Here is a 144,179-nt window from a genome sequence, read left to right as displayed (position 1 = left end):
AATCTCAAGATTGGGTTCCTCATAAAGTAAACCGAGCGCCAGAAAAAACGCATCAAGATCAGCCAATGCCGGATCTCCTGGCGCCAGCGAAAAAGCCCAATCCTGAGGGTCGCCCCGTAAGAACGAAATAACAATTTTTACTTGCTGAGCAGAATCTCCAGATGAACAGGGTCTCAGGGACAAAAACAATTTACAATTATTCACGAAATTCCTAAACTTAAACCTGTCTCCGGAAAACAGTTCAGGAATCGGTATTTTAGGTTCTGACCTAGGATTTCTGATAACATAGTCTTGTATGCCCTGCACACGAGTAGCCAGCTGGTCCACACTTGTAATCAAGGTCTGGACATTCATGTCTGCAGCAAGCATAGCCACTCTGAGGTAAAGGGGAAGAAGAAAAAAAAAAAAACTCAGAATCTTCTTTCTTATAATCCCTCTTCTGCAATGCATTAAACATTTAATCAAGGCCTGGCAAACTGTTATGACCCCAATGGCGAGGGTCTCAGAGGAACGTGGAAGTCTGCAGAATACAAAAATCCAGCTCATAGGGCAGTGGTAACTGGGTTGACCATATATCTACTCCTAACGCCAACACTAGAAGTAGCCGGGGATCATTCCTACGTTGATTCTAGATGACACGCGCCAGCCGGAGAATCTAGCTACCCCTAGTAGAGGAAAACAAAGACCTTTCTTGCCTCCAGAGAAGGGGACCCCAAAGCTGGATAGAAGCCCCCCACAAATAATGACGGTGAGGTAAGAGAAAAAGACAAACACAGAAATGAACCAGGTTTAGCACAGAGAGGCCCGCTTACTGATAGCAGAATAAAGAAAGGTAACTTATATGGTCAACAAAAACCCTATCAAAATCCACACTGGAAATTCAAGAACCCCCGAACCGTCTAACGGTCCGGGGGGAGAACACCAGCCCCCCTAGAGCTTCCAGCAAAGGACAGGATATAGATTTGGAACAAGCTGGACAAAAATACAAAACCAAAACAAATAGCAAAAAGCAAAAGGCAGACTTAGCTGATATAACTGGAACCAGGATCAGTAGACAAGAGCACAGCAGACTAGCTCTGATAACTACGTTGCCAGGCATTGAACTGAAGGTCCAGGGAGCTTATATAGCAACACCCCTAACTAACGACCCAGGTGCGGATAAAAGGAATGACAGAAAAACCAGAGTCAAAAAACTAGTAACCACTAGAGGGAGCAAAAAGCAAATTCACAACAGAGTCCCAAAGATCAGAGAGCACAATGCTTTGTAATATTCTTTGGACTCCTCCAAATTTTTGTCTACATGTGCAGGTTTAAAAATATGTAGAAAAAAAAGAGGAACCGCACCAGCAACCGGTATACTTAAGGCACCTGGTGAACTTAAATCTGCGTAAACTCTGCCAGTCCTGAGGATTTGGGTGCTTTTAGAAAAAATTACAGTCCAAAGGAATTGAAAAAATAGAAAGAAGCACTCACCATCCGAAGGATCTCTCAGTCTTTATTGTGGCATAAAAGATTAGCAAGGTCTTACGGGAGAACGGAGGTGTCACGAGACGACGGCCGTTTCGCGCTGTGCGCTTCTACGGGTCTAAGGTAAGACTGGGAGGAGGGGGACTTTCAACAGCTGATCGCCGTGCAAATCCCGCCCCTACTCCAGCGTCAGCCGAGACAACAACAGACTTACTAATCAGATAAAAATGAACAAGAACAAGTTAAAAACAAATATATACACATTCTACAATGACACCTAATGCGAATACATTACTCCAGTATATGGACAAAAACCTTTTTATCAAACTTTACAGAAAAATGGACATATCTGATCTCTCATTAAAACCCAAAGGGCCGGTTGCATTCACCCGTAGGATCCATTTACTTTCTCTCTGTAATAACAACCTGTTCAGGTCTCCACCTTGTGGGGGGAGTCTAACCCTTTCTAAGCCGGCAATGCGTAACAACGATCCATTTCCCTCATGCTGAGAACGAAAATGATTAATTAAACGAGGGACTCCTTTACCCGTATTTATAGAGTTGACATGTTCTCTGAACCTTACAAAGAGGGGCCGGATGGTTTTACCCACATAATAGAAACCGCAGGGACAGAATAAAGAATAAACTACATGTGTGGTTTTGCATGATATAAAATCACGCACCTGATGATTAATGGGACCTATTTTAATTATTTTATCCGTCACTCGAAACTTGCAAAAATTGCACTGTCCACATTTAAAATTTCCCTGTGGTGTTCCTGACTGCAACCAATCGTGTCGCTCAGTCACCACTCTATTGTGGACTAAAACATCTTTCAAATTCTTACCTCTGCGACACGCAAATAAGGGTCCTTGACTGGTGGGTTGTGCAAGAGCTGGATCTTTTTCCAGAATGTGCCAGCTCTTTCTGATGGCAGATCTAATGCAACCGTCCATAGGACCGAATTTAAAGCTAAACACGAATCTTTTATGGGCAGAATTTACCTCTTTTTTTGCTTTTTTTGTTGCCATGGTGTTATATATTTCTGCTCTCTGTTTTGCTGAATCCAATAACGAACGAGGGTAACCTCGTGCTCTGAAGCGATCATAAAGCTCTTGAGATTGTTTTGTATAACCTTCTTCACAATTATTCACCCTTTTTACCCTTAAGAATTGACTATAAGGGAGAGAATTTTTTGTGTATTGGGGGTGTGCGCTAGTATAATGTAAAAGGGAATTAGTGGCTGTAGGTTTTCGGAATACCTCAGTCCGTATAGCCCCCTCTGAAATCCATAATTTAACGTCTAAAAATTCCAACTCCAACCCACCAAAAACAGACGTCAATTTCATATTCATGGTGTTAACCCCTTCCAAGTACCTGACAAAATGGTTAAAATCCTCCTCCGTCCCGTCCCAAATAATGAAGACGTCGTCCACAAACCTTAGAAACAGTTTTATGTTACCTAAAAAAGGATTAATGTCTGCATAAACGTACCGATTCTCAAAGACCCCCAAAAACAAATTAGCTAGGGTACATGCAACGGGCGTACCCATTGCAGTCCCTTCCACTTGGAGAAACCAAGTGGAATCAAACTGAAACGCATTGTGAGATAACATGAACTGCAAACCTTCACAGATAAAGTTAATGGTATTGGGGTCATCAAGGTACTGGACAAGATTTCTCTCACTGCCTCAACACCCTGGCTCTGTGGAATACGAGTATACAGGCTCTCTATATCAATAGATGCCAAATAAAAACTGTCTTGCCAGGTGAAATTCTTCAAAACTTCCAAAAATTTTTTTGTATCACGTATATACGAAGGGATATCTGGAAGCAGGGGATGCAATAACCAGTCTAGGTAACGTGAAAGGGGCTCAGTCAATGAGCCTATCCCAGAAACAATGGGGCGGCCCGGTGGTGCTGTTAACGATTTGTGGATCTTTGGTATATAATACCAATGAGGTTTTTTTTTCAATTCCTTTGGACTGTAATTTTTTCTAAAAGCACCCAAATCCTCAGGACTGGCAGAGTTTACGCAGATTTAAGTTCACCAGGTGCCTTAAGTATACCGGTTGCTGGTGCGGTTCCTCTTTTTTTTCTACATATTTTTATCATTGCCTATAGGTGGACTATCACGCAACGGTTTCTTGGAGTTGGCACTTTTCTGAAACACCTGTGAAGTGTATCTACATATAAACATAATTCCTCAGCATGGAGGATTCTGCGCCGCCAGTGTCTGTGGGCTTATTAGCAGGCAGGGTGAACGTTGATTCTTATTTTTCAGAGATTGAACAGCGTGAGGACATTTATTCCCTGAGTACAAAATCTTTGGAACAAAAACTGTTCAATATAGCTGAACGCGAAGTGAACCTTTTTTGGACGAATAATTCGTTGAAGTCCTATGCAGACTGTGGTAGAGTTCCTCGTGGCCTTAGAGTTTACAAGGAGCTTTCTCAGTTCAGAGACAACAGTCAGTTTGTGCAGGATTGGGAGAAAATCCTTTTAAAGTGTTCACAGGATTTGCTTCAGCTGGTTTTACAACACAGTCTTGCGAATTATGAAAAAGTTAATATGGAATTGATTAAAACAAAGGATGAGATAAAAACTAGACTTTCGGAAAATCAATGGTCCTCTTTAGAGAAAAAATTGGATAATAAAATGGTGATCCTTCAAATTGATATTAAACAGAAGAAACGTGATAAATTCATCCGAGATAAAACAGACTTTGATACTAATCAGATTTTCTCGTGGAATAAAAACAAGAATTTTCAGAATCAACGAAGGTTCCCAAGGTATAGAGCTAACAGGAATACCAATTTTAAAAAACAAGCTAGGAGAGATTATTTAACAACTGACTCTGACTCAAGCTTTAATGATGAGACTCCTACAGTGTCCTTTGCATCCACTAGCGATTCTCTCCCAATGCAGGCAGCCCCTTTAGGCGGAGGACGCGCCGAGGGGGCAGAAACCGCAGAACCCGAAAATCAACGGAAAAGAAAATCGGTTTCCTGGAAACGGACTTACCAGTCGCCGCATCATCAACAACAATAATAATTTTAACTTCTCATGACTTGAGTGCGGCGCATCTATCGGTTTTGACAAAAGGCTTAAATTTCAGTTTACCTGAAGAGTTTGATATTGTTGAGTTTAAAATAGATTTATTTAAGGCGGTAAGGAAAATTCATTTGTTTAAACATTTTTCCTCCTCAGGTAATGTCACTGCTAAACCTCCAGGTGAAGTTCCTTGTACTATTGGCCCGTTGGGCTTTATGGTAGATCAGAAAGCAGATATGGAATTTTTGAATGATGTCCAGCTCTTACTTAGCCTCACTAATCCGGAAGTAGAAATAGTTAAAGATAAAATCACAGAAATAACTCCCTTTACAGGAGGTGTCCCCTCTACATTTATGCCACCAGTGGTACCGGGCAACTTGATAGATGCATTTGAACATCAGGTTATAAAAGAAGTGGAGGCTCTTTTGTATAAAAAATTACCCCCTAATTTGACCCCAATAGAAAAAACAGCTTTGAGGGAGATAAGCAGTTGGTCAGATACCATAATACGGACAGCTGACAAGGGGGTAATACTGTTTTGATACCAAAAGAATTGTATATGTTGGAGGCACGAACCCAGTTAGCTAAATCTAATACATATCAAAAATTAAAATCGGATCCTACAGCTAAATATAAAAACGAGTTGCGCACTTTTTTAAGAACTTATGTAGAAGTTGGAATAATTTCATCCAAACAAGCAGAAAAATTATTTCCAAATTTTCCAAAAAAACCTCATTGGTATTATATACCAAAGATCCACAAATCGTTAACAGCACCACCGGGCCGCCCCATTGTTTCTGGGGTAGGCTCATTGACTGAGCCCCTTTCACGTTACCTAGACTGGTTATTGCATCCCCTGCTTCCAGATATCCCTTCGTATATACGTGATACAAAAAAATTTTTGGAAGTTTTGAAGAATTTCACCTGGCAAGACAGTTTTTATTTGGCATCTATTGATATAGAGAGCCTGTATACTCGTATTCCACAGAGCCAGGGTGTTGAGGCAGTGAGAGAAATCTTGTCCAGTACCTTGACGGACCCCAATACCATTAACTTTATCTGTGAAGGTTTGCAGTTCGTGTTATCTCACAATGCGTTTCAGTTTGATTCCACTTGGTTTCTCCAAGTGGAAGGGACTGCAATGGGTACGCCCGTTGCATGTACCCTAGCTAATTTGTTTTTGGGGGTCTTTGAGAATCGGTACGTTTATGCAGACATTAATCCTTTTTTAGGTAACATAAAACTGTTTCTAAGGTTTGTGGACGACGTCTTCATTATTTGGGACGGGACGGAGGAGGATTTTAACCATTTTGTCAGGTACTTGGAAGGGGTTAACACCATGAATATGAAATTGACGTCTCTTTTTGGTGGGTTGGAGTTGGAAATTTTAGACGTTAAATTATGGATTTCAGAGGGGGCTATACGGACTGAGGTATTCCGAAAACCTACAGCCACTAATTCCCTTTTACATTATACTAGCGCACACCCCCAATACACAAAAAATTCTCTCCCTTATAGTCAATTCTTAAGGGTAAAAAGGGTGAATAATTGTGAAGAAGGTTATACAAAACAATCTCAAGAGCTTTATGATCGCTTCAGAGCACGAGGTTACCCTCGTTCGTTATTGGATTCAGCAAAACAGAGAGCAGAAATATATAACACCATTGCAACAAAAAAAGCAAAAAAAGAGGTAAATTCTGCCCATAAAAGATTCGTGTTTAGCTTTAAATTCGGTCCTATGGACGGTTGCATTAGATCTGCCATCAGAAAGAGCTGGCACATTCTGGAAAAAGATCCAGCTCTTGCACAACTCACCAGTCAAGGACCCTTATTTGCGTGTCGCAGAGGTAAGAATTTGAAAGATGTTTTAGTCCACAATAGAGTGGTGACTGAGCGACACGATTGGTTGCAGTCAGGAACACCACAGGGAAATTTTAAATGTGGACAGTGCAATTTTTGCAAGTTTCGAGTGACGGATAAAATAATTAAAATAGGTCCCATTAATCATCAGGTGCGTGATTTTATATCATGCAAAACCACACATGTAGTTATTCTTTATTCTGTCCCTGCGGTTTCTATAATGTGGGTAAAACCATCCGGCCCCTCTTTGTAAGGTTCAGAGAACATGTCAACTCTATAAATACGGGTAAAGGAGTCCCTCGTTTAATTAATCATTTTCGTTCTCAGCATGAGGGAAATGGATCGTTGTTACGCTTTGCCGGCTTAGAAAGGGTTAGACTCCCCCCACAAGGTGGAGACCTGAACAGGTTGTTATTACAGAGAGAAAGTAAATGGATCCTATGGGTGAATGCAACCGGCCCTATGGGTTTTAATGAGAGATCAGATATGTCCGTTTTTCTGTAAAGTTTGATAAAAAGGTTTTTGTCCATATACTGGAGTAATGTATTCGCATTAGGTGTCATTGTAGAATGTGTATATATTTGTTTTTAACTTGTTCTTGTTCATTTTTATCTGATTAGTAAGTCTGTTGTTGTCTCGGCTGACGCTGGAGTAGGGGCGGGATTTGCACGGCGATCAGCTGTTGAAAGTCCCCGTCCTCCCAGTCTTACCTTAGACCCGTAGAAGCGCACAGCGCGAAACGGCCGTCGTCTCGTGACACCTCCGTTCTCCCGTAAGACCTTGCTAATCTTTTATGCTACATGTGCAGGTTTCATGCAAATTTTCCTGCTGCAAATTATAACATTATATTTGCAGCATGAGGACCTTACATGACTTCTGGGACATCCTATTGGGACAGACTAAATAATTCACCAGCAGTTTTTTTTCTTTGGCCGGGGTCACACTTGCGTGTGCAATGCGAGAAACTCACGTATCAATACCTGGCACTGCCGCCGGCACTCAGGACCGGAGCGTGCGGCTGCATAGAAATACATGCAGCCTCACGCGCTAGTCCTGAGAGCCAGGTATTGATGCGAGAGACTAGCGCGAGTTTCTCGCATTGCACACGCAAGTGTCACCCCGGCCTAAATGTGGTTCCCTATATCCCGTTCAGGAACTATTTTTACTGCTACTGCTGAGCTGAAAAAAACGGTAGATTTATCAAAAAATGTAACAGAAAAACTGTTGATATTGCCCATTTCAGCCAATAACTATGTAGCTTTCACTTAACCAGTTAAAACTTAAAACTTTTAACCACTTAAAAAAATAAAAGCCGAGATCTGTTTGGTTGCTACTGAAAACCAAGACAGTTTTTCTTTTAGACCGTTTTGATAAATGAGGCCCATTATATAAAATAGTCTATCCAAACCGGCTTAAAAATACCGCAGCAGATAACAATAAGTAAAAGTACAACCTAATACAAGTAAAAGGCATCGGCAGAAGTGAAAAAATTTCCACGAGAAGAGTTGTTGAGGAAACCATTAATCTGTGCACAACTGACCTCTGCTATTCATTTATGACCGGTGTACCTAAATACCGTAATATGTTTGTCCTACATGTGTAATCTATTATTTGAAATGCAAAGTTGTCAGATATATAACTTGAAGTGGGTACCGGAAAACTTAAGGCACTTTCTACTATCTATCTATCTATCTATCTATCTATCTATCTATCTATCTGTCTATCTATATCTATCTTCACGCTCTTCGAGGTAGTGTATATATCCTGTATACTAAAATATTTGCATTAAATTTAATAATTTGCACTGATACTGGGTTACTGCTTGTATTATAGCCAAGAGCTGTAATCAGTCACCTCCTATGAGTTTGTGGCGGTTTTCCAGCTTAGCTTTTTTAATTCCAAAGACTTTGATGTGTAAAAAGAACAAAATTAGCCTTAGTTTACATTCACATGACCATGTTATTCGAGCGCAGTCCGTGGAAAAAAGTGACAGCAGCCAGACCAATGTTATTCAATAAGGCTATTGCTATTTGCTATTTTTTTTATATGGACTGAACATGAAAATAATTTCTAGCATGTGCTAGTCTTTTCTGCATTGTGGATGAGACTTAATTATTCACGTTTGTCACAAACACCGCCCACTCACTGTACAAGTGGCTTGGGAGAGTCTGCTTCTCAAACTCACTCATACACTCGCCTATCATAATAATCTGACAATGAACACACTCTCCGTTTTGTTAGGCTAGCGATTCGCCTGCCCTGGGGTAAACACGAGTACATACGCACACCTAGCTTTCCTAAGCACCAGACCAGTACGCTACTTGCACTCTAATATACACAAGGTAACATAAACTAGCTGTACTTTCCCTCTTATAGGTTGTGGGTACGTTTAGTGCAGCAAGGAACAAACTTACTCAAATTTCAGATTTTATATATGAAAAAGGGTAAATTGCTTACAAAGTTAAAAAAGATGAAATAAAAAAAATACACGCAAGGCAAAAACAGTCTAAAAGTAAAAGGATAAAATACAGAAACGTCTCACTAGTTGGATCTATGAAACTTAGTGGAGGAGTGACCAAGTAGATTGGAATAGATTTACAATTTGTCTCTCTTGTGTCTGACAATGATTATCCCAGGATGAGAGATTTTGAGAGCGTCCCATCCACATCCCTAACCCCTCCTGGTTATGTGAAAGGCGGATGGCTAATTGTATTCAAGGAAAAAGGGTTGAGGACATCATTCTAATTTATGTCATATTTTCCTACAGGAACCTCCTAGTAGAATAATATTTATGCAATATTTGGGAGCATACTTATACCAACCTAGACACACCAAACTTACTATGATGCATATATAATTTGGGTTGATACTTAATTTCTGTGGTTTCCCAATGCCAAAAATTCTGGTGCTTTGAACTACACAAGAGTGGTTCTCTGATCAGAGATATAGCCGTGGATTATGTTGACATCAGATTATTATAGATAGCACAACGGAAATACAATATTTCCATGCTATATGTGATGTCCCCCCCAATATGGACTGGAGAACTCCAGTCTACGGAAAGGCAATTATCTTCCCCTGTATATATTAGCACCTCCTTGCAAGTGGGGAAACACACAGAGAGCATTTGGTCTTCCTGGTAAAATGGCTAATTTCTAATTAATTTATTTATTTAATCACTGAGGAGAGTGTTGTGAATTCTGCTTTTGGGCTCCCTCCGGTGGTTGTAGGTGGTAATGCAGTTGTCCCTGAGTTGCAGTCCTGGTCAGGTGTATCTGCTGATTGCAGTTCTGACTGGGGTATTTAGGCGTGCAGGATTCATTAGTCCTTGCCAGTTGTCCATGGTTGTTGGGAGGTTTTGGTCCTGGTTTGGTTCCTTCTGCCTTCTGCCAAATCAGCAAAGATAAGTGTCTGGTTTTGTTTCTGTGGCACACATGCTGTGTGCTTAATAATTCTGTGCTATTCAGTGGTTTTTTTTTGTCCAGCTTAGATTGTGTCGGTATTTTCTCAGTCTTGTTGGATTCTCTGGAGTGGCAGATATACATTCCATGTCTTTAGTTAGATTGTGGAACTTTTTGTATTATCTGCTGTGGATATTTTTGGAAGGGTTTTAATACTGACCGCTTAGTATTCTGTCCTATCTTTCCCTATTTAGCTAGAGTGGCCTCTTTTGCTGAATCCTGTTTTCTGCCTGCGTGTGTCTTTCCTCTCCTACTCACAGTCAATATTCATGGGGGGCTGCCTGTCCTTTGGGGTTCTGCTCTGAGGCAAGGTAGTATTCCTATTTCCATCTATAGGGGTATTTAGTCCTCCGGCTGTGTCGAGGTGTCTAGGGTTTGTTAGGCACACCCCACGGCTACTTCTAGTTGCGGTGTTAGTTCAGGTTTTGCGGTCAGTACAGTTTCCACCTACTCCAGATAAAGTTCATGCGGCTCCAAAGTCACCGGATCATAACAGTACAACTGGCACACTATGAGTTAAATGCATCTCAGAAGAAGGGAAGAAAGGTGTTGAGTCATTTTTTTTCTGCAGTTTGCTTTGCCTTTTCTTCCCTCTTTTTCTCTGGGTGGCTAAGGAGTCTTGTGTTAGCATGGATGTTCAGGAATTGGCTTCTCGAGTAGACCAGCTTGCTGCTAGGGTACAGGGAATTTCTGATTATATTGTTCAGACTCCTGTTTTAGAGCCGAAGATTCCTACTCCTGATTTGTTTTTTGGTGACAGGTCCAAATTTTTGAGTTTTAAAAACAACTGTAAACTGTTTTTTGCTTTGAGACCTCGATCCTCTGGGGATTCTATTCAGCAGGTTAAAATCGTCATTTTCTTGCTGCGTGGTGATCCACAGGATTGGGCATTTTCCCTGGAATCTGGGAATCCGGCTTTGCTTAATGTAGATTCCTTTTTTCAGGCTTTAGGACTATTATATGATGAACCTAATTCTGTGGATCAAGCGGAGAAGACCTTGTTGGCCCTATCTCAGGGTCAAGAGGCGGCAGAATTGTTTTGTCAGAAATTTTGAAAATGGTCTGTGTTGACTAAATGGAATGATGATGCTTTGGCTGCAATTTTCAGAAAGGGTCTTTCTGAATCCGTTAAAGATGTTATGGTGGGGTTTCCCACGCCTGTCGGTCTGAGTGATTCTATGTCTTTGGCCATTCAGATTGATCGGCGCTTGCGGGAGCGCAGAACTGTGCGCGCTGTGGCGTTGTCCTCAGAGCAGAGTCCTGAGCCAATGCAGTGTGATAGGATTCTGTCTAGGACAGAACGACAAGGACTCAGACGTCAGAATAGGTTGTGTTATTATTGTGGCGATGCTTCTCATGTCATTTCAGTCTGCCCTAAACGGACAAAGAGGATCGCTAGTTCATTTACCATCAGTACTGTACAACCTAAATTTCTGTTATCGGTGTCCTTGATCTGCTCATTGTCATCATTTTCTGTCTTGGCATTTGTGGATTCAGGCGCCGCTTTGAACTTAATGGACCTTGAGTTTGCCAGGCGTTGTGGTTTCCCCTTGCAGCCCTTGCAGAACCTTATTCCTTTAAGGGGCATTGATGCTACACCTTTGGCTAAAAATAAGCCCCAGTTTTGGACACAGGTGACCATGCGCATGGCGCCAGCCCATCAGGAAGATTGTCGATTTCTGGTATTGCATAATTTACATGATGCTATCGTGTTGGGTTTTCCGTGGTTGCAGGTACATAATCCTGTGTTGGATTGGAAGTCTATGTCTGTGACTAGTTGGGGTTGTCAGGGGGTTCATAATGATGTTCCTTTAATGTCCATCTCCTCTTCTTCCTCTTCCGAAATTCCAGAGTTTTTGTCTGATTTTCAGGATGTATTCGATGAGCCCAAGTCCAGTTCTCTTCCACCGCACAGGGACTGTGATTGTGCTATTGATTTGATTCCAGGCTGTAAGTTTCCTAAGGGCCGACTCTTCAACCTGTCTGTGCCTGAACATACCGCTATGCGGAGTTATGTTAAGGAGTCTTTGGAGAAAGGGCATATTCGGCCATCTTCTTCACCGATGGGAGCGGGATTTTTTTTTGTTGCTAAGAAGGATGGCTCCTTGAGACCCTGTATTGATTATCGCCTCTTGAATAAGATCACGGTCAAGTTTCAATACCCTTGACCTTTGCTTTCCAATTTCTTTGCTAGGATTAAGGGGGCTAGTTGGTTTACGAAGATTGAACTTCGGGGGGCATATAATCTTGTTCGTATTAAGCAGGGTGATGAATGGAAAACTGCGTTCAATACGCCCAAGGGCCATTTTGAATACCTTGTGATGCCGTTCGGGCTCACTAATGCTCCATCTGTTTTTCAATCTTTCATGCATGATATCTTCCGGACTTATATTGATAAATTCTTGATTGTATATTTGGACGATATTTTGATTTTTTCTGATGATTGGGAGTCTCATGTGGAACAGGTCAGGATGGTATTTCAGATCCTTCATGACAATGCTTTGTTTGTGAAGGGGTCTAAGTGTCTCTTTGGGGTACAGAAGGTTTCTTTTTTGGGTTTTATTTTCTCTCCTTCATCTATTGAGATGGATCCGGTTAAGGTTCAGGCCATTCATGATTGGATTCAACCCACGTCCGTAAAGAGCCTTCAGAAATGTTTGGGTTTTGCAAATTTTTATCGCCGTTTCATTGCTAACTTTTCCAGCGTGGTTAAACCCTTGACCGATTTGACGAAAAAAGGCGCTGATGTGGCGAATTGGTCCTCTGCGGCTGTTTCTGCCTTTCAGGAGCTTAAACGTCTATTTACTTCTGCTCCGGTGTTGCGCCAACCGGATGTTTCCCTTCCATTTCAGGTTGAGATTGACGCTTCTGAGATTGGCGCAGGGGCCGTTTTGTCCCAGAGGGATCATGTTGGTTCCTTGATGAAACCGTGTGCATTCTTTTCCCGTAAATTTTTGCCTGCTGAACGCAATTATGATGTCGGCAATCGGGAGTTGTTGGCTATGAAGTGGGCATTTGAGGAGTGGCGACATTGGCTGGAGGGAGCTAAGCACCGTATTGTGGTCTTGACCGATCATAAGAATTTGATTTACCTCGAGTCTGCCAAGCGGCTAAATCCTAGACAGGCTCGATGGTCCTTGTTTTTTTCCCGTTTTGATTTTGTGGTCTCGTATCTTCCGGGTTCTAAGAATATTAAGGCTGATGCCCTTTCTAGGAGTTTTTTGCCTGATTCTCCTGAGGTCCTTGAACCGGTCGGCATTCTGAAAGAAGGGGTGGTTCTTTCTGCTATTTCCCCTGATTTACGACGGGTTCTTCAAGAATTTCAGGCTGACAGACCTGATCGTTGTCCAGTGGGGAAACTGTTTGTTCCTGACAGATGGACTAGTAGAGTGATTTCTGAGGTTCACTGTTCTGTGTTGGCTGGTCATCCTGGTCTTTTTGGTACCAGAGACTTGGTTGGTAGGTCCTTTTGGTGGCCTTCTTTATCACGTGATGTGCGTTCTTTTGTGCAGTCCTGTGGGACTTGTGCGCTGGCCAAGCCTTGTTGTTCCCGTGCTAGTGGGTTGCTTTTGCCATTGCCGGTCCCTGAGAGGCCCTGGATGCATATTTCTATGGATTTGATTTCTGATATTCCGGTTTCCCAGAGGATGTCGGTTATCTGGGTTGTTTGTGACCGGTTTTCTAAGATGGTTCATTTGGTGCCTTTGCCTAAATTGCCTTCCTCTTCAGATTTAGTTTCGTTTTTTCTTCAGCATGTGGTTCGTTTGCATGGTATTCTGGAGAATATTGTGTCTGACAGAGGTTCCCAGTTTGTTTCTAGGTTTTGGCAGGCCTTTTGTGCTAGGCTGGGCATTGATTTATCTTTTTCCTCTGCATGTCATCCTCAGACAAATGGCCAAACCAAGCGAACTAATCAGACCTTGGAGACTTATTTGAGATGCTTTGTGTCTGCTGATCAGGATGATTGGGTGGCCTTTTTGCCATTGGCCGAGTTTGCCCTTAATAATCGGGCTAGTTCGGCTACTTTGGTTTCGCCTTTTTTTTGTAATTTTGGTTTTCATCCTCGTTTTTCTTCTGGGCAGGTTGAGCCTTCTGACTGTCCTGGTGTGGATTCGGTGGTTGACAGGTTACAGCAGATTTGGGCTCATGTGGTGGACAATTTGGTGTTGTCTCAGGAGGAGGCTCAACGTTTTGCTAACCGTCGTCGGTGTGTTGGTTCCCGGCTTCAGGTTGGGGATCTGGTCTGGTTGTCTTCCCGTCATGTTCCTATGAAGGTTTCTTCTCCTAAGTTTAAGCCTCGGTTTATTGGTCCTTATAGGATTTCTGGGATTATTAATCCGGTGTCTTTTCGATTGGCGCTTCCTGCCTCTTTTGCTATCCATAATGTCTTCCATAGATCTTTATTGCGGAAATATGTGGTACCCGTTGTTCCCTCTGTTGATCCTCCGGCCCCTGTGTTGGTTGATGGGGCGTTGGAGTATGTGGTTGAGAAGATTTTGGATTCTCGTTTTTCGAGGCGGAGGATTCAGTATCTTGTCAAATGGAAGGGTTATGGCCAGGAGGATAATTCTTGGGTTTTTGCCTCTGATGTCCATGCTGCTGATTTGGTTCATGCTTTTCATCTGGCTCGTCCTGATCGGCCTGGGGGCTCTGGTGAGGGTTCGGTGACCCCTCCTCAAGGGGGGGTGTTGTGGATTCTGTTTTTGGGCTCCCTCTGGTGGTTACAACTGGTACTGGGTGACTTTGGTGGGTTGTGGCCTCTGGTTTCCACCTGTCCATCAGAGGCTGGGTGTTTCCTATTTAACCTGGCTTTCCTGTCATTCCCTTGCCGGCTATCAATGTATCAGTGTGTCTCTGTTACCTTTGCTACCTGCTCCTAAAGCCTTCAGGACAAGCTAAGTCTGATTCCCCTGTTTCATGTTTGCTTTCATGCTTTTAGTCCAGCTTGCAGATATGTAATTCTCTGTTGCTGGTTGCTCTAGTGGGCTGAAATTACCACTCATGTACCATGAGTTGGCACATGAGTTCAAGTAATTTCAGGATGGTATTTTGAAGGGTTTTTAGCTGACCGCGCAGTTCACCTTTTGTATCCTCTGCTATCTAGCTTAAGCGGGCTGTTGTGAATTTGGATTCTGGGCTCCCCCGGTGGCTACTGGTGGAATTGAACTTGTGACATCATCTTCCCTGTTCACCTGTTCTGATTAGATCTGGGTGTCGCTATATAACCTGGCTTCTCTGTTAGATGCTTGCCGGTCAACAATGTTATCAGAAGCCTCTCTGTGCTTGTTCCTGCTCCCAGACATCTACTAGATAAGTTGGACATTCGTCCATGTTTTGTTTTTGTATAGACATCTACTAGATAAGTTGGACATTCGTCCATGTTTTGTTTTTGTATTTTGGTTCCAGTTCACAGCTGCAGTTTCGTTACTGTGTCTGGAAAGCTCTTGTTGATCAGGAATTGCCACTCTGGTATTATGAGTTAATGCCAGAGTCCTAAAGTAATTTCTGGATGTGTTTTGTTAGGGTTTTCTACTGACCATGAAAGTATGCTTTCTGTCTTCTGCTATCTAGAAAGCGGACCTCAAATTTGCTAAAACTATTTTCCTGCTGCGTTTGTTGTTTCATCTCATATCACCGCCAATATATGTGGGGGGCCTCTGTCTCCTTTTTTTGGGCATTTCTCTAGAGGTGAGTCAGGTCTTATATTTCCCTCTGCTAGCATTATTTAGTTCTCCGGCCGGCGCTGGGCATATAGGGATAAAAAGTAGGACATGCTACCTGGCTACTTCTAGATGATGCGGTAGGTTTAGTTCATGGTCAGTACAGTTACATCTTCCAAGAGCTTGTTCCTATAGAGGCTTATGCTAGTTCTCTGGCCATGGAGATCATGACAGTTTGACCGGCCCACTAAAGGGTTAAAATCCTTGGCTGAGAAAGGAGAGAAATAAGAAGTCTGCTGAGAGTTTTTTTTTTTTTTTTTTTTTTTTTTTCTCTGTGCTCTTAATTGGATCACTTGCCAGTCTGTCTATGCTGCAGTCTTTCTTTTTTTTCTCTCTCCTTATAATCTTTGAATGGCTTTGTGTTCACCTGTTAATAATGGATCTTCAGAGTGTAACTGCAGGTTTGAATAATCTCACCACGAAAGTACAAAATTTGCAAGATTTTATTATTCATGCTCCGGTATCTGAGCCGAGAATTCCTTTGCCGGAATTCTTCTCAGGGAATAGATCTAGCTTTCAGAATTTTAGAAATAATTGTAAGCTATTTTTGTCCCTGAAATCTCGTTCTGCTGGAGACCCTGCACAGCAGGTTGGGATTGTGATTTCCTTGCTCCGCGGCGACCCTCAAGACTGGGCTTTTGCATTGGCACCAGGGGATCCTGCGTTGCGCAATGTGGATGCGTTTTTTTTGGCCTTGGGCTTGCTGTATGAGGAACCTCATTTGGAACTTCAGGCAGAAAAAACTTTGATGTCCCTATCGCAGGGGCAAGATGAAGCTGAAATTTACTGCCAAAGATTCCGTAAATGGTCTGTGCTTACTCAGTGGAATGAGTGTGCCTTGGCGGCTACTTTCAGAGAGGGTCTCTCTGATGCCATTAAGGATGTTATGGTGGGGTTCCCTGTGCCTGCGGGTCTGAATGAGTCCATGACAATGGCCATTCAGATCGATAGGCGTCTGCGGGAGCGCAAACCAGTGCACCATCTGGCGGTGTCCACTGAGAAGACGCCAGAAAGCATGCAGTGTGATAGAATTCTGTCCAGAAGCGAGCGGCAGAATTTTAGACGGAAAAATGGGTTGTGTTTCTATTGTGGGGATTCTACTCATGTTATATCAGCATGCTCTAAGCGTACTAAAAAGCTTGATAAATCCGTTTCCATTGGCACTTTACAGTCTAAATTTATTTTGTCTGTGACCCTGATTTGCTCTTTGTCATCTATTACTACTGACGCCTATATCGACTCTGGCGCCGCTTTGAGTCTTATGGATTGGTCCTTTGCCAATCGTTGTGGGTATGATTTAGAGCCTTTGGAAACTCTTATTCCTCTGAAGGGGATTGACTCCACCCCATTGGCTAATAATAAACCACAATACTGGACACAAGTGACTATGTGTATTAATCCGGATCACCAGGAGACTATTCGTTTTCTGGTGCTGTATAATCTACATGATGATTTGGTGCTGGGATTGCCATGGCTGCAGTCTCACAACCCAGTCCTTGACTGGAGAGCTATGTCTGTGTTGAGCTGGGGATGTAAGGGGACTCATGGGGACGTACCTTTGGTGTCCATTTCATCATCTATTCCCTCTGAAATCCCTGAGTTCCTGTCTGATTATCGTGACGTCTTTGAAGAACCCAAGCTGGGTTCACTACCTCCGCACCGTGAGTGCGATTGTGCTATAGATTTAATTCCGGGTAGTAAATACCCAAAGGGTCGTTTATTTAATCTGTCTGTGCCTGAACATACTGCTATGCGAGAATATATAAAGGAGTCCTTGGAAAAGGGACATATTCGTCCATCGTCATCTCCCTTAGGAGCCGGTTTTTTCTTTGTGTCAAAAAAAGACGGCTCTTTGAGACCATGTATTGATTATCGGCTTTTGAATAAAATCACGGTTAAATATCAATACCTATTGCCGTTGCTGACTGATTTGTTTGCTCGCATAAAGGGGGCCAAGTGGTTCTCTAAGATAGATCTTCGTGGGGCGTATAATTTGGTGCGAATTAAGCAGGGGGATGAGTGGAAAACCGCATTTAATACGCCCGAGGGCCACTTTGAGTATTTGGTGATGCCTTTTGGTCTTTCTAATGCCCCTTCAGTCTTCCAGTCCTTTATGCATGATATTTTCCGCGATTTTTTGGATAAATTTATGATAGTGTATCTGGATGATATTCTGATTTTTTCGGATGACTGGGACTCTCATGTCCGGCAAGTTAAGAGGGTTTTTCAGGTTTTGCGGTCTAATTCTCTGTGTGTCAAGGGTTCTAAGTGCGTTTTTGGGGTTCAGAGAATTTCCTTTTTGGGATATATTTTTTCTCCCTCTTCCATTGAGATGGATCCTGTCAAGGTTCAAGCTATTTGTGATTGGACGCAGCCCTCTTCTCTTAAAAGTCTTCAGAAATTTTTGGGCTTTGCCAACTTTTATCGTCGATTTATTTCTGGTTTTTCGGATGTCGTTAAGCCATTGACCGATTTGACTAGACAGGGTGCTGATGTTGCTAATTGGTCCCCTGATGCTGTGGAGGCCTTTCAGGAGCTTAAGCGCTGTTTTTCTTCTGCCCCTGTGTTGCGTCAGCCTGATGTGACTCTTCCTTTTCAGGTTGAGGTCGACGCTTCTGAGATCGGAGCTGGGGCAGTGTTGTCGCAGAAAAGTTCTGACTGCGCCGTGATGAGGCCTTGTGCCTTCTTTTCCCGTAAATTTTCGCCCGCTGAGCGGAATTATGATGTTGGGAATCGGGAGCTTTTGGCCATGAAGTGGGCGTTTGAGGAGTGGCGCCATTGGCTCGAGGGGGCCAGACATCAGGTGGTGGTATTGACTGACCACAAAAATTTGATTTATCTTGAGACCGCCAGGCGCCTGAATCCTAGACAGGCGCGCTGGTCATTATTTTTTTCTCGGTTTAATTTTGTGGTATCGTACCTACCAGGTTCTAAGAATGTTAAGGCGGATGCCCTTTCTAGGAGTTTTGAGCCTGATTCACCTGGCAACTCTGACCCCACAGGTATTCTTAAGGAGGGAGTTATCTTGTCAGCCGTTTCTCCAGACCTGCGGCGGGCCTTGCAGGAGTTTCAGGCGGATAGACCGGATCGTTGTCCGCCTGATAGGCTGTTTGTTCCTGATGATTGGACCAGTAAAGTCATCTCTGAGGTGCATTCTTCTGCGTTGGCAGGTCATCCTGGAATTTTTGGTACCAGGGATTTGGTGGCAAGATCCTTCTGGTGGCCTTCCCTGTCACGAGATGTGCGAGGCTTTGTGCAGTCTTGTGACGTTTGTGCTCGGGCCAAGCCTTGTTGTTCTCGGGCTAGTGGATTATTGTTGCCCTTGCCTATTCCTAAGAGGCCTTGGACACACATCTCGATGGATTTTATTTCAGATCTGCCTGTTTCTCAGAAGATGTCTGTCATCTGGGTGGTGTGTGACCGTTTTTCTAAGATGGTTCATTTGGTTCCCCTGCCCAAATTGCCTTCTTCTTCCGAGTTGGTGCCCCTGTTTTTTCAAAATGTTGTTCGTTTGCATGGTATTCCTGAGAATATCGTTTCTGACAGAGGAACCCAATTTGTGTCTAGATTTTGGCGGGCATTTTGTGCTAGGATGGGCATAGATTTGTCTTTTTCGTCTGCTTTTCACCCTCAGACTAATGGCCAGACCGAGCGGACTAATCAGACCCTGGAGACATATCTGAGGTGTTTTGTGTCTGCTGACCAGGATGATTGGGTTGCTTTTTTGCCATTGGCGGAGTTCGCCCTCAATAATCGGGCCAGCTCTGCCACCTTGGTTTCCCCGTTTTTCTGTAATTCGGGGTTTCATCCTCGATTTTCCTCCGGTCAGATGGAATCCTCGGATTGTCCTGGAGTGGATGCGGTGGTGGAGAGATTGCATCATATCTGGGGGCAGGTGATGGACAATTTAAAGTTGTCCCAGGAGAAGACTCAGCTTTTTGCCAACCGTCACCGTCGTGTTGGTCCTCGGCTTTGTGTTGGAGATTTGGTGTGGTTGTCTTCTCGTTTTGTCCCTATGAGGGTCTCATCTCCTAAGTTTAAGCCTCGGTTCATCGGTCCGTATAAAATATTGGAGATTCTTAACCCTGTTTCCTTCCGTTTGGACCTCCCTGCATCCTTTTCTATTCATAACGTTTTTCATCGGTCGTTATTGCGCAGGTATGAGGCACCGGTTGTGCCTTCCGTTGAGCCTCCTGCTCCGGTGTTGGTTGAGGGTGAGTTGGAGTACGTTGTGGAAAAAATCCTAGACTCCCGTGTTTCCAGACGGAGACTCCAGTATCTGGTCAAGTGGAAGGGATATGGCCAGGAGGATAATTCTTGGGTCACTGCATCTGATGTTCATGCCTCTGATCTGGTTCGTGCCTTTCATAGGGCCCATCCTGATCTGGTGGTTCTGGTGAGGGTTCGGTGCCCCCTCCTTGAGGGGGGGGTACTGTTGTGAATTTGGATTCTGGGCTCCCCCGGTGGCTACTGGTGGAATTGAACTTGTGACATCATCTTCCCTGTTCACCTGTTCTGATTAGATCTGGGTGTCGCTATATAACCTGGCTTCTCTGTTAGATGCTTGCCGGTCAACAATGTTATCAGAAGCCTCTCTGTGCTTGTTCCTGCTCCCAGACATCTACTAGATAAGTTGGACATTCGTCCATGTTTTGTTTTTGTATAGACATCTACTAGATAAGTTGGACATTCGTCCATGTTTTGTTTTTGTATTTTGGTTCCAGTTCACAGCTGCAGTTTCGTTACTGTGTCTGGAAAGCTCTTGTTGATCAGGAATTGCCACTCTGGTATTATGAGTTAATGCCAGAGTCCTAAAGTAATTTCTGGATGTGTTTTGTTAGGGTTTTCTACTGACCATGAAAGTATGCTTTCTGTCTTCTGCTATCTAGAAAGCGGACCTCAAATTTGCTAAAACTATTTTCCTGCTGCGTTTGTTGTTTCATCTCATATCACCGCCAATATATGTGGGGGGCCTCTGTCTCCTTTTTTTGGGCATTTCTCTAGAGGTGAGTCAGGTCTTATATTTCCCTCTGCTAGCATTATTTAGTTCTCCGGCCGGCGCTGGGCATATAGGGATAAAAAGTAGGACATGCTACCTGGCTACTTCTAGATGATGCGGTAGGTTTAGTTCATGGTCAGTACAGTTACATCTTCCAAGAGCTTGTTCCTATAGAGGCTTATGCTAGTTCTCTGGCCATGGAGATCATGACAGCGGGCCTCATTTTGCTGAATCTGTTTTCATAACTACGTTTGTGCCTTCCTCTCATTTCACCGTCATTATATGTGGGGGGCTGCTATTTCTGTGGGAATATTTCTCTGGAGGCAAGACAGGTCTATTATTCTTCTGATAGGGGTAGCTAGATCTCCGGCTGGCGCGAGACGTCTAGAGTCCCCCCAGGAACGTTCCCCGGCTGCTGTTAGATGAGTGTTGAGGTTCAGGATCGCGGTCAGCTCAGGTTCCATCACCCTAGAGCTCGTCCTGTATTTTCCCATGTTATGTGTTAAATTCCCTGCCATTGGGAATCATGACAGTATAGCCGGCCCACAAAGTGTTAATTGTTTGGGCTGAAGCAGGAGAAAAAGAAGTGTTGAAGGGAAATTTTTTTTTTTTTCCCTCAGAGTTTTGCTGCCTAGCCCTTAATTGCTGTCTAGCTGCTTCTTACCTCCTCTTAACCCTTGAATGGCTCTGACCTTAGCTGTTTAACATGGATGTCCAGAGTTTGGCTTCCAGCCTGAATAATCTCGCTGCAAAAGTTCAAAACATACAGGATTTTGTTGTTCACACTCCTATGTCTGAACCTAGAATTCCTATCCCAGAGTTTTTTTCTGGAGATAGATCTACCTTCCTGAATTTCAGGAACAATTGCAAATTGTTTCTTTCTTTGAAATCTCGCTCCTCTGGAGACCCTGCTCAGCAGGTCAAGATTGTAATATCTTTCCTGCGGGGCGACCCTCAGAATTGGGCATTTGCATTGGCTCCAGGGGATCCTGCATTGCTCAGTGTGGATGCGTTTTTTCTGGCACTGGGATTGCTCTATGAGGAACCTAATCTGGAGATTCAGGCTGAAAAGGCTTTATTAGCCCTCTCTCAGGGGCAAGATGAAGCGGAAGTATATTGTCAAAAATTTCGGAAATGGTCGGTGCTTACTCAGTGGAATGAGTGCGCCCTGGCTGCAAACTTCAGAGATGGTCTTTCTGAGGCCATTAAGGATTTTATGGTGGGGTTCCCTGCGCCTACAGGTCTGAATGAGTCTATGACTATGGCCATTCAGATTGATCGGCGTTTACGGGAGCGCAAACCTGTGCACCAGTTGGCGGTGTCTTCTGAACAGGCACCTGAGACTATGCAATGTGATAGAATTCAGTCCAGAAGTGAACGGCAAAATTATAGGCGGAAAAATGGATTGTGTTTTTATTGTGGTGATTCAGCTCATGTTACATCAGCATGCTCTAAACGCACAAAAAAGGTCGATAAATCTTTTGCCATTAGTACTCTGCAGTCTAAGTTCATTTTGTCTGTAACTCTGATTTGTTCACTTTCATCCATTTCCGTCGATGCCTATGTGGATTCGGGCGCTGCCCTGAGTCTTATGGATTGGTCATTTGCCAAACGCTGCGGTTTTAGTCTGGAGCCTCTGGAAGTTCCTATTCCTTTGAAGGGAATTGACTCTACACCATTGGCTATGAATAAACCTCAGTACTGGACACAAGTGACCATGCGCATGACTCCCGTTCATCAGGAGGTGATTCGCTTCCTTGTACTGTATAATTTACATGATGTATTAGTGCTTGGTCTGCCATGGTTACAAACTCATAATCCAGTCCTGGATTGGAAAACAATGTCTGTGTTAAGCTGGGGATGTCAGGGGGTTCATGATAATGCACCTCTGATTTCAATCGCTTCATCTACTCCTTCTGAGGTCCCTGCGTTTTTGTCTGACTATCGGGATGTTTTTGAGGAGCCTAAGCTCAATTCGCTCCCTCCTCATAGGGATTGTGACTGTGCTATAGAATTAATTCCTGGCAGTAAGTTCCCTAAGGGTCGTTTATTTAATCTGTCAGTACCAGAGCATACTGCTATGCGGAATTATATTAAGGAGTCCTTGGAAAAGGGACATATTCGTCCATCTTCGTCCCCTCTGGGAGCAGGGTTTTTTTTTCGTGGCTAAAAAAAGACGGTTCCCTGAGGCCTTGTATAGATTATCGCCTTCTGAATAAGATTACAGTCAAATATCAGTATCCATTGCCATTATTGACTGATTTGTTTGCTCGCTGTTGTGAATTTGGATTCTGGGCTCCCCCGGTGGCTACTGGTGGAATTGAACTGGTGTCTTCATCTTCTCTGTTCACCTGTTCCCATCAAGATGTGGGAGTCGCTATATAACCTTGCTGCTCTGTTAGTTGCTTGCCGGTCAACAATGTTATCAGAAGCCTCTCTGTGCTTGTTCCTGCTCCTAGACAACTACTAGATAAGTTGGACTCTTGTCCATGTTTGTTTTTGCATTTTGTTCCAGTTCACAGCTGTAGTTTCGTTACTGTGTCTGGAAAGCTCTTGTGAACGGGAATTGCCACTCTGGTGTTATGAGTTAATGCCAGAGTTTTAAAGTAATTTCTGATGGTGTTTTTGATAGGGTTTTCAGCTGACCATGAAAGTGTCCTTTCTGTCTTCTGCTATGTAGTAAGTGGACCTCAAATTTGCTAAACCTATTTTCATACTACGTTTGTTATTTCATCTCAACTCACCGCCAATACATGTGGGGGGCCTCTGTCTCCTTTCGGGGTATTTCTCTAGAGGTGAGCTAGGACTAATATTTTCCTCTGCTAGCTTTATTTAGTCCTCCGGCTGGGCTGGGCATCTAGAATCAACGTAGGCATGCCACCCGGCCACTGCTAGTTGTGCGTTAGGTTTAGTTCATGGTCAGCTCAGTTCCCATCTTCCAAGAGCTAGTTCCTATATATGCTTATGCTATGTTCTCTTGCCATTGAGATCATGACAGCTCGCATTAAGGGGGCTAGGTGGTTCACTAAGATAGATCTTCGCGGTGCGTATAATCTTGTGCGGATAAAGCAGGGTGATGAGTGGAAAACCGCATTTAATACGCCTGAGGGCCATTTTGAGTATTTGGTAATGCCTTTTGGACTTTCTAATGCTCCTTCAGTCTTTCAGTCCTTTATGCACAATATTTTCCGTGAATATCTGGATAAGTTTATGATTGTGTATTTGGATGATATTTTGGTGTTTTCTGATGACTGGGAGTCTCATGTTCTACAGGTCAGGAAGGTGTTTCAAGTCCTGCGGGCCAATTCTCTGTTTGTGAAGGGCTCAAAGTGTCTCTTCGGAGTCCAGAAGATTTCTTTTTTGGGGTACATTTTTTCTCCTTCTACTATTGAGATGGATCCCGTCAAGGTTCAGGCGATTTGTGACTGGACACAACCTACATCTGTTAAGAGTCTTCAGAAGTTTTTGGGTTTTGCTAATTTTTATCGTCGGTTCATTACTAATTTTTCCAGTGTTGTTAAACCTTTGACTGATTTGACTAAAAAGGGTGCTGATGTTGCTAATTGGTCTCCTACGGCTGTGGAGGCCTTTCAGGAACTTAAGCGCCGGTTTTCTTCTGCTCCTGTGTTATGTCAACCAGATGTTTCACTTCCTTTTCAGGTTGAGGTTGATGCTTCCGAGATTGGAGCGGGGGCGGTTTTGTCACAGAGAAGTTCCGATGGCTCGGTGATGAAGCCATGTGCGTTCTTTTCTAGAAAATTCTCGCCCGCCGAGCGCAATTATGATGTGGGTAATCGGGAGCTTTTGGCCATGAAGTGGGCATTTGAGGAGTGGCGTCATTGGCTTGAGGGTGCTAGACATCGTGTGGTGGTCTTGACTGATCACAAAAATCTGATTTACCTTGAGTCTGCCAGGCGTCTGAATCCTAGACAGGCTCGTTGGTCGTTATTCTTTTCTCGTTTCAATTTTGTGGTTTCATACCTGCCAGGTTCAAAGAATGTGAAGGCGGATGCTCTTTCCAGGAGTTTTGTGCCTGAGTCTCCTGGAGACTCTGGGCCTACTGGTATCCTTAGGGATGGGGTAATATTGTCCGCCGTCTCCCCAGACTTGCGACGTGCATTGCAGGAGTTTCAGGCGGATAAACCTGATCGTTGTCCACCAGAAAGACTGTTTGTTCCGGATGATTGGACCAGTAGAGTCATCTCCGAGGTCCATTCTTCTGTGTTGGCTGGTCATCCTGGAATATTTGGTACTAGAGACTTGGTGGCCAGGTCTTTTTGGTGGCCTTCCTTGTCAAGGGATGTGCGCACCTTTGTGCAGTCTTGTGAAGTGTGTGCTCGGGCTAAGCCTTGCTGTTCTCGGGCCAGTGGGTTGTTGTTATCCTTGCCTGTCCCGAAGAGGCCTTGGACGCACATTTCCATGGATTTTATTTCAGATCTCCCTGTCTCACAGAAAATGTCCGTTATCTGGGTTGTGTGTGACCGCTTTTCTAAGATGGTTCATTTGGTACCCTTGCCTAAGTTGCCTTCCTCCTCTGAGTTGGTTCCTTTATTTTTTCAGAACGTGGTTCGTTTGCATGGGATTCCGGAGAATATCGTTTCTGACAGAGGATCCCAGTTTGTGTCTAGATTTTGGCGGACGTTTTGTGCTAAGATGGGCATTAATTTGTCTTTCTCGTCTGCATTCCATCCTCAGACGAATGGCCAGACAGAGCGAACTAATCAGACCTTGGAAACTTATTTAAGGTGTTTTGTTTCTGCTGATCAAGATGACTGGGTTGCCTTTTTGCCACTGGCCGAATTTGCCCTTAATAATCGGGCTAGTTCTGCTACTTTGGTTTCTCCTTTCTTTTGTAATTCGGGGTTTCATCCTCGTTTTTCCTCTGGTCAGGTGGAGCCTTCAGATTGTCCTGGAGTGGACGTGGTGGTGGACAGGCTACATCAGATTTGGAATCAGGTGGTGGACAATTTGAAGTTGTCTCAGGAGAAGGCTCAGCAGTTTGCTAATCGCCGTTGCCGCGTGGGTCCCCGACTTCGTGTTGGGGACTTGGTGTGGTTGTCTTCTCGTTTTGTCCCTATGAAGGTATCTTCTCCTAAGTTCAAGCCTCGGTTCATCGGTCCTTATAAGATCTTGGAGATTCTTAACCCTGTATCTTTTCGTTTGGATCTCCCAGCATCGTTTGCTATTCATAATGTGTTCCATCGGTCGTTATTGCGGAGGTATGAGGTGCCCGTTGTTCCTTCGGTTGAGCCTCCTGCTCCGGTGCTGGTGGAGGGAGAATTGGAGTATGTTGTTGAGAAGATCTTGGATTCTCGTGTTTCCAGACGTAAACTCCAGTATTTGGTTAAGTGGAAGGGTTATGGTCAGGAGGATAATTCCTGGGTGGTCGCCTCTGATGTTCATGCGACTGATTTGGTCCGCGCCTTCCATAGAGCTCATCCTGATCGCCCTGGGGGTTCTCGTGAGGGTTCGGTGACCCCTCCTCAAGGGGGGGGTACTGTTGTGGATTCTGTTTTTGGGCTCCCTCTGGTGGTTACAACTGGTACTGGGTGACTTTGGTGGGTTGCGGCCTCTGGTTTCCACCTGTCCATCAGAGGCTGGGTGTTTCCTATTTAACCTGGCTTTCCTGTCATTCCCTTGCCGGCTATCAATGTATCAGTGTGTCTCTGTTACCTTTGCTACCTGCTCCTAAAGCCTTCAGGACAAGCTAAGTCTGATTCCCCTGTTTCATGTTTGCTTTCATGCTTATAGTCCAGCTTGCAGATATGTAATTCTCTGTTGCTGGTTGCTCTAGTGGGCTGAAATTACCACTCATGTACCATGAGTTGGCACATGAGTTCAAGTAATTTCAGGATGGTATTTTGAAGGGTTTTTAGCTGACCGCGCAGTTCACCTTTTATATCCTCTGCTATCTAGCTTAAGCGGGCCTCATTTTGCTGAATCTGTTTTCATAACTACGTTTGTGCCTTCCTCTCATTTCACCGTCATTATATGTGGGGGGCTGCTATTTCTGTGGGAATATTTCTCTGGAGGCAAGACAGGTCTATTATTCTTCTGATAGGGGTAGCTAGATCTCCGGCTGGCGCGAGACGTCTAGAGTCCCCCCAGGAACGTTCCCCGGCTGCTGTTAGATGAGTGTTGAGGTTCAGGATCGCGGTCAGCTCAGGTTCCATCACCCTAGAGCTCGTCCTGTATTTTCCCGTGTTATGTGTTAAATTCCCTGCCATTGGGAATCATGACAGGGGGGTACTGTTGTGAATTCTGCTTTTGGGTTCCCTCCGGTGGTTGTAGGTGGTAATGCAGTTGTCCCTGAGTTGCAGTCCTGGTCAGGTGTATCTGCTGATTGCAGTTCTGACTGGGGTATTTAGGCGTGCAGGATTCATTAGTCCTTGCCAGTTGTCCATGGTTGTTGGGAGGTTTTGGTCCTGGTTTTGTTCCTTCTGCCTTCTGCCAAATCAGCAAAGATAAGTGTCTGGTTTTGTTTCTGTGGCACACATGCTGTGTGCTTAATAATTCTGTGCTATTCAGTGTTTTTTTTTTGTCCAGCTTAGATTGTGTCGGTATTTTCTCAGTCTTGTTGGATTCTCTGGAGTGGCAAATATACATTCCATGTCTTTAGTTAGATTGTGGAACTTTTTGTATTATCTGCTGTGGATATTTTTGGAAGGGTTTTAATACTGACCGCTTAGTATTCTGTCCTATCTTTCCCTATTTAAGTAGAGTGGCCTCTTTTGCTGAATCCTGTTTTCTGCCTGCGTGTGTCTTTCCTCTCCTACTCACAGTCAATATTCGTGGGGGGCTGCCTATCCTTTGGGGTTCTGCTCTGAGGCAAGGTAGTATTCCTATTTCCATCTATAGGGGTATTTAGTCCTCCGGCTGTGTCGAGGTGTCTAGGGTTTGTTAGGCACACCCCACGGCTACTTCTAGTTGCGGTGTTAGTTCAGGTTTTGCGGTCAGTACAGTTTCCACCTACTCCAGAGAAAGTTCATGCGGCTCCAAAGTCACCGGATCATAACAGGAGAGGTTGACAAGTGTCCATTGATGCGGGATAATTGTTTATCTAATCCATAATGCAAAAAAAAATCGGATCCATTAATGGTCAATCGTATAGTATCCTTTTTTTATGGATACATTCGGATTATTTTGATAGGAAACTGTATTTGGTCCTGTAAATTTTTAAATTTTATTTATTGCTAGTGTATAAAAAATTATAATACGGGTAAAAAATCATCTGTTTTTCTTTGGATGAAAATCGGACAATTTTGCATATGCACATGTGAACTGAGCCTTACTTAATGTACCTAACAACAACGTGGGTCTGCCTGACTGAGCAATTTTTTGTTTTTGTCTTTGTGTATTTGTTTTTTACTCCTCTTTTTTATTTCTTCGTTCCACATAGCTGAATGAGGACTTTTTTTTTGTGGGATAACTTGTGGCTTTGAAGAACAGCAGTCATCAGAAAAACATACTGATGGAATTGGTTACAGAAGAATTTATAAACTACAAAAGGCTCCAGTGAGCATTTTTGGAGCCATAATCCGGACGTGGAAAGAACATCGTTCACCATAAACCGACCTTGACAAGGTGCTCCCTGCAAGATTTCAGACAGAGGAATGATGTACAATAACAAATTGTATTGTGGTACCGTGTTAGCCAGAAAAATCGATGTGAATACTTTTCTGCCCAATGATGACAGAAGTATTCTAGGAGTGATACCTTTCTTGGCTAGACAGAGGAATGAAAATAATTATCAGAGGAGCCAAGGATCACCTGTGGAGAGCTACAGGAATACCTGGAATCAGCAGGTACAATTGTTTGAAAGAAAAAAAATAAGGAATGAACTCTCCATGGCCTGGATGTACGCTCACCATGCAAGACTCAATTGCTGAACAAAAATCATATTCAAGCGTCTTTAAAGTTTGCTCAACAACATTTAGACAAGCCTGGGAAATACTGGGAGAATATAGTATGTTCAGATGAGCCCAAAACTGAACTCTTTGGATACCATAATACACACCATCTCTGGAAGCCAAAAGACATTGCATATCACTCCAAAGACACCATACCATGTGGGAACATCATGGCGTGGGGCTGTTTTTTCTGCATACGGCACTGGCAAACTTCATAGTTGATGGTAGAATGAACAAATGTTCCGAGATATTCTTGAAAAAAAATCTGCCATCTACCGGGATGATGAAGGTGAAATGAGGGTGGACATTTCAGCAAGACAATAATCCCAAACATACAGCCAAGGAAACTCAATTTGTTTCATATACAGAAAATAAAGCTGCTAGAATGGCTGAGCCAATCACCTGACCTGAATCCAATAGAAAATTTATGGAAGAAACTAAGGCTCAGTGTTCATTCAAAGAAAAAGCCCAAGGAACTAAAACAAAAGAGTGTTTATGTGGAAGAATGTGCCAAAATCACACCTGAGCAATGCATGCGACTAGTTTCTCCATACAGGGGGCGTCTTGATGCTGACATCACCAACAAAGGCTTTTGTACGAAGTATTAATTACATTTCAATAAACGTGTTCAATAATTTTTCCTTGTGCCAATTCTCATCATTACACAAAACTTAATTTATGGAATCTATGGTTTGATTTCTTTGCCTGTATGGATTGGATGGGTTGTTACCGACATCTGGTGAGAATTTCTTATCAATAGCACCTCTATAAATATATTTATATATTATATATATTTAGAAAATTGGTGACGTGATCAATACTTATTTCACCAGCTGTATATGTCTTTTGGTACTTTTACTACATATTTGGATAATTTATTTAATGACTGTCAATGTGGTACAATATATGAGGCCTTTCACACACAAGAATGCTGGCTCAGCACATTGCTGGGAATTCACACAGCTGCATTATACTACAGGCTTTACTGTGATCCATTGAACAAACATGATTTCTTCTTGGCTAGCAAAAACCCGTGCATTATTTAATGAACAGTACATGCACTGTATTCTTTCACATAGTTGGTTTTAAACTTTATTCACATTTATGGAATTAGAAGAATTCAAGTACTACTTATGCTGGTAAATGAAGGGAATTTTTTTATGCTTATATTTACTAACACTATGTTCACACACAGCGTTTTTACAGCATGTTTTTTTTTTGCTGCGTTTTGTTTCTACAGAAAAGAATATGCATTTTACTGTACCAACAAAAGCTATGAGATTTCAAAAATCTCATTTACATGCTGTTTTTTTTTTCCTGACTGAATTTGAGAACTGCAGCGTTTTTTTTTAAATCTGCATGTCAATTCTTTCAATGCTTTTGGTCAGTATTTTCATCAGTATGTGTAAGCCAAAACCAGGAGTGGGACAATCGGAGGAAAAGTATAATAGAAACATATGCACCACTTCTGCATTTATCACCCACTCCTGGTTTTGGCTTACAAATACTGATGGAAAATACTGACCAAATACTGAGTGTGTGAACTTGGAAATAGATGCAGCCTAGATAGAGTGCCAGGAACACTCGTTTCCTGATTATCATCCGTTCTAAACAGGCCGGCACCTAGAAAAATACTTATTTTTTCAGGTGAAATTATCTTTAAGTTTGCTTAAAAATCATTGTTCTCAGCAGCAGGTTGTCCTCTACAAATCTAAAAAAGAAAAACTAGGGAAAGAAAAGAACTTTCACCAGGATGGTGACCTTGTTGCATAATGTCTTCTGCTAGCTTTTCCCTCCTTTGCCCCCCTGCATAGAACTTTAGGAACAGCATTTGTTATCATGTACTTCAGTAAGGCTGCTTTCACACATCAGTTTTTTGCCGTCAGGCTCAATCCAGCGAACTTTGAAAAAAACGGATCCGTTGCAAATTGTGAAAAACTGATGCGATGGATCAGTTTTTTTGCCGGATCTGACTAGCTTATCTGGTCCGGAGCCGAATTGCTGAGAGAGAGACCCCAGAATGGAAAACACATGCTCAGTTTAAAAAAAAAAATTGAGTCCGTCGCCGGATTCCGTGTTTGACGGATCCAGCACTATAGGGTTTCATTATAGCAAACAATGGACAGCGACGGATCCGTTGTTGTCTGTTTTTTCGACAGACACAAAAAACGTTACTATGTCCGTTTTTTTGTGTCCGGCGAAAAAACATACAGCGACGGATCCGGAGAAAAACTGATGAAACGTGAGGCCATCCGTCGCTAATACAAGTCTATGAAATAAAACGGATCTGGTGGCAATTTTTGCCAGATCCGTTTTTTTCAAAATCTGCCGGATTGTGCCTGACGGCAAAAAACTGATGTGTGAATGCAGCCTAATGTAATCTTAATCCGGTAATCTGTGTTCACTTAATTGAGAGTGATCAGTCCAGGAGGAGGAAGAAACAGAATTCTCTAAGATATCACAACATTTCTTCTCTTCACCTGTGCTATTGACTTATGACAACAAGTATTTCAATGGTTACTGTTAAAGTCCCAAGAACAAGTGAGAGGGAATCCAAATTTAAACCTAGAAGAAACAGCAATCAGTTTACACTGAGAAAGTTCATTAAACTGGAACAGCCCAAGAAGGAAGGGCTTCTTTGATATAAAAGTCCTGCGTGTCAAACTGAAGGCAGATTTGGCACCAGGGAAGAGAGCGGAGCAGACGTGTTCCATATACACTGCTGAAACCAGCACGAGAGGTCTCAGCAGGAAGTCTACACCAAGGTGCCAGTCACCGCCTGGCAAGGTCTGGATTCCCCTCAGGAGAACTCCATGTACTGCCTACACTGGTCAGGACAGGATCCGTGCCCAGCGCTGGTCATGTCTCTGAGACCTGATGTTGCCTGTCAATAGCCAAGGAATGGTCCTCTCCGCCCCAAGCCTAAGAGACTTTCGCCAACAGACAAGCCAAGAAGATCACTGAGGAGACTGCAACAGGAGAGGCATGCCTGCGATTGCAGTGGAACAACGCGAGTGAGCAGGGCTGTCACTTCCAGCTATAACCTATCATACCGAGGATGGCTGGGAATAGGACAACAGTTTGGGAGGGGGCCAGTTGGTGCTTGGGAGGCCCAACGTGTATTAATAAACTACATCAAAGAGACTTGCGGCCCAGCGGGAAAACCAGGTGACGCCTGCAATGGCCAGAGCTGCAGCGAAAACTTCCGTGTTGACAGCCACGACTGAGCGCACCACCTTTGTGAAAAGAACAGTAACGTTATATAGTGAAAGACTTTCTTTGCTATTCCAATTTTATTGTTCGTTTTAATGCTGATTTGCATAGTTACTAACATTAATTGTTTAGAGTTACTTTAAATCACTGTAAAGTTACTGCTATAATCATTCCTGACTGTTCCCGCCTCGTGTTCTCTTTGCGTTGCATCCAGACACCTGCATTACAGGTGCAGCATTGTAATCCAGTTGAAACAATGGAGACTGTTTTGGATGAGCAGCAACTGGCGTAGCAGAGTTCTTATCCACGAACGAGAAAGACTCTGCGATAAGGAACCAGTGTAGCCAAGGTGAGTTGCACAGATGGATATAGAGAAGAACGGGTCCAGTAAAGCTGAACTAAGGCTACGTTCACATTTGCGGTCCTCGCCGCAGCGTCGGGCGCCGCAGCGGCGCCGCATGCGTCATGCGCCCCTATATTTAACATGGGGGCGCATGGACATGCGGCGCACTTGCGTTTTGCGCCGCATGCGTCGCTGCGGCGCCCGCGTCCGGGCGCAGAGGACGCAGCAAGTTGCATTTTTGCTGCGTCCAAATTCAATGAAAAAAACGACGCATGCGGCGCAAAACGCAGCGTTGTGCATGCGTTTTGCTGCGTTTTTATTTGCGTTGTGCGTTGCGGCGCCGACGCTGCGGCGCACAACGCAAATGTGAACGTAGCCTAAGTGAATAAGAGGTTTAGGGACATAGCTGGTCCAGAGTTTGTTCAGCAAAATAGCCCTGTAAATCTGCCGTACCACTTTGTTTTGAATTGCAGTGGTATGTTACAAATAGTGTTGAGCATTCCGATACCGCAAGTATCGGGTATCGGCCGATAAAATGCGCGCGTGTCCAGCCTCCCGTGACGTCACGGCTTGTGATTGGTCGCGTCGCCCATGTGACCGCGACGCGACCAATCACAACGCCGGAACGTAATTTTAAAATACTGAAGGACCTAAAATTACGTCACGGCTTGCTGTGATTGGTCGCGTCGCGGCCACATGGGCGGCGCGCGACCAATCACAAGCCGGGACTTCACGTAAGGAAGTTAAAGTGCGAATTTTAAGCCAACAACGCTGCCGGTTCCCTCGGTAAGGTGCAGGCTGCGTCGGAGAGGTGAGTATAGGAATATTTTTTATTTTAATTCTTTATTTTACACATTAATATGGTTCCCAGGGCCTGAAGGAGAGTTTCCTCTCCTTCAGACCCTGGGAACCATCAGGGATACCGTCCGATACTTGAGTCCCATTGACTTGTATTGGTATCGGGTATCGGTATCGGATTAGATCCGATACTTTGCCGGTATCGGCCGATACTTTCCGATACCGATACTTTCAAGTATCGGACGGTATCGCTCAACACTAGTTACAAAGTTACACAGTGAAATATAAAAAGTTGCAGAGCTGATTTTGTCATAGAGCTCAATACAGAGTTGCACTGTGATATACCAGAGTTGTTGGTTTGTCAGCTGGTTTTAACTGAGAAGCTGTCCACAGTAGAAGTGTAGATGCCAACTACCTGCAGAGGTGGACTATAAGGCCTGAGCACGTGACAAGAGTGGGGTAATGTCTAGAAAAGCAAAGAAACCCTTCCGAGGCAGGAGGAGGATTCCGCACCCCATGCTGGATCCAGGGAAGATAACACAAATATCAATTACATCAGACCATTTGGTCCTGAATATCAGAAAAAGTAGGTCTAACTTTACTCTTATTGCACTCGGCCCAGTGTTACTCTATGGTGCAGCTCACATAACAATATATCTATCTATAAACAGAAAGATAGTGAGGAAACACTTACCGTACCTAACATAAATGAATTCAAGTCTCCAGGTCCAGATGAATTACACCCCAGAGTACTGAAGGAGATAGCAGAAGAAATTTTGGAACCACTCTCCATAATCTTTGAAAATTTTTGGAGAACAGGAGAAGTCCCAGAAGACTGGAGAAGAGAAAATGTTGTTCCTATCTTCAAAAAGGGGAAGAAGGTGGACCCAGGGAACTATAGGCCGGTGAGTCTGACTTTTATACCAGGAAAGATCTTTGAACAAATTATTAAACAACATGTATGTAAGTACCTGGATAAGAATGAAGTGATTAACCAGAGTCAGCATGGGTTTGTAACTAATAAGTCATGTCAGACTTACTTAATTTCCTTCTATGACAGAATCAATGACTGGGTGGACCAGGGAAATGCTGTAGATATAGTATATCTTAACTTCAGCAAAGCATTTGACAAAGTATCTCACACCATTCTTATTGAAAAAATGACTAAGTTTGGAATGCACAAGGCAACTGTTAGGTGGATTCATAACTGGCTTAGTGATCGGACCCAAAGAGTGATCGTAAATGGCTGCACATTCAGTTGGAAGAATGTCTCAAGTGGGGTACTACAGGGTTCTGTCCTGGGCTCTGTATTGTTCAACATTTTTATCAATGATTTAGATGAAGGAATTGAGGGTACACTGATTAAATTTGCTGATGACACAAAGCTAGGAGGGATAGCTAATACTAGGGAAGAGAGAGGATTCAAAAAGATATAAATAAACTGGAGCAGTGGGCTGCAACTAACAGAATGGTTTTTAACAAGGAAAAATGCAAAGTAGTACATCTGGGCAATAAAAATGAAAAAGGTATATACAGAATGGGAGAAATAGGGCTAAGCAACAGCACATGTGAAAAAGACTTGAGTATACGAATAGATCATAAATTGAACATGAGTCAACAGTGTGATACAGCAGCAAAATAGGCAAATGCAATTCTGGGATGTATTAACAGAAGCCTACAGTCTAGATCGCGTGAAGTCATTATTGCCCTCTACTCCTCTTTAGTCAGACCTCATCTGGAATACTGTGTCCAGTTTTGGGCACCACATTTTAAAAAAAACATCAACAAACTGGAGCAAGTTCAGAGAACAGCGACCAGAATGGTGACCGGACTGCAAACCATGTCCTATGAGGAACGTTTACAGGATTTGGGAATGTTTAGCTTGCAAAAAAGAAGACTGAGAGGAGACTTAATAGCTGTCTACAAATATCTCAAGGGTGGTCACATTGTAGAAGGATCTTTATTCTAATTTGAACAAGGAAAGACTAGAAGCAATGGGATGAAACTGAATGGGAGGAGACACAGATTAGATATTAGAAAAAACGTTTTGACAGTCAGAGTGATCAATGAATGGAACGGGCTGCCACGAGAGATGGTGGGTTCTCCTTCCATGGAAGTCTTCAAACAGAGGCTGGACAGACATCTGTCTGGGATGATTTAGTGAATCCTGCTTTGAGCAGGGGGTTGGACCAGATGACCTAGGAGGTCCCTTCCAACTCTACCATTCTATGACTCTACATCTGTGAATATTCTCTCATGCCGATTCGGCATGCAAAAACAATCTACGCATCCTGCGAATGGCTGCGAGAATCGGATAGCACGCACCCATACAAGTGTACGGGGTGCGTGTGCAGTGCGATTCCTGCGGACACCGGCAATGAAGTAGATGGAGAAATTACTTTCTTCGTCTCCTTCGCAGCTGTGCTCCGATTCTCGCATGCGAGAGGATCGGAGCACAGAGCACTGACACTAGCAGCAGAGCCGGAGCCAAGTGCTATTAGCATATTGCAAGTGATGGTTTTGCATTGCTAGTGTGGCTTCAGCCTCAGTGAAATTCCCATTTTAAAAAAAAATACATATTATCAAATAAAGCAGTATCTAGATAAGGCATTTCAAAAAGCTTGAAAGGAAGGAAATCAGGGATCCTTGTTTTGGATAAGCCAGATATTTCTCATTCCAAAAGAAGACAGGTCAGTGAGACCCATACTGAATTTAAATAAGCTAAATGAGTTTCGGAAGCCAAGGAGATTCAGATTACAAAGTACATTATAGTTCATACATCATAAAGCTAGGTTTAGAAACGCATATACCTATTCTGTGCTATGTATACATATTCAGTAAATATATCACAAATCACAAGTATTGTTCATTTCATTTGAACCAAAACAAATTTACCATTGGAATGTAACAGTATTCCTTGACGTTCCATGCGCATTCTCCTAGAAGGCTTAAGTTCCCACATAAAACAAAAGACAGAGGCCTTTTGACTTCTACTGAATCTACATCTTGCTCTGAGTGTGCAGTGCACTCAGACAGGAGCCGTGTTCTCCTTTCTACTGAGTTGCACATTGTCCGGGGAGTGGATGGGGGTTTATTGAGCGACCAGTGGGGTTTCAGGACATGTACATTCACCAATTTGCAGGCCTGCCAACATTGGAAAAATACATTCAAAATTGAGTTGCTTCCAGAAAGAAATACCTCAACCATCTGAAATAAGCAATACTCTAAAAACTTTATTAGTTTATGACAAACTCAACATGCCAGAAAGCCATACAGAAAAATCAAGGACTATGTTTTTTTCACAAATAGAGACCTTTTATTGAATATAAACAATTTGAAATATCACAGTTGTATTCCGACATACTTCCGGGTATAAAATGGAGGAAGTTAATCTATTCATAAATTTTCATCTAGTCATATATGGATTTATGCAGGTTGTTTTTTTCTGCATGTTGAATTAAAAGTTGAATCTGTTAAAATAATTGCTCTGACAAAAACAAAAGAAAATGATGAAATGGATTTGACCCTTATTTATGATGATGAGGACTACTATACTGGTTGTGTAGGTACATGTTATAGAGATTCTAGGGTTATATATTCTGATTTGCATGTCTATTTTGTGTCATCAGATTAAGATTGTTTAAAGCAAAAAAAAATAAATTCCAAAACCATGTATAACAATTACAACAGATGTTTTATGGGGTCCTGGGTTCAAATCCCACCAAGGACAGCATCTGCATGGAATTTGTATGCAAACCCTGAGGCAGGGAGAAAACATAACCACTCCTGATCAGATCACAGCAGACAGAGTCACTAGCCCCTTCTACATCACAACCTCCCATGGATAATATACTCAGAGACTGCCTGTCCCAACTAGAAAGTGAGTTTATTCAATTCAAACAGGAACTTCAAAGTAGCCAAGGTGAGAAAAACACAAATGCCAACTGAAGGAGGAAATATCAAGGCTGAAAAGAGACCAGTGTGAAATGCAAAGGTCACTTCAAAGACTGCAGGAAGAAAATGCAAACCTCAAAGAAGAAATAACACAGCTAAAATCATCAAACCTGCAACAAAAGCCGAAGCAGGCACCTCAAAGTACAAGCAAAACCAAGGCCCCCCAAAACAAAGGCCTGCACCAACCATCCCGGTGCTTGAGACATCACAGGCCAGCGACAGCCCCAGCCGGAAGGACACTACACACAACCCCAGCAATAAAAGTACAGCCCCATCCACACAGCAAATCAGGGCAACCAACACCCCTGAACCCAATACTGCAAAGGCAAATCCTACCCTCAATCCCAGCAATGAATATACAGCCTCATCTTCACAGCAACCCAGGGCAACCAACAGCCAAGGACACACAAAAAACAAACAGCCCAAATAAAACACCGGGCCCTGATATTGTCCTAATAATAGACTCAAACGGGAAATACCTGGTCACAAAGAGACTGTTCCCGGGGGGCACTGGTCACAATAACCCGCTGTTCAACATTCCCACAAGCAGAGAAGGTGATCAATAACCCATACTTCACAGAGACCATACATCTCATATTACACACCATCCCAAACGATATTCACCAAGAGACAGCCACCCAAGGCCTATCAAAACTCGCAATAGCTGCCCAGCAAAAATGTCCCAGATCCAAAGTAATCCTGTCTGCCCTGCTTCCAAGGAAAGACATAGACCAACAGGTAACTCAGTAAATCAACTCGGAGCTGGCCGACAGTATGGCCTTAACACCAAACATACAACTGGCAAGACACCCTGAAATAACATTCCATTACCTATACGAAGACAAGCACTTCAATAAACAAGGGGTCAGCCATCTAGCCGGAGAGCTAAAGAATATCGTTCTAAATAGACCTCAGAGACCACATGCAAGACGCCCACCAAACAGATGGCAACCCACAGCGATCTGCAGTGGGAGTCCACAGAGAGGGCAGAAGTACTGGAGAGAGACCACAAGCCACACAATGGCAACACAAAATAACAGAGGGCAGCAACATGGCAGAAATAAGGACATTGCTCAACACATTGTGCAGCAAACTCAAGGGACACCTCTAAGGCTAGTTTCACATTTGCGGATCAGTCCGCAGCGTCTTGTAGTGCATGCTAACGCAGTGTTTTTTTATTCGCATCAGCTTACGCATGACGGCAAAAAAGATCTGCATTTGTGCTTTTTATGCGCATGCGTTCGATATTTCCAGGAGGGCGTGTCTCACAGGGCGTGTCTAAATCAATTCCTGGACATGCGCAGTCCAAAGTACGCAAGCGCATCGAATGCATGCGTTTCCATAGACAGAAGTGCATTTTTTAACGCACTCATCCGCATGCCTGCGCATATTTGAAGGAAATTTGCCGCCTCAAAAGCGCTTCCTGTCTTAGCAGTCGACACTGCAGACTCTCACACAGCGTTCTGCCACACAGATCTCTATCCATATGACTGATGAAGGTCTGGTATTGACCGAAACGTCTCATTTTTCTGGAATTTCTTTACTCAATAAATAAGTTCTTGAACACACCTAAGATGAGTGCCAAGTATTTGTACATTACAGCTGACTTATTTTGTTATCCTACTTGTGCACCTCCAGAATTCCAGAAGTGCCGTGTTTTCCTAATTACCTGAGTCTATACAGACTGAGTGCCCACAGTCTAGAGGTGGAAATAGGGTGGCTCCGACAGACATACAAGCCATGGGAGAACAGACTGTGCCAGCGCACCCAGCAGGGGGCATTGGAGAACGAGGCGCACATCCTGCTTCACTGCAACAAATACTCAGCAGTGAGGGCCTCCCACTTCCAGAGACTTTCCATTCACAACCCGGACTTCCCATGCATGGACAAGGAGAGGAAACTCTGCATCCTACTGGGGGAAGAGGAATCAACAGTGGAGATCGCCACCCAATACGTCACCATATGTCATAAGCTGAGAGGAACTTAAAACCCCCAAATGGACTATTATTTCCCAAATTGTGCCCCCAACACCCCATTCCCATAATCCCCGATCCACTCACCTGTCACATCTATTTTCCTTGCTTTGGCAACACTTATTGTATTTTGGTCCCGCCAATAAAGCCTATTTGAGTTGAGCTGATTTGAGATGTTCTCCCCGTGTTTGCATGGGTTTCCTCCAGGTTCTCTGGTTTCCTCCCACAATCCAAAGACATACTGATAGAGAATCTAGATTGTGACCCCATTGGGGTCAGCGATGATAATTTATGTAAAGCGCTGCGGAATAAGATGGCGCTATATAAGCAGAGCATAATAAATGCGGTGCATTTTCAACCAAGGCTGCTGTGAAAGGGAAATGATCAGACGCAGAAAAAAAATCCACATAAACAATTTAGAATGAAGAGCTGCAAGACTAGCTCTAGAAAAACCAATAACACCTGACAAAAACATTAAAATCGATCAACATCCAGATGGACAAAACAGCTGCAGTCGCACAGAAAAACAAAATAGGCACAAAAACCAAAGATCTGTAAAAAAAGCAGTCTAGATCGGTACTAGAGAAAAATGTGGACATAAGAGCACAATGCATTCCTGAGGCTATGTGCCCACATTGCGGATTCGTGGGCACTGCGTTTTACCTGCAGATTAACAGCGGATTTACCCCGGATTGCCTGCATTTTTTTGTGTGAATTTCACCTGCGTTTTTACACCTGCGGATTCCTATTGTGGAGCAGGTGTAAAACGCTGCGGAATCCGCACAAAGAATTGACATGCTGCGGAAAGTAAACCGCAGCGTTTCCGCGCTGTATTTTCCACCCCATGGGCACTGTGGATTTGGTTTTCCATAGGTTTACATGGTACTGTAAACCGCATTGGAAAAATGCTGCGAATCCGCAGTGGCCAAACTGTTGCGGATCCGCAGCCAAATCCGCAATGTGTGCACATACCCTGAACAAGGAAATGAAAAAAAGATGTCTCTACCGACACTAATACTGAAAAAGACAATTATTACAATCCCTGGATCATTACCAGCTAGATTTACTGTACTTGCTTCAGAAACATCAGCCCAAGGGCCAAATGATCATGGGAAATAGATGCATTCGCCTTCAGTTTGAGAACCCCGCAGAACCTTCAGTATTCCCACCTTCAAGTCATTCAAATGATAATAGAAGATCAAGGTAGTCCTAGCTTACCAGGTTTGACCATCTAAACGTTAGTATTCCAAGATTCATTCCATGATTATGGGAATGGAAATGCTATGAAAGCACTTCAGGGTTCCAAACATTTAATCCTAAATATACCATTAAAGTGGATAGCAGCCCCAATAGGTTTTTCAAGATTCTATAATTTTCAAAAGACAAAAAAAATTCACTGTAATTATAGATAATCCCTCAAAATTAGAAAACTCACTGAAAATGGATACTAAAGCTTAACCTTTTATTGTAAACTAAATAAAAACATAAATATACAGTATAAAGTGCCAACACAAATCCTGGTGTGAGGGAATGTTCTTTTTCCAAAAATTATGGAAAACATGCAAAGATCATTGTTTTAAATCTTTTTCTTGTACAGAATTTTAGTGAAATTGATTAGTGTCTTTTGAAAACTCTAATATACAAATGACAAAAGACTGACTGGCACTTCCAAGCTAATGTTAATAGGTGAATAGGTCCATATATAATAAACAAAATAAGTTACTCTCTATAGTGCAAAAGCATGTCAATATGAAATATATGAAATATGAACAGCAATACTGCTTCTGGATACTAGGGAAAAAAATGAGGCGCTTAGGCTGGGTTCACACTGCATTTTAGCGGTCCTTTAGACGGACTACGTTACACCTCGGCATAACGCGGTGTAACGCAGTCCGTTAACGCCGCCATTATGTCCTATGTCGGACGCATCGCTAGCGCACGCCCACAATGGGCATGTGCGCTAGCGATGTGCCGTCATTGAGTGACGGACCCTGGGATGCAGCGTTTCTGGGTCCGTCACTGCTAGCGCAGATAGAGCATCTGCTAGCTCTATCTGCGCTAGCGGTATGACAAGTCGGCACTTGCGTTAACAGCAGCCTGATAACGCATGTGTTGAACGGGCTGCTGTTAACGCAGCAGTGTGAACCTGGCCTTAATCAGTCAGTCTTTAGTCATTTGTATATTAGCTCTCTGACCAAACACTCAGTCAGTCCTCCAGCATGTGGTGGATTTTAACTGCAACAGGGTACTACCTACCCATAAAATCAGACTTGAAAGAGAGGTATTCACATCTACTCAGGAATTCAGACTTCAGTCTTAGGCTGGTTTCACATTTGCGGTTGTGTCTGCAGCGTTTGTGCCGCAATGTTCCGCATGCGTCGTGTATTCCTATCTTTAACATTAGGGACACAGGTGCCTGCGATTGGTTGCGCTTTGCCGCGTTTGACGACGCATGCATCGTTTTGTTGTCTGTGGCTTGGTGCGGTAAACGCTACATGTAGTTATTTCAGAGGCGTCAATTTGCCGCCTCAAAACATATGCGGATGTTAGCGGAAGGAATGCGGCAAAAAAAAACGCATTACGGGCTATGTGAACGCATGCGTTCGCAAGCACATGCGTTTGCTTGCGTTTGTGAACGCATGCGTTGCACCACAGGAAAACATGTCTAGACACTGATTAGCCACCCCCCACATACAAACTGATAAAAGGAGGGAGTGGGTATTGGCAGGTCACTACTCAACAGACTGGGAAGCAGACCAGACAGAGGAAAGCACCTTGGAGGAAATAAGACTCTGAACAATATGAGTATCAAAGCCAATGCCTTTATTTTCTATTTTCTGTCTCTATATGTCCTAATTTCTTTTTTTTCTTGCTGCATGCATCAGAATGTCATCTTCTTCTGAGGAGCAACGGCTTGGGCCTGCACAAGGTGGAATTGAAAGTGAAATGAGTACTCACCTCTTCAGATTGGTAAGTATTCTCTGTCACATCTACACATAGTAAATATAAGAAAACTGACCGAACAGCAATCTAATCTGAACTGGTGCATAACCAAAAAAGTCATATAGCAAATAGATCAATGGCTGCACTCAAATTTTACTGTGCTAAGGCAAGGAAATGTGCAATATGTGAAATGTGAATAGCATAATGGCTAGGGAAATTTATGAAAAAACACATGAGATTCTTAGCACAAAATTTTGGCCAAAAGTTGTGAGCCCATCCACCAAACGTCAAGGTAATCTCAGATTACCTTCTACACATGTGACAAATTTTTTTTTTTCATTTTTTTTAGAGCAGTTTTTCCACTGCGGCAGAGGCTGAGCAGGAGCAGCGTGGAGACCGGCAGCGTGTAAGTATACCTGGCTGACTGTTTATTGTATCCTGACTTTACTATTCTTCACTGTTCATTTCTTTACTTTCCTCTTTCTTTATCTTTTTCTTCTTGACTCCTTCTTTTTTTCTTGACTTTGAATATTCATGCCAGTTTTCTGTCTCTGTTTTCTTTCTTTTCCTTATGTTAATGTCTTCAACATTAATGTATTTATTTATTTTTTAAGTTCCAGAACGGGATGAGGACCTCATTGAAAATGAAATCCTTATCTCCCTAGTCCATGAGCAAGTCCCGTTGTGGGACACCCAGGTTCCGCAGCACTCGGACAATGTGACGATCCAGCGGCAATGGAATGAGGTGGCCAAAGCGATGTGGGATGGCTGGGACAATGCCCCGACTCGGGTCCGAAATGCATTTTGTAAGTATTGCAATGCGGTGTGCTGCAGCAGTGACCTTGGCCGGGATCACACAACTGTGTGTGATGAGAGAAACTCCTGAGAGTTTCTCTCATCACACACAGTTGTGTGATCACGGTCAAAAGTGCATTGTCTAATCATTCTTTATATTTTTCAACAGTGCTCAAAGTCAAAACACGTTGGCTTTCGATGAAGGATCAGTTCAACAAGGACCTTCGTCAAGAGAGCCGGGCTCCTAGTGGTTCTGGAGCAAGGATCCGCAAAAACAAATATCACCACATCCTTGCATTTTTGAGACCGGTCCTTGCCCAGAGAACGTAAGTATTTTTTGTGGTGTAATGGGTTGTGTTGTATTGTCTAATCTGTATTTTTCTATTCCACAGGAGTTGGCGCTTTACTATTATAAATGTTTGGTATGTTTTTTGTTTTTTTTTTCACAGCACATGGAGCAGCACTCTTGGTGGTGGTGTTTAGTTAAAGACATAAAGGAAAATACAAAGAATACATGGCAGACCAACAATAATTATGACTGGCATTTGTGTAGAATTATTACGTACCTTAATGTGATCAGGAGACGTTCCTCTGCAGGAATCGCTCTACGGAGCTAGGTGTCCTGTCTTTGGATGGCTCCTTGGACACGACCAAGCAAATCCCGAAAAGTGTTGTGAAATTGGATTTTGGGCTCCCCCGGTGGCCACTGGTGGAATTGAACTGGTGTGCATCATCCCCTCTGTTCACCTGTTTCCATCAGGATGTGGGAGTCGCTATTTAACCTTGCTCCTCTGTCACTTCCATGCCGGTCAACATTGTAATCAGAAGCCTTTCTGTGCATGTTCCTGCTGCTAGACAACTCCCAGCTAAGTTGGACTTTAGTCCTCGTTTGTTTTTGCATTTTGTTCCAGTTCACAGCTGTAGTTTCGTTTCTGTGTCTGGAAAGCTCTTGTGATCTGAAATTGCCACTCTGATGTTATGAGTTAATACTAGAGTCTTAAAGTAATTTCAAGATGGTATTTTGATAGGGTTTTCAGCTGACCATGAAAGTGCCCTTTCTGTCTTCCTGCTATCTAGTAAGCGGACCTCAATTTTGCTAAACCTATTTTCATACTACGTTTGTCATTTCATCTAAAATCACCGCCAATATATGTGGGGGCCTCTGTCTGCCTATCGGGGAAATTTCTCTAGAGGTGAGCCAGGACTATATTTTCCTCTGCCAGGATTAGTTAGTCCTCCGGCCGGCGCTGGGCGTCTAGGGATAAAAAACGTAGGCAACGCTACCCGGCTACTGTTAGTTGTGCGGCAGGTTTAGTTCATGGTCAGTTTAGTTTCCATCCTTCCAAGAGCTAGTACTTATGTTTGCTGGGCTATGTTCTCTTGCCATTGAGAACCATAACAGTTTGACCGGCCAGAAAAGGGTTAAATTAATTGACAGAGAAAGGAGAGAAAAGAGAAGTCTGCTGAAGATTTTTTTTTTTTTCCCCTTCCCTTCAGTTCTGAGTGTGCTTGTAATTGAATCTCTTGCAAGTCTGCCTATATTGCAGCCTTTCTCTCTCTCTCTCTCCTTCTAATCCTGGAATGGCTCTGTGTTCACCTGTTTAAAATGGATATTCAGAGTTTAGCTGCAGGTTTGAATAATCTCACCACGAAAGTTCAAAATTTACAAGATTTTGTTGTTCATGTTCCTATATCTGAACCTAGAATTCCTTTGCCTGAATTTTTCTCGGGGAATAGATCTTGCTTTCAAAATTTTAAAAATAATTGCAAGTTGTTTTTGTCCCTGAAATCTCGCTCTGCTGGAGATCCTGCTCAGCAGGTCAGGATTGTGATTTCCTTGCTCCGGGGCGACCCTCAGGATTGGGCTTTTGCATTGGCTCCAGGGGATCCTGCGTTGCTCAATGTGGATGCGTTTTTTCTGGCCTTGGGGTTGCTTTATGAGGAACCTCAGTTAGAGCTTCAGGCGGAAAAGGCCTTGATGTCCCTATCTCAGGGGCAAGACGAAGCTGAAATATACTGCCAGAAATTCCGTAAATGGGCTGTGCTTACTCAGTGGAATGAGTGCGCCCTGGCGGCGAATTTCAGAGAGGGTCTCTCTGATGCCATTAAGGATGTTATGGTGGGGTTCCCTGTGCCTGCGGGTCTGAATGAGTCCATGACAATGGCTATCCAGATCGATAGGCGTCTGCGGGAGCGCAAACCTGTGCACCATTTGGCGGTGTCTACTGAGAAGACGCCAGAGAATATGCAATGTGATAGAATTCTGTCCAGAAGTGAACGGCAGAATTTAAGACGAAAAAATGGGTTGTGCTTCTATTGCGGTGATTCAACTCATGTTATATCAGCATGCTCTAAGCGTACTAAGAAGCTTGATAAGTCTGTTTCAATTGGCACTTTACAGTCTAAGTTTATTCTATCTGTGACCCTGATTTGTTCTTTATCATCTATTACCGCGGATGCCTATGTCGACTCTGGCGCCGCTTTGAGTCTTATGGATTGTTCCTTTGCCAAACGCTGTGGGTATGATTTGGAGCCTCTTGAAACTCCTATACCCCTGAAGGGGATTGACTCCACCCCATTGGCTAGTAATAAACCACAATACTGGACACAAGTAACTATGCGGATTAATCCGGATCATCAGGAGATTATTCGCTTTCTTGTGCTGTATAACCTACATGATGTGTTGGTGCTTGGATTGCCATGGCTGCAATCTCATAACCCAGTCCTTGACTGGAAAGCTATGTCTGTGTTAAGCTGGGGATGTAAGGGGACGCATGGGGACGTACCTGTGGTTTCCATTTCATCATCTATTCCCTCTGAGATTCCTGAATTCTTGACTGAATTTCGTGACGTTTTTGAAGAACCTAAGCTTGGTTCATTACCTCCGCACCGGGAGTGCGATTGTGCCATAGATTTGATTCCGGGTAGTAAATACCCTAAGGGTCGTTTATTTAATCTGTCTGTGCCTGAACATGCTGCTATGCGAGAATATATAAAGGAGTCCTTGGAAAAGGGACATATTCGTCCTTCGTCATCTCCCTTAGGAGCCGGTTTTTTCTTTGTGGCTAAGAAAGATGGCTCTTTGAGACCGTGTATTGATTATCGGCTTTTGAATAAAATCACGGTTAAATATCAATATCCGTTGCCACTGCTGACTGATTTGTTTGCTCGCATAAAGGGGGCCAAGTGGTTCTCTAAGATAGATCTCCGTGGGGCGTATAATTTGGTGCGAATTAAGCAGGGGGATGAGTGGAAGACCGCATTTAATACGCCCGAGGGCCACTTTGAGTATTTGGTGATGCCTTTTGGTCTTTCAAATGCCCCTTCAGTCTTTCAGTCCTTTATGCATGACATTTTCCGTGATTATTTGGATAAATTTATGATTGTGTATCTGGATGATATTTTGATTTTTTCGGATGACTGGGACTCTCATGTCCAGCAGGTCAGGAGGGTTTTTCAGGTTTTGCGGTCTAATTCCTTGTGTGTGAAGGGTTCTAAGTGCGTTTTTGGGGTTCAAAAGATTTCCTTTTTGGGATATATTTTTTCCCCCTCTTCCATCGAGATGGATCCTGTCAAGGTTCAGGCTATTTGTGATTGGACGCAACCCTCTTCTCTTAAGAGTCTTCAGAAATTTTTGGGCTTTGCTAACTTTTATCGTCGATTTATTGCTGGTTTTTCTGATGTTGTTAAACCATTGACTGATTTGACTAAGAAGGGTGCTGATGTTGCTGATTGGTCCCCTGCTGCTGTGGAGGCCTTTCGGGAGCTTAAGCGCCGCTTTTCTTCCGCCCCTGTGTTGCGTCAGCCTGATGTTGCTCTTCCTTTTCAGGTTGAGGTCGACGTTTCTGAAATCGGAGCTGGGGCAGTTTTGTCGCAGAGAAGTTCCGATTGTTCCGTGATGAGACCTTGTGCCTTTTTCTCGCGTAAATTTTCGCCCGCCGAGCGGAATTATGATGTTGGGAATCGGGAGCTTTTGGCCATGAAGTGGGCTTTTGAGGAGTGGCGTCATTGGCTTGAGGGGGCTAGACATCAGGTGGTGGTATTGACTGACCACAAAAATCTAATTTATCTTGAGTCCGCCAGACGCCTGAATCCTAGACAGGCGCGCTGGTCGTTGTTTTTCTCTCGGTTTAATTTTGTGGTGTTCTACCTGCCGGGTTCTAAGAATGTTAAGGCGGATGCCCTTTCTAGGAGTTTTGAGCCTGACTCCCCTGGTAACTCTGAACCTACAGGTATCCTTAAGGATGGAGTGATATTGTCTGCCGTTTCTCCAGACCTGCGGCGGGCCTTGCAGGAGTTTCAGGCGGATAGACCTGATCGTTGCCCACCTGGTAGACTGTTTGTTCCTGATGATTGGACCAGTAAAGTCATTTCTGAGGTTCATTCTTCTGCGTTGACAGGTCATCCTGGAATCTTTGGTACCAGGGATTTGGTGGCAAGGTCCTTCTGGTGGCCTTCCCTGTCTCGAGATGTGCGAGGCTTTGTGCAGTCTTGTGACGTTTGTGCTCGGGCCAAGCCTTGTTGTTCTCGGGCTAGTGGATTGTTGTTGCCCTTGCCTATCCCGAAGAGGCACTGGATGCACATCTCGATGGATTTTATTTCGGATCTTCCTGTTTCTCAGAAGATGTCTGTCATCTGGGTGGTGTGTGACCGTTTCTCTAAGATGGTCCATTTGGTTCCCCTGCCTAAGTTGCCTTCTTCTTCCGAGTTGGTTCCTCTGTTTTTTCAAAATGTGGTCCGTTTGCATGGTATTCCGGAGAATATCGTTTCTGACAGAGGAACCCAGTTCGTGTCTAGATTTTGGCGAGCATTCTGTGCTAGGATGGGCATAGATTTGTCTTTCTCGTCTGCTTTCCATCCTCAGACTAATGGCCAGACCGAGCGGACGAATCAGACCTTGGAGACATATTTGAGGTGTTTTGTGTCTGCAGATCAGGATGATTGGGTTGCTTTTTTGCCTTTAGCGGAGTTTGCCCTCAATAATCGGGCCAGCTCTGCCACCTTGGGGTCTCCTTTTTTCTGTAATTCGGGGTTTCATCCTCGATTTTCTTCTGGTCAGGTGGAATCTTCGGATTGTCCTGGAGTGGATGCTGTGGTGGAGAGGTTGCATCAGATTTGGGGGCAGGTAGTGGACAATTTGAAGTTGTCCCAGGAGAAGACTCAGCTTTTTGCCAACCGCCGGCGTCGGGTTGGTCCTCGGCTTTGTGTTGGGGACTTGGTGTGGTTGTCTTCTCGTTTTGTCCCTATGAGGGTTTCTTCTCCTAAGTTTAAGCCTCGGTTCATCGGCCCGTACAAGATATTGGAGATTCTTAACCCTGTGTCCTTCCGTTTGGACCTCCCTGCATCTTTTTCTATTCATAATGTTTTTCATCGGTCATTGTTGCGCAGGTATGAGGTACCGGTTGTGCCTTCCGTTGAGCCTCCTGCTCCGGTGTTGGTTGAGGGCGAGTTGGAGTACGTTGTGGAAAAAATCTTGGACTCCCGTGTTTCCAGACGGAAACTCCAGTATCTGGTCAAATGGAAGGGATACGGTCAGGAGGATAATTCTTGGGTGACTGCCTCTGATGTTCATGCCTCCGATCTGGTCCGTGCCTTTCATAGGGCTCATCCTGATCGCCCTGGTGGTTCTGGTGAGGGTTCGGTGCCCCCTCCTTGAGGGGGGGGTACTGTTGTGAAATTGGATTTTGGGCTCCCCCGGTGGCCACTGGTGGAATTGAACTGGTGTGCATCATCCCCTCTGTTCACCTGTTTCCATCAGGATGTGGGAGTCGCTATTTAACCTTGCTCCTCTGTCACTTCCATGCCGGTCAACATTGTAATCAGAAGCCTTTCTGTGCATGTTCCTGCTGCTAGACAACTCCCAGCTAAGTTGGACTTTAGTCCTCGTTTGTTTTTGCATTTTGTTCCAGTTCACAGCTGTAGTTTCGTTTCTGTGTCTGGAAAGCTCTTGTGATCTGAAATTGCCACTCTGATGTTATGAGTTAATACTAGAGTCTTAAAGTAATTTCAGGATGGTATTTTGATAGGGTTTTCAGCTGACCATGAAAGTGCCCTTTCTGTCTTCCTGCTATCTAGTAAGCGGACCTCAATTTTGCTAAACCTATTTTCATACTACGTTTGTCATTTCATCTAAAATCACCACCAATATATGTGGGGGCCTCTGTCTGCCTATCGGGGAAATTTCTCTAGAGGTGAGCCAGGACTATATTTTCCTCTGCCAGGATTAGTTAGTCCTCCGGCCGGCGCTGGGCGTCTAGGGATAAAAAACGTAGGCAACGCTACCCGGCTACTGTTAGTTGTGCGGCAGGTTTAGTTCATGGTCAGTTTAGTTTCCATCCTTCCAAGAGCTAGTACTTATGTTTGCTGGGCTATGTTCTCTTGCCATTGAGAACCATAACAGAAAAGACTCTTGAGACATTCTGGTATATTCCGGGAATTTGTCCGGGTTGGCATTAAGCTCGCCATATAGTGTGTGGTAGGCTCCACGGCTCTCCCGGAGTTCAGTAATGGGGTGTCTCCAAAAACGCCTACGCCGTGTCCTTCTCTGTCGTTCTCTATTTCTTTGTTGCTCCCAAGCAAACGCACAGGCAAGAAACAGCTTGATACTTAAATCCAGGTTGAAACAAAAGCTCTCCATGCGAAAATCCATCATGACACAGGATACAGTAGCAAAATCTGTAGCTTTCAGCAGTCCAAGGGTCTATATAAAGATATCCCATAATACATGCCCACTGTAGTCCCATTGGCAGTGTCTGTTTATCTAGATTTTTCTCCTGTTAAATTTTCCACCATGCTCACAGAAAATGCAAACGCATGCAAAACGCATGAAAAAGCGTGAAAATGGATCGCCCCCACATAAGGGCAATGGGGTACTCGGTACCGGGTCCTTCGGTTCGGGGGGGCCTGACCCGGTCCGTGGCCCTTTTGAGGGGTGCCCAATTAAAGGTGAAGTTTGTCTAGTGTTTGTGGCGCCACCTGTGGTATTCGGTCAGGGTGACCGACGCTGCTAGGGGTCCACTGGAGTGATGGAGTGGCAGCTAGATGGTATACCTTCCCACAGGTGAAGTATGACCCCAGGGCTTCCCAGATGTGTTGGTGGTGATGGTGGATGACGTAAGGCGCAGTGAATAACGAGGACACAAGGTTACAGTCTCTTTACCTTTTACTGAAGACTTCAGCATCCACAGCCCAGAGTACCGATCACAGGGCAGGCAGAGTCCGGCCGGTCTGAAGGCAAATCCAGAGTTCTCTTATCCAGGTGGAAATCAGTAGCCTTCCTACTAGCGCCTGTGTGTTGTAGTACTTCCATGCTGAGCACCACGGGATAGTCCTCACAACCTTTGTAGATCTTCTAGATGTTATTTCTTCCTCTCCATCCCCCAGATGGTATGGATAGGACAAACCCGTTTGACTAATGGCCTGAGGCTTGTTTATAGGGACCCTAGAGACGCCCCGACCCCACAATTTGCCACTGTGTCTTCATAGGTATTAAGGTCGGGCAGCCAACTTGGAATTGACTGTCCTGCCGGTCTCTGAAGTAATGCGTAGAGTCAATTACTCCCTCGGTGTTCCGGCCACCGGCTATGCGCCTCAGAAGGAGGCAGCCTTTACAGGGCAGAACTCCTCCCGGTGTTTTCTCCTTGTGCTGTGACTTCGTTTCTCACTCTCTCCTTTCTTAGGGTGCTGCCGCACGTGGGGCAGGCGCAGCTCCGTGTCTTTCTGTCTCGTGCTAGGCCTCTGCCAGGATCCCACCCCTGACAGGGACCCTCTCTCTGCAGCTCAGATGTTCCTCCTTTTCCCCTGTCTGCCTGACAGGTGTTGCCTGGGCCGAGCCCAGTCAGCTTCTCACTTACTAGATGTTACCTGGGCGAAGCCCAGTCTGCTTCTCTCTAACTTCCTATCCAACCCACCAGTTTTACCCTTCTGTGAGGAGTGCCCTACTAGATAGGAGCATAGCTCCCCCTGGTGGTTTGGAGTGTGAAGTGTGTTGTGATGCTGTGATACCTGGAATGATGAGTTCCTTTATTACCTTCAGACGTAATATCACTCCCCCAGGTGGAAGAATAATATTACTGCAGCAACCAGGACTCTGGGGCGCTGCAAAAACGCGGTGTTTTTTTAACCGCATGCATTACTTTACGGGTCTAAAAACTGCTGCGTTTGCATGCGGTTTATCGTGCGTTTCAGGTTGTGGTTTAAACGCTGCGGATTCTACCGCAAATGTGAAACTAGCCTTAGAGAGGTATTCACACTAGACACGTAGGACCCAGCAGATTTGAGACCGCCTTGTCGTTGGTTGCTGGGTCTAATTTTTTCCTAGTATCCAGAAGCAGTATTGTTATTCATATTTCATATTGACATGTTTTAGCACTACAGAGTACAACTTTTTTGTTTATTGTATATGGAGATGGCTGCTCCTAGTTTGCACCTGTTCACGCTAGCTTGGAAGTACCAGTCTTTTGTCATTAGTGCATAATACATTACATGGGTTGTCATTTATATTGTCACTGGGACAGGCAAACTGAATAAAGGGTGGAAATATCATATTTGAATTTGTTAAATAACACCCTTCTGCACTGCTTATGACCCTTATTACTAAATGGGCATTTTAACTATATTATGCAGGCCATAATGTCACCTATTGCAGAAATTTGTTAAAAAAAAATTCTCACAAAAACAGTCTATGCGGTTTATTATGGCATCATAAACCGGGTCATGCACAATTCATTGTAAACTTCATAGAACACAATAGACGCCAACCGGTGACATTAAGTTACAGCTTTAACTCAGATATTTCATATACGGCTTTAACTCACAGTTCAGACACAGTATACCCGCCAGCCCTCCTTCACTAGTTCCCGGGGGTGTCCATATGCCGTATCAATGTCTCTGTTCATATAGCGCACACGACATTGATTCGCGGTCTCTCAACACGCTAGACCTTACTTTGTCCAGTTACCGAGGGAGATCACACAGTTCATTACTGACCCCCTGTCAGTGCACACAGTTCCCCATACTCTGGGTTACCTTCCAGGAGCGCCTGCTCCACACGCTGACTCCTGTCAGTCCTCTCTCCTCCAGGGAAACTCCCGGCAGTAGCGTAGCTACCGGGGGGGCAGAGGGAGTGGTTGCCCAGGGCCCCACGCTCTAAGGGGGCCCACCCGGAGCTACGCTACTGTAACTATCGGCGTGCAGTGCGTCTATACAGTTATATTCTGCGGCAGAGCAGGGAGAATCGATCTCCCTGCTCTGCCACTCGGCCGCTATGGGGCCCCTGAGCAGGCGGGGGGAGGGGCCCGGTGCCAGCAGTGGGCCCCCCGCCGGTCATCATAAGGTCAGCTGTACCGACATTTAGCCGATACAGCTGATCACATTGATGGGAGAAGGAGCGCTACGCTCCTTCTCCTATCATCCCCCTCTCAGCATCTGACATCACCGACGCAGACACTGACAGGGGGCGCGATGACGTCACTAGCCGGCGCCCGCTGTCAGGAGATGAGCGGGCGCTCAGTGCTGCAGAGGAAGAGAGGTGAGTATTTCTTTTTTACGGGTGCTGCCTTATACTACAGGTGCTGCCTTATACTACAGGATCTGCCTATGGGGGTGCTGCCTTATATTACAGGGTCTGCCTATAGGGGTGCTTCCTTATATTACAGGATCTTCCTATAGGGGTGCTGCCTTATATTACAGGGTCTGCCTATAGGTGTGCTGCCTTATACTACAGGGGCTGCCTATAGGCGTGCTGCCTTATACTACAAGGTCTGGTTATAGGGGTGCTGCCTTATATTACAGGGTCTACCTATAGGGGTGCTGTCTTATACTACAGGGTCTGCCTATAGGGGTACTGTCTCATACTACAGGATCTGTCTATGGGGGTGCTGCCTTATATTACAGGGTCTGCCTATAGGGGTGCTGCCTTATACTACAGGATATGCCTATGGGGGTGGTGGCTTATACTACAGGGTCTGCCTACAGGGGTGCTGCCTTATATTACAGGGTCTGCCTATGGGGGTATTGTATTATACTACAGGGTCTGCCTATAGGGGTGCTGCCTTATATTACAGGTTCTGCCTGTGGGGTGCTGCCTGATACTACAGAGTCTGCCTATGGGTGCTGCCTTGTGCTATAGAGTCTGCCTATGGGTGCTGCCTTGTGCAATAAAGTCTGCCTATGGGGGATGCATTATACAGTATATAGTACGCCTATGTGGAGTGCATTATACTACATTTAGGACTATCTGGTGCATTATACTATATGGAGGCTATCTAGGAGTCCATCATACAGTGTGGAGATTGCAGTGAGGGGGCCATCGTACAGTGTGGGGATTACAGTGCAGGGGCCATCATACTGTGTTGGAGCCATCAAACAGTTTGGAGGCTTCTAAGGGGTCAGTATACTGTGTGGGTGGTACAATACAGTGAGGGGCATTATACTGTGTATAAGAGAGCATCATACTGTGTATAGGGGAGCTGTACAGGGGGGAGACTCAGGACATTATTAAATGTAAAGTGGGCAGTTATTGTTATAGGGGAACTCAGGTTACTGTTACTATCAAAGGGGCACACACAGGACATTATTACTTTCTAGGGGGCAAAATATGGGCACTGTTTTCTAGGGCACTTGCACCCTGCATTACTATATTATAGAGGGTTGCTTTAGAATTTAGAAGGCACAGAGAACCACACAGCAGATGCAGTAATAGGGACACATACGGCAGCAGTAGCTCAGTATTGGGATATCAGCAGGATAAGGGGTTTGTGCAGGTTGGGAATAGATGGTGATGGCTGGAATATGTGAAGTGAATTGTGTCTTTGTTGTAGTCTCTGCAGACGCGTCTTGGCTGGAAGAAGTTGTGTCAGTCACTAGCTGCAACAGGGGTCACTGCATCACAAACAATACAAATAATTTGAAGTGTATCCTGATGAGTCGCTCAATGTAGGGACGACGAAACGCATTGAGACAATATTTTGTGCATTAGGAGGTCGATTTCCCTTTGACGAGACTAGGGGTTTATGTTTTGTTTAATATTAACATTTCCTGTGTTTTACACCAGGATTTGTGTTTCAGAAGTTCACTTCTGTAGGATTTTTATGTTTAGGGTAATTTTATTTATTTAACAATAAAGGTTAATTTTTAGTATCCATTTTCAGTGAGTTTTCAAAATACAGTAATCAATTCTTCACTAAAATTCTGTACAAGAAAAAAATATAGAAAAAAAAAAGATCTTTGAATGTTTCCTATAATTTTTGGTAAAAGAATATTCCTTTACAGAATCTAGACTGTTCTCTGAAGAGTTGCAGTTCATTACACACAAATTTAAAGAAGGCATTATCATTACTGACAACATATTGAAATCATGGTCCTGCACTGAACCCAAAAATTACAAAACTTACAAAAAATAAACTTTATCTAAGACTATTTAAAGTAGCAGAAAAACCAATACTGCCCAAATACTCTTCACCTTGTAATGGAGAAATACTAAGGATGCTTTCACACTGCGTTCTGGCACCTGTTCGTGGGTCCATCGGGGCTTATGTCTGAACCACCCCAAAAGAGATTTGGGTGTATGCTCCAACAGGGCTATAGACTTAATGGTGTCAACAGAGTGAGTGTGTGCTTTGACGGGCATCATTTTTGGGCATGTACGCGTACTGGAGACGGATCAACAGAGCACAAGTTTGCTCTGTCAGTACCATTATAGTCTATGGCTTCCCATTTTGCAGTGGGTTTGGACGTAAGCCCCGATGGGATCATTGAGCAGGCGCCTTTTCCCACATATCATGCTTCAAACATAAAGATACCAAATGTAAATTTTTGGTGAAGAATCGACAAGTGGAACACAATTGTGAAGTTGATCGAAATTTATTGGTAATTTATTTTAAATTTTTGTGGAAATTCAAAAACTGAAAAGTGGGGCGTGCAATATTATTCGGCCCCTTTACTTTCAGTGCAGCAAACTCACTCCACAAGTTCATTGTGGATCTCTGAATGATCCAATGTTGTCCTAAATGCCTAGTGATGATAAATATAATCCACCTGTGTGTAATCAAGTCTCCGTATAAATGCAACTGCTCTGTGATAGTCTCAGGGTTCTGTTTGAAGCACAGAAAGCATCATGAAGACCAAGGAACACAACATGCAGGTCAGTGATACTGTTGTGCAGAAGTTTAAAGCCGGATTTGGATACAAAATGATTTCCAAAACTTTAAACATCCCAAGGAGCACTGTGCAAGCAATCATATTGAAATGGAAGGAGCATCATGCCACTGCAAATCTACCAAGACCCGGCCGTCCCTCTAAACTTTCATCTCAAACAAGAAGACTGATCAGAGATGCAGCCAAGAGGCCCATGATCACTCTGGATGAACTGCAGAGATCTACAGCTGAGGTGGGACAGTCTGTCCATAGGACAACAATCAGTCATACACTGCACAAATCTGGTCTTTATGGAAGAGTGGCAAGAAGAAAGCCATTTCTCAAAGATATCCATAAAAAGTGTCGTTTAAAGTTTGCAACAAGCCACCTGGGAGACACACCAAACATGTGGAAGAAGGTGCTCTGGTCAGATGAAACCAAAATCGAACTTTTTGGCAACAATGCCAAACGATATGTTTGGCGTAAAGGCAACACAGCTCATCAACCTGAACACACCATCCCCACTGTCAAACATGGTGGTGGCAGCATCATGGTTTGGGCCTGCTTTTCTTCAGCAGGGACAGGGAAAATGGTTAAAATTGATAGGAAGATGGATGGAGCCAAATACAGGACCATTCTTGAAGAAAACCTGTTAGAGTCTGCAAAAGACCTGAGACTGGGACGGAGATTTGTCTTCCAACAAGACAATGATGCCAAACAAAGCAAAATCTACAATGGAATGGTTCACAAATAAACGTATCCAGGTGTTAGAATGGCCAAGTCAAAGTCCAGACCTCAATCCAATCGAGATTCTGTGGAAAAAGCTGAAAACTGCTGTTCACAAAAGATCTCCATCAAACCTCACTGAGCTCGAGCTGTTTGCCAAGGTAGAATGGACAACAATTTCAGTCTCTCAATATACAAAACTGATAGAGACATACCCCAAGCGACTTGCAGCTATAATCACAGCAAAAGGTGGCGCAACAAAGTATTAAGTTAAAGGGGCCGAATAATATTGCACGCCCCACTTTTCAGTTTTTGAATTTCCACAAAAATTTAAAATAACCAATGAATTTCGTTCAACTTCACAATTGTGTTCCACTTGTTGTTGATTCTTCACGAAAAATTTACATTTGGTATCTTTATGTTTGAGGAATGATATGTGGGAAAAGGTTGAAAAGTTCCAGGGGGCTAAATACTTTTGCAAGGCACTGTATATGTTTTTCTCCGCAGAATGTTATTATGTATATGCCCTTTTGCTGCTATGTGTTTTCTTTGTCTAGATCATGTATAAAAAACCCCTATGATATAGTTCGGTGCCAGACCATCGCCAGATATCCCAGCGTAAGGCTGGTTTCACACTTGCGTTTTTGTCTGCAGCGTTTTTTGCACAAAAAACGCATGCGTTTTCAATGTTAAATATAGGAGAAAAAAACGCATGCGCGTTTTTTTGCACATGCGTTTGGTCGCGTTTTCAAACGCATGCGTTTTTTGTCTGCATGCGTTCATTTTCAAAAATGCTATCTGCAGTATTTTCTTGCGCTTTTTTTTGCCGCGAAAAAACGCATGCATTGCTGTCTATGTAAACGCATGCGTTTTTAAGCACATGCGTTTGTTTGCGCTAAAAACGCATGCGTTTTTATAGAAAAAAACCAGAAAACACACTGAAAAGCCACCCACCACCATCAAGGTGATAAAGGGATCTAAACCCTAACCCTAACTCTACCCCTAACATCACCCCTAACCGTTTAATGAACATTTTCTGACAGTCATATTGCCACGTATTTAAGTGCCACGTATCACGTGGCACTGAAATACGTGGCACGTGGCACTTTAATACGTGGCACGTGGCACTTAAATATGTGGCACGTGGCACTTTAATACGTGGCACGTGGCACTTAAATATGTGGCACTTAAAGTGCCACGTGCCACATATTTAAGTGCCACGTGCCACGTATTAAAGTGCCACGTGCCACTTATTTCAGTGCCACGTATGCCACGTGCCACGTATTAAAGTGCCACGTGCCACATATTTAAGTGCCACGTGCCACGTATTTAAGTGCCACGTGCCACGTATTTAAGTGCCACGTATTTGAGTGCCACGTATTTAAGTACCACGTATTTCAGTTGCACGTATTTCAGTGCCACGTTTTTCAGTCACGTTTAGGGTTAGGGTTAGGGGTAGGGTTAGGGTTTTCTTGTTTTTTCTTGTGTTTTCTTGTGTTTTCTTGTGTTTTTCTATAAAAACGCATGCGTCTAAAAACGCATGCGTTTTACCGCGTTTACATGCGTTTTTCACACATGCGTTTTTTTAAAAAACGCATGCAGACAAAAACGCAAGTGTGAAACCAGCCTTACTTTGTCTGGACACCTGTTTGTGCCTGCATGCTTTATCTCACTGACTTTCCATGAGACTGTTTTGCTGCGTATCTTCGAATAAGGCTGGAGTCACACACGACGTATATATAAAAAAAAAAAATTGGTCCGTTTTTCACAGACGAGAATCGCACAAATGTTTAATGAACAGTGATCCGTGTGCAGTGCAAGGATGTGATTTTTTGGTCTGTACTGTAGACAGTACAGATTAAAACTTTGGACACACCTTCTCATTTAAAGATTTTTCTGTATTTTCATGACTATGAAAATTGTACATTCACACTGAAGGCATCAAAACTATGAATTAACACATGTGGAATTATATACTTAACAAGAAAGTGTGAAACAACTGAAATTATGTCTTATATTCTAGGTTCTTCAAAGTAGCCACCTTTTGCTTTGATACCTGCTTTGTACACTCTTGGCATTCTCTTGATGAGCTTCAAGAGGTAGTTACGGGAATGGTTTTCAATTCACAGGTGTGCCCTTATAAATGGGGTTGGGACCATCAGTTGTGTTGTGCAGTAGTCTGGTGGATACACAGCTAATAGTCCTACTAAATAGACTGTTAGAATTTGTATTATGGCAAGTATGGCAAGAAAAAAGCAGCTAAGTAAAGAAAAACGAGTGGCCATCATTACTTTAAGAAATGAAGGTCAGTCAATCCGAAAAATTGGGCAAACTTTGAAAGTGTCCCCATGTGCAGTGGCAAAAACCATCAAGCGCTACAAAGAAACTGGCTCACATGAGGACCGCCCCAGGAAAGGAAGCCCAAGAGTCACCTCTGCTTCTGGGGATAAGTTTATCCGAGTCACCAGCCTCAGAAATCGCAGGTTAACAGCAGCTCAGATTAGAGACCAGGTCAATACCACACAGAATTCTAGCAGCAGACACATCTCTACAACAACTGTTAAGAGGAGACTTTGTGCAGCAGGCCTTCATGGTAAAATAGCTGCTAGGAAACCACTGCTAAGGACAGGCAACAAGCAGAAGAGACTTGTTTGGGCTAAAGAACACAAGGAATGGACATTAGTCCAGTGGAAATCTGTGCTTTGGTCTGATGAGTCCAAATTTGAGATCTTTGGTTCCAACCACCGTGTCTTTGTGCGACGCAGAAAAGGTGAACGGATGAACTCTACATGCCTGGTTCCCACCGTGAAGCATGGAGGAGGAGGTGTGATGGTGTGGGGGTGCTTTACTGGTGACACTGTTGTGGATTTATTCAAAATTGAAGGCATACTGAACCAGCATGGCTACCACAGCATCTTGCAGCGGCATGCTATTCCATCCGGTTTGCATTTAGTTGGACCAACATTTATTTTTCAACAGGATAATGACCCCAAACACACCTCCAGGCTGCGTAAGGGCTATTTAACCAAGAAGGAGAGTGATGGGGTGCTACGCCAGATGACCTGGCCTCCACAGTCACCAGACCTGAACCCAATCGAGATGGTTTGGGGTGAGCTGGACTGCAGAGTGAAGGCAAAAGGGCCAACAAGTGCTAAGCATCTCTGGGAACTCCTTCAAGATTGCTGGAAGACCATTCCCTGTGACTACCTCTTGAAGCTCATCAAGAGAATGCCAAGAGTGTGCAAAGCAGTCATCAAAGCAAAAGGTGGCTACTTTGAAGAACCTAGAATATAAGACATAATTTCAGTTGTTTCACACTTTTTTGTTAAGTATATAATTCCACATGAGTTAATTCATAGTTTTGATGCCTTCCGAATGAATGTACAATTTTCATAGTATTTCAAAGCAGGGTATGACCAATAATAAAAAATAACTTTTAATAAATATAGCTAAAAAATTGGTATAACCAATTACATATGAACATGAAAAGACTCACAAGGAAAAAATTCCCAAAACACGGGAATCATAAAATGACCAAGTCTCCAAGACCTTCTAAACCACACAAGTTTGTCAGTCTTCTTTAAGGAGAGAAAGTGCGCTCCTATACAGGAATATATAACAAATATACACCACCAACCGCATATAATTTGTCCCCATCCATCATATGGAGATGCAGTAATTGTGCTTAGTGTATAATAATTGGAACGATCTCACCTCAGGACTTCCTCATTGGCCCGGGTAAGACCTCTCACGTCAACAGCATCTGGAAAAGGGGGGGGCTTCCAACTCTGGCCACACACATACCCATCCACGCTGTTTAGAAAAATAGCTCTAACCCCAAAGTACCGACCACATTTCCCAAAAGGCAAAACTTGTGTGGTTTAGAAGGTCTTGGAGACTTGGTCATTTTATGATTCCCGTGTTTTGGGAATTTTTTCCTTGTGAGTCTTTTCATGTTCATATGTAATTGGTTATACCAATTTTTTAGCTATATTTATTAAAAGTTATTTTTTATTATTGGTCATACCCTGCTTTGAAATATCATTTTTGACTGGTGTATATCACTTTGGATTTGATTACAATTTTCATAGTCATGAAAATACAGAAAAATCTTTAAATGAGAAGGTGTGTCCAAACTTTTGGTCTGTACTGTATATATATATATATATATATATATATATATATATATATATATATATATATATATACACACACACACACACACACACACTGTGTTCAAAATTATTATGCACAAAGAGTTTAGGAGTGATAAGGTTAGAATTTTTTTGTTTGTCATTTAAACTCATTGATGGTGATGTGTGTCAGGGCTCTTTATATCACTGAAAGCGATTGCAGATACCTGTGCAAATTAGTTTGGCAGGTGTGTCCAAATAAAGGCAAGACTACTTAAGAAGGCTGTTCCACATTATTAAGCAGCCTACATTTTTGGCCAAAATGGGAAAGAAAAAGGATGTGTCGGCTGCTGAGAAGCAACAAATTGTGGAGTATTTAGGTCAAGGCATGACTACAATCAACATTGCCAAGACACTTCATCGTGATCATCGCACAATCAAGAAGTATGTAGCTGATTCCCAGCACACACGTGTGTGTGCTGATAAGGAAAAATTGAGGACCCTTTCCAACAGGCAATTGCGTAAGGTTAAAAGAGCAGCTGCAAAAATGCCTGGTCATAGCAGCAGACAAGTTTTTGAAGCTGCTGGTGCCTCCAACGTCCCCAGAACAACAAGATGCAGGGTCCTTCAGAGGTGCGTAAGCCATCCTGTCGACCACCTCTATCCACTGCACACAAGCAGAAACAGCTCCAGTGGGCCAAACGATACATGAAGACTGACTTCCAAACTGTTTTGTTCACCGATGAGTGCCGTGCAACGCTCGATGGTCCAGATGGATGGAGTGGAGGATGGCTGGTTGATGGACACCCCATGAAAACACGGCTAAGGTGCCAACAAGGAGGAGGTGGAGTAATGTTTTGGGCTGGAATCATGGGGAGAGAGATTGTCGGCCCCTTTATGATCCCTGAAGGGGTAAAGATGAACTCCATAATCTATGTGGAGTTTCTAAAAACACTTCCTGCCATGGTTCAAGAGGAAGAACCGTGCTTTCCACAGCAAGATCATTTTCATGCATGATAATGCACCGTCTCATGCTGCAAAAAACACATCTGCATCTCTGGCTGCTATGGGCATAAAAGAGGACCAACTTATGGTGTGGCCACCATCTTCCCCTGACCTCAACCCCATTGAGAACCTCTGGAGCATCATCAAAAGGAGTGTCTATGATGGCGGGAGGCAGTTCTCATCTAAGCAACAGCTCTGGGAGGGTATTCTGTCCACATGCAAAACAATTGAAGCAGAAACCATCCAAAAACTGACAAATTCAATGGACGAGAGAGTCCAGAAGCTTCTTTCGAACAAGGGGTCCTATGTGCAAATGTAACATCACCTAGAATAAAGTTTTCACTTGAAAACTGTTTGATTTCATTTTGTAATAAGCTGATAATGTTTATAACTTCACAACTGACCATTTTTTTGTTCAAAATAAAATAAAAAAAGGTTGAAAACTCTGCTGTGCATAATAATTTGGAACATGCATTTTGAGTGTTTATTTTTTTTTAAAAGATACTGTTTTCATAGGCAGTTTGTTCCAAAACATTGCAATTATACTAGAATAGTAGATGACTGGAAAATAACAATGACTGCGATTCAGATAGGTAATTTAGAGAAAATATGAGGAAATATTATTTGCATAATAATTTGGAACACAGTGTATATATATATATATATATATATATATATATATATATATATATATATATATACCTATTCTATGTGTAGACACTTATTTTATCTATTCTAATCTGTCAGTGTGATTTTACTGTACACCGCACTGATTTACCGGCTTTTCTATGGGACACCGGTGCGTATTTCTCGCAAGTCACACTGATGGTCCGTGTAGTGTGAGAGTTTTTCTCGCACCCATAGACTTTCATTGGCATTTCTTGTCCAATATACGGTGAAAATCGTAGCATGCTGCGATTTCTCTCGCACGTATAATACACCTGAGAAAACAACGGATGATAGGGGCTGCCCCATATATTAACATTGGTCTGAGTACTATACGATTTTTTATCGCATAGCACTCATCCGTATTACGGTCTACTGTGACTCCGGCCTAAACTTCAGTCTCAGCTTGATAAGAGGATTGTCTACATATTTTTTCCGGCTCTTCCAACTCTCAGTAAAGACTTTCTTACAGTGGACACTACAATAAGAGACGCAAGGATTGATACAATCAAATTCTGTCACATCTTCAACCACAACAAAATGAGTACTCTTAAAACACCTCTATCTATCCCAATAATGGAGCTCAGAAACACCAGGTTTGAATGGAAAGGTGGTCTGATATGCACACCTCACTCCATTCATTCTCAATGGCACTGCAGGAGAAAGTCCAGTATAGTATTTGACTTTTTCCAAAACTCCCATAGAGAATGAGCAGAGCAGTGGTGTTCATGCATGGTCACTGCTCCTTTCACCTTGGACTTTTCAGAGCCCCATCCTCAGGATTGATATGGATCCAAGAATCAGACTGTCACCAATCAGCGAGTACTCACTTATCCAGCGAGTTGAATAACTTCTAAAGATGAGAATAACCATTTAAGTACTATACTAAAAGCAACAATTTGTTCTTCTCATATAGCAAATTATTACTGACATCCTTCAGAGCTGGAATGTGTACCACCAGGTGTGAGCTACTCTACCCACATGCTGGATCTGGGTGGCTGTCATCAACAAAAATGAGTTTCCCGGAATTTATGATCTGCAGGCTGTATTTGTTCTAGAGAACAGGACAACCACTTAGAACCAGCTAGACCCTATCACACCCTAATATTTAAGCCTTCAAAATTGTCTATGATGTAACGCTAAAATGTCACATTTTACATTTAAAGGATTATGCAAAACTCAGAAGCAACAATTTCAACAGAACACAGCTGAACATAAATAGAAGCTGTTAGGGCTAACGTAATGCGCCAAATAATATAAAGGGAGATATGAGGTGCGTTTGCAGCCCAGAGTCCACTGTGCAGAGATGGAACCTGCTGCTGAGTAATGGCGGATGAACACTTGCTCACACGTGGGTTAGACCTCACCTAGTGTGAATGGAAGCGAACTCTGTTGCTTCACAGAGTCGCTTAAATGAACACTGTGCCCTGTTAATAGTCACATGGTTCAGCTGGTGGATGTTGGTGGGATCCCTATGATTCACACCCTCTATGCTGGTGATTGGACTCGCTCTGACCCTCGGTGGCTTTTGAGCCCGCGCCTGAGGACGCCCTGAGTCAGATGCTGAGTCCACGCAGGAGTTCCCACCCTACACTGAGTGGTTGTCAGGACTTATTAAAGATTTACCGCACATCGTGTGTACAGCGCTGCTCTGGCAGACTCCACTAACCACCCTAACTAGGGCTAGGAAAGAGCGCTAGTTGCGCACGGCGCCGCACTGGTGGTGGCTGCTAATTGACGCAGTAATTCGTGTCTAGTGCTGGATGGCACAATCTGGCGCTAGATAGCTCAATCACCCAATTACTTTCAACAACACTAGGTATGGGAATGATTATAGAGCTTTCACCAGTTTCAGTCACACATCCACACACACGATTTCAGTTCTGTACTAGCGCATGGCCGAGAGGCTATGCGAGCCTTTTATAGATGTAGCCTTCCGGGACCTTCCTAGTGGTCTAATCAGAGCCGCTATGGGATATGAGTATGTGACCTCCGACCTCCAATGAGAGGTCATCCCACGGGAATGCTCAGTAGATGAAAAGCAGGACTTAGTCCCTGGAACATCTGTTCGCCGCTGATTAATGCTGATTACACAGGCTGAACCTGGGGCAGCAGCCGTAACCAGCCGCACAGTATCGGCTTGAGCCAGACGCTGGGACCGACGTCTCTGCTGAGCAGACTCCACTGCGGCTGGTAAAGAATAGGAGACCGCAGAGGACATGGTTCAAGATTTCCCCTGTGCATCGGCGGGAACTCGATACCTAACATTACCCCCCCCTTGGACCTCGCTACGCTCAAAGGCAGCAATGAGCTGAGGAGCCCGAATGTGCTCAATAGCCTCCCAGGTCCTGTCCTCTGGGCCATAACCCTTCCAATCCACCAGATAATACTTTTTGCCACGTACCACCTTACACCCAACAATAGCATTCACCTCGTAAACGTCCGTGGACGAGCCCGATGTCCCGGCAGATGACTCAGAAAACCGGGACATGTGAACGGGTTTTAGGAGGGACACATGAAAGGTGTCGGTGATACCTAGGTGTGGAGGAAGAGCCAACCGATAGACCACAGGGTTGAATTGCTCCAGGACCTTGAAGGGACCAATGTAGTGAGGCACAAACTTAGTGGACTCAACTCGCAGCCTGATGTTATGGGCGGTAAGCCACACTAAATCGCCAGGAGCAAAGGTCAGAGCGGGGCACCGATGTGCATCAGTCGAGACCCTCATTCTCTCCTTGGAGGCCCGGATGGCATCCTGTGTGCGGTCCCAAATGTCACGTGCCTCCACCGCCCAGTCTGCCACCCTAGAATCGATGGATGACACGGGCATGGCCACAGGGACACGAGGATGCTGGCCGCAGTTAAGGAGGAATGGAGTCTGACCAGTGGAGTCAGCTACAGCGTTGTTCAGTGCAAACTCTACCTATGGTAGCAAGGTTGCCCAGTCATCCTGCCTGACAGAAACAAAATGCTTAATAAACAATGCCGCTAAGGCCCGTGCAGAAGATAGCCGTGGACGAGGCACCAAGTGCACCATTTTGGAAAAATGGTCGGTGACTACCCAGATAATGGTGTAGCTACGAGACTTGGGTAAGCCCACCACAAAGTCCATCCGGACCATTTACCAGAGCCTGTCTGCCACCAGCAGGGGGTAAAGTAGCCCAGCAGGCCATTGCCAGGGAGACCGATTCTTGGCGCAGGAGACACACGCCCGAATATAGTATCTGACGTCACGGGCCATATGCGGCCACCAGTATGTCCTTGCCAGGAGCACAGATGTCCTCTTGGTCCCAAAATGTCCACCCACCCTGGAGGAGGGAGCCCAAGAGAGAACCTCCGGTCGCAAAGTAGGTGGAACAAAAGTCTTGCCTGGAAGCACAGACTCTAGCGAAACCGGGGCCACAGTTCTCAGGTTCTCTGAAGGGACAATAAGCCGAGGCTCCTCCTCCTCCTCTGATGACACTAAGGAGCGGGAGAGAGCGTCGGCATGAGTGTTCTCCCCAGAGAGAAAATGGAGGGTGAAGTGGGACCGGGAGAAGAACAGGGACCATCTGGCCTGGCGAGAGTTTAGCCGCTGGGCGGTTTGTAAATTTACCAAATTTTTGTGGTCGGTGAATACTTGGAAGGGATAGCAAGCCCCCACCAGGAGGTGTCTCCACTCCGAAAAGGCCAACTTCGTGGCTAGCAACTCCCTGTCCCCGATGGAATAATTCTTCTCCGCCGGCGAGATGGTCTTGGAGAAGAAGCAAGGATGCTTCCAACCTTGAGCATCCTTCTGGAAGAGGACTGCTCCAGCACCGACAGAAGAGGCATCCACCTCCATCATAAATGGTTTATCAACATCGGTGCAATGTAAAAAGGGAGCACTAGCAAAGTGTGACTTAATAGAGAGGAAGGCCTTGGAGACCTCCGACCACAATTTGGAATTAGCTCCCTTCTTGGTGAGGGCAACCAGGGGAGCTACCAAGGTTGAGAAGTGGGGAATGAACTGGCGATAATAGTTGATGAATTCCATAAACTGCTGCACTGCTTTGAGAGAATGGGGTTCCTGCCAGTGCATCCAGCCTGTAGCTTGGCAGGATCCATGGCCAACCACCGGGCAGAGATGACGCATCTCCAATTTGGCATAGAGGGAGTTTGCCCATAGGAGGTCGAAGACTTTGCAAACATCTCTCTGGTGGGAGTCTATATCTGGAGAGTAGATGAGAATATCATCAAGATAGATTTCGACCGAGGTGGTGAGCATTTCCTGGAAGATATCGTTCACAAAGTCTTGGAAAATGGCAGGAGCATTACAGAGCCCGAAGGGCATCACCAGGTATTCATAGTGCCCATCCCTGGTGTTAAATGCCATCTTCCATTCGTCTCCCTCACGGATGTGAATCAGGTTGTAAGCACCCCGCAGATCAAGCTTAGTAAATACCCTCGCCCCCCCACAACCTATTGAAGAGCTCAGATATAAGTGGCAGAGGGTACTTATTCCTAACGGTTATGGCGTTAAGACCCCTGTAGTCTATGCAGGGACGTAATTCTCCATTCTTCTTCTGCACGAAGAAGAACCAAGCCCTGGCAGGTGACAAAAACTTCCTAATGAATACTCTTGCCAAATTCTCCTGCATGTACTGAGACATTGCCTCCGTCTCTGGGAGAAATAATGGGTAGACTTGACCCCGGGGAGGCTCAGCACCAGCCAAGAGGTCAATAGGACAGTCATAGGGTAGGTGAAGCGGAAGGGTCTCCGCAGCCCTCTTGGAGAACACGTCCGCATAGGGCCAATAGTGCTTGGGGAGAGAGGAAAGATCTGCGGGAACCTCAGTAGTAGCAACCTGAATGCACTCTGACATCTACCCTCACAAAATTCACTCCATCCCAAAATTCTCCCTGTGGGCCATTCAATATGAGGGGAGTGGTACTGTAGCCAAGGTATCCCTAACAGGACCTCATCAACTCCCTTAGGAATGACAAGTAAAGAGATAATCTGATGGGATGGCGACAGAGTAAATGGGATGGTCTGGTGGGCAGTGTTGACCCATTCACCACTCGTACGGTCACTGGTTTGGCGAGCATCACCAGGGGTATTGCGTGCCGTTGGGCGAAGGCAGAAGACATGAAGTTGCCCTCCGTCCCAGAATCCATGCAAAGCTCTACCGTATGAGTGGATGGGCCTATGGTAATTGTCCCCTTGAAGGACAATTTTGAGGAAAACGTCGCCTTGTCTAGTGTACCTCCTCCTACAGCCACTAGACGCTGAGGTTTTCCTGACCGCTGGGGACATTTTCTAGCATAATGTCCCGACTGCTGGCAGACAGGACAGACCTTTAGTGAACGAGCGGTCCGGGACTTAGACCCCGCTCGTGTCACCTCCATGGTCTTATGCGGCTCAGACGCCTGGACCGGAGATTCCAGAGGTTTGGTGAAGGTGGGAGCCTGCCGAAACCTCTGCCTACACTGGGCTCGCTCCAACCTTCGCTCGTTAAAACGAAGGTCGATGCGGGTAGATATTGCTATTAGCTCCTGCAGTGTGGCAGGAATCTCCCTAGTGGCCAAGGCGTCCTTCACATGGTCAGCTAGTCCCCTCCAGATTACAGGGATGAGGACTTTATCCACTCCAGCTCAGATACCAAAGTTCGGAAGGGGATAGCAAAATGGCAGACCATGGATGAACCCTGTGTCAATGCCAGCAGTTGGAGCGCTGTATCATGGGTGACACGAGGTCCCAAAAAGACCTGTTTCAGAGTGCTCAAGAACCGCAGAGCACTCTGCACCACATGATCGTCGCGCTCCCACAGCGGCGTAGCCCACTCCAACGCCCTGTCCAACAGGAGGGAAATAATAAATCCCACCTTAGCCCGCTCGGTGGGAAAACGTGCAGCCAGGAGCTCAAGATGTATAGCATACTGGCTCACGAATCCCGGACACAGCTTACTGTCACCAGCAAACTTGTTTGGCAACGGAAGATGGGATAATGTTGGAGCAGGGGTGGCAGTGGACAAACTAGCTGCAGCCACGCTAGCAGCCTAAACAGCAACTACGGTAACATCCACGGCGGAGGTTGTGCGCTCAAGAGACGCCAACGTGCCCTCCAGCTGCTGGATGTACCGCTGTAGTCGCAGTTCATCCACCATTACTAGCCAGACCCTGGTGCTAGTATAATGTTATGGCTACCGCAATGCACCAAATAATATAAAGGGAGATATGAGGTGCGTTCGCAGCCCGGGGTCTACCGTGCAGAGATGGAACCTGCTGCTGAGTAATGGTGGATGAACACTTGCTCACACGTGGGTTAGACCTCACCCAGTGTGAATGGAAGCGAACTCTGTTGCTTCGCAGAGTCGCTTAAATGAACGCTGTGCCCTGTTAATAGTCACAGGGTGCAGCTGGTGGAATCCCTATGATTCTCCCCCTCTATGCTGGTGATTGGACTCGCTCTGACCCTCGGTGGCTTTTAGCCCACGCCTGAGGATGCCCTGAGTCAGATACTGAGTCCAAGCAGGAGTTCCCAACCTACACTGACCGGTTGTCAGGACTTATTAAAGATTTACCACACAGTGCGTACAGCGCTGTTCTGGTGGACGCCACCAACCACCCTAACTAGGGCTAGGAAAGCGCACTGGTTGCGCACAGCGCCGCACTGGCGGTGGCTGCTAATTGACGCAGTAATTCGTGTTTAGTGCTGGATGGCACAATGTGGCGCTAGATAGCTCAATCACCCAATTACTTTCAACAACACTAGGGATGGGAATGATTAAGGCGCTTTCACCAGTTTCAGTCATACATCCACACACACACGATTTCAGTTCTGTACTAGCGTATGGCCGAGCGGCCATGCGAGCCTTTTATAGATGTAGCCTTCCAGGACCTTTCTAGTGGTCCAATCAGAGCTGCTACAGGACCTGAGCATGTGACCTCCGACCTCCAATGAGACATGCTCAGTAGATGAAAAGCAGGACTTAGTCCCTGGAACGTCTGTTCGCCGCTGATCAATGCTGGTTACAAAGGCTGAACCTGGGGCAGTAGCCATAACTAGCTGCACAGTATCAGCTTGAGCCAGGCGCTGGGACTGACATCTCTGCAGAACAGACTCCACTGCGGCTGGGGGAGAATGGGAGACCGCAGAGGACATGGTTCGAGATTCTCCCTGTGCAGCCCTAGACATTATATAGTTATACAGTAACTTCTAACGGAAAATAAAGCCAGTGGTGGTGCCTGAGCTGCAGCCTGATTACATATGTAATATATAATTCATTTGTTTGAGGTTATCATGAAACATTAAAAAAAATCTGTTTGAAAATGGCGCCGGCCGCACATGCATAGTAGCTGCTATCTGTGATCCGATACCTGCTGTGGCGCCATCTTGGAGGAAGAATTTTTTCTACAAAGATGGAGTAGACGGCACATTTTCAGATGGATTTTTTTAAATGAATTTCAGGATAACCTCAAACAAATGAATTAATACACATTACACATGCGATCAGGCTGCAGCGCAGGTACCACCGCCGGTGCCTGCCTCTAGAAGGGGATTTTTTTTTCCAAGCTTCATTATGTAAACTAGGGAGCAGGTCAGTGAGGGATCAGTGACCTGTCACAAGCCATCAGTATGAATTCCTAAGCAGAGCACCACATGAAGACCCCCACAGGCCGCCCCAGAACACGAGCATATCATTATGATATAAAGATTACACAACAACCATAAGACGGATTTCATCAACCCCAGTGTCATTGTAATCAGTATAACGGCACCGACCTGACACTGTAGGTTACTGAGCACAACTCTGCTGACAGGTTCACTTTAACGAAGTTGTATGAAAACAGATCGCACACGGACATCTCACGAACGTAAAAAGAGGACACACGGACGGCACATGGATGAAAATCTGATGAAAATTAGAAAAAAAATCATCCAAGGTTTCTGGATGAAACTTGTAAGATTTTTCATATGCTTGTCTGCAGGTGTTTGCATGAGGTAAGTCTGGAAATCACAAGGGTTTCTGACAGTGGATCTCGGGAGCCTCTTGCCTGTACACACAAGCTGGTGCTATGAGACCGTCCTATTCCCTGTTGTCACAGGTTGTTGAGCAGGTTGTCAGACCGGAGATCACATGACCCAGCTTACGAGTAACGAAGGGCGGAATGTATAGATGCAACTGAGATGAGATTAAATAAAGAGTAAGAATAGTGATGGTAAGTAAGAATTGTGTGCAAAAAAGGCCCTTCTTTGCTTTTATCAGAATTATGTTTGATCCAAAGGAAGGTAAAACCCTTTCACCAAACGTGGCTGTCTTTGCTTTTGCAATGTAAAGAAAACTCACCCCTGTATGATGAGGTTATACAAGGGGCTGTTTGGCTTAGCTGAAAATGGTGTTCTTATGGAAGAAGGAGTGGTGATCACAGCTCCCAAAAACTGCAAAGAGAAATAATGGATTCAAAGGGCCAAGTGGCAAAGAAAACTGTGTGTAGTTGTCATGTGCAGCTTGTTAGTCTATTGCATAACTAATATGGCAGACATCTGATGACACTGAAGTCCAGGAGTGACCGTACATTAATACTTGTATATTGTCACCAGAGTCACCTAGTAATGCAGCTGTGGTCTCTGGGCTGTAACTTCAGCTACTCACATCTGAACATTAAAGTATATCCTCACCACTACAGGAGCTACCACCTCACCAACACCGGAGCTCCTGCAACCCTCAACCTATTGTCTCCTTCCCCACCTTCCTCTAGATTCAAAAGCCCGCAAGGGCAGGGTCGTCACCCCTCTGTATCAGTCTGTCATTGTTAGTCTATTTACTGTAAGTGATATCTGTAATTTGTATGTAACCCCCCTCTCATGTACAGCACCATGGAATCAATGGTGCTATATAAATAAATAATAATAATAATATAGCAGACCTATCACTTAGTTTTTTATATTGAACTGGACACAGGATATAATAGTGCCTGAAAAGTTGAATAAAATGATTTTGAGCTTTTTTTAATTTCACCTTTCCGTTGCAGAGATATTAGCAATCAAAATATTTGTCCCTGTGAGTTAACTTTTATTAAGTCCAGTGGGACTCATACTCACCTCCATTGAAAACTATATAATCTATATCTATATATATATAATTGTCTAAGGTCCACTTCCGTCTGTTTGTCTATAATGGAAATCCCGGCTGGCCGCGACCAATCAGCGACATGGGATTTCCGGGAAGGGGTATGGTCTCCATCATCACTGCACTGTACAGGAGAGAGGAGCGGGAGAGTGTACCAACCAAGAGGGAACGTGGAGGCGTCTGGACAGTGCGTGTACCGGCCCGGGTGAGCGAGGGAGGCGGGGAGGAAGCCGGGGACCGGGAGAGGGCAAAGAGTGGAGGGCAGAGGGGGCTGCGAGGACGCTGGCCTGTGACGACCTATTGTGTGTGGGCACCCGGAGTCCTGCGTGCACGGAGAGCCGGGGAACGGGAGCCGGGGCTCCGGGGACAGGGAGCCGGGGACCCGACTCCCTCGCCGCATTGAACCGTTTGCCGGTACAGTTCAAATCAATGATGGAGGAGAGAGCCTCTCCCATCATTCCCCGCTCTGCCTCTGACACTGCAGGTGCGTGATGATGTCATCGTGCACTCATTGTGTCCCAGGCAGTGCAGCGGCAGCTGCCAAGACAGGAGCAGGGAGCAGCGCGGGCATGAGGAGAGGTGAGGAATGTGTTTTTTTTACTGGACTGTGGGGCCATTCTTGGAGTGGGAGGGAGGGGGCGACCAATTAGCGACAGGCACACTCCGGCCGCGAATTGGCCCCACCCTACTCCCCTCCAGTCAGCGCGCCCCGGTAAGGCAATGTGTTGCCCCATCCTGGACCCCTGCGCCCCCAGTTACCCCCAGTTCGGGTTCACGTCGGCGTACACACGGGCTCTGCTCCCGGCCTGCGGCTGGGGTCTGGAGCTCAGGCACCGTGACCCCGGGATAGGGAGGCGGCGGGCGGCCGCACACTGCACTACAGGCTGCCCGAACCCCCCCCCCCCCCCACACACACATCCTGCACCCCAAACCCCCAACATCCTGCGCCCCGAACCCCCGACATCCTGCGCCCCGAACCCCTGACATCCTGTGACCGATCAGCGACAGGCGCAGTCCACCCGCGAATTGGCGCGGGATTTGAACCACGCTTCGATGATTGGTTGTGGCCGGCCAGCCGCAACCAATCAGCGATATTGGCGGTGGAATTTAACCCCCACTCACAGCGCGACGTACATACATACATATTCTATAATACCCGATGCGTTAGAATCGGGCCACCATCTAGTACTGTATAACTATATAATATCTAGGGCAGCAGCACGGTGGCTCAGTGGTTAGCACTGTTGCTTTGCAGCTATCGGGTACAAATCCCACCAAGGACAACATCTGCAAGGAGTTAGACATATTGATAGGGAATTTAGATTGAGATCTCCAATGGGGACAGTGATGGTGATGTCTGTAAAGTGCTGTGGAATTAATGGTGCTGTATAAGCATGTATAATAAATACTGATGAAATCTGTCATTACTGTGTCACACGCTGCGTTTCAGAGTAAACCGCTGTACACCCAGGATCTGTTCACGCCGTCCGTGGTTTAGGCAGCATTTATCTAGTGACAGGTTCCCTTTCATCCATAATGAAAATGTCCGCACATAAAGCAATAATGAAACAAATATCTGTATCACTACTTGTATATGTGTTTCCAGTCATTGTCCAGATAAAAAAGCCCCATATCTGAACCTGAGAAAAGCTGCGTAGTGTGGATACGTCTGTGATATTCAGCATACCGGCTCATATTCCTAATAATAGGGGATTTGGCGTGCTTTCTCGTGTTTCTAGCTACCAGGCCACATTCCTGCTGGTTAAGGTGGCAGCAGCACTAACAGAACCCTCCTCATTCATTGGTGACAGCATCCTCACAAGGACAGCCGCCACCATTGGTCACTGAGGGACTTGCCTCCAGTGAAGTCATCTCCGACATCAATAAGGTAGATGCAAATGTGGTGACACCCTGTCAAACCCACTGGAGGCGACTGGGAAGCAGGATCATCCTTGGAGAGATCAGCCATGGCTCACTGTGGAGAAGACAGCAGCAGGTAGTGTATGGCTGGGAAGAGGCCAATGATGGGCAGGGAGAAAGGAGGGGATGTGATGGCTGTTAACACTTTCAATGCCCTGAGTAGACCTCTGGTTTTATATCACATGATTCACTGAACCCAGTAGCCTCAGCTATAAAATAGTGGCAGAGCATCAATTTATCCCTGCAGATCCTATGTAACATTGTATACAATAAGCATCACAGGGTGATAAGAACACCAGAAGCCGAATACAGAGGCACTCTGTGTGAGAAAGAAGATTAGGACAGGACGAGCGGTGAGGAAACTCACTCATCTGGCTCAGTGAGTACTAATACCGTCTCGTCTAATGTGTCACACTCATCCGTCCTGACGCCGATGACCGAATACACAGCATAGGTGTGGTGGTTGTGTATATATACAGTATATATAAATATATGTGTGTATATATATATATATATATATATATATATATATATATATATATATATACACACGCACACATATATATATATATGTGTATATATACTGTTTGTATCTTTCTGTAACAGGATCTATTATTGGGAGCTGTTAGAAAAGTAGCAGCCATATATAATATATACATATACACAGTATATCGGTGTTACACAGCAGAAGATGCTTGGGCAAGAACAATATGTTGACTTTCCCCTCACAGCTCTGTAATAAATCTATAGACATCATGGTGCCTTATAGCCAATCTATTTTTGTTGCTTCTAAGGCCCATATACACAGGAGATACCTGTGGACTAAACCATCTCCCCGCTTCCCTTATACACAGGAGTCATGATCACTGCTCCGAGCTTTTCTGTTTTCTTCCAGAGAATAAAAGGATCAGCCAACGGGCGAGAATCCATCTTATCTGTAAATGCCTGTGATCTGCACGAGATTTGTGGTCATAATTGTGTGAAAACAATAAGGTGGTGATTCACCATAGAATTCTGGTATTAAACATCTGAATAAGTCACAATATTTGGGGGCAATTCGGAAATTGCACAAAAATTGACATTTGCCATTTACAGGCCAGTCCTGGCCAGCTGACATCTTATCCATTTACCTTTCAACCTGACAGTGACCAGAAGAGTGGGCTGGAGCTCTCCCCATACAAAACAATGGAAAACACCTGCAGGCAATGTCGCACTGGAGAAGGGCAATGAGGTGAGCAGACATGGCAACCAGTTATTTATTGCAAGTCCGGTTTCTTTAACCCCTGGCAATCCTGCTTCTTTGGCAAGAGAAGCCACTGCAATAGCTGCTACAGAGAAAATGTACAATTCATTGCTGGCCACTGAAAGAATTGGCTATACATGTTATGTATGCATGGACTCACCGATGGGATAACGTGGGGCATAGGCAGAGTATGGCTGCTACCGCCATTCATAGTCATGATAAACGTGTGTTGCAGATGGAAGCAGACAAATGAATCACTAATCAGTCAAGACTACGTGCCCATATGCTACATATTAGAGATTGTCTAGAAAACTTATTTAGACCAACTTCTGCAAATGAAAAGCCATTTAGAGCCTATGGATTTCATGGGGGTCCACTGCTTGGTACAGTTGCCTCCGCTTCTGGTAGACTTACAGGGGTTGTCCAGTCTAAAACCACAACTCTGTAGTGTAGCCACTCTATGTGAGTGCAGACTTGTGATTCCTCACATTCTTTGGTGTCAGCGCTGGAAACGGTGGTTATGTGACCACAAGTATGCGATATACTGTACACACTCCCGGCCACATTCCGACTAGATGGGTCTGACATCACTCAATGAAAATATATTGAGCAAGGTCAAAAATGGGTCTAGATAGAAGGTGGCCGGGAAGATGCAAATCGCATATTTGCGGTCACATGATCGTCGTTCCCGGCGCCGACACTGGAGAATCTTTACAGCGTTCAATGTGTGCGATGTGAGGATTCACAAGTCTGCAGTCATATAGACTGACTGTAGACTCGCAGCTTTAGACCAGACTACCCCTTTATGTACGTTTATGCTGCAAGCTTACCAAACTAATGATTACAGAAATGCTCTTTTCATGATAATCTTGCAATGTAAACAGGTTGATGATCAACTGATAAATTAGCAAAACGCACTTTCATTTTTTTGCGCTGCATGATCATCTTGGCACTGAGCAATCTGTAAAACTTAGGGAAGTTGTAGACTACCCGGGCAACTCTTCCTCAACCATATTCCCTCATGTAAAATAATAGCCTGTACTCACCTTTGGTCCTGTTCCAGAAACGTTGGCGATGGGTCTCTTGGGGCTTGTTTGACATCATTGTGTCACGTAAGCCCTGCACCCAATTAGCGGCCTCTTCACTTTCATTTCTCACAGACATAATTGATACTTGGGAAAATCGGAGAACAGCAGCCGCTCTCACTCCTTCCAGATGTCACTTTTGTACGAAAAAAGTGAGAGTGAAGAGGCCACTGATTGGCTGCATGTGACATTACGACATGTGGTCTCAGTGAGACCTGGCACCAGAGGTGAGTACAGGCTATTATATTTTTACATGGGGAAGTACAGTAATTTAGAAAGGGTTGTCCGAGTAGTGGACAACCCCTTTTATCGTTAGACACTGTCTACATGTGTGCTCTTAAACAACCGTCGATCAGTATTTACCAATTCACACTGGCGGACAAAAACAGAAAAGCCCCCCTTGTGCTGTGCAAGAACAGTATATGGGCCCTTTGCAGTCCAATAGTTTGTCATAGAACACAATTCCACCTACTTTGGAGGTGCTAGTTGGCCCCCTTACCTCTTGGGCCCCTGTGGGATTGCACCCAGATTTGTTCACCCCTTAATTGCCAGCTGTTTAAGGTTGTTACTCAGATGGTGTAAATCCTCCATCAGAGAGTCTATAACATGGATTATTTCAGCAGCCAGCAATGAATTGTACATTCTCTCCACAGCAGTCACTGCAGAGGCTTCTCTTGCCAAAAAACAGCTGATTGCCAGGAGTTAAAGAAACCGGACTTGCAGCAAACAGATGATTGCCACGTCTACTCACCTCCTCCACATTCATTTTCCTTCAGGTTATTTTCCCACAGCAGCTGTTATAATGACTAATTTAGCAATTCACGTTAGACTGTCTCAAGTGCGACATTGCCTGAAGGTGTTTTCCATTGTTTTGTATGGGGGAGAGCTCCAGCCCACTCTTCTGGTCACTGTCAGGTTGAAATGTAAATGAATAAGATTTTGTAGGTGGATCAGGTTAACCAAGTTTTTTTTTTTTTAAAGTCCAATTTAAAAAAAAAAAAAATTACCATATATAGGGAAGCAATTGTAACATTACAATAGTGTAACATTTCCTTTCTTTCTTAACTTTGTATTCGTGTCTCAGATGCTTTCTGAGGTAGGCCATTTCTACATAGCCTCTTACAGAACTGGTATATTGTCACATTCGTAATATTATGCAATTCGGCTGACGATGTGATCCGGAGACATCATGCATGTGTATAGACTGAGAACAGCGTGAGACACCTAATGAAATCTGTTGTGTGATCAGCGTCATATTATAATATTTCAGTACATACTGTAGAATGTGCCATGGTTGTTCATAGAATCATAGAATGTTAGAGTTGGAGGGGACCTCCTGGGTCATCTGGTCCAACCCCTGCTCAAAGCAGGATTCACTAAACCATCCCAGACAGATGTCTGTCCAGCCTCTGTTTGAAGACTTCCATTGAAGGAGAACTCACCACCTCTCTTTAGAAGCCTGTTAGATGCATTTGCTTTACGTTTCTCAGTGATTATTGAGTTGGCCTCCTATTTAGAACACAGACAGACGTTCTATGTTCTCTTGACCGATTCGGATGGATGTGTTTTTAATGGATCCAGTTGGATCTAAAAACAGAAAGAGAAAATCTAGAAACTGAACGGAAACCAAAGTTTAAATTTTTAAACTGATCCATTTAATTTGGAAGCTTTGGTATCTGTTTGCATCGGAACACATCCGTTTTAAGTAGACATGTCTTTAACTACAGATCCGTTAAACGGAAAATGTGACCGTCTGTTATGATCTATTTTCCCGTTAAAGAAAAAAATAAGGAATTATTTGCTCCCTCTGTTATCCCTATATGGACAGAAAAAAACGTCAGGCAGATTTTTTTTGTCTGCCCAAAAAGAAGTTATGGTAGCAGATGGAACGATTGGAAACTGAAAAGATTTTAGGAAAAATAAATAAATTCAGTGATTTACAAAACTTTATTTCAGTTTTTGCTTAAAAAAAAAAGCAAAACAGAAATGCAAACATACATGTGAACAGAGCCTTATTCAGGGATTATCAGTAAAGGTACCGTCACATTAAGCGACGCTGCAGCGATAGCGACAACGATGCCGATCGCTGCAGCGTCGCTGTTTGATCGCTGGAGAGCTGTCACACAGACCGCTCTCCAGCGACCAACGATGCCGAGGTCCCCGGGTAACCAGGGTAAACATCGGGTTGCTAAGCGCAGGGCCGCGCTTAGTAACCGGATGTTTACCCTGGTTACCAGCGTAAAAGTAAAAAAAACAAACAGTACATGCTCACCTGCGCGTCTCCCAGCGTCTGCTTCCTAACACTGACTGAGCTCCAGCCCTAACAGCACAGCGGTGACGTCACCGCTGTGCTTTCACTTTCACTTTAGGGCCGGATCTCAGTCAGAGCAGGAAGCAGACGCTGGGAGACGCGCAGGTGAGCATGTACTGTTTGTTTTTTTTACTTTTACGCTGGTAACCAGGGTAAACATCGGGTTACTAAGCGCAGCCCTGCGCTTAGTAACCCGATGTTTACCCTGGTTACCAGTGTAAAACATCGCTGGTATCGTTGCTTTTGGTGTCAAACACAACGATACACGGCGATCGGACGACCAAATAAAGTTCTGGACTTTATTCAGCGACCAGCGACATCACAGCAGGATCCTGATCGCTGCTGCGTGTCAAACTAAACGATATCGCTAGCGAGGACGCTGCAACGTCACGGATCGCTAGCGATATCGTTTAGTGTGACGGTACCTTTAGAACTAAAAGTTTTCTAAACAAAGTTTGGCAGTTGCACTGGCCTTCAAAACATTAAATGTTTGTAAGAACTGTCTGGTCTGGGGTATGTGAGAAATAACAGGGAGTCACATGTTTTATAAGAAACACTTTAGAATTTAGACCTTCATCTTGGTCTTAATTAGCAATGTCCTAACTAAATGTTTCCCACTGGACACTACAAAAGCATGTTTCCATGAAATTGTCCTTCAGGAATCGCCTTACTGGGTGCACTTCTTTTCTCTCTTCTTCCATTTTCCTAAAGCTCAGACCTGTAGGCTTTTTATTCCATAAAGGGACAATTTCAATAAGTACAAATTTAGAAACTGATTCATCAATGCAGTTTTCCCAGAATTCTTTGAACAGTCACAAAATTGTAGAGGATCTCAGTGTTGAGCACAAATGTATTAATTTTTGTCATTTTCATGACACGTTCTCCCAACCCCGTCAAAATAGATGGAGCTGGGGCAGGATGGGGTCGTGACACCACAGTTCATCTAATTCATGACAAGGTGTGGTGTTTCTCGTGTCAGAAATCTTACTCAAGTCAGAGACTGGAGTAAAATTTGTGGTGAGGCACACAGAGGTGAACGCAATTTGTCAGATGATCCTGATTCATGGAGAGGCACATGACAGTCTGTTTATGACAGTTTGATACCAACATTAACAAATGATGACACATGGTCTAAACTGTGATATACAAAAAAATATACTTTATTATTAAAAATTAACACAAGTGTATGGAGGGAAATGTGGCTACACTGTAGAGACGTTGTAGAGAAAAGCAAGGAGGCACGTGCACGGGGTAACCGTCCTTAATAGTATTAATAAAAAATTATCAAAATATGTAAAGTAACCTAAAAAAGAAAAAGACAAAGAAAAAGTAGAAACATCGGTGGGACAATCAGTTGTGAATGCAATGAATGCGGACTGCGGTACAGCACACTGTATAGGACAAGACAATCTGGCCATAAATTGCATACTGAATCACAATGTTACTCCTGTCCCACAGCATAGAAATACTGATAACACAATTATTAAAGTAAATACGCAACCGCATCTGAGTACCCACCGCAAGAAAGGACTAGTGATCCCGGGGACGTGCCTCCGCCCCAACGCGCGTTTCGGTGCTCTCACCTTCGTCAGGTGTTCTTTGTTGTATTGTGCAATTCTGATGCCCTGAGTTAATAGGAGGTGTTGCCACCAGATTGGTCACACTATGAGATGCTATTAGTACATTTATAGCTTACTGACATTTGTGTTTGACACATTTTATATATGAAAAGTGCCACTCGGAATTTATTGATGGTTGTATAGGCCAACATGGCACTCGAATTTGTTGCCCCTCTAGAAAATACTTGAAGTCTATGGAAAACAGGTGAACAGTAGTGATCTGATTACTGAACTTATAGTACGTATGCACTGTGTCTATTTACGGTTATTTTCCCATGGTACACTGGTGTAATTTGAAAACAGTATTGTCCTACTGATCCCTGATTGGTGCTTCAGTAGGGGGTGTGAAAAATACCCCACTCTGATTGGTTCTCAGCATTCCTCCTCCAAGCCCAAATACTGAAACTCTCACATGTAGACCTGGGTGTGTGCGGAGAATGCCACTCACATCCTGGATTCTACGACGTCTCAGTCTATCCCATGCCTTAGTCATCAACTTGCTGAAAACTTTCCGCGATTGCGACTACTAGAAAAACTTTACTAACTATGAAACTCGACAGGATGAGGAACAACACAGATGACTAATGAGTACTTAGTGGGTAATGTGCACACTGAGTGAATCCACAGCGGATTTTTCCACTGCAAATCTGTGGATTTTGTTGCAGTTTCCTGTGAAAATTTACACTATTGTTTATAAAGATTGAAATCTGTAGTGAAAATCTGAAACATAAATTGACATGCTGTGGATATAACATCCGTCCTGCGTGTCAGCCAGTTTCCTGCTGATTATTTTGCCTGTGTGGATGAGATTGGTCCAAGTGTTATCCTCTTATTCTGATACACTGTGGAAGACAAGCAAAGAAAGTGTTAAAAATGCCCAGAGTTTCTTGCCAACTTTACTGTTGAAACTAGTGGTATGGCTGCGTAAGTCCTAGTACAGCAACCTTTTGTTGTAGTAATGCGATGTGCCAGCGCTGTGGAAACCAAGATCACCCGGGTAGGGATCTGAACATGTTGAGGCACCCTAAGCTTTGATTTGGGTGTGTCCGTGCATTCTGAGTGTATCATCAGGCCCCCAATGCACCTAAAGACTCATTTTCACGTGACTTTAAAGGGAATCTGTCAGTGGGTTTTTGCTATGCAATATGACAGCAGCATGATGTAGGGACAAAGACCCTGATTCTAGCGATGTATCACTTAGTTTACTGGGTGCAGATCTAGCAGTGCTGGGAATCTTGAGCCCGTATAACCCCGCCCACATAACAGATTGGCAGCTCTCTGTGTACACGGTATACTGACAGAAAGCTGCCAGTGTTGGGGTGGGGTTACACAGAGCAGATGACTAGGAGGCACAAGACACCTAGTCCTGTAGTGATAATCCCCTGATGATAAAATACTGATTTTATTGAAACAACACACAATCCAGTAAGTGACACATCACTGTAATCAGGGTCTCTGCCCCTACATTATGGTTCTCTAACATTACATAACAAAAACCTGTTGACAGATTCCCTTTAAAGATTGATTTCTCAGCACTGGCACATCAAATTACCTGACAAGTTTCCTATACAGAGGAGTATAACTTAACAATTACATGTTTTCACTATTTTTGGATCCACAATAAACTTTGAATTATGGACAAAAAGTCACCAAAAAAACTGAACCTGGCTTAAAGGGAATCTGTCACCAGGTTGTTGTTATCTAATCTAAGAGCATCTCAATGTAGAGACAGAGACCCTGACCCCAGCGATGTATCACTTACTAGGCTGCTTGTTGTATTGATAAAATCACTGTCAGCAGGAGATTTTAATTGGTGGACTAGTAAATTTGCTGCCAGGTAGGCCTCAATATTCATGAGATCTGTATAAACCCCGCCCCTACCTCTGACTAGCAGCTTTCTGCCTATGCACAGTTGGAGCGCCCCCATGGGGTCGTGGAGTACTCGGTACCAGGTCCTGCGGTTCTCAGGGGGATGTCACGGTGGCTGACCCGGTCCGTGGCCCTGGGACGCCGTGTGAAAGGGAAAGGTCTTTAAGGGGAATGTTCGTGACCACCTGTGGTATTCGGTCAGGGTGACCGACGCTGCTTTAAGGGGTCCGCTGGGGTGATGTTATGGCAGCTAGATGGTATACCTTCCCACAGGTGAAGTGCATCCCCAGGGTTTCCCAGAGTGTAGATGGTGGATGATGAGAGGCGCAGAGAAGAACGAGGACACAGGGTTGCCGTCTCTTTACCTTTACTGAAGACTTCAGCATCCACAGTCCAGGGCACCAAATCACAGGGCAGGCAGAGTCCGGACGGTTTGGAGGCAAGTCCAGAGTCCCCTTGTCCAGGTGGAAATCAGTAGCCTTCCCTTGCGCTGCAGTATTGTAGTTCCTTACTGCCTAAGTAAGGTCCTCACAGATGTAATGTCTCTCTCTCTGCCTTCTGAGTGTCTCTTCCTAGGAGCTGCAGCTCTGAGGGCATGCACAGCTCCGTGTCCTTTCTCCTTCGTCCACTGACAGGATCCCACCCCTGTCAGGGACCAACTAACTGAGCTGAGCTCAGCCAGCAACTTACTGACTTTCCCTACAGGCGATCAGTTTTACCTATGTGGGGAGTGACCTAATAAATAGTAGTAAAGAAGCTCCCCTGGTGGTCTGGAGTGTGAAATGTGTTGCATGTTTGTGATACCTGGATGCAGTTGTCCTTCTTTGCCTCCAAACGTAGCATCACTCTCTCCGAATGGAAAGCAATACCACTGCCACGACCAGGACCCTGGGGCGCCGCACAGTGTACACAGAAGGCTACTAATCAGTGGTGGGTTATTCAGTCAGTGCTCATTATTCAGAGAACTGATAGATTGGCAGCAGATCAAACTGATTTTATCAAAACTGCAGCAAGCAGCCCAGTAAGCCTGACATTAATGGAATCAGGGTCTCTGACCTACATCAAGCTTCTCTCAGATTACATAGCAAAAAAAAAAACTGGTGACAGAATCCCTTTAAAGAAAAAGTAAAGTCTATATTTGAAGGAGCCCCTAATAAAGCTAACCAAATAACTTTTGCTAGAGGCTCCTACATATCTCCATATTTATGTTAACAAGCAACTGAGGGGACAATTAATGTGAGGGTCTTAATATGAGGCTGGAAAAAGGCTCATTGGGGCATATGAAATGGGGTAAATGGGTCATGTTACAGCATATTGCGGTAAAGTGACAGAAATGTAAGGTATAGTGATTTCAAATGAAAAACCCACAAAGGGGAAGGTTGTTTTCCTAGTTGCGTTTTACCTAGTTAGTGATAACACTATGTACTATGGACATTACCCATGAACTACATGTGTAGCCTTCACATCTGTGTATATTGTGTTTGTAACTGGCACTGACATGGTTAGACCCATCATAACTGTATATCCTATTACGGCTAGATTGACTTCATTGTATTTACATATTCTGGAAAGATATTCTGTGTGTTAAAGGGGTTTTCCATGAAATCAACAACTGTCATCTATCCACAGGACTGGTGATAATGATCGCTAGGACCACCAGCAATCACGTGGGGTCGTCCTAACCTATACACCACTGCTCTGCACACTACATTCGGCAGTACCCAGAGCTTCTGAAGGCTGCGGGTCTGTGGTGATGCTGAGGGTCACACAACCACTGATGACCCCAGGATAGGTCATCAGTATCTTAGCCATGGACAGTTTGATTACAGAGCTTCATGTATAAATGCAGTGATCCCAGAGTGTGATCAGATTGGGATCCACATTTTTGTGGAGAAGGACAGAAAAAGAAAAAATAAAAGTTTCTTCATCTTTCCATTTTGTCATCTGAGTGCTGTCCGATTTTTTTTTTTTCATGGACCCATAGCCATGAATGGGCGAGTGCCATCGGCTTCTCGCAGGCAAATCGTGTATGTTCCGAGTTTTATCCTCAAACAAGTGAATGGCCCCCAAAAATAATGTAGGTACTGTCGCAATCCGTCAAAACCATAGATAGCACATATCCAATTAAAATGGTCGTGGGCACGAGCCCTAAGAAAAAGAAAGTTGAAGGAGCCGATTCATCAGTTTTCGACAGAATATTAGTATAAGGGCAGGTGTTTACACCTGTATTCTATCATCTGAATTGAGTCAGTTATGTAAATAACACTGATAATACATTGACCAGAACAAGGGTGCTCCGATTGTTTTGGATGAGAAGATGGAGAAGAAAAGTTCTCCATCTTCTCCATTTTGTCAGTCCACAGAAATTGGACTGCACTCAGATGACATCCAAGTGCAGTCTGATGTTTCCCAAGCACTCACTGACTTCCATGGCCAATTGTGATCCAAATATTGGATCAAACTCAGGCATGCTGCTCCGACATGTGTATGGCCCCATCTGATTGGTCCGAGTGCAATCAGATGTTTTACCAGATTGAACTCCAGACCGGCACTGTCAAGCAATGTCAGCGCTGTGTCTTACGAGGATCACGTGACATTGTTATTTTTGCCAGAGATATATATGTGTGTGTGTGTGTGTGTGTGTGTGTGTGTGTGTGTGTGTGTGTGTGTGTGTGTATATATATACACACACACACAATGCCTACAAGTAGTATTCAACCCCCTGCAGATTTAGCAGGTTTAATAAGATGCAAATAAGCTAGAGCCTTCAAACTTCAAACAAGAGCAGAATTTATTAACAGATGCATAAATCTTACAAACCAAAAAGTTTTGTTGCTCAGTTACATTTTTATAAATTTTAAACATAAAAGTGTGGGTCAATTATTATTCAACCCCTAGGTTTAATATTTTGTGGAATAACCTTTGTTTGCAATTACAGCTAATAATCGTCTTTTATAAGACCTGATCAGGCCGGCACAGGTCTCTGGAGTTATCTTGGCCCACTCCTCCATGCAGATCTTCTCCAAGTTATCTAGGTTCTTTGGGTGTCTCATGTGGACTTTAATCTTGAGCTCCTTCCACAAGTTTTCAATTGGGTTAAGGTCAGGAGACTGACTAGGCCACTGCAACACCTTGATTTTTTGCCTCTTGAACCAGGCCTTGGTTTTCTTGGCTGTGTGCTTTGGGTCGTTGTCTTGTTGGAAGATGAAATGACGACCCATCTTAAGATCCTTGATGGAGGAGCGGAGGTTCTTGGCCAAAATCTCCAGGTAGGCCGTGCTATCCATCTTCCCATGGATGCGGACCAGATGGCCAGGCCCCTTGGCTGAGAAGCAGCCCCACAGCATGATGCTGCCACCACCATGCTTGACTGTAGGGATGGTATTCCTGGGGTCGTATGCAGTGCCATCCAGTCTCCAAACGTCACGTGTGTGGTTGGCACCAAAGATCTCGATCTTGGTCTCATCAGACCAGAGAACCTTGAACCAGTCAGTCTCAGAGTCCTCCAAGTGATCATGAGCAAACTGTAGACGAGCCTTGACATGACGCTTTGAAAGTAAAGGTACCTTACGGGCTCGTCTGGAACGGAGACCATTGCGGTGGAGTACGTTACTTATGGTATTGACTGAAACCAATGTCCCCACTGCCATGAGATCTTCCCGGAGCTCCTTCCTTGTTGTCCTTGGGTTAGCCTTGACTCTTTGGACAAGCCTGGCCTCAGCATGGGAGGAAACTTTCAAAGGCTGTCCAGGCCGTGGAAGGCTAACAGTAGTTCCATAAGCCTTCCACTTCCGGATGATGCTCCCAACAGTGGAGACAGGTAGGCCCAACTCCTTGGAAAGGGTTTTGTACCCCTTGCCAGCCTTGTGACCCTCCACGATCTTGTCTCTGATGGCCTTGGAATGCTCCTTTGCCTTTCCCATGTTGACCATGTATGAGTGCTGTTCACAAGTTTGGGGAGGGTCTTAAATAGTCAGAAAAGGCTGGAAAAAGAGATAATTAATCCAAACATGTGAAGCTCATTGTTCTTTGTGCCTGAACTACTTCTTAATACTTTAGGGGAACCAAACAGAATTCTGGTGGGTTGAGGGGTTGAATAATAAATGACCCTCTGAAAAAACTTTTCACAATTTAAAAAAAAAAATAAACAAAGAAATAACATTCTTTTTTGCTGCAGTGCATTTCACACTTCCAGGCTGATCTACAGTCCAAATGTCACAATGCCAAGTTAATTCCAAATGTGTAAACCTGCTAAATCTGCAGGGGGTTGAAAACTACTTGTAGGCACTGTATATATATTAGCTATTGAACCCGTTCTACGCCCGGGTGGCGAGCATTTATATTGGTATATGGTCTCCATCCTGGTATGTGTTGCTCCCGTCTTGCTCTCCCATCTTGTCATTTGCTGCTCCATCCTGCGCCCCCATCCTGTCATGTGCTGCTCCATCCTGTGCCCCCATCCTGTCATGTGCTGCTCCATCCTGCGTCCCCATCCATCCTGTCATGTGCTCCCATCCTGCGCCCCCATCCTGTCATATGCTGCTCCATCCTGTCATGTGCTGCTCCCATCCTGTGCCCCCATTCTGTCATGTGCTGCTCCATCCTGCGTCCCCATCCATCCTGTCATGTGCTCCCATCATGCGCCCCCATCCTGTCATATGCTGCTCCATCCTGTCATGTGCTGCTCCCATCCTGTGCCCCCATTCTGTCATGTGCTGCTCCCATCCTGTCATGTGCTCCCATCCTGCGCCCCATCCTGTCATGTGCTCCCATCCTGCACCCCCCATCCTGTCATGTGTGCGCCCCCATTCTGTCATGTGCTGCTCCCATCGTGCACAATCATTCTGTCATGTGCTGCTCCCATCCTGTGCCCCCATTCTATCATGTGCTGCTCCCATCCTGTGCCCCCATGCTGTTGTAATGTGCTACACCCATTCTGCCTGTTCCTGTTTCCATTCTGCCATATGTTGCTCCCATCTTTCTCTCTCCGGCTCTACTGCCCGAGTGCGGCTGTGCTGAGTGCGGGCGGCTGTGCGTGGCGGTGCTGAGTGCGGGCGGCTGTGCGTGGCAGTGCTGAGTGTGGGCGGCTGTGCGTGGCGGTGCTGAGTGCGGGCGGCTGTGCAGAGGGACATTCATGGCCCCGGAATCAGGTGGCGTAAGTTTGAATTGCTGCGTCCTGAGTGCGGGATCTGTCCACACGCCCCATTTCCGGCTGATAAATGTCCCCGTGCTCCCGGAATTGGCGCCTGCGCAGTCCACGCTTTCCGGCACCATTTTCTTGAAGACACACTGCAGTATCCAAGAAAAGGCGGCGGAAAGCGCAGACTGCGCAGGCACCGATTCCGGGAGCAGGGGGACATTCATGGCCCGAAATCAGGTGGCGTAAGTAAGAAATTGCTGTGGCTTGAAGTGCCACAGCATCATCAGTGCGGGATCGTGTCCACACGCCCCGTTTCCGACTCATAAATGTTCTCCTGCTCCCGGAATCGGCGCCTGCGCAGTCCGCGCTTTCCGGCGCCATTTTCTTGAAGACACACTGCAGTCTTCAAGAAAATGGCGCCGGAAAGAGCAGACTGCGCAGGCGCCGATTCCGGGAGCAGAGGGACATTCATGGCCCGAAATCAGGTGGCGTAAGTGTAGCGCCCCCACTGCCGCAGGGCCGAGGGGTACCCGGTACCGGGCCCCTGAGTCTCTGCTCTGGGGTTGTCACGGTGGCTAGGCCCGGTCCGTGACCCTGCTGAGGGGCGTACAGTGAATAATAGACATGGATGGTGCTGCGGTGCAGTAAATAACGAGGACACCAGGTTGCAGTCTATTTACCTCTTTACTGAAGGTTTTAGAGTCCTCAGTCCAGAGCGCTGTCAACAGGGCTGTTTGAGACCGGCCGGTCCAAAGGCACATCTGGAGTTCTCTTCACAGGTGGGGAAACAGTGTCTACCTTCTAGCGCTGTGTGTTGTAGTCCTTCCCTGCTGAGCTCCCGGGATAGTCCTCACAACTGATTCTGTCTGTCTCTGATGTTCGTTCTCTCCGTCCCCCAGGTGATATGGTAGGACGCACCCGTATGACGGGGTAGGCCTGGAGTTCTTCCGGGACCCTAGAGTCGCCCCTCTCCCACAGCTGCCTCCGTTGTCTGCTTAGGTGATTTGTGTAAGACAGCCAACCTATAATTGGCTGTCCGGCCGTGGTTTGCAGTAGTACTTAGAGTCTCTTACTTGCTCGGCGTTCCGGCCACCGACTGTTTGTGCCTCAGAAGGATGTTGCCTCGGTCTAACAGCACGACTCCTTCTGGTCCTAATGCCTCTTTTCTGTATTCCCATTGTTCACTGGTTAGTTCTGCTCTTAGGAGTCTGCCAGGATCCCATCCCTGACAGGTCCTCTCACTAGCTCTTCCCAGTTACTTCTCTCCTCTCTTCCTGTCCAACCCCCAGTTTTACCAGAGTGTGAGGAGTGGCCTACTAGATAGGACCACCCCCCCTGGTGGCCGGAGTGCGAAGTGTAGTGTGAGTGTTACCTGATCAGAGAAACTCCTTTAGTGCAATCAGACGTAACATCGCTCCCCTTAGTGGCAGAGCGACATTACTGCAACGACCAGGACTCTGGGGCGCTGCACTCCCCCCCCGGTGAAATCCAGTACTCCCGGACTGGGAAAACAAGAACAACAATACATGTTAACAGAAAACACACAAAATTTTGAAATAGCATAAACAATTAAACATAACAGTGCTTCCCTTTATGGGAGGTGAGGACTCTTGAACGTTGCAAAAGTTAGGTCATGCACAGTTTATGACTCTCAGTTCAATGGTTGAAACAGCGGGGACCCCGGGTAAACAAAGGGGTCCCCCTTTTGAAAGTTTTTGAGCAATTCACCGTCCATTACTCTATTGTCCATTTTAAACCCTGTAACAAAAGATATGCACACAAACATTTTCAACTAAATAGCAGCCCTTATTAATACCTCCAAGTTTTGTAGCGGAGGGGAGTTTGATTCTGAGTGCTGCGCGTGGACCTTCGCAGCGCAGGGGTTGCTATTGACCTAACAGGGCCCGCTATACTTGCTACCGCTGGTGTAGTGCATCGTCTTCTGGCTACACTTCTAGTGAGTCTGGGTAGCGCTGGCAGGCTAGAGCTCTCAGGGCTGCTGCTAGCAACAGTGGGTACGGCAGGCTCACCGATAGCAGAGGGAGGATCTGCCAGTTCAGCGGTCGGCACAGCATCTTCAGGTAGGGCTTGTTGAGGTTGCGGGGCCGGATGGTCGGGTACTACCATTGTTTCTGGTGGGTCCGGCTGTGGGAACGTTAGAACAGGTACCACGATGGCATGATTTATCTGAGTCCAGGACTGGGGAAAGTCTCCAAGGACGGTGTGGATCATCTTCTCCTTTTCCACCGGTGGGGAGATTCCTGGGACCGTGTCCCTCTCTCTCAACTTATCGGGGCAGACTTTAAGGTGATCCCTATATACCGCTGTCGAGGTCTCCCCTCTGTCCTTGCTGATGAGGCAGACCTTCGTGTTGTCGAAATCTGATGGCAGGATGGTATACGGTTCCGCTTCCCATTGGTCATCGAGCTTGTGTAGTCTCCTCTTTCGTTTAAGTACTTGCTCACCAGGTGATAGGGGAATCGCAGGAGCGTGCTGGTTGTAGTCCCTTTCTTGTTTTTGCCTAGCCTGAGCGAGACTTCTTTCCACGCACTCCTGTACTTTGCGGTACCTTCGCTGCCTTTCTGCATCCCAATCCGCATCCGGTGAGGTATCTTCGGGGACTAGGACCCCCATATCCAGATCAACGGGTAACTGGCTAGGCCTTCCCCTCATTAGGTACGCTGGAGTACAGTTGGTGGAATTTACTGGGATGTGATTGTAGATATCCACCAAGTCAGGCAACTTTGTCGGCCACAGGTTCCGTTCCTCTACGGGCAAGGTCTTCAATAAGTCGATCACCACCTGGTTCATCTTTTCGCACATCCCATTGGTTTGAGGATGGTATGGCGTGGTTCGGATCTTCTTACACCCGTACAGTTGGCAGAACTCTTGGAACACTTCTGCTTCGAATGCTGGTCCCTGATCGGTCAGTACCTTCTCTGGGTAGCCATGGGGCCTACAAAAGTACTGCTGGAAGGCCTTGGCGGCAGTCCTGGCCGTTAGATCCTTGACAGGTACAACCACCAAAAATCTGGAGTAGTGATCTACGATGGTAAGGGCGTAGATATAGCCTGACCGGCTAGGTGTCAACTTCACATGATCCAGTGCGACCAGTTCGAGCGGCCGTTTGGTGATGATAGGCTGCAGGGGAGCCCGTTGGCTGCCACGGTCCTTCCTGCGTAGGCTACATGGACCGCACTCCCGACACCACTTCTCAATGGCTCTCTTCATGCCAATCCAATAGAACCTCCCTCGGAGTAGCCTCTCTAGCTTCCTCCATCCGAAGTGTCCGGCTCCATCGTGGTAGGCTCCCAGAACCATGGGCGCATCTCGCCTTGGCACCACTATCTGCCACACCAATTCATGAGTACGTGGGTCGATGCTCCTCCTGCACAGCTTGCCATCATGGATAAACAGTTTGCTTCTCCCCTTCCACAGCTGTTGGGTTTCCTGTGGATCATCTGGACCGGGATGCAACCCTGCCTGCGTCAGGTGCTCTTTCACCCGACGGACCGCGGGGTCACCATCCTGAGTTTCCGCCCATCCGTGATGGGGCAGGGGATTCAGCGTGGCATCCGGTTGGTTCCTGTGCCTGTTCTTCACATGATGAGAGTTCTGAGTGGCTTTGGGGCGATGGAATGCAGGCAGCTCCACCTCTTCAATTGCCTCCGGGTCTTCTCCCGTTTCTGGCAAATTGGGCATTCGGGACAAGGCATCGGCATTGGCATTCTTGTGTCCTGCCCGGTACTTGATGGTGAAATCGTAGTTGGACAGCCGGGCCATCCACCGCTGTTCCAAGGCCCCGAGTTTGGCAGTATCCAGATGCGTTAGCGGATTGTTATCCGTGAAGACTGTGAATTTCGCGGAGGCCAGGTAGTGTTTGAACCTCTCTGTCACTGCCCAGATGATGGCAAGGAATTCCAGCTTAAAGGAACTGTAGTTATCAGGGTTTCTTTCCGTGGGACGGAGTTTCCTGCTGGCGTAAGCGATCACCCTTTCTTTGCCTTTCTGGACCTGGGACAGTACGGCTCCTAATCCCACATTGCTGGCATCTGTGTACAGCACAAACGGTTGGTCGTATTCGGGGTAAGCCAGTACCTCTTCTCCCGTCAGTGCCGACTTCAAACAAGTGAAGGATCCCTCCAGCTCCTCGTTCCAATCAAAGGGGGTGTTCCTCACCTTGGTCCTCTTTGGTTGGCCCACCAACAGGTTTTGCAATGGTGCGGCCTTCTTGGTAAAGTCCTTAATGAACCTCCGGTAATAGCCTACCAGCCCGAGGAACTGCCGGACTTTGTGAAGGTCAGTGGGCTTTGGCCAGTCCTTGATCACCGTGACCTTGTCGGGGTCTGGGGCCACTCCTTCAGCGCTCACCACATGGCCCAGGTACTGCACTTTAGGTTTCAGCAGATGACACTTGGACGGTTTCACCTTTAAGCCAAAGTTGGACAGGGCTTCAAACACCTCGGCCAGGTGCTTCAGATGGTCTTCGTAGGTCTTAGAGAAGACAATGACATCATCCAAATACAGCAGCACGGTTTCGAAGTTCATGTGTCCCAGGCAGCACTCCATCATCCTCTGGAACGTCCCAGGAGCATTGCACAATCCGAAGGGCATGTAATTGAATTCGCAGAGACCCATTGGTGTCGTGAAGGCTGTCTTCTCTTTGTCCTCCTCCGCTACAGGAACCTGCCAGTACCCACTGGTGAGATCTAAGGTAGAGAAGTAGTTAGCAGATTTTAAGGCAGCCAGAGACTCCTCTATCCTGGGCAGTGGGTATGCGTCCTTATGTGTAATGCGATTCAACTGCCTGTAATCAACACACATTCTCATTGTACCATCTTTTTTTTTTAACAAGGACTAACGGAGCTGCCCAGGGGCTACAGCTGTCTCTCACCATCCCAGCCTCCTTCATTTCCCGCAACATGTCCTTGGCACACTGGTAATGAGCTGGGGGTACAGGGCGATATCTCTCTTTTATGGGTCGGTGATCTCCCGTGGGGATATGATGTTGGATCCCTTTCACCTGCCCAAAATCTAAGGGGTGTTTGCTGAATACCTGCTCGTACTCGTGTACCACTCTGTAGGCCCCCTGTTTTTGATGGGATGGGGTAGAGTCAGTGCCCACATGCAATTCCCGACACCAATCTTTTGAGTGCTCTGCAGAACCGTTGTCCTCCGCCACGTTTGACGGGACCAAGGGTTCAGGTGTCTGTATCACACCATTATTAACAGTGAATAATTTGGCGAGCGTGGCATACTTGGTGAGGTGAACCTCTTCCTCCCCACAATTGAGTACACGTACGGGCACTCTCCCCTGGCGAACGTCGACCACCCCCCGGGCTGTCAGAATAGTAGGCCTATTGTCTGAATATACGGGTTCTACCAAGGCCTGGTAGTCCTTTCCCCTGAGGCCTATGGCTGCCCGACACCATATTAACATTTCACTCCTGGGGGGTATCGCGATGGGGTTTGAATCACTCACAGTGACACGACCAATCTCACCACCAGTCAGCTCTACCTGCTGTCTCTGCATCAGAGCTCTGATTTCCTTCTGCAGGGCACGTTGCTCACTGTGGCCAGCGGTTTCTGCCACCTGTTGCAACAAAACAATAACTTCTGCACGACAATTTTCTATAACATTAGTACCAAGAGTCATCATGGGATTACATTCTCGACGATCAATATCAACAATCACAATCCCTTGGGCTTTCAATTCCACCCGCCCCCACCTTGATGGTGACCTCCTTATACCCCACTTGTGGCAACGGCTGACCATTACTGGCTATTATGGTGAAATCCTCGTCAGGGCCACGAGTAATATCAGTGTCCTCCCAATACCGTTTATAAAGCACGTAAGGTATAGTCGTCACCTGAGAACCGGTGTCCAGCAAAGCGTTCAAGGGGATTCCATCAACCACTACAGGGAGAACTGGTCGTCCTCCAATATACTTGGTTCTCCAATGCTGCGGGCCTGACCGTCCTACTCCTGGGGGTTGGCCCTTTGCCCCAGGGGTTGCTCGTTTAAAGGACAGTACCTTGCAAGGTAGCCCACCTGGTGACAGCGGCGGCAGATGGGTCGTCCGTCCTGATGGAAGCGATCGCTGTCCCGGCCTCTGGTCGGTGGGGTCCTCTTCTGTCGCGTCCAGGGGACATCTTCTGGTCTGGAGGCTAGCTGGATCTTTTCCTTGGGGGCCTCCTGTAGGGACTGCACCGTCCGGGCTAGGGCAGCAACGCTCTTGGTCAGCTCCTGCATCTGAAGACGGAGTCCTGCAGGGGAGTCGTCCTCGAAGCTCTGGGCGTCGGCCTCCGCGGCAACTGGGGTATCCGATGCCACCTCCTGGTGGTATGTGAGAGTGGGGCGCCTGGGTGGTACTGCGCGGCTGGGCTGTCGCTCCTGCAATGCCTGGATAGCTTTATCTTTGAATTGCGCAAAAGTCAAGTCTGGATTTTGCATGGCCAGGAAGTGCAATTGGCCCCGCTGGTGACTGCACAGGAGCCCCTCAATGAACCGCTCCTTCAGGAGTTTATCCTCATCCTGCATGCTGCCGGGGTCACTCTGCTTAATGGCCCGCATCGCCTCCTGGAGATTAAGGGCATAGTCCCGTAAGCTATCCTGCGGTCTCTGTTTGCATCCATAGAAAGTCAGTTTAATTTCTGTAGCAGTGCGAGTATCGAAGGTGGCTTTAAGCTTTGCAAAAATCTGCTGTGCAGTTCCCTTATCCTCAGCGGGCCAGGACTTCAATTCTCTCAGAGCCGCCCCAAAGAGTTGGCCAGTTATCATATGAACCTTCTGCGGCTCTGTCAGGGGATAGAACTCGAGCAGGCTGCAGAGCCCTTCCTTAAAGTCAGTGAATGTATGTGACTCCCCAGAGTATCGTGGGAGCCAGGCCGCTCCGGGCAGGTACGGCATAGAGAAGGGCATTATGGCTTTTGTGTTAGCGGCAGCGTCCGACTGGCTGAGGGGAACAGCGGGTTCTGCGGCAACCGGTGGTGGTATTAGGGCCGCGGCTTCGCCCGCTGCGGGGACCGGAGCTGCCCCTGCGTCCGCGGCTGCGGCCGCCACCTCCTCTCCTCCCGACTCGGACATGGCTGTCCCTTCCTCCCACTAACCTGCTGGAGGTCGGAGTTCCTCTTCCGGGATTGGCGCCTTACCGCGCTTTCCGTTCCGCTCTTCTTTTGGCCGGTTCCGCCCACGAAGCTGAGGCTCCTCCCTCCGTGCGCGGCAATGGCGAATTTTGGCGGTAAATGGCAATACACAGTCCAAGCACAATAAATCACAGTTCCAAAGCACACATGACCTGATTCTTCAGGCTTAAGTAGATCCTGTTCGTGACGCCAAATTGTAGCGCCCCCACTGCCGCAGGGCCGAGGGGTACCCGGTACCGGGCCCCTGAGTCTCTGCTCTGGGGTTGTCACGGTGGCTAGGCCCGGTCCGTGACCCTGCTGAGGGGCGTACAGTGAATAATAGACATGGATGGTGCTGCGGTGCAGTAAATAACGAGGACACCAGGTTGCAGTCTATTTACCTCTTTACTGAAGGTTTTAGAGTCCTCAGTCCAAAGCGCTGTCAACAGGGCTGTTTGAGACCGGCCGGTCCAAAGGCACATCTGGAGTTCTCTTCACAGGTGGGGAAACAGTGTCTACCTTCTAGCGCTGTGTGTTGTAGTCCTTCCCTGCTGAGCTCCCGGGATAGTCCTCACAACTGATTCTGTCTGTCTCTGATGTTCGTTCTCTCCGTCCCCCAGGTGATATGGTAGGACGCACCCGTATGACGGGGTAGGCCTGGAGTTCTTCCGGGACCCTAGAGTCGCCCCTCTCCCACAGCTGCCTCCGTTGTCTGCTTAGGTGATTTGTGTGAGACAGCCAACCTATAATTGGCTGTCCGGCCGTGGTTTGCAGTAGTACTTAGAGTCTCTTACTTGCTCGGCGTTCCGGCCACCGACTGTTTGCGCCTCAGAAGGATGTTGCCTCGGTCTAACAGCACGACTCCTTCTGGTCCTAATGCCTCTTTTCTGTATTCCCGTTGTTCACTGGTTAGTTCTGCTCTTAGGAGTCTGCCAGGATCCCATCCCTGACAGGTCCTCTCACTAGCTCTTCCCAGTTACTTCTCTCCTCTCTTCCTGTCCAACCCCCAGTTTTACCAGAGTGTGAGGAGTGGCCTACTAGATAGGACCACCCCCCCTGGTGGCCGGAGTGCGAAGTGTAGTGTGAGTGTTACCTGATCAGAGAAACTCCTTTAGTGCAATCAGACGTAACATCGCTCCCCTTAGTGGCAGAGCGACATTACTGCAACGACCAGGACTCTGGGGCGCTGCATAAGTAAGAAATTGCTGTGGCTTGAAGTGCCACAGTATCATCAGTGCGGGACCGTGTCCACACGCCCCGTTTCCGGCGTATATGACAGCTGACACCCCGCAGCAATGCCCACGATCGGCACTAGCACCGATCGTGGGCATTTAACCCCTCTGATGCCGCTGTCAGTAGTGACAGCGACATAGAGGGGCATCGCGCAGGGACGGGGGCTCCCTGCGCTCTCTCACCGGAACAACACGATGCGATCGCGTTGTTCCGGTGTTCTGGAAGGTGTCCCCGGATCCAAAATGGCCGCGGGGCTCCTTCCGGGTCCTTCACTGAGGTGGCTTGCCGGCGCCTGCTCAAAGCAGGCATCGGAAAGCCTCCTGCACTGCCTGTCAGATCGCTGATCTGACACAGTGCTATGCAAAGTGTCAGATCAGCGACCTGATGTAATATAGTGATGTCCCACCCTGGGACAATGTTATAAAGTAAAAAAAAAAATAAATCCCCAAATAAAGAAAAAATATATATATTTTCCAATAAATCTATTTATGTAAATAAAAAAAAAAAAAAAAAAAAAAAGTACACATATTTGGTATCGCCGCGTCCGTTACGGCCCGCTCTATAAAACTATCCCACTAGTTAACCCCTTCAGTAAACATCGCAAAAAAAAATAATAAACTACGCAAAAAACAATGCTTTATCATCATACTGCCGAACAAAAAGTGCAATAAAATGTGATCAAAATGACGGATATAAATAACCATGGTACCACTAAAAACGTCATCTTGTCCCGCAAAAAAAAAGCTGCCATACAGCATCATCAGCAGAAAAATAAAAAAGCTATAGCTCTCAGAATAAAGCGATGCAAAAACAATTATTTTTTATATAAAATAGTTTTTATTGTGTAAAAGTGCCAAAACATAAAAAAAGATATAAATGAGGCATCGCTGTAATCGTACAAACCCGAAGAATAAAGCTGCTTTATCAATTTTACCACACGCAGAACGGTATAAACGCCCCCCCCCCCTAAAAGAAATTCAGGAATTGCTGATTTTTGTTCATTCTGCCTCCCAAAAATCGGAATAAAAAGCGATCAAAAAATGTCATGTGCCTGAAAATGGTACCAATAAAAACGTCAACTCGTCTCGCAAAAAACAAGACCTCACATGACTCTGTGGGCCAAAATATGGATAAATTATAGCTCTCAAAATGTGGTGATGCAAAAACTATTTTTTGCAATAAAAAGCGTCTTTGAGGGTATGGGCACACGTATTCTTGAAGTCTGGATTTTTCCTCAGCGGATTTGTGAAAACCGCAGGTAAAAGGCACTGCGTTTTACCTGCGGATTTCCTGCAGAATTCCTGCGGCTTGACCGCGGTTTTTGTGCAGATTCCACTGCGGTTTTACACCTGCGGTTTTCTATTATGGAGCAGGTGTAAAACCGCTGTGGATTCCGCACAAAGAATTGACATGCTGCGGAATGTAAACCGCTGTGTTTCCGCACGTTTTTTTCCGCAGCATGTGCACTGCGGATTGCGTTTCCCATAGGTTTACATTGTACTGTAAACGCATGGGAAACTGCTGTGGAAACGCAGTGGATCCCCAGCAAAATCCGCAGCGTGTGAACATAGCCTTAGTGTGTGACGGCTGCCAATCATAAAAATCCACAAAAAAAACGCTATAAATGTAAATCAAACCCCGCTTCATCACCCCCTTAGTTAGGGAAAAATAATAACATTTTAAAAAATGTATTTATTTCCTTTTTCCCCATTAGGGTAAGGCTGGGTTCACACTTCGTTATGGGCGTCCGTTAGACGGACGTTACACCGCGGGATAAACGCGGTGTAACGTAGTCCTTAAGGCCGCCATTAATTCCTATGTCGGATGCATCGCTAGCGCACGCCCAAAATGGACGTGCGCTAGGGATGTGCCGTCATTGAGTGACAGACCCTGAGACGCGGTCTGCGTTTCCGGGTCTGTCACTGCTAGCGCAGATAGAGCTAGCAGATGCTCTATCTGCGCTAGCGTGCTGCCATATGTTCACTTGCGTTTACAGCAGCCCGTTACTGTATGTGTTGAACGGGCTGCTGTAAACGCAATGTGAACCTAGCCTTAGGGTTAGGTTTTGGGCTAAAGTTAGGGTTAGGGTTGGGGCTAAAGTTAGGGTTGGGGCTAAAGTTAGGGTTAGAGTTGGGGGTAAAGTTAGGGTTGGGGCCAAAGGTAGGGTTGGGGTTAGAGTTGGGGCTAAAGTTAGGGTTAGGGTTGGGGCTAAAGTTAGGGTTTGGATTACATTTACGGTTAGGATTGGGATTAGGGTTAGGGGTATGGTTAGGGTTATGGTTGGGATTAGGGTTAGGGGTGTATTTGGGTTAGGATTTCAGTTAGAATTGGGGGGTTTCCACTGTTTAGGCACATCAGGGGCTCTCCAAACGCGACATGGCGTCCGATCTCAATTCCAGCCAATTCTGCGTTGAAAAAGTAAAACAGTGCTCCTTCCCTTCTGAGCTCTCCCGTGCGCCCAAACAGGGGTTTACCCCAACATATGGGGTATCAGCGTACTGAGGACAAATTGGACAACTACGGGGTCCAATTTCTCCTGTTACCCTTGGGAAAATACAAAACCAGGGGCTAAAAAATAATTTTTGTGGAAAAAAAAATGATTTTTTATTTCCACCACTCTGCGTTATAAACTTTAGCGAAACACTTGGGGGTTCAAAGTTCTCACAACATATCTAGATAAGTTTCTTGGGGGGTCTAGTTTCCAATATGGGGTCACTTGTGGGGGGTTTCTACTGTTTAGGTACATCAGGGGCTCTGCAAACGCAACGTGACGCTCGCAGACCATTCCATCAAAGTCTGCATTCCAAAACAGCGATCTTTCCCTTCTGAGCTCTGCCATGCACCCAAAAGGTGTCCCCCCCCACATATGGGGTATCAGCGTCCAGGACAAATTGGACAACAACTTTTGGGGTCCAATTTATCCTGTTACCCTTGGGAAAATAAAAAATTGTGGGCTAAAAGATCATTTTGTGGAAAAAAAAATGATTTTTTAACTTTCACGGCTCAACATTCTAAACTTTAGTGAAACAATTGGGGGTTCAAAGTGCTCACCACACATCTAGGTAAGTTCCTTAAGGGATCTTCTTTCCAAAATGGGGTCACTTGTGGGGGGTTTCCACTGTTTAGGCACATCAGGGGCTCTCCAAACGCGACATGGGTTCCGATCTCAATTCCAGCCAATTTTGCATTGAAAAGTCAAACGGTGCCCCTTCCCTTCCGAGCTCTGCCATGCACCCAAACAATGGTTTACCCTCCACACATGGGGTATCAGCGTACTCAGGACAAATTGCACAACAACTTTTGTGGTCCAATTTGTCCTGTTACCCTTGGGAAAATAAAAAATTTGGGGCGAAAAAATAATTTTTTTGTGAAAAAAAATATGATTTTTTTTTTACGGCTCTATATTATAAACTTCTGTGAAGCACTTGGAGGTTCAAAGTTCTCACCACACATCTAGATTAGTTCCTTAGGGGGTCTACTTTCCAAAATGGTGTCACTTGTAGGGGGTTTCCACATCAGAGGCTCTCCAAACGCAACATGGCATCCCATCTCAATTCCAGCAAATTTTGCATTGAAAAGTCAAATGGCGCTCTGCCATGTGCACAAACAGTGGTTTACCCCCACATATGGGGTATGGGCGTACTCAGAACATATTGTACAACGACTTTTGTGGTCTAATTTCTCCTGTTACACTTTGGAAAATAAAACAAGTTGGATCTGAAGTAAAAATTTTGTGAAAAAAAGTTGATGTGAATACTTTTCTGCCCAATGATGACAGAAGTATTCTAGGAGTGATACCTTTATTGTTTATATGTTTGCAAGCTTTCAGAGCACAGTGGCTCCTTCTTCAGGCAAGATTACAATTTGTACAATTATTTGTACTCTTGCCTGAAGAAGGAGCCACTGTGCTCTGAAAGCTTGCAAACATATAAACAATAAAGGTATCACTCCTAGAATATTTCTGTCATCATTGGGCAGAAAAGTATTCACATCGATTTTTCTGGCTAACAGGGTACCACAATGCAATTTGTTATTGTACATTGTGAAAAAAAGTTAAATGTTCAATTTCTTTTAAACATTCCAAAAATTCCTGTGAAGCACCTGAAGGGTTAATAAACTTCTTGAATGTGGTTTTGAGTACCTTGAGGGGTGCAGTTTTTAGAATGGTGTCACTTTTGGGCATTTTCAGCCCTATAGACCCCTCAAAGTGACTTCAAGTGTGAGGTGGTCCCTAGAAAAATGGTTTTGCAAATTTTGTTGTAAAAATGAGAAATCGCTGGTCAACTTTTAACCCTTATAACTTCCTAACCAAAAAAATTATGTTTCCAAAATTGTGCTAATGTAAAGCAGACATGTGGGTAATTTTATTTATTAACTATTTTGTATGATAAGACTCTCTAATTTAAGGGCATAAAAACTGAAAGTTTAAAAATTGCAAACATTTTCAAAATTTTCACCAAATTTCAATTTTTTTTCACAAATAAAAGCAAGTCAAATCGAATAAATTTTACCACTATCATAATGTACAGTATGTCACGAGAAAACAGTGTCAGAATCACCAGGATCCGTTGAAGCGTTTCAGAGTTATGACCTCAAAGTGACAGTGGTCAGAATTGAAAAAAATGGCCTGGTCAGGAAGTTGAAATCAGGCTTCGGGGTGAAGGGGTTAAATCACAGAGTGTCAGGTTAGAATAGAATTGATATATACACAAAGAATACATACACACATGGTCAAAATTGTTGGTACCTCTCATTTAATGACAGGAAAACCCATAATGGTCACAGAAATAACTTGAATCTGACAACAGTAATAATAAATAAAAGATCTATGAAAATGACCAAATGAAAGTCAGGCATTGATTTTCAACCATGCTTCCACAGAATTTAAAAAAAAATAAAATAAAAGTCATGAAATAGGCCTGGACAGAAATGATGGTACCCCTGAAAATAATGTGACAAAAGAGACATGTTAAATCACGGTGTGTCCACTAACTAGCATCACAGGTGTCTACAATCCTGGAATCAGTGTTTGGGCCTGTATATAGGGCTACAGATACTCACTGTACTGTTTAGTGACATGGTATGTATCACACTCAACATGGACCTGAGGAAGCGAAGGAAAGAGTTGTCTCAGGAAATTAGAAGGAAAATTATAGACAAACATATTAAAAGGTAAAAGTTAAAAGACCATCTCCAAGCAGCTTGATGTTCCTGTGACTACATTTGCACTTATTATTCAAAAATATAAGATCCATGGGACTATAGCCAACCTTCCTGGACATGGCCGCAGGAGGAAAATTGATGACAAATCAAAGAGATGGATAATGTGAATGGTAACAAAAGAGCCCAGAAAAACTTCTAAACAGATTAAAGGTGAACTTCAAGCTTGAGGAACATTAGTGTCAGATCGCCCCATCCGTCATTGTATGAGCCAAAGTGAACTTCATGGGAGACGACCAAGGAGGATACCATTGCTGAAAAAAAATCATAAAAAAGCCAGACTGGAATTTGCTAAACTACATGTTTACAAGCCACAAAGCTTCTGGGAGAATGTCCTATGGACAGATGAGACAAAAATGGAACTTTTTGGCAAGGCACATCAGCTCTATGTTCACAGACAGAAAAATGAAGCTTATCAAGAAAAGAACACTGTCCCTACTGTGAAACATGGAGGAGACTCTGTTATGTTCTGGGGCTGCTTTGCTGCATCTGGCATAGGGTGCCTAGAATCTGGTACAATGAAATCTCAACAATATCAAGGTATTCTAGAGAGAAATGTGCTGCCCAGTGTCAGAAAGCTTGGTCTCAGTCGCAGGTCATGGGTCTTGCATTAAGATAATGACCCAAAACACACAGCTAAAAACACCCAAGAATGGCTAAGAGGAAAATATTGGACTATTCTGAAGTGGCCTTCTATGAACCCTGACCTAAATCCTAGTGAGCATCTTTGGAAAGAGCTGAAACATGCCATCTGGAAAAGGCAACCTTCAAACACGAGACAACTGGAGCAGTTTGCTCTTGAGGAGTGGGCCAAAATACCTGTCGAGAGGTGCAGAAGTCGCATTGACAGTTATAGGAATAATTTGATTGAAGTGATTGCCTCAAAAGGTTGTGCAACAAAATATTAAGTTAAGGGTACCATCATTTCTGTCCAGGCCTATTTCATGAGTTTTATTTATTTAGTTTTTAATTCTGTGGAAGCATGGTTGAAAAGCAATGTCTGACTTTCATTTGTTCAGTTTCGTAGATTTTTAATTTATTATTACTTTTGTCAGATTCAAGTTATTTCTGTGACCATTGTGGGTTTTTCTGTCATTAAACAAGGGGTACCAACAATTTTGACTACTTGTGTAGATTATACATGTTACATAGATACACAGATAGAAGAAAATCCGGCAATTCATCTGGCGTGTTATGTAAAATCACTGCAGGAGCCGACAGAAGAGATGGATTACATACAGTAAATACAAATAGAATAGGTAGATATATAGATGTCAGTGACAAATATAATTAGTACAGTGTGTGTGCAAAGTACTGAACATGTATTTAATTAGTATAAGATTATTTTTCGGAAAAAAATGGCGTGGGCTCCCGTGCAATTTTCGTAACCAGCAGAGGGAAAGATGATGGCTGGTGGCAGGTGTTTATAGCCTTGGAAGGAGGTAATACTCATGGAGCTTCCCAGGCTATTTATATCAGCTCACAGCTATACAATTAGCCTTTAATGGCTATTAAAATGGGGGACCCTAAAAAAAATGACTTAGTTCCCCCTATAATAAATAACCAGCAAAGGCTATGCAGACAGCTGCAGGCTGATATTAATAGCCTAGGAAGGTGTCATGGATACTGATCCCCCCCCAGCTCTCAAGCGTCCCAGAAAAGGCGCATCTATAACATACACCAATTCTGGCACTTAGCCTCGCTCTTCCCACTTGACCTGTAGCGGTGGCAAGTGGGGTGATAGTTGGGGGGTTGATGTTACCTTTTTACTGGCAAGTGACATCAAGCCCAGAGGTGTTATGATCCTAGTGGCAAGGATCGCAGGTCGGACTAGCTAAGTAACTGAACAGACGACTAGCTCTGGGGAAGTGGTAACTAGATTGACCGCAACCTGATCCTATCCGTACACAACTATAGGTAGCCGTGGAACGTTACCTGAAAATCCTAGACGTCTCTTCACGGCCTGAGAAACTGACTATTCCTGGAGGGAAAGAAAGTCCTCTCTTGCCTCAGTGGAATGACCCCAAAGATATAGAATAGCCCCCCACAAATATTAATGGTGAGTTAAGGGGAAAGCACAAACGCAGAGATGAAATTAGATTTAGCAAATGAGGCCCGCTAATACTAGATAGCAGAAAATAGGAAGGGAACTGTGCGGTCAATAAAAAACCCTATTCAAAATATCCACGCAGAGATTGCTCGAGCCCCCGCACCAACTAACGGTGCGGGGGAAGCAACTCCGTACCCCAGAGCTTACCAGCAACAAGAAATCACATATTAGCAAGCTGGACTAGACTCATCATACACAGAAATCATATTGCAGGCAGATGAGCAAAAAATATTCAAACAGAACTTAGCTTATCCTGAAGAGGCAGAAAACGAGATAATCAGGAGTAATCAGAATAGCACTGAATACATTGACAGCCGGCAACAAGTGGAAGTGAAGCAGAGCTAAATAGGAGCCTCCCTGGTGAATAACGAGGCAGCTGATCCAGCCAGACCCGCAGGATAATAAACCAAACCACCAGGGGGAGCCAAAAAACCAAAGTCACACAATACCATCTGTGACCACAAGAGGGAGCCTGAAAACGGAGTTCACAACAGTACCCCCCCCTTGAGGAGGGGTCACCGAACCCTCATCAAAACCCCCAGGGCGATCAGGGTGAGCCACATGGAAGGCACGAACCAAATCGGCCGCATGAACATCAGAGGCGACAACCCAGGAATTATCCTCCTGACCATAGCCTTTCCACTTAACCAAATACTGAAGCCTCCGTCTAGAAATACGAGAATCCAAGATCTTCTCCACCACGTATTCCAATTCTCCCTCAACCAGCACAGGGGCAGGAGGCTCAACCGAAGGAACCACAGGCACCACATACCTCCGCAACAACGACCGATGGAACACATTATGAATAGCAAACGATGCAGGGAGGTCCAAACGAAAAGACACAGGGTTAAGGACTTCCAAAATCTTATAAGGACCGATAAACCGAGGCTTGAATTTAGGAGAGGAGACCTTCATAGGAACAAAGCGAGAAGACAACCACACCAAGTCCCCAACGCGAAGTCGGGGACCCACACAGCAACGGCGGTTGGCAAAGCGCTGAGCCTTCTCTTGTGACAGCTTCAAATTGTCCACCACATGATTCCAAATCTGATGCAACCTATCCACCACAACATCCACTCCAGGACAGTCAGAAGGCTCCACCTGACCCGAGGAAAAACGAGGATGAAACCCTGAATTACAAAAAAAAGGCGAAACCAAAGTAGCAGAACTAGCCCGATTATTAAGGGCAAACTCGGCCAATGGCAAAAAAGTCACCCAGTCGTCCTGATCAGTAGAAAGAAAACATCTTAAATAGGTTTCCAAAGTCTGATTAGTGCGCTCGGTTTGGCCATTCGTCTGAGGATGGAAGGCCGACGAAAAAGACAAATTAATGCCATCTTAGCACAAAAGGTCCGCCAAAATCTAGACACAAACTGGGATCCTCTGTCGGAAACAATATTTTCAGGGATCCCGTGCAAACGAACCACATTTTGAAAAAACAGAGGAACCAACTCGGAGGAGGAAGGCAACTTAGGCAAGGGCACCAAATGGACCATCTTAGAAAAACGATCACACACCACCCAAATGACAGACATTCTCTGAGAGACAGGGAGATCTGAAATAAAATCCATGAAAATGTGCGTCCAAGGCCTCTTCGGGACAGGCAAAGGTAACAACAAGCCACTGGCACGAGAACAGCAAGGCTTAGCCCGAGCACAAATTCCACAAGACTGCACAAAGGAACGCACATCCCGCAACAAGGAAGGCCACCAGAAGGACCTAGCCACCAAATCTCTGGTACCAAAAATCCCAGGATGGCCTGCCAACACCGAAGAATGAACCTCGGAAATAACTCTGCTGGTCCATCTATCCGGGACAAACAGTCTCTCCGGTGGACAACGGTCAGGTCTATCCGCCTGAAACTCCTGCAGCACTCGTCGCAAATCTGGGGAGATGGCAGACAAAATCACCCCTTCTCTGAGGATACCAGCTGGCTCTGAATCACCAGGAGAGTCAGGCACAAAACTCCTAGAAAGAGCATCAGCCTTCACATTCTTCGAACCAGGCAGGTATGAGACCACGAAATCAAAACGAGAGAAAAACAACGACCAACGAGCCTGTCTAGGATTCAGCCGCTTGGCCGACTCGAGATAAATCAAATTCTTGTGATCAGTCAAGACCACCACACGATGCTTAGCTCCCTCGAGCCAATGTCGCCACTCCTCAAATGCCCACTTCATAGCCAACAACTCCCGATTACCAACATCATAATTCCGCTCGGCAGGCGAAAACTTTCTTGAAAAGAAAGCACATGGCTTCATCACAGAGCCATCAGAGCTTCTCTGCGACAAAACAGCCCCCGCTCCAATCTCAGAAGCATCAACCTCGACCTGGAAAGGAAGGGAGATGTCTGGCTGACATAAGACCGGAGCCGAAGAAAACCGGCGCTTCAGCTCCCGAAAGGCCTCCACAGCCGCAGGAGACCAATTAGTAACATCAGAACCCTTCTTGGTCAAATCCGTCAATGGCTTAACAACACCAGAAAAATTAGCGATGAAGCGACGGTAAAAATTAGCAAAACCCAAGAACTCCTGAAGACTCTTAACAGATGTAGGCTGAGTCCAGTCATGAATAGCCTGAACCTTGACTGGGTCCATCTCAATAGCAGAAGGAGAAAAAATGAAACCCAAAAAAGAAACCTTCTGGACTCCAAAAAGACATTTTGAGCCTTTCACAAATAAAGCATTGGCACGCAGGACCTGAAACACCATCCTGTCCTGCTTAACATGGGACTCCCAATCATCCGAAAAAACCAGAATATCATCCAGATACACAATCATAAATTTATCCAGATATTCGCGGAAGATGTCGTGCATAAAGGACTGAAAGACAGAAGGAGCGTTAGAAAGTCCAAAAGGCATCACCAAGTACTCAAAATGGCCTTCGGGCGTAATAAATGCAGTTTTCCATTCATCACCCTGCTTAATACGCACAAGGTTATACGCACCACGAAGATCTATCTTGGTGAACCAACTAGACCCCCTAATGCGAGCAAACAGATCAGATAACAATGGCAAAGGATACTGAAATTTGACCGTGATTTTGTTTAGAAGGCGATAATCAATACAAGGTCTCAGGGAACCATCCTTAGCCACAAAAAAGAACCCCGCACCAAGAGGGGAGGAGGAGGGGCGAATAAGTCCTTTCTCCAAAGACTCCTTTATATAACTCCGCATAGCAGCATGCTCCGGCACTGACAAATTGAAAAGTCGTCCCTTAGGAAACTTACTACCAGGAATCAAATTTATAGCACAATCACAATCCCTATGAGGAGGTAGAGAACTGAGTTTGGGCTCATCAAATACATCCTGGTAATCCGACAAAAACGCAGGGACCTCAGAAGGAGTGGATGAAGCAATTGACACCACAGGAGCGTCGCCATGAATTCCCTGACAACCCCAACTTGACACAGACATTGCTTTCCAATCCAGGACTGGATTATGAGTCTGCAACCATGGCAGGCCCAACACGACAACATCATGCAAATTAAGCAATACAAGAAAGCGAATCACCTCCTGATGAACAGGAGTCATGCACATGGTCACTTGTGTCCAGTACTGAGGTTTATTCGTAGCCAATGGTGTAGCATCAATTCCCCTTAGTGGAATAGGGAATTTGAAAGGCTCCAAAACAAAACCACAGCGCCTGGCAAATGACAAATCCATCAGACTCAGGGCAGCACCTGAATCCACAAAAGCCATAACCGGGTAAGATGACAGGGAACAAATCAGGGTAACAGACAAAATAAACTTAGGCTGTAAAGTACCGATGGTGACAGATTTATCAATCTTTTTTGTGCGCTTAGAGCATGCTGAGATAACATGAGCTGAGTCACCACAGTAAAAGCACAACCCATTTTGCAGTCTATAATTTTGCCGTTCACTTCTGGTCAGAATTCTATCACATTGCATAGACTCAGGTGTCTGTTCAGAAGACACCGCCAAATGGTGCGCAGGTTTGCGCTCCCGCAAACGCCGATCAATCTGAATGGCCAGAGTAATTGACTCATTCAGACCTGCAGGCGTAGGGAACCCCACCATGACATTCTTAATGGCTTCAGAAAGACCTTTTCTGAAATTTGCAGCCAGGGCACACTCATTCCATTGAGTAAGCACCGACCATTTCCGAAGTTTTTGGCAGTACACCTCTGCATCATCTTGCCCCTGAGAGAAGGCCAACAACGCTTTCTCAGCCTGGTTCTCAAGATTAGGTTCCTCATAGAGCAATCCAAGGGCCAGAAAAAACGCATCCACACTGAGCAATGCAGGATCCCCTGGAGCCAATGCGAAAGCCCAATCTTGAGGATCGCCACGCAAGAAAGAAAATAATCTTAACTTGCTGAACAGAATCCCCAGAGGAACGAGGTTTCAAAGAAAGAAACAATTTGCAATTGTTCTTAAAATTCAGGAACCTAGATCTATCTCCAGAAAACAACTCCGGAATAGGTATTCTAGGCTCTGACATAGGACTGTGCACAACAAAATCCTGAATACTTTGTACCCTTGCAGCAAGATGATCTACACTGGAGGCTAAACTCTGGATATCCATATCAGCAGCTGAACTCAGAGCCACACCAAGATTAAGAGGAGGAGAGAAGCCAGACACACAGCAGCTAGACACACGGCAGCAAAAAAAAAAAAAATTTCTCCAAGCTTCCCTTCTCCTGCTTCTGCCATGCAATTAACACTTTACTGGCCGGCTGTACTGTTATGATCCTAGTGGCAAGGATCGCAGGTCGGACTAGCTAAGTAACTGAACAGACGACTAGCTCTGGGGAAGTGGTAACTAGATTGACCGCAACCTGATCCTATCCGCACACAACTATAGGTAGCCGTGGAACGTTACCTGAAAATCCTAGACGTCTCTTCACGGCCTGAGAAACTGACTATTCCTGGAGGGAAAGAAAGTCCTCTCTTGCCTCAGTGGAATGACCCCAAAGATATAGAATAGCCCCCCACAAATATTAACGGTGAGTTAAGGGGAAAGCACAAATGCAGAGATGAAATTAGATTTAGCAAATGAGGCCCGCTAATACTAGATAGCAGAAAATAGGAAGGGAACTGTGCGGTCAATAAAAAACCCTATTCAAAATATCCACGCAGAGATTGCTCGAGCCCCCGCACCAACTAACGGTGCGGGGGAAGCAACTCCGTACCCCAGAGCTTACCAGCAACAAGAAATCACATATTAGCAAGCTGGACTAGACTCATCATACACAGAAATCATATTGCAGGCAGATGAGCAAAAAATATTCAAACAGAACTTAGCTTATCCTGAAGAGGCAGAAAACGAGATAATCAGGAGTAATCAGAATAGCACTGAATACATTGACAGCCGGCAACAAGTGGAAGTGAAGCAGAGCTAAATAGGAGCCTCCCTGGTGAATAACGAGGCAGCTGATCCAGCAGACCCGCAGGATAATAAACCAAACCACCAGGGGGAGCCAAAAAACCAAAGTCACACAATACCATCTGTGACCACAAGAGGGAGCCTGAAAACGGAGTTCACAACACAGAGGTTAGCAATGGAGAGGCGTCAATAAGGCGCCCCCATTACTAACCCCATAGTCACATTGTAAGAAAACACAGACACCCACTAAAAAATCCTTTAAAGAAAGAATGACAGACTCATTTAAGATTCTAAACTAAACCATACTTACGACCTTGCCCATCCCCCGATGCCCTCACCTTCTGCAGAGATGCTTTTAATCCATTTGTCCCACAACGGGTCCAGCTCTGCTACATCTAGATGTCAGGCTGCATGGATGAATGATGCGAACATACAGCCTGTCATCCAGGTGACACTCAGCACCGTGTGTTTAGTGTCTCCCTGTGAACTGCTATTGCCTGTCTGAGGGCACCGCGAGAGTGAGAAAGTTCTCCTGCTCACGGTGCCGTCTGACAGGTCACATTGGCGAGTCTCGACGATATGCGCATACAACCGTAGCATGCTGCGATCTTACACGCAGGTAGAATATGCTGTGATGTGAGCTGCCCCATAGATTAACACTAGTGATGAGCGAATATACTCGTTACTGGAGATTTCTCGAGCATGCTCGGGTGTCCTCTGAGTATTTTTTAATGCTCGGAAATTTAGTTTTTCTTGCCGCAGCTGAATGATTTACATCTGTTAGCCAGCATAAGTACATGTGGGGATTCCCTAGCAACCAGGCAACCCCCACATGTACTTATGCTGGCTAACAGATGTAAATCATTCAGCTGCGGCAAGAAAAACTAAATTTCCGAGCATTAAAAAATACTCGGAGGTCACCCGAGCGTGCTCGAGAAATCTCCAGTAACGAGTATATTCGCTCATCACTAATTAACAGTGGTCCGAGTGCTCCGTGATGTTTTCTTGTGTAGCACTCATCCGTACTCTATAGTGGTGTGACTCTGGCCTTAGTCAGATACTAGCCTTACTACTAGCGCCATTAGTACTACCACTATCACCACTGCTACTATCCCTCTGGTTACTAACACCACTATTATTACCAGTAGGACTACTAGTACTTCTGTACACTGACCCAGAAGACGCCCACAGAACCCCGCAGCATGTGACCAGAGCGTTCTGTGAGGCGAGCACTACTGACTGGCAATTCCGCACCGTGGCGGGAGGCTGCTGGCTCATCCCAGGAGGGGACGTGTGTCAGGTCACGCCAGTTTCCAGGCGACCGCTGGCCCCGCCCCCTCCTACATCCGGTGCTCGGCTACACGCTGTGTCATGTGCAGACTGGAATTTATAGTGCGTCGGTGAGAACAGCTCGTCCAGTCACATTACTGGAAATGAGCGCTGTAGGGGAGTGTGATGGGCACGTTCCCGGGAGCCAATCAGAGCGCTGTCCTTCTGTGCGTGCATGGGATGAGGGGCGGAGCTGAGGCAGGCCGCGGGGTGGCGGTGGGAGCTGTCATATATACACCGGGCGGCTGCGCACCGCATACACTGAGTGCAGGATACCGCATCCGGCAGCGCCATGTCCCCCCCAGCGGCCGAGACGCAGAACAAGCAGGAGCTCAGCAGGAAGGAGGAGACTCGGGCAGGGTGAGTGTCAGATGCTGCCCGTCCATGTGCTGCTGCTGCCCAGGGGACCGTGTATTGGCTCATGGCATGGAGAAGGTTCCTCAGGCTACACGTCAGTGAGGTTGTAGTGCCGCATCCAGACTGCTGCAGTTGGTCCCAGAGGCCAGACCCCCACTGAGCGGGCAGCCGAGATGTGCTAATCTACATGCCATCATCAAAGTCTAGAGTGGGGAAACCTTTTTAAAGAGTGCTATTGTTTGTTTGTCAACACTACTAGCAGTGACCAGGAGAGCGGTGCGGGTACTAATGCTGCCTGAAGAGTGTGACCCTCGTCCAGATGTCTGAGGATGCTGTTAATGAATCACGCAGTAGTAGCCTGCCCCATCCCCATGCCGGTAGGCGTTATGCCCTGCCGCAGCCTGCCCCATGCCGGTAGGCGTTATGCCCTGCCGCAGCCTGCCCCATGCCGGTAGGCGTTATGCCCTGCCGCAGCCTGCCCCATGCCGGTAGGCGTTATGCCCTGCTGTAGCCTGCCCCATGCCGGTAGGCATTATGCCCTGCCGCAGCCTGCCCCATGCCGGTAGGCGTTATGCCCTGCCCCATGCCGGTAGGCGTTATGCCCTGCTGTAGCCTGCCCCATGCCGGTAGGCGTTATGCCCTGCCGCAGCCTGCCCCATGCCGGTAGGCGTTATGCCCTGCTGTAGCCTGCCCCATGCCGGTAGGCATTATGCCCTGCCGCAGCCTGCCCCATGCCGGTAGGCGTTATGCCCTGCCCCATGCCGGTAGGCGTTATGCCCTGCCCCATGCCGGTAGGCGTTATGCCCTGCCCCATGCCGGTAGGCGTTATGCCCTGCCCCATGCCGGTAGGCGTTATACCCTGCCGCAGCCTGCCCCATGCCGGTAGGCGTTACACACTGTTAATTTTGTTCCATTATACTGCACCAGGAACTTGGCCATGGCTAATAGTGGCACAAATTGTGATTAGCCATAACTAGTTTGAAGATAACCAGACGTTTGGCGTGTTCCACTCATACATTTTATCAATGAACCTGTTTAAAAACTTCTCTCCCATATTTTGTTGCTGAGAACCATAGCAATCTCCTTCCTGGTGCTGACTCTGGTGACTCCTTGTGCTCTGGCATCGCCAGAGGAACCCACTGTTCTGCCAAGTGTAGAAAGCTCTGCAGGGTATGCCTCAGATAACACAATAGATGCCTGTGCGGGGTACAGGCTTGAATAGGCCTCATAAAATGGGCTCTATCCAATGGGCAGTTATTGCTCTTATGTTCCCGCAGCTCCTCTAAGTAATCTATATTTTTGTTTGTATGTAAATCTGCCATACGGTTCCAGAAAAATGGGCCTTTTTTTATGGTCTTTACAAGTGGGCATGGCTCCCAGGATTCCCTGGGGACGTGTCTCCATGATTATGCTGAGTCACAACCCCTTCGCAAAAACCAACAAAAATTATAGCACCAAATGAAAAGGCAAACGTCTCTGGGACCATATGGCAGATCTATCAATAACCAACGGAATACTCGGGAGCAGCGTGAATAAAAGCGCAAACACTGGTTACTTCTGACCTGGCGACACGTCCTCCTACGTCACATCATAAGACTCCACAGGGGGCAGCTGACCCTAGTCTTAGATAACCCATACTCCCTGCTCACATTCTCTGTAGCACAGCTACCACTAGACCTGTATGCAGTATATATGGGTCATGTAAAATAAAGCCGGAGATTGGAATGAGTTCTCCATTTCATGGTGAATATTCTCACATTACTCTGCTGCAATCATGTTGTATTTGACTCATTCCCTATTAACCAGTTCAGCTGGTTTTCAGTTTCTGGGAATCTTGATTTACTTAACATTTCCAAGTATAGTAGTGTGCCAGATTACCTGCTGCAGGTACTGGCTGTAATTATTCCCTGCCCGTGCACGCTCTCTACATTGCTTGTATGACCTCTGTATGTGATGTGGACCACACTTTGGTGATCTGCTCACTGAATCGCACTGATATTAAGGCTGCCGTCACACTAGCAGTATTTGGTCAGTCTTTTACCTCAGTATGTGTAAGCCAAAACCAGGAGTGGGTGATAAATACAGAAGTAGTGACTTGTTTCTATTATACTTTTCCTCTGACTGTCCCACTCCTAGTTTTGGCTTACAAATACTGATGTAAAATACTGACCAAATACTGCTAGTGTGATGGCAGCCTAATAGTTAAATAGTTAAGTTTTCTCCTACGACGAGCGAGGCTGCTCCCAGTGGATGTGCGGGGGTATAATGTGTAACGCATGTATCCTCCAGTCCCGGCTCAGAAATCGGCGAATCCCCGCAGCGCACACAGTGACTGCAAACATTGATTTCGACTGGATAGCTGCTTTAGGCCAGTCTCGCACGTCCAGATAATTCCAGTACCGGGAAAATCGGTACCGGAGTTGTCCGTGTGCTCATGTGGCACATCAGTGTGGCACACGTGCGGCAGCCGTGTGCCGACTGAGGACCACACGGACCGTGCAGGAGACAGCGCTAGAGTTAAGCGCTGTCCCCTGCTTTTGGCGCTGAAGCCGGCATTCATTCCTTCTCCCCAGCAGCGTTTGCTGGAGAGAAGGAATGAAAAATCAATATTTTTTTAATATTATTATTATTTTTTTGTTAAAAATAAAGTTTGGGGTCACCTCCCGCCTCCCACCCCCTGTGCGCCCGCCCGATTGCATTAACATACTCACGCAGCTCCCGCGATGCCTCCTCTCAGCGCCGCAGCTTGTCCTGTGTGAGCGGTCACGTGGTACCGCTCATTACAGGGATGAATATGTGGCTCTACCCCTATGGGAGGTGGAGCCGCATATTCATCACTGTAATGAGCGGTACCACGTGACCGCTCACACAGGACAAGCAGCCGGCGCTGAGAGGAGGCATCGCGGGAGCTGGGTGAGTATTTCTCTGCAAGCGGGTGGGCGCACAGGGGGTGGGGAGGGGTGGGAGGCGGGACGTGACCCCCAAACTTTATTTTTAAAGAAACCGTGCTGCCGGAGAAAAATGGACATGTCTCCGTGTTTTGCACACGGACACACGGTCCGTGAAAACACAGTCATGTGCATAGACCCATTCATTTGAATGGGTCTACGTGTGTCAGTGTCTCCGGTACTTTAGAAAACTGTCACTACATGTACCCGAGCCACTGATGTGTGAAACTGGCCTTAAAGGGAATCTGCCACCAGATTTTTGACACCTAATCTGAGAGTAGTATAATGTAGGAAAATAGATCCTGAATCCTATGATGTGTCACTTACTGGGCTGCTTGCTGTAGTTTTGATGAAATCCGTGTTTTTATTTGCAGGAGATAATCACTAGAGGACAAGTAACGCTGCTGTCAGTTATTCAAGCATATTCATAAGCTCTTTATACTCCACCCCCACCACTGATTGGCAGCTTTGTGCTTATACACAGGAAGCTGCCAATCAGTGGTGGTGGCGTGGTTATACAGAGCAAACTTGGCATTCAGTTTAGGCGCCTTTCACACATCAGTTTTTTTGCCGTCAGTCACAATCCGTTGGATCGATGGATCCGTCGCAAATAGTGAAAAACTGATTTGTTTTTTTTTTTTACAGATTTTATTGGATCCTAAATAAATCAGAGCATGCTCCGTTAAAAAAACGGAATCCGTCACTGGATTCCATCATTCGACAGATCCTGCGACCATAGGCTTCCATTCGAGCAAGCGATGGATCCGCCGCTGTCCGACTTTTCGACGTACACAAAAAACGTTACTTTGTCCGTTGTCGCCGGCCACAGGACAAATAATTTTTGACAGATCCGGCAAATGACTGATGAAACGTGAGGCCATCTGTCGCAATCCGTCGCTAATACAAGTCTATGAGAAAAAAACGGATTCGGTGGCATAAGTCGCCGGATTTGGGTTTTTGTTTTTTTTTCAAAATTCGACGGATTGCAACTGATAGCAAAAAACTGATCAGCAGATCAAATGATGTTATCAAACTGACAGCAAGCAGCCCAATAAGTGACACATCACTGGAATTGGGGAATCTGCCCATACATCATGCTGCACTTAGATGTTGTAGCAAAAACTTGGTGAATGACTCGCTTTAAAGTAAGGCCTCATTCAGACATCGGTGAAACATTTTTTGTTTCTTCATTCTTCTCGTGCACAAAAGTCTTTTTATCAATAATTTTCTCATATGGAAAAAAAACTGCAAACCTTCTTCTGTCCCTTACAATGTTCAAATCGAACAGATATAGATTCAGAGCACCATTGATTCCATGATGCCGTACATGTGAAAAGAATTAGATACAAAATCCGAAGATAAATTACATTGACAGACTGGAACAGAGGGACGCAGGCTTCCAGTCTACAGTGTGGCATTGGATGATAGTGATATTTTTTTCCCATTGAGGATATCCTATCCGCAAAAGAATATAAATGGCTCCATAGATTATAAGTGATGCATATTCTTTCTGTAAAGAGCACGTATAGCAAAGAAATCATGCGTGTGAATGAAGCTTATTAATGCACTCACTCCCTGGCTCTAACACTCGGGCCACACGCCCTTTCCCATCCATAAGTACACTCCTTGATCCATCACTTGTCCATGACCGGATCGGTGTCAGCTTGTATTGTATGTTCTCTGCTCCCAACAGGGCTGCAGAAATTGCAGATGCAGCATAAACCATATCTTGAGGGAAACTCACGCATGTCATAATAATGTAGCTATTCATGTTTATGCCTCTCCGGATAATGTGATTGTTCAGATTATTTGGCTTTGTGCAAATTTGAAAGTAAAGAAAATTTAAAATGATATGATGTTACTGGAAAAGGCGGCATATTAAAATATCACCTGTACAGCTAAAGATGCGCCAAGTTTATGAAAAGACCTACACCTCTGAATGAACTCCTTATTCAAGCACATCACTGTTTAAGGCCTCATTTAGGCTTTTCTTTTTTTATGTATAAAAAAAAAAAAAAGTGTCATCAGAGTTTCAGCAACGTTGGGTAATAACTGACCATCTAATATAGATATCTATATAGATATGTGCATAGATAGATATATCTGCTCAAAAATATCACTGAATGAAATATTCCAGTTGTAAATCTTTATTCATTACATAGTGGAATGTGTTGAGAACAATAAAACCTAAAAATGATCAACATAAATCACAACTAATATCCCACGGAGGTCTGGAGTTGGAATGATGCTCAAAATCAAAGTGGAAAATGAAGTTACAGGCTGATCCAACTTCAGTGGAAATGCCTCAAGACAAGGAAATGATGCTCAGTAGTGTGTGTGGCCTCCACGTGCCTGTATGATCTCCCTACAATGCCTGGGCATGCTCCTGATGAGGCAGCGGATGGTCTCCTGAGGGATCTTCTCCCAGACCTGGACTACAGCATCCGGCATCTCCTGGACAGTCTGTGGTGCATACCTAATGGCAGTCAGGCTACCTCTGGTGAGTATATGGAGGGCTGTGTGGCCCTCCAAAGAAATGCCACCCCACATTACTGACCCACTGCCAAACCAGTCATACTGAAGGATGTTGCAGGCAGCAGATCGCTCTCCACGGCGTCTCCAGACTCTGTCACATGTGCTCAGTGTGAACTTGCTTTCATCTGTGAAGAGCACCTGGCGAATTTGCCATTCCTGGTGTTCTGTGGCAAATGCCAAGCATCCAGCATGGTGTTGGGCTGGGAGCTTAACCCCAATCTGTGGACGTTAGGCACTCAGACCATCCTCATGGAGTCGGTTCCTAACCGTTTGTGCAGACACATGGATATTTGTGGCCTGCTGGAGGTCATTTTGTAGGGGCTCTGGTAGTGCTCCTCCTGTTCCTCCTTGCACAAAGGCTGAGGTAGCAGTCCTGCTGCTTGGTTGTTGCCCTCCTACGGCCCCCACCACATCTCCTGGTGTACTGGCCTGTCTCCTGGTAGCACCTCCAGCCTCTGGACACTATGCTGATAGACACAGCAAACCTTCTTGCCACAGCTCGCATTGATGTGCCATCCTGGAGGAGCTGCACTACTTGAGCTGCACTACCTGTGTGTTGTAGAGTCCGTCTCATGCTACCATTAGTGTGAAAGCACAGCCAAGATTCAAAAGTGACCAAAACATCAGCCAGAAAGCATTGGTACTGAGATATGGTCCCCATCCGCAGAACCACTCCTTTATTGAGGGTGTCTTGATAGTTGCCAATAATTTCCATCTGTTGTCTATTCCATTTGCACAACAGCATGTGAAATTGATTGCCACACAGTGTTGCTTTCTAAGTGGACCGTTTAATTTCACAGAAGTTTGATTAACTTGGAGCTATATTCTGCTGTGTGTGTATATATATATATATACTTATAAATGGCACTGGAAAAAAAACAAAACATGGACATGTGAACAGGCCCATGGGCTAAAATGAGTGTGTTCTGGCCATGTAAACCACAGCTGGAACAAGTATTTGAAAAATGGACATCTGACTGAACGAAAGAGAGCAGTAAATTTCCAACTTGCTTCACTAGTTCCTAAAACATCATGTATGAGACAAGGAAGCTGTATTTCATTGTGCGCTACTGGTAACCCTTAAGAAAATGAGCGGGCAGTGTGCATGATGCAATTTCCCTTGGTAATGTGAAAGTCTTCTGTTCCAGGATGTGGCAGCACTTATTCTGCCCACAGAATTGGCACTCACGCAGCATTACATGGTGTGGTTGTGTATACTCTGGCTGGCTAAAGGAGATGTATTTATCCACACGGCAGGGTCTTACACCGTACATCTCCATGTGACTGCTTGAAATAAGGCTGTCATCTGCAGACCAGTTGTCACATTTGCAGTCTTCCGGTAGTGTGACGGGCACATGGTTATATTTGGCATTCTTCCAGTTGTTAATGACTGATTTCTTCTGACATGTGAACTAGTTTTATTACACAAGTGTAAATTCTGGGATGTCACAAGGAACAGAACACAAAGCAGTTATATTATTTATCATCACTTATTGTGACGAACTCACACCGCAGCCCTGTCTGATGTCACTATTACTTCAGAGGGATCACTAGATATGGTCTCTACACTTTCACCAACATGATGCTCCACACCCCCTTGGGAATATGTAAGGTCAGCTTGACAGTTTTACAGACACCCCGTCTACACAGGTCCAGGGAGGCATGGAAAGTGAAGAAATGTAGCCCATGCAGCTGCTGATGTGGCACAACACTCGCTAACAACTGATAGTCTGAGAGGCCCCTTTCATTAGGACAAGTGAAACAGAGCCTTGCCATTCCAGTAGGACTGCCACCATTTCCTCACTAGATATAAGCCTGGTCCATTAACGAGATTATATCGGGACAGAAACCAGCCTGTTAGCATGTGACGTTCAACCGAGATCACAGACCTGTAGATTCATGGATCGAGCTGAAAGAGCAGCCCAAGGTTATATTATACTTTTAATTGCCTTGGGGTCACACTAGACAAAACACTATATACAATGGTTATACATTTACAATGGTCAGACATGCAAATACAGGTGGTAGTGGTACAAAAGGTTTGACTATATATGCTGGACCGCATTGGGGGCTTGGGGTGCCAGCTGTCTCCAGTTCCTTACAGCACGTTACACAACCTGCCCCCCTCCCCTTTAGAAGTGAACAGCAAGCATGACAAAAAAAATAAGGACGCACATGGCCTTAACTAAGCATTTAACCCCTTGGTCGGTCACACCCTTTTTCTCCTCATCCTGGGGTGCTAGAACGGATTGAGACCCTGGAAGGCATTCAACCCATTCCAGAGATCTCGAAAATGTAACTGCTGTACAGCTAGGACATATCATAACTCCATACTCACCTTATGAAATCCTATCTGACTGGATAAAGAAGTTGCACAGCATGGGCTCCGTAGGGGGTCATGGTGTCAGAGTGGAAAATGGCTAAGCTGGTGAGTTTTCACTTTGAAGCTGAGGCTAGACCACCTGCTGAGCCAGGTGTCCTGTTACAGCTACATATTATGAAGGAGGATTGTAAGCTGCCATTAGATATCTCCTCCCCATATTCTTCATATTAAACTGTAGTTGCTAATACAGCTCTCAATGGAGGGATGGGCAAATTTATATAGTCATTGCTTATTTCAGCATTTGCCAGCTCTATTCTTCCACGTCATAAGGAAAGCTTCTGTCATCCTGCTAGGATTCCTTATAATTTTTTATTAAAAAAAGAAAATGAATCTCCATCTTATGAACAAACAACCAATACTGAAGGACCATAATGTGCAGTGCTGCAGATCGTGTGGACAGAATAGTAAAGTATAATTATTCTACAAATATATATATATATATATATATATATATATATATATATATATATATATTATAGCAGCCACATAGCATATAGCAGAGGCCACGTAACAGACAACCACGTAGAATATAGCACAGCCATGTAGTATATAACGCTGCCCACGTAGTATATAGCAGCCTCACAGTATATAACACAGCCCAAGTACTATATAGCACTGTGGGCACCATATCCCTGTTAAAAAAAAGAATGAAAATAAAAAATAGTTATATACTCACCCTCCGGCGTCTAGCAAAGCTGTCCCTATGCGTGTGATGTGGCTGCCAGCTTCCGTTCCCAGCGATGCATTGCGAAATTACCCAGATGACTTAGCAGTCTTGCGAGACTGCTACGTCATCATCTCGCGAGACCGCAATGCTTGGCACGGAGCGTCGCGATAAGCGGGAAAGAAGCCGGAGGGTGAGTATATATTATTATTTTTTTTCTAATTTTTAACATTAGATCTTTTTACTATTGATGCTGCATAGGCAGCATCAATAGTAAAAAGTTGGTCACACAGGGTTAATAGCAGCGTTATCGGACTGCGTTACACCGCGGCATAACGCTGTGTAACGCAGCCATTAACCCTGTGTGAGTGTTGAGATATATTATATTCGCAAATGCCTGTGCAGTCTGGACCCCACAGAGTGACGCATCCGGGGATGAGAATTGTGGCCCAGGAGATCGTGGTATGCGTAAGCACTGAACGCATACAGCGATCTCCGACTAAGAAGCAGGGAAGTGCCAGGAGGGTGAGTATGCGATATTCACCTGCCCCCGTTCCACCGCCGGGCTCTGTCTTCCGCGTCCTCTGGCTGTGACGTTCAGGTCAGAGGGCGCGATGACGAGTTTAGTGCGCACCCTCTGACTGAACAGTCACAGCCAGAGGACCCGGAAGGCAGAGCGGCAGTGGAACGAGGACAGGTGAATATCGCAAGTACCAGGGGCCTGAGCCAGCGGCAACTCCGGCAACTGACCCCCCCATAGCGCATGGGCCCCATGTGTCCCCGCCTGCTCAGGCCCCTGGCACTCAGCACCCAGCGACAAGGTGAGTATGTAATTTTTTTTTTTTTTAATTGCAGCAGCAGCATACGGGGCATATTATGCTATAGAGCATCTTATAGGGGCCATCAACCTTTATGGAGCAGCACATGACAGGATGGGGGCAGCACATGACAGAATGGAGGTTGTTGTGAATTCCGTTCTTGGGCTCCATCCTGTGGCTATGAATGGTATTTTTGGGAGTTCTGCTCTTGGGCTCCCTCTGGTGGTTTCGAGTGGAACTTAGCAGCTACCTTCACTAATCGGTTCCCTGGCCTTGTTATTTAACTGGGCTCTAGTCTGTAGTCGATGCCAGCTGTCAATGTATTCCTGTTGGATTCAGTCCTCTCCTGGAAGTACTCTGTTAGCCAGTCCATTTCAGCTTAAGATAAGTTCTGCTAGTTCTTGGGTGTATCCCTGCTTTTGACCTTCTGTTTAGGTTTAAGTTATGTCTCTTTTGTCCAGCTTGTCATTATGAAATATTCAGGCTAGTTGGAAGCTCTGGGGTGCAGATTTGCCCCTCCACACCGTGAGTCGGTGTGGAGGTTATTTTTGTAAACTCTGCGTGGATTTTAGTTTTAATACTGACCGCACAGTATCCTTTTCTATCTCTGTTTATTTAGATAGTGTTGGCCTCCTTTGCTGAAATCTATTTTCATTTCTGAGTTTGTCATTTTCCTCTCCACTCACCGTTAATATTTGTGGGGGGCTATCTTTCCTTTTGGGGGTTTCTCTGAGGCGAGAGTTTTCCGTTTCCATCTTCAGGGGTAGTTAATTCTTAGGCTGTGTCGAGGCGTCTAGGCAGAGATAGGAACGTCCCACGGCTATTTCTAGTGTTGGTGTTAGGAGTAGGGATTGCGGTCAGTAAAGCTACCACCTCCTCAGAGCGTGTACATTTTACCCACCAAGTCATTTCTGTGCTGCTCCGTAATCACCAGGTCATAACTGTGATTGTTGTCGGTGGAGCTGCCACCTCCTCGGAGCTTGTCCATGAGTGGTTTTACCCACCAGGTCATCTCAGTGCTACTCCGTAACCACCAGGTCATAACAGGAGGTGCAGGATGGAAGCAGCACATTACAGAATGGGGTGCAGGATGGGGGCAGCACATGACAGGATGGGGGTGCAAGATGCTAGCAGCACATACCAGGATGGAGACCATATACCAATATAAATGCTCACCATCCGGGCATAGAATGGGTTTACTAGCTAGTGTGTGTGATATGTATGTATGTATGTATGTATGTATGTATGTATGTATGTATGTTTATTATTTATTTTTTTTATTTTTTTTCTCTTCTGTCCACTGTAACTGGGGCATCCATTAGTGCCCCAGTGATTACTCGGACCCACAAATGTTGGCACTGCTGTTGCTTCTGTGCCTTACATATTGCTCATTCAGCACACTGTACCCAGTAAAATAGGAGACAGAAGTGGTAGTAAACCACTCCTGTTTTTTCCCAGGGTCCCTGGCTTTAACCCCATGCAATAAATTTACAAAAGCCTAGGACATGGCACTATGAATTTATGACACGTGGTCTTTATGAGGTTAAAGGGAACCTGTCACTAGTGATCATTGACGCACAGTCAGCATAAATCAGAGCCTGGCTGCACAACTGCAGCCAGGTAACATCTGATGCTGAAACTCTCTTATGCTTCAGAAAAAAAAGTGTGAAAAGCCATCTGGGAACCACAGGGAGAAAGGTGAGTCCAGCACCCTATCTGGCTTGTCTCTCCTCACTCTACTCCAATTGACTGATGGGTCAGTCTCATGTGAACTTGTCAGCACGGTTTTACATATGGAATGTAGCATAGAGGCTATATCAATGAATCAGGGTAGGAATGAACAGGGGCAATGTCAGTGTACTTGGACTACTTTTTTTGGAATAAATAGACATCTTGGGTGTACTGAGATGGCGCAGTCTCCTATCTAAAATATTTCTTGGCAGATCCTGCCAACATGTACATCAAATTTAACACATGTTAATGATCCTTAATTAAAAAAAAAAAGGTTGCCATTCATGTTCTCCTTTGCAGCTTTTATGAGGTCAAACATTGATACCATGAAACTTTGCATGGGATCATTGCTGTCTGACCTTAGATTGTTGTTTTTTTATGGTGCTTTTCAATGTAATTTAAAATTCCATTGGTTACACCACTAAATCTTGAATATTTGTGAAAACTAGTCTGGATAGTTTTCCTCAAGGCTCTGTATTGAAATTCATGACGAAGGTAGATGGAACAAGTGACTGTCAGCTGCTAGGCAGCCAGCTATAGCCATCAGTCATCATGAATAGGGTTTTTTTATTTATTTATAAATATATACAGTGTGCTTCAACACCACCCATCATATCTGACTGCAGGTTGTAACAAACCATGGGTGAATAGTTTTGAAAAAAAATCTTGATCGTGTACTTTGGATGACCAGTCCTATAGGTTAATGACCTGTCTGTTTGGTTAGAACACCTTCATGCTTGTACAGCCTGGCTATAAGCAAATTTAGAGGTTATATATATATATATATCAGCTGTGCATTTTTTTTTTTATTTTTTTTTTTCATAGTATAGATTTACATGAAAGTCAATTCGAATACATGTCATGCTGCTCTCTTCTACAATATGCCATTCCATTCAGGATTTTTGCTTTTACACCATGTCTCATGCACCTGACATCTTAGGTTTTACAGCTGGCTGGAGAGGAAACCTATGTACGAACAATGTACTTGTCACCAGATGTGTTTTTTTTTTTTTTATATTCTTCACATTATCATGTTTGTTCGAAATTGAGCAGATAACTTCTTATGGAGCAATTAAGTTTCCTTATCTGTACAAGATAGTACTATAGTTGTTATTTTTATGGCACAATGACTGTTGTATACTTTTTTTTTTTTTTTTTTACAAAGATTATGTAAACTTTTTTTCTTTAAAGGAGTAAAAACCAACCAAAATCTAAATATGAAAAAATAAAAACCTATTCTGCCAGCAAAATACGGTAAGTTATAAAATGAAGGGTGGTATAAGGCAGCAGTCTTGCTGTACTTGCTAGTATCAAACAAGCAGCCATAGTTTTGCCGCTTGCATAAAAAGTAAAGACTGCCAGGGATTCAGGAGTGAAGCAAAGTTATAGGCTATGTGCACACGTTGCGGGTTAGGCTTAGGAATTTCTGGTGCGGATTCTGCCTCTCCTGGCAGAAAACGCAACTGCGTTTTTTTTTTGTTTTTTTTTTGTGCGGTTCCGCAGCGTGTTTTTGCTGCGGTTTTTAGCCCTGCGGTTTTCTATAATGGAGTGGGTACAAAAACGCTGCAGATTCACAAAAAAGAAGTGACATGCTACTTCTCTTAAACCGCAGCGGATTGATTGTTTAAATCAATTGCGGATCTGCAGCGTTTCTGCACCTCAAAAAAACGCTGTGGATCCGCAGCAAATCCGCAACGTGTGCACATAGCCTATGGGTATGTGCACACGTTCAGGATTTTTCACGTTTTTTTTTTTTCGTCCGTATTCCGCAGAAAAAAACGCTTAAAGCGCATACATAAGCATCCCATCATTTTTAATGCATTCTGCATTCAGGAAATTTCTGCAAGTAATCCTGACGCGTGCACATAGCCATACAGTTACTGCCTGCAGCAACCACTTCTGAGAGCTTTGGAAAAAAAGTTGTGCTTGTTTGCCCTTAAGGGTGTTGTCCTATTAAGACAAGTTGCCACCTAATAGGACAACCTCTTTATCACATAACCGCAGAATAGGTGATAATTTGTTGATCGTTGTTGGCTCAATTACTGGGACCCACTCCAATAGGCGGAACTAGGAGCTTTAATCCCTGTAAGAATGGAGCAACAGTGGCCTCGTTTGACCAGCACTCCATTATATTCACTATGGCGTATGCCGAGTGGTGCACTTAGCTTTTACCGGCAGCCCCATAGAAAATGAATGGATATGTGGTCAGGCATCTGATTTGCCCTGCCATGTTGTAATGGAGATAAATCTTCCTAGATCTGCAGATTGGGGCAGTTACCATTTGGGGGACCAGCACTGATCAGCAAGTTATCACCTGTCCTATGTATAGGTGATAACATGTTTTAATGAGATAGACTAGTAATCACAAGCTGATAAGACAGCCAAAAGGTCAAAAAATCAATTAGCAAAACCAACTAACCTTACTTTTTCTATAATATTAAGGATAAAAATTATTACTTTATTCAATAAATATAAAACCATGACACATCTACACACAGATACACATAAAACACACAACCGTGCACTCTACTGTTGCCCTACTGATAGTGCCTAAAGACAACTTCTACCTACCAGCGGAGGTTGGCACCCTAAACACAGATACGAGAATGGCGCCCCCGCTCACCGTCGGCTATCCCTATAGCTCCTATTGCATACCCTGATATCAGTGTCTCATATGCACCTGCATACATGCAAGACAGGAAAATGATTATTTCTTGGATAGATGGAATTGAAAGGAGCTATTGGTGTATATATGTGTGAATACACATTTATTTGGGCCTAATATGTGGAAGGGTGAGATACACGGACTAGAACAATTAGTGCAAAACAAAAAGTGCTCGTGCTTTAAAATAAGGTCTCACTACCTCTGTACCCTAATGTGTACCTGCCTAAACATGTGGGGGTTGGCACCCTACTTGACAGCGGATATGGCGCCCCCACTCCTCGGCGGCTGACCCTAGGACACCCTACTGATAAATTAATAATAATCCTAGAATAATTAGCAGCCGCCCATTTAGATGCAGAGAAGAAATAAAGGCAGGGAAAACACTATAGCTATTATCAGCTCAAGATCACATTATACAGTTAGGTCCATATATATTTGGACAGAGACAACATTTTTCCAATTTTGGTTATAAACATTACCACAATGAATTTTAAACAAAACAATTCAGATGCAGTTGAAGTTCAGACTTTCAGCTTTCATTTGAGGGTATCCACATTAAAATTGGATGAAGAGTTTAGGAGTTTCAACTCCTTAACATGTGCCACCCTGTTTTTAAAGGGACCAAAAGTAATTGGACAGATTCAATAATTTTAAATAAAATGTTCATTTCTAGTACTTGGTTGAAAACCCTTTGTTGGCAATGACTATCTGAAGTCTTGAACTCATGGACATCACCAGACGCTGTGTTTCCTCCTTGTTGATGCTCTGCCAGGCCTTCACTGCAGTTGTTTTCAGTTGCTGTTTGTTTGTGGGCCTTTCTGTCTGAAGTTTAGTCTTTAACAAGTGAAATGCATGCTCAATTGGGTTGAGATCAGGTGACTGACTTGGCCATTCAATAATATTCCACTTCTTTGCTTTAATAAACTCCTGGGTTGCTTTGGCTTTATGTTTTGGGTCATTGTCCATCTGTAGTATGAAACGACGACCAATCAGTTTGGCTGCATTTGGCTGGATCTGAGCACACAGTATGGCTCTGAATATGAATACCTCAGAATTAATTCGGCTGTTTCTGTCCTGTGTCACATCATCAATAAACACTAGTGACCCAGTGCCACTGGCAGCCATGCATGCCCAAGCCATCACACTGCCTCCGCCGTTTTACAGATGATGTGGTATGCTTTGGATCATGAGCTGTACCACGCCTTCGCCATACATTTCTCTTTCCATCATTCTGGTAGAGGTTGATCTTGGTTTCATCTGTCCAAAGAATGTTCTTCCAGAACTGTGCTGGCTTTTTTAGATGTTTTTTAGCAAAGTCCATTCTAGCCTTTTTCTTCTTGATGCTTATGAGTGGCTTGCACCGTGCAGTGAACCCTCTGTATTTACTTTCATGCAGTCTTCTCTTTATGATAGATTTGGATATTGATACGCCGACCTCCGGGAGAGTGTTGTTCACTTGGTTGGCTGTTGTGAAGGGGTTTCTCTTCACCATGGAGATTATTCTGCGATCATCCACCACTGTTGTCTTCCGTGGGCGCCCAGGTCTTTTTGCATTGATGAGTTCACCAGTGCTTTCTTTCTTTCTCAGGATGTACCAAACTGTAGATTTTGCCACTCCTAATATTGTAGCAATTTCTTGGATGGGTTTTTTCTGTTTTCGCAGCTTAAGGATGGCTTGTTTCACCTGCAAGGAGAGCTCCTTTGACCGCATGTTTACTTCACAGCAAAACCTTCCAAATGCAAACACCACACCTCAAATCAACTCCAGGCCCTTTATCTGCTTAATTGAGAATGACATAACGAAGGGATTGCCCACACCTGCCCATGAAATAGCCTTGGAGTCAATTGTCCAATTACTTTTGGTCCCTTTAAATACAGGGTGGCACATGTTAAGGAGTTGAAACTCCTAAACCCTTCATCCGATTTTAATGTGGATACCCTCAAATGAAAGCTGAAAGTCTGAACTTCAACTGCATCTGAATTGTTTTGTTTAAAATTCATTGTGGTAATGTCTATAACCAAAATTAGAAAAATGTTGTCTCTGTCCAAATATATATGGACCTAACTGTATGTTAGACATGAACACAGAGGGTGAGAGATGATACTTATCAAGAGATGACATTTGGTGTGCCTCACAGGATCTTGAGCTGATAATAGCTATAGTGTTTTCCCTGCCTTTATTTCTTCTCTGCATCTATATGGGCGGCTGATAATTATTCTAGGATTATTATTAATTTATCAGTAGGGTGTCCTAGGGTCAGCCGCCGAGGAGTGGGGGCGCCATATCCGCTGTCAAGTAGGGTGCCAACCCCCACATGTTTAGGCAGGTACACATTAGGGTACAGAGGTAGTGAGACCTTATTTTAAAGCATGAGCACTTTTTGTTTTGCACTAATTGTTCTAGTCCGTGTATCTCACCCTGCCACATATTAGGCCCAAATAAATGTGTATTCACACATATATACCAATAGCTCCTTTCAATTCCATCTATCCAAGAAATAATCATTTTCCTGTCTTGCATGTATGCAGGTGCATATGAGACACTGATATCAGGGTATGCAATAGGAGCTATAGGCATAGCCGACGGTGAGCGGGGGCGCCATTCTCGTATCTGTGTTTAGGGTGCCAACCTCCGCTGGTAGGTAGAAGTTGTCTTTAGGCACGATCAGTAGGGCAACAGTAGAGTGCACAGTTGTGTGTTTTATGTGTTTATCTGTGTGTAGATGTGTCATGGTTTTATATTTATTGAATAAAGTAATAATTTTTATCCTTAGTTTAATGAGATAGACCCCTTATCTCTAATAGGAAAACTTGAAAGGATTTGCGTCCCATATAATAGGTCCTCTGCAGCAAAGATGGACTTTTACACAGTTAAATGAAAAACGCAGATAAACCGGCACTAGGCACACATAGGACACTCCACACCACTTTTAAAACAGGAATTTGTTGCGGGATATCTGAAGTGTACAGACAGTAATCCAACGGCGGTGCTCCACTGAAGAAAATGTATATGAGCAATCCACTGAATAAAAGAAAAAAGTGGCACTCACCAGGAAATGCTGTGCAAGAAATCGTCCTTTATTGAGGTTTCACCACATGACGAACTTTACAAGGAGAGGCGGTTGGTACGTAAGAGGGTGCGGGGAGTGAGGGTAGGACTACGGCCGTTTCACGCTCGTGCGCTTCCACGGGTCCAGGTGCACACATTAAAAACGTCATTTCCTTTATAGGGAACTAGACTTAATTACGTGAGTGAAAATAAAGATGCAATACATAACTGTGCAAATATCGACTCTAAACAGTATTGCTCTTGGATCCAATATCAAATATATCTTAAATTATTAAATAATTACATAAATTCACATTTTAAAGAAATATCGCCATGTCCAATTTATCATTGAGACCAAGAGGTCCCTGCGCATTGGTCTTAATAATCCACCTCGCCTCTCTTTGAAGTAATATTTTATTGTGGTCTCCACCTTGCGGTGGATATTTGACTACTTCCAGACCTGCAAATCGCAATAAATTTGGATTCGAATCATGCAGATCTCGCATATGCTTAATTAACCGAGGGCAACCTTTACCGGTGGATATTGAATTATGATGTTCTCTGAATCTATGGACCAAAGGGCGAATAGTTTTGCCGATGTAAAAAAATCGGCACGGACAAAAAATAATATAAACTACAAATTTCGTTTTACATGTAATAAACTGACGGACTGAATGATTAACCGCTCCAACACGTATAGGATTATCCAAATATGTAAGATGGCAAAAGTTGCAATTCCCACACTTATGATTTCCCTGTGGGGTAAATTTCTGCAACCAATTATTCCGAACAGGCAATAAGCGATTTTGTACTAAAAGATCACCCAAGTTCTTAGTACGTTTATAAGCAAAACGTGGGTGACTTGCGGTAATCTCTGCCAAATCTCTATCGCTTTGAAGCACATGCCAATTTTTATTGATGGCAGAGTGAATATCTCCGTCCACAGGACTGTGTGTAAAAGTGAACACAAATTTTTGATAATCATTTTTTTGAGAAGGGAACTGATTTGTACTCTTCCGATTTCTCAACAAATCATTTTGTTTAAGTTTCCCCACTCTTTTTTCCGCTGCTGATAAAATGTTAGGAGGATATTTTCTTTTTAGGAAATTAGTTTTTAATTCGGATATTTGGTCGTTGAATACTGCATCATTGTTATTAAGTTTTCTATATCGCACCATCTGGCTATAAGGTATACTTCTCTTAGTGTGGGCCGGATGTGCGCTATTGAAATGCAGCAGGCTATTAGTCGCAGTTGACTTTTTATGCACCCGTGTATTCAACTTACCATCCACGATGTCGATTTTTACGTCGAGGAAATCCAAAGAATCACCTCCAAAACAAGCGGTAAACTGCATGTTCTCATCGTTCACATTATTGAGGTGGGTCACAAAGGCATCAAAGACATCTCTAGGACCATCCCAAACCATAAAGATGTCGTCCGCAAATCTCAAATACGTACGTATATATTTTATAAAAGGGTTCATTACTGATGTTATGTATTTTTCCTCGAAGGCAGCCAAGAACAAGTTAGCAAAGACACATGCAACGGGCGTACCCATTGCAGTGCCTGTGCATTGCAAAAACCACCTATCCATAAATTTAAATGCATTGTGCGAAAGTACAAATTCGAGACTCTCTGTAATAAATGCTATAAAATCCTGGTCTTTATCGGTGTTGAGCAGAATAGTACGTATTGCCTCTATACCCTTGGCCTGCGGTATCCTTGTATACAGACTGACAATATCAATGGATACTAAAGAAAAAGTTGGTTGCCAGTCAAATGATTGTAATACGGACAAAAACTCCCCTGAATCCTTCACAAAGGATTTTACATCGGCAAAACTATTCGCCCTTTGGTCCATAGATTCAGAGAACATGATAATTCAATATCCACCGGTAAAGGTTGCCCTCGGTTAATTAAGCATATGCGAGATCTGCATGATTCGAATCCAAATTTATTGCGATTTGCAGGTCTGGAAGTAGTCAAATATCCACCGCAAGGTGGAGACCACAATAAAATATTACTTCAAAGAGAGGCGAGGTGGATTATTAAGACCAATGCGCAGGGACCTCTTGGTCTCAATGATAAATTGGACATGGCGATATTTCTTTAAAATGTGAATTTATGTAATTATTTAATAATTTAAGATATATTTGATATTGGATCCAAGAGCAATACTGTTTAGAGTCGATATTTGCACAGTTTTTATGTATTGCATCTTTATTTTCACTCACGTAATTGAGTCTAGTTCCCTATAAAGGAAATGACGTTTTTAATGTGTGCACCTGGACCCGTGGAAGCGCACGAGCGTGAAACGGCCGTAGTCCTACCCTCACTCCCCGCACCCTCTTACGTACCAACCGCCTCTCCTTGTAAAGTTCGTCATGTGGTGAAACCTCAATAAAGGACGATTTCTTGCACAGCATTTCCTGGTGAGTGCCACTTTTTTCGAAAGATGAACTTTTATGTTGAGATTGCAGCCTGCCTATATAGACCTAAGCTGTCCAAGCCAAATACCGTATTTTTCGGACTATAAGACGCACCGGACCATAAGGCGCACCCCAAATTTGGGGTGAAAATTGCAGGAAAAAAAGATTTTTTTTTTTAATAAGATCGGGGTCCATCTTATTGTCCGAATTTACAGAATCTTACCTGAGGGCTGGCGGTGGCAGAGCAGGGTCACAGAAGGCATGGTGTCGGCAGAGGTGGGGTGATGCGGTACGGCGTGCACCTGAGCAGGGTCCCTTCCTGCTTAGGTGGGTGACGCCACAGCCTGGTGTCCATGGGAGGGTTGCAGCAGTGGTTACCGGCAGAGGTGCTGGGATGAGGAGGTGCTGGGATGAGGAGGTGCTGGGATGAGGAGGCGCAGTGAGAGGTATGGCGTCAGAGGGGTCCCTTTCCCCGGTGAGGTGATGCAGCAGCCCGGTAAGCAGCAGAGCCGGGTGAATCCTGTTGTTAGCAGTGGTGGCGGCCATCTTCCCGAGGCCGCGCGTGCGCAGATGAAGCGCTCTGCTTCCCGAGGCTTCAGGAAAATGGCTGCGCGTGCGCGGATGAAGATCGCGGTGGCCATTTTCCTGAAGCCAAGAACTTCAGGAAAATGGCCGCCGCAATCCCCATCTGCGCACGCGCGGCATCCCTCTAACGAGTCGTGCAGTATGACTTAGGATAAAAGCCAAATCAGTTCTCATGCTTCGCACTGACTAGGGCCAACAGCCCGAAACACCGTGTCTGCGAATTGAGATACTGATTTGGCTTTTATCCTAAGTCATACTGCACGACTCGTTAGAGGGTTGATTGTGACTTGTAGGATCGCTACTTCCAACAGGTGGCGCTATAGAGTTAAGTCCTCTTTTTCTCAGAAGAGGCAATTTGCATTAGTAACATAGTAACATAGTTATTAAGGTTGAAGGAAGACTTTAAGTCTATCTAGTTCAACCCATAGCCTAACCTAACATGTTGATCCAGAGGAGAGCAAAAAAAACTCATGTGGCAAAGAGTAAGCTCCACACTGGGGAAAAAAATTCCTTCCCGACTCCACATACGGCAGTCAGACTAGTTCCCTGGATCAACGCCCTATCAAGGAATCTAGTGTATATACCCTGTAACATTATACTTTTCAAGAAAGGAATCCAGTCCCCTCTTACATTTAAGTAATGAATCACTCAATACAACATCATACGGCAGAGAGTTCCATAGTCTCACTGCTCTTACAGTAAAAAATCCGCGTCTGTTATTATGCTTAAACCTTCTTTCCTCCAGACGTAGAGGATGCCCCCTTGTCCCTGTCTCAGGTGTATGATTAAAAAGATCTAAGTGTGGTCGAACTAGTGACTTGTATAGAGGTAAAATTATGTTCTCCTCATGAGCATCTATGCCTCTTTTAATGCATCCCATTATTTTATTTGCATTTGTAGCAGCTGCCTGACACTGGCCACTAAATGTGAGTTTGTCATCCACTCATACACCCAGGTCTTTTTCATTGATGGTTTTGCCCAGAGTTTTAGAATTAAGCACATAGTTATACATCTTATTACTTCTACCCAAGTGCATGACCTTACATTTATCCCCATTAAAGCTTATTTGCCATTTATCAGCCCAAGCTTCTAGTTTACATAAATCATCCTGTAATATAAAATTGGCCTCCTCTGTATTGATTACCTTGCAGAGTTTAGTGTCATCTGCAAATATTGAAATTCCACTCTGTATGCCCCCTACAAGGTCATTAATAAATATGTTAAAAAGAAGAGGGCCCAATACTGACCCCTGTGGTACCCCACTGCTAACCGCGACCCAGTCCGAGTGTGCCCCATTAATAACCACCCTTTGTTTCCTATCCCTGAGCCAACTCTCAACCCACTTACACATATTTTCCCCTATCCCCATTCTCATTTTATGTATCAACCTTTTGTGTGGCACCGTATCAAAAGCTTTTGAAAAGTCCATATACACTACGTCCACTGTGTTCCCTTGGTCCAGTCCGGAACTTACCTCTTCATAGAAATTGATCAGATTAGTCTGACAGGAACGGTCCCTAGTAAACCCGTGCTGATACTGGGTCATGAGTAGTGTTGAGCATTCCGATACCGCAAGTATCGGAATTCTGATACCGAGATCCGATACTTTTGTGGTATCGGGAATCGGTATCGGATCCATATTACTGTGTAAAATAAAGAATTAAAATAAAAAATATTGATATACTCACCTCTCCGGAGGCCCCGGAACATCACCGCTGGTAACCGGCAGCCTTCTTTGCTTAAAATGAGCGCGTTTAGGGCCTTCCATGATGTCACGGCTTCTGATTGGTCGCGTGCCGCTCATGTGACCGCCACGCGACCAATCACAAGCCGTGACGTCATTCTCAGGCCCTAAACTCCTCATTCTAGGAATTTAGGACATGAGAATGACGTCACGGCTTGTGATTGGTCGCATGGCGGTCACATGAGCGGCACGCGACCAATCAGAAGCCGTGACGTCATGGAAGGCCCTAAACGCGCTCATTTTAAGCAAAGAAGGCTGCCGGTTACCAGTGGTGATGTCCAGGGGCCTCCGGAGAGGTGAGTATATTGATATTTTTTATTTTAATTCTTTATTTTACACATTAATATGGATCCCAGGGCCTGAAGGAGAGTTTCCTCTCCTTCAGACCCTGGGAACCATCAGGATACCTTCCGATACTTGGTGTCCCATTGACTTGTATTGGTATCGGGTATCGGTGATATCCAATACTTTTCGGGTATCGGACGATACTATCCGATACCAATACTTTCAAGTATCGGACGGTATTGCTCAACACTAGTCATGAGGTTATTCCTCTTCAGATACTCCAGTATAGCATCCCTTAGAATACCCTCCAGGATTTTACCCACAGTAGAGGTTAAGCTTACTGGCCTATAATTTCCGAGTTCAGTTTTTGTCCCCTTTTTGAATATTGGCACCACATTTGCTATACGCCTATTCTGTGGTACAGACCCTGTTATTATGGACTCTTTAAAGATTAAAAATAATGGTCTATCAATGACTGTACTTAATTCCTGCAGTACTCGGGAGTGTATCCTATCCGGGCCCGGAGATTTGTCAATTTTAGTGATTTTTAGACGCCGCCGTACTTCCTGCTGTGTTAAGCAGGTGACACTTAATGGGGAATTTTTGTTATCACTAGTCATATTGTCTGCCATGGGATTTTCTTGTGTAAATACTGATGAAAAAAAGTAATTTAGCATATTGGCTTTTTCCTCATCCTCATCCACCATTTCATCCAGACTATTTTTAAGGGGGCCAACACTATAATTTTTTTTACTTTCTTACTATTTACGTAATTAGAGTAAAATTAATCCCCAAATATTCTTTCTCTGGCAATGAGTCTCTGTCTCAGTCTTAGCTGCCTTGATTTGCTTTTTACAGAATGTATTTACCGTAATTTTCTGTATTTATTTAATGCCTCCTCACTACCTACTTCCTTTAATTCTCTAAATGCTTTCTTTTTGTCACTTATTGCGCCCCTTACAGCTTTATTTAGCCATATTGTTTTCCTCCTATTTCTAATATGTTTATTCCCATACGGTATATACTGTGCACAGGTCCTATCCAGGATGCTAATAAACGTCTCCCATTTTCTTTGTGTATTTTTATGTCTCAGGATATCGTCCCAGTTAATTGCACCAAGATCATCTCTCATCCGTTGGAAATTTGCCCTCCTGAAGTTTAGTGTCCTTGTCACCCCTCTACTACACATCTTATTAAAGGATACATGAACTTATTATTTTGTGATCCCTATTCCCCCATTAGTACTGCCAGCAATTTTTTTTACAAAGGTGCAGAAACCTAAGGCAAATTTATTGTCCACTTACTGTTTCCTAAAGCTTTGTGTGCACAATGAATTTTTGCCGCTATTTAATTTCACTGCTCAAAAAAAAAAAAAAATCAGCTTGTGAGTCTACACAAAGCGGCTTTATTTAAAACATGACATACTAAAAAGAAACAAGCGTGTGTGTAGTTAAAAACTAATGGAAAGAAATGCAAGCAGCCTAATTTACTTAATACATGCATTAAAAAGTGTAACATTAAAAGCTCATCCTTGCCATGTTGGTTCTAATGAACTCCCTATCACAAAGCTTTAGATATACTCCCTATCACAAAGCTTTAGATGAGAATTCCTTATAAGTGCACTTTTGGTAACACCGTTGAGTCATGCTTTCAATATTTTAAAAATATTGCATCTTCTAGATTTTGGCTTTTTTACTGTGGCTTTAGGTACACTTATGAAGAATACAAGCAAACTGCTGACTGGCTCATGTCCAAGACAGAACATCGTCCTGCAGTGGCCATTGTACTTGGCTCTGGGCTTGGAGGTCTGGGTGAACTCTTAAAAGATCAGATGGCCTTCAATTATGGTGACATCCCAAACTTCCCACACAGTACAGGTATGGAAAATTTGTATTAATCGTGTAAGGTTTATGATCTCCAAATCCCTTGTTCATTTTGTCCTGAGATTAAGGTAAAAGGATCATACACTCCGATCTCCTGCCACGAACACGCCACATAATTTATAATGACTCCTATATACATTTGTACTGATTTGTTCTTTTTCCTGAATTTTGCAGTTCCTGGACATGCTGGTCGTCTTATATTTGGAAACTTGAATGGGAAACCATGTGTTTGCATGCAAGGACGGTTTCATGCTTATGAAGGTTACCCACTGTGGAAGGTGAGAACAATATATACTGTATACAATATAACCAGTATGGGGATAAAACAATTGCTTAGATATTATGGTTGTCCACATGTTCTCCGTTATTTAGCAAATTGGTTGTAAACTGTTAGAGAGAATTCCGGATAAATTTAAAGGTAATATTCCCATCTCCAAGATCCTATCCCAGTATGTAGTAGGTGTAGTAATATTCTCTAATATGTCCAATTAGAAATGTAATAAAGTTCTTCTGATGCAGGCATTGCAGTAGATTGGGTATCTGTGGTTTTGACCACTCATATAGTGACAGTTAATTGCTAGTGGTCGTAACCATGGATACCCAAGCTATTGCAATGCCCTGCAAATGGGGTAAGCGACATAACAAATCAGAAGAGCTATAATACTTTTCTAATTGGAGGTATTTGCAAATATTATTATTACACCTACTACATATTGGGATAGGATCTTTGGAGGTGGGGCAGTAGATAAGATTTATGGTTCTCACAATCGCGTTTTAGAAAACTAATGTTATGAGGTTGTAACTATTCTTTCCTTTTTGCCAGGTTACATTTCCAATAAGGGTTTTCCGCCTGATTGGAGTTGAAACACTAATTGTCACTAATGCTGCTGGAGGACTGAACCAAGATTATAGCATTGGGGATGTAATGGTGATAATGGATCACATAAATATGCCAGGATTTGCAGGACAAAATCCACTCATTGGTCCTAATGAGGATAGGTGAGCATTTGTATTACTCTGACCTCATGTTTAAAAGGGAATGGTCTGTTGTAATTAGATTAATGGTGTTATCTCCATATAATAACCCCTATCTAAAGGACTTGGGGTTCAACTTTTGAAAAAGCCACTCACAGCAGGTACATTGGAAATGTAGTATACATGGCTCCCAATAAGATGAATACAAAACCGTGTAATTCGGGCGAAGTCCTCTCTATGATGTCTATATAGCCTAACAAAGCACATGTGGACCGGGCAGGGTCAGTCTTGTTAATCCACGTAAGGCCGGGGTCACACTTGTGAGTTCAATGTGAGAAACTCGCATCAAGTCCCAGCACTGTCGTTGGGACCGGAGCATTCAGCTGCACAGAAATACATGCAGCTGCACACTCCAGTCCCAAGTGCCGGTGGCAGTGCTGGGACTTGATGCGAGGTTCTTCTGTTGAACCCGCGCGAGGTTCTTCTGTTGAACCCGCGCGAGGTTCTTCTGTTGAACCCGCGCGAGGTTCTTCTGTTGAACCCGCGCGAGGTTCTTCTGTTGAACCCGCGCGAGGTTCTTCTGTTGAACCCGCGCGAGGTTCTTCTGTTGAACCCGCGCGAGGTTCTTCTGTTGAACCCGCGCGAGGTTCTTCTGTTGAACCCGCGCGAGGTTCTTCTGTTGAACCCGCGCGAGGTTCTTCTGTTGAACCCGCGCGAGGTTCTTCTGTTGAACCCGCGCGAGGTTCTTCTGTTGAACCCGCGCGAGGTTCTTCTGTTGAACCCGCGCGAGGTTCTTCTGTTGAACCCGCGCGAGGTTCTTCTGTTGAACCCGCGCGAGGTTCTTCTGTTGAACCCGCGCGAGGTTCTTCTGTTGAACCCGCGCGAGGTTCTTCTGTTGAACCCGCGCATTATATGCAAAAGGTTTTCATAATTCTAACTTCCAGAACTGGTGTTTTTTAATTTTGGATCACCGGTATTTTTTTAGGGAACTGCGATCCAGGATGTTTATACTGTATGTAGTCCAAAATTGTAGCAAAATTTTCAGCTCTGCATGGAAAAAACAAACACTCAGCTAACTCCAAGGACAGAATAATAAGTCTTGGAAAATGGCGACACATTCTACTTTGTACATATAACCTCATACATTTGATATTGCTGAAAATCATTATGACCTGGAGATTTTTTTATTTTTTTTTCTCCCATTCTTGTTTCTCAGTACGTCATGTGGTAAAATAAATGGTGTAATTCAAAACTAAAAGTTATGGCTCTTTGAACTAGGGGAGAAAAACCAAAAGCTCAAAAACAAAAAATGTCCTGGTCCTTGAAAGGTTAACTGTTAGAATTTTAGCTCTTTGACTTTGTTATAATGGCGGGAAATCAGACTGTTTAACCCCTTAAAAGAATAGGGGAGGGGGAAGAAAAATCCTGCATGCTATAAATCCAGAATCACATTGCTGCATAAGGTGTAATCATTTTTCTTCCTTACTAACCACCGATGGTCTCTTATAAAGGTTTGGTCCTCGGTTTCCCCCTATGTCTGATGCTTATGACAAGGACCTGAGGAAGTTGGCTTTGGCTGTTGGGCAAGAACTGGGATTCTCAGAGAAGATGAGGGAAGGAGTATACTGTAGTCTTGGAGGACCCAATTTTGAGACTATTGCTGAATGTAAATTCCTGAGTAGCCTTGGAGCTGATGCAGTCGGTATGTAAAATGAATCTTAAAGGATGTTTTTTTTTTTCCCTCAAACGAATGAAATATGTATACAATATAATGTGAAGTCTACATTTATTTAGAACCACAAAGAACTTAGAAGGCTATTCCCGTCTGTCAGATACAGTCACTGACGAAATGTAGGCCATTAATCTAATTTAATAAAATGTTGATGCCATTTGTGTCCCTTAAATAAATATAGCCACTATGCCCACTTAATGTAATCTACTATTGTTAGTGCCCCAGAAATAAAATCACAAATTCAAAACTCTCCTACACTCCCATGCTGTCTCCTACAACTCTTCTACAGAGCTGACTATAGCTTCCTGCAGCACCACTTCTTTATTCAATTGTACCTGTGGATGCAGTGATCCAATGCAAGAAGTCAATACTGAATCACTGCTCAGATGTGTGAAAAATAATAAAAATCCTGCATAATGTCTTGGGTGCGGAGGTTTACGGGTGTCAAGATCCTTAATTTCAGCCATGACCATAACTGACTAGGCTGCGACCACTGTAGGTGGAGCTATAGAAATGGCAAAAAGCGGTTGAGCCACCTTATTTTTGCATATCCTAGTGAAATGAATAGGAGCTATAGAAACGGCATGACTTTAAAAGCTCTACTACAAATGTGCAAATGTAGCCATGTTTATCACATTACATTGAAATTGCATTTACCTATTTTGTCTTTTATCAAGGGATGAGTACAGTGCCTGAAGTAATTGTGGCAAGACATTGTGGTTTAAAGGTTTTGGGAATATCCCTCATTACAAACAAGGCAGTGATGGACTACAACAGTGAAGTCACCGCTAACCATGAAGAAGTGCTCCAAGCTGGAAAAGACAGTGCCAGATTCCTGGAGAAGATGGTGACTCTCCTGCTAAAGCGCCTTGAGCTGAACAATAATGTGTTCTAGAAAGTGTCCTGTATGGTTGGAGGAGGCACTGCTTCTCCATCTTGGCGATTGTATTTAGAATTATTGACCATTGCTAAGTAACGGTAACCTCTTGGCTGTGCACAGTGTTTCTTTACCTATAGGGCACCGTTCTCTACACATTTCTGTATCCGCCGGCTATGTAGAGAACCAGATTACATTCCTCAGTTATATTATCACAACTCAATCCTCTTCTGCTCTCCGTTCCCGCGATCACTCTTGTAGATATCTGTGTATATGAGCTGACGGCTGATAGTACCTTTTTTGCAATATCATTGTTACACTGAAATTAATAACTTGAAGTTAATATTTTATCATTATAAATACTATTTATTATTATTTAGAGCCTTTTGTTGACCTGTTTACTATATATATATATATATATATATATATATATATATATAGTAATCTTTTTTTTAACAATCCTCACTTAATTATGAACATTCACAATGGTTTGGTTATGAATAATTATGGAGACTTGAATTTCATGTGATAAGATAGAGACAATGTAATTTTTACAACTTGTGAACATCAAAAATACGTGAGGTTTTTAGACCGACTTTACAGTACTGTATTGCTTCAAGTATAAATTGCCTGTACTCTTCCATATATGGGTAACTGGTGTATATCATTATGGTACACGTGCAGAACATTGGTCTTTCACAGTATTAGGGCTAAGCAATCTGTCTACTGCAGCCCTAATAGTACTTGTACTTCTGGCGAATCTCCTGTAGAGTTGAATGGGTCCAAACATGGTTTCCACACATGCAGAGTAGTTGCTTGTTTACATAATTTACTTATGAGCTGGCCTTTTTACAAAAGTCCCTTATTAATATAGTCTTAAATACAATAGAAATTGGTATTCTACACACCCAATCATTCTTCATAATGGCCTTTTACTCTAAGGCCAGTGTCCAACTTGCAACTGCAATGCGAGAAACTCGTGCGAGTCTCTCGCCTCAATACCCGGCACTGCCGCCGGCACTCGGGACTGGAGTGTGCGGCTGCATGTATTTCTATGCAGCTGAACGCTCCGGTCTGAACCGCCAGCGGCAGTGCAGGTATTGAGGCGAGAGACTCGAGCGAGTTTCTTGCATTGCAGTTGCAAGTCGGACACCAGCCTAAGGGAGGTTTACAGAGTTTCAGAAAAATGCACCAATAACTACACCAAACTAAGTAAAGATATGAGTGAAATCCTTTCAGATTTTTATTTTCTTTACATCCTTAAAGATACTTTAAAAACTGAAGTGTAAACCTGTGCGGAAGGACCTTCTTAATCTTGTTCTAATGACCTTTAGAAGAAAAGCAATTTGTACACCTATCCTGAGTACTGTAGCTGTGTCATTTAATCACTCCTGCAGTCTGTACTATAGAAACCGATTTACAGAGGGTTTTGCTCTGTAAGACATTTCTATTTTTTTGTGTAATATAAGAAATGTTTGACATTCCTTCTGCATCTGAAATACTATATACCTCTATCCTTTGTATATAACTTAGAAAGCTTAAATAAAATGGCGATGGACCACAGATACCTTCTGTGTGTGTGGTTTTTTTTTTTTTGTATAACTGGCCTCAGTATTGTGGTTTTTCCTATAATCCATAACACTCTCTTCAATTGTAGGATTTAGACTAGTAACAGATTGTCTTCACAGCAGTGTTCCACCTTACTGAGCCCTTCTTTGTGTAATCTAAAAAGTGAAACTGTGATAACCCAGCACTCTGCAATATAATTTTACTTTTCTCTCCTGGATAGTGCCATTAATTCCACAGTGCTTTACAGACATTATCAGCACTGTGCCCATTGGGGCTCACAATCTACAGTGCTCAAAAAAACAAAGGGAACACTTCAACACAATGTAACTCCAACCAATTTATCCTGCCATTGTGCAAATGGACCAGACAACAGGTAGAAATGATAGGCAATTAGCAAGACCACCGCTGCAGGGGGAGACCACAGACCAATTATCTGTTCTCATCCTTTTTGGATGTTGTTTTGGCTGTAGAAGAGTAACAATCCAGCATCAGGACTGCTACCTCCTCCTTTGTAAGAGGAGGAGGAGCAATGCCAGACCTCTGCAAAATGACCTCCAAAAGGCCACTAACATCCATGAGTCTGCTCAAACTATCAGAAACACTCTGAGGGCCAGATGTCCACAAGTAGGTGTTGTGCTTACAGCCCAACATCGTGCAGGGCGACTGGCATTTGCCAGAGAACATCAAGATTGGCAGGTTTAGATTAACAAAATATTCAAGTTGAAAATGTTTAGTGATATAAATTGTGTAATTCCATGAGCACAAAGCCACATAACAATGGTCAATGAAAATCAAAATCATCAACTGAGGATTGGATTCCAAATCAACCTGAAAAATCAAAGTAAAAAAATGGAATCTGTAAATTTATTCAGGGCAACAGATGGTCTGACTCGGTTTTGTATATGGCCCCTATAGTATGTACTCCCCAAATTGTCTGGGCTTCTTCATAAGATGGTATCCTGGAGAATCTTCTCCCAACACTGGGTCAAGTGAGAAGTGAGCTCCTACTCAGGCTGTGGCACTACTAGGTGCCGTCAGATGCACTCATACATAATGTCCCAATAATGCTCAACTGGATTCAAGGCTAGAGAATGTAAGGGCCAGTCAATGGCTTTATTACCTGCACCATCCAGGAGGCCAGGCATTTTCCTGCACCAATGTTCAATCACCTGGAGAGGTGGATCTTAAAAGCCTTTGGTGTGGTTGAGCAGTTGTTTTATAGCATTGACAGAATGCACTAGTGCAGTTGAGTGATCCAGTTGGAATAACAGAGGCTGTTGTACCAGGATCGCAACTCGAAGAGCAGAACTGGAACCACGAGAACTGATGAAGCAGAGTTGGAACTACAGCAATTTGCACATCAGAGTTGTAATCCACAAGAAAGCTGAGCAGTCTATGATCAGAGCCATAGTAGCAGAGCTGAGTTGCATAAAAGGTTCAGATGCAGAGCTGGTCCAATGAAATAAGAGTTAAAGGGAACCTGTCACCTGAATTTGGCGGGACCGGTTTTGGGTCATATGGGCGGGGTTTTCGGGTGTTTGCTTCACCCTTTCCTTACCCGCTGGCTGCATGCTGGCCGCAATATTGGATTGAAGTTCATTCTGCATGCAGCCAGCGGGTAAGGAAAGGGTGAATCAAACACCCGAAAACCCCGCCCATGTGACCCAAAACCGGTCCCGCCAAATTCAGGTGACAGGTTCCCTTTAATTTAGCATTGAGGAACTTATGTAGTGGAGCAGACAGACCTGAGTTTGAAGCAGAGTCCAACACTGCAGAGCTGGCACAGCAATATAGCACAGTAATACAGCACAATTGTAGTTACAAAAGAGTTCACTAAAACAGTCCTCACGCAGGAGTAACGGACCTAATCTAGTGAAGGCAAACCTAAGTAGCAGAGTTAGAAATGAATTCCTAATATTAGTGCTGAAGTAGTAATGTAAATAGAAGTTTTCAGAAGTGGGAGGACATCAACTATCAGAATACTTTAGCAGCAGGGTGCTGCCTGAGCCGGAGTTTATGGCTTGGGAGAGTGACATCACAGAGGCCTCTTGAGGAACAAAGAGACCATAATGCAGCAGATGTAAACCTAACATCAGTCAGGATACTGGTGGGTACCACATGTAGATTTGTGTGACCTTGCAGGTATAAAACTCCCCACTAACCCACTGCCAATCAAGGCAGAATAAAGTTTAGCATGTTGTCCCCAGACTCTTACACATGCTCAGTGTGAATCTGCTCTCATTTGTGAAAAGAATGAAATGTGAATGGCAGACCTGCCAATTCTGGTGTTTTCTAGCAAATCATGCCAATTGAGCCACAAGGTGTAGAGCTGTGAGGACAGGTCTTACTACAGGATGTGGAACGTGTTAATAGTTTAATTCAACTTTATGGGTCCGTTTTAAAAAACCGCACAGATAATAAAAATTCAGGTGCCTAAATGGGCCTTTAGCTAGATCAGAGGTGTTGCTTCAATAGCCCAAGTATGTACATTTCTCCCATTGACTATAAATCTGGCCTGTACAACATGTGACCCACCGAGCGAAATTGTGCAACTACTTTTGAACACTGTGGATCTGGGACAGGGGCAGAAAAAGCGCTCATTAGCCCCTACCCTGGCATGCAACAGCATAATGAGGTAAGGAAGGTGCTGACGTCATTACATTGCTGCCGGCGACGTGGCCGCACAGGCAGAGGAGTCGTCGGGCACTGGTAAGCGCTCCATAAAGGAGACGATGATTTTACGTCATGTTGATTTTGATGAAGGGCCGGGAGTAGTGTTACTATGATGGCACATAATATGGCAATTTATGGGGGACATTATGGAGCAATTTGGGACATTATTTGGCAATTAGTGGGAATTGTGAAAGGGCATAGTATAGCAATGGACGGTGGGACATTATGGAGAGGGGTTGTGTGGGGGAGATATATAGAGGGGCAGTGTTGGAGGAATATTTTACAGATGGGCAGAGTGGGGGAAAAATTTGGAGAAGGGCAGTGTTTGTGTGGTGAGGTATTTTATAGAGGGGCAGGGTGTGGGGTGTTATAGAGAGGGACAGTGCAGGTGGGATATTTTGGAAAGGAGCAGTGTGGGGGGGATATTTCAGAGAAGAGCAGTGTGTGGGGGGGTATTTTGTGCAAGAAGCACAGAGAGGAAAAAATATTTATTCAGGGGCAGAGCATGGGAGATATTTCCATTTATGGAGCAGTATAATGATGCTTTTATTTTTAACCCCTTAATCCCATATGACGTACTATCCCGTCGAGGTGACCTGAGACTTAATTCCCAGTGACGGGATAGTACGTCATATGCGATCGGCCGCGCTCACGGGGGGAGCGCGGCCGATCGCGGCAGGGTGTCAGCTGACTATCACAGCTGACAACCGGCACTATGTGCCAGGAGCGGTCACGGACCGCCTCTGGCACATTAACCCCCGGCACACTGCGATCAAACATGATCGCAGTATTCTGGCGGCATAGGGAAGCATCGTGCAGGGAGGGGGCTCCCTGCATGCTTCCCTGAGACCCTCGGAGCAACGCGATGTGATCGCGTTGCTCTGAGGGTCTCCTACCTCCTTCTCCCTGCAGGCCCCGGATCCAAAATGGCCGCGGGGCTACATCCGGGTCTTGCAGGGAGGTGCCTTACCAGCGCCTGCTCAGAGAAAGCGCTGGTAAGCCTGCAGCCCTGCATGTCAGATCGCTGATCTGACACAGTGCTGTGCAAAGTGTCAGATCAGCGATCTGTCACTATAACATGATGCCCCCCCTGGGGCAATGTTATAAAGTAAAAAAAAAATACATGCATAAAAAAAAAAAGATTCCTAAATAAAGAAAAAATATATATATTGTTCCCATAAATACATTTCTTTATCTAAATAATAAAAAAACAAACAATAAAAGTACACATATTTACACTGTGTTCCAAATTATTATGCACAAAGAGTTTAGGAGTGATAAGGTTAGAATTTTTTTGTTTGTCATTTAAACTCATTGATGGTGATGTGTGTCAGGGTTCTTTATATCACTGAAAGCAATTGCAGATACCTGTGCAAATTAGTTTGGCAGGTGTGTCCAAATAAAGGCAAGACTACTTAAGAAGGCTGTTCCACATTATTAAGCAGCCTACATTTTTTGCCAAAATGGGAAAGAAAAAGGATGTGTCGGCTGCTGAGAAGCAACAAATTGTGGAGTATTTAGGTCAAGGCATGACTACAATTAACATTGCCAAGACACTTCATCGTGATTATCGCACAATCAAGAAGTATGTAGCTGATTCCCAGCACACACGTGTGCGTGCTGATAAGGAAAAATTGAGGACTCTTTCCAACAGGCAATTGCGTAAGGTTAAAAGAGCAGCTGCAAAAATGCCTTGTCATAGCAGCAGACAAGTTTTTGAAGCTTCTGGTGCCTCCAACGTCCCCAGAACAACAAGATGCAGGGTCCTTCAGAGGTTTGCAGCTGTGCGTAAGCCATCCTGTCGACCACCTCTATCCACTGCACACAAGCAGAAACGGCTCCAGTGGGCCAAACGATACATGAAGACTGACTTCCAAACTGTTTTGTTCACCGATGAGTGCCGTGCAACGCTCGATGGTCCAGATGGATGGAGTGGAGGATGGCTGATTGATGGACACCCCATGAAAACATGGCTAAGGCACCAACAAGGAGGAGGTGGAGTAATGTTTTGGGCTGGAATCATGGGGAGAGAGATTGTCGGCCCCTTTATGATCCCTGAAGAGGTAAAGATGAACTCCATAATCTATGTGTAGTTTCTAAAACAACACTTCCTGCCATGGTTCAAGAGGAAGAACTGTGCTTTCCGCAGCAAGATCATTTTCATGCATGATAATGCACCGTCTCATTCTGCAAAAAACACATCTGCATCTCTGGCTGCTATGGGCATAAAAGAGGACAAACTTATGGTGTGGCCACCATCTTCCCCTGACCTCAACCCCATTGAGAACCTCTGGAGCATCATCAAAAGGAGTGTCTATGATGGCGGGAGGCAGTTCACATCTAAGCAACAGCTCTGGGAGGGTATTCTGTCCACATGCAAAACAACTGAAGCAGAAACCATCCAAAAACTGACAAATTCAATGGACGAGAGAGTTCAGAAGCTTCTTTCCCACAAGGGGTCCTATGTGCAAATGTAACATCATGTAGAATAAAGTTTTCACTTGAAAACTGTTTGATTTCATTTTGTAATAAGCTGATAATGCTTATAACTTCACAATTGACCTTTTTTTGTTCAAAATAAAAAAAAAAGGTTGAAAACTCTGCTGTGCATAATAATTTGGAACATGCATTTTGAGTGTTTATTTTTTTTTTAAAAAGATACTATTTTCATAGGCAATTTGTTCCAAAACATTGCAATGATACTAGAATAGTAGATGACTGGAAAATAACAATGACTGCAATTCAGATTGGTAATTTAGAGAAAATATGAGGAAATATTATTTGCATAATAATTTGGAACACAGTGTAATATCGCCGCGTCCGTAACGACCCCACCTATAAAACTGTCTTGCTAGTTAACCCCTTCAGTGAACGCGATAAAAAAAAGTGAGGCAAAAAACAACGCTTTATTATCATACCGCCGAACAAAAAGTGGAGTAACACGTGATCAAAAAGGCGGATATAAATAACCATGGTACCACTGAAAACGTCATCTTGTCCCGTAAAAACAAGCCGCCATACTGCGTCATCAGCGGAAAAATAAAAAAGTTATAGTCCTCAGAATAAAGCGATGCAAAAATAATTATTTTTTCCATAAAATAGTTTTTATCTTATAAAAGCGCCAAAACATAAAAAATAATATAAATGAGGCATCGCTGTAATTGTACTGACCCGAAGAATAAAACTGCTTTCTCAATTTTACCAAACGTGGAATGGTATAAACGCCCCCCCAAAAAGAAATTCATGAATAGCTGGTTTTTGGTCATTCTGCCTCACAAAAATCGGAATAAAAAGCGATCAAAAAATGTCAAGTGCCCGAAAATGTTACCAATAAAAATGTCAACTCGTCTGAAGCATTACGTTTACTAAATGATCCTAAAACATATAAAAAACTGAATAAAGACCCCACGAAAGAGTTTAGCAGAGAAATGAAAACTCTAACCAAAAGGGGTCTGGATATGGGATTTATCAATGAACATGAATTCAAATTCATCAACAATGGGCCCCCAAGGTTGGCAGCTTTTTATTATCTACCCAAGATACATAAAGATACTCAAAATCCACCGGGGAGGCCTATTATATCAGGGATTCAATGCCTTACATCTAATTTGTCCAAATTTGTGGATTGTCATCTTCAAAAATTGATACCACATCTTCCAGCATATCTCAAAGATAGTGCTCACATTTTAAAAATTTTACAAAACATCCAATGGCAAGAACACTTCATATTGGGCACCCTAGATATTGCTTCTCTTTACACGGTGATTGACCATGCCAGAGGATGTGACGCTGCAAAATATTTTTTAAACAAACATTCCAACACTCCGATCGAACAAATTGAATTTTTAGGGGAGTGTATGAATTTTATTCTAACACATAACTATTTTATCTATCAGGAGGACTACTACTCCCAGCAGTGGGGTACTGCCATGGGGACCAGGTTCGCGCCGAGTTATGCTAATTTATATGTTGGAAGATGGGAAGAGTCTTTTATTTACCCCGAAGGTGCTTTACGCGCGAACCTGGTCCTCTGGCAACGTTTTATAGACGATGTGGTTTTTATTTGGTCGGGGGGTAGGGAAACACTAAATGAGTTTTTAATCGATTTAAATAAAAATGATTTTTTCTTAAATTTTAGCAGTCATATTAGTAATCATGAAATAAATTTTTTAGATCTCAATATTTTTATAGAGGAAGGTAGTATTCACACACGCACCTATCATAAACCCACAGATTCTAATAGTTTTATCCCCTTAGACAGTTGCCATCTGCCTCGATGGCTGTTAAATATTCCTAAAAGTCAGTTTATGAGAATCCATCGAAATTGCTCTAAACCTATGGATCTTAAGAAGGAGTCAAAAATCCTAACAAAAAAATTTTTAGAGAAAGGATACAATGAGGATATGTTGGGGGAAGTCAGGAAGGATGTTTTTTCCAAACCCCGCCAGGAGTTCTTTAATTCAGACAAAAAAAGTA

At 44.6% G+C, this 144,179-nt stretch overlaps 1 protein-coding gene and 1 long non-coding RNA gene across 3 annotated transcripts; both read left to right on the top strand.

The window, feature by feature from the left end:
* Positions 1-72,108: 72,108 nt before the first annotated feature.
* Positions 72,109-137,029, top strand: PNP (purine nucleoside phosphorylase). Of its 2 annotated transcripts, none has more exons than XM_077298122.1 (6): positions 72,109-72,243; positions 131,702-131,871; positions 132,052-132,155; positions 132,701-132,876; positions 134,364-134,554; positions 135,262-137,029. In XM_077298122.1, exons 1-6 carry the CDS (start codon positions 72,215-72,217, stop codon positions 135,477-135,479), a joined length of 888 nt encoding a protein of 295 aa, XP_077154237.1. In that variant the 5' UTR covers positions 72,109-72,214; the 3' UTR covers positions 135,480-137,029. The 2 variants fall into 2 exon arrangements, with proteins under 2 accessions (XP_077154237.1, XP_077154230.1); XM_077298115.1 differs by lacking the exon at positions 72,109-72,243 and adding an exon at positions 107,894-108,160.
* Positions 72,773-75,356, top strand: LOC143817056 (uncharacterized). The gene is made up of 4 exons (XR_013224059.1): positions 72,773-73,184; positions 73,313-73,398; positions 74,571-74,722; positions 75,149-75,356. It is a non-coding gene; the product is annotated as an uncharacterized LOC143817056 (long non-coding RNA).
* Positions 137,030-144,179: the final 7,150 nt, after the last annotated feature.

Source organism: Ranitomeya variabilis, chromosome 1, assembly GCF_051348905.1.
Source record: "Ranitomeya variabilis isolate aRanVar5 chromosome 1, aRanVar5.hap1, whole genome shotgun sequence".
Lineage (NCBI taxonomy): Eukaryota > Metazoa > Chordata > Amphibia > Anura > Dendrobatidae > Ranitomeya > Ranitomeya variabilis.
The sequence above is the reverse complement of the archived record's forward strand: the minus strand, read 5'-3'. Positions and strand labels throughout refer to the sequence as shown.

Excerpts from the sequence above, each read along its gene's own strand:
- PNP (XM_077298115.1), top strand. The coding sequence starts at position 108,093 with ATGTCCCCCCCAGCGGCCGAGACGCAGAACAAGCAGGAGCTCAGCAGG. Across the intron at positions 108,161-131,701 it reads AAGGAGGAGACTCGGGCAGG|GTACACTTATGAAGAATACA; the intron begins GTGAGTGTCAGA and ends CTGTGGCTTTAG. Across the intron at positions 134,555-135,261 it reads CCTTGGAGCTGATGCAGTCG|GGATGAGTACAGTGCCTGAA; the intron begins GTATGTAAAATG and ends TCTTTTATCAAG.